General features: G+C 37.7%; 2 protein-coding genes and 1 pseudogene across 8 annotated transcripts; all 3 read left to right on the forward strand.

Annotated features, from left to right (window-relative positions):
- The first annotated feature begins 212 nt into the window (after positions 1–212).
- LOC149823131 (LIMR family protein At5g01460-like) lies at positions 213–37702 on the forward strand. The gene is made up of 14 exons (XM_090018665.1): positions 213–854; positions 1004–1089; positions 8852–8976; positions 9144–9254; positions 10807–10905; positions 10997–11119; positions 19723–19785; positions 19870–19934; positions 34765–34874; positions 34981–35095; positions 35170–35235; positions 36837–36947; positions 37063–37129; positions 37212–37702. Exons 1-14 carry the CDS (start codon positions 505–507, stop codon positions 37257–37259), a joined length of 1539 nt encoding a protein of 512 aa, XP_089874791.1. The 5' UTR covers positions 213–504; the 3' UTR covers positions 37260–37702.
- A 20980-nt stretch (positions 37703–58682) lies between these two features.
- On the forward strand, positions 58683–116196 carry LOC149823132 (uncharacterized). 7 transcript variants are annotated; one of them, XM_090018667.1, is made up of 17 exons: positions 58683–58838; positions 58955–58978; positions 64708–64974; positions 72659–72856; positions 73027–74242; positions 74423–75290; positions 77412–77910; positions 82946–83097; positions 83172–86687; positions 86850–87059; positions 98442–98645; positions 98729–98932; positions 102125–102283; positions 108037–108390; positions 114451–114880; positions 115777–115864; positions 115937–116196. In XM_090018667.1, the coding sequence occupies exons 4-17, from the start codon at positions 72688–72690 to the stop codon at positions 116145–116147; spliced, it is 8280 nt and encodes a 2759-aa protein (XP_089874793.1). In that variant the 5' UTR covers positions 58683–58838; positions 58955–58978; positions 64708–64974; positions 72659–72687; the 3' UTR covers positions 116148–116196. The 7 variants fall into 7 exon arrangements, with proteins under 7 accessions (XP_089874793.1, XP_089874792.1, XP_089874797.1 ...); XM_090018666.1 differs by having other exon boundaries at positions 58683–58978; XM_090018671.1 differs by having other exon boundaries at positions 58683–58978; positions 98442–98633.
- LOC149823133 (U4 spliceosomal RNA) lies at positions 76713–76834 on the forward strand (annotated as a pseudogene).
- Positions 116197–123150: the final 6954 nt, after the last annotated feature.

Consider the following 123150-nt stretch of genomic DNA (forward strand, 5'->3'; position numbering starts at 1 on the left):
CTTTCCGACGAGGTTCAGTCGTTTAGTTTGCAAAATGCGTGCAAAAAAGACGAAAAGAACAGCCTGTTTTGATGGAAGCAATGAAGAAGAGGACAGAAGGCAATGCCATTTTCTCAAAAGCTATTCAGGGTCATACTCTGTCAACTCGAGTTGGATATTGATTAGGTAGACTTTAAAATTTATAATTAAAATAATTAGATAGAGAAAAACGAGGGCGAAATAATTAAGCATCAAAAATAGGGAGAAAGAGAGAGACGACCGAGTACCCCGTTGCCCATCATCATCTCTGGACTCTTGTGTTGTCAATCGATCCTCCGTTCCTTCCTAGGCCGGGACGGACGACGATGATTTCTCGTTGTGGTCATCCTCCTGGTCATTGAATTGAAACCCTACGCCCCGCCTGCTCCCGGCTCCGTCTAATCCCTAGATCTGTTCGATCGGATCCCTCCTTTTTCTCCGTTGGACGAAGGGTGGAGCAGGAGCAGGTGGGGGGCTTGGTTAGGGATGGGGGATTTCAACCTCATACTTGTTGTGATTGCGGTGGTTGTGTGCGTCCTCGTCTTCCTCTTCAACGTGTATCTCCTCGTCTCCTTCCAACACCCCGACGATGTCAACCAGGCCTACTTCCCCAAGATCGTGGTGGTCTTTGGGCTCACGATCGCCGGCATCTCCATCCTCATGCTCCCCGCCGATGTCGCCAACCGCCAAGCTTGTCGCCACGCCATCTATAACGGCGCCTGCAATCTCACCCTCCCCATGAGAGATCTGTGGCTCGCCGTCTACATCATCGATGCCGTCCTCGTCTTCTTCGTCATCCCCTTCGCCATGTTCTATTACGAAGGGGACCAGGACAAGTATGTTCACGAATCGGAGGATCCCATGCGTTCCCTTCCGTTCCTTTCTTCCTCTCCTCAGACGCTCATCATTTCTGCCGATCATTCTTTATTTTATTTTACCTTCATCTTTCATTGGCTGATTGATGCGCTGGTTTCTTGTTTCATAGGAGCGTCGGGAAGAGGATCGTAAGCGCGTTGATGTGGGTCGTGGCTACTGCTATTGTCTGTGGTCTTGTCCTTGGCATTCTTTATGGTCAGTATTCTCCATCCTTTTTATTCCAAATGCATGGCCTTGCGTGTATATGTGCTTGTTTTCTTCCCTAACCCCCTTTTTAGAAAAAAAAAAGTTCTGCGCCCCCTGCAATTTCAGTTTGTAAATCAGGGACCGAATCCGGCAAACCTGCATGCACATTCCGTGTTTCCCTTTCTTCTTCATGTATATTCTTTCCCTCTGTATATGTTTGTTATATTTTATACACATTTTTTGGTCTTCTAAGCACATTGCTAAGATGCATTTGGTGCATAAATAATGCATTTTGGCCGTTACACATGTTGCATCGCTAGAGATCTAGTTCGCTTTGAGTGGATTAAGACTTAGGACATTGCAGAATTTCGTAAGAAATGTGAATGTAGAGATAGGCTGCAATTCCTAGTGGAAAAGCAGGGTTCATGAAGGACGGAAAACTAGACAGACATCAGATATGTAATAGTCTCATGGCCACCATAAAGAGCGCTGGATTAGCTATTGAATTGGCACAGAAGGTAGAGGTGTGGTGTTGATTCTAGTGGATGGAATGTGCGGAGAGGTGGTTGACTGGTAGTTGGGATCTCTGCGTGAAGGAAATCCATTTTTTATACGAAGGCAGGTGCATACGTTTATATAAGTTATGGACGTGAATTAAGTTATATTCTTGATTTCTTTTCATGCGAAACCAATTTCTCCCCACTTGAACTACCGTCACAACTGCATGATTTTCTTCTATTGGTTCACCAGAAGGAAAATTGAACGCTTTTGTTGTTTAATGTGATAATAATATAGTTTTCCTAAATTTTGTTATTCCCAATTTTATCGACTGCTCCTTTATCACCTAATAGTATTGCTATCGCATGATGATGTTTTTCTTAGTTGGAAATGAAACTGATCTTATCATTTTGATGATGATTGTGCAAATCCCCTCTCTCATAAACTTCCATGAAGGTAAGCTAAATTTGTTTCTAATATTGTTCACTTTAGAAAGGATTGTGAAGATTGTTAATGATGTGATTATGTGCACTAGCATTAGAATTCACTGTCAATAGTCATAAGATGGTTAATGATCCGTGGTTGGCATGATTGGTTAAATATACTTATGGCTTAAAAGTTGTTGCCTGAGTGATGGTCTGCCGGCTGTGACTATGCCTGTGCTTTTGGGATACTTGGAAGTTGTTCCTGCATCACTGGGGTCTTTATATTATCTCCGTAGCAGTACTTTCAGCAAAGGGGTAAGTTTGGGTTAAAAGTTATCTGCGATTTTAGTTGATTTTTGCTTGCTTATTATTTATTCTGAAAGATATAGAATGATCAGTATCAGAGTCTGTCCTGGTGGGTGGCTTGTCCAACCGAGAAGAAGACCCTCCTTGAGGAATCAGTGTGGTTGAATATGTCAAACTTCTCCATATCAGCTGGTGGACTTGGGCAGGACCTATGTGGTGGGACTGTGTCATGGTGACTTTTTGGTGATTGTGCCAGGTTTATCTGACTAAAACTAGCTTAGGCAGGTCTAAATTTCAGCTGTGTGTGTGCTAACTAAACCTAGGATAACTGGTGTTCACATTTTGTTTGAGTTGGTTCTGATTTCGAATATGTTTAAGCCAGATCCAAGTTCAACTTGCAATTGAGCTTGCTCACCCTGCTCAATAAGCTTCTTGAATCTGCTTGGATGGAATGAAGACCAGTTTCTATGACACAATTGGATTATGTTGGGTAAAATCCAACTATTGGTTACATCGTTGCAAATTTTTTGCGAGGTTGATAGTATCCTGTAAGGAAGGCCAGAAAAGTGAAGTGATTCTCCTTGAGGAACTGCAGGGAGAAACTTACAAAAATGCCATACACCCTGCTAGCCTACTAGGGTTGGAACCTTCTCCTTCGGCCTGCGCTGCTGCTTCATCAGAAATTTGTTGGAAAGTGTTTGTGACATTTTGTAGGTTAGAGTCTTCCAGTAGTTCAAGGGAAAACTATCTATACATTTCTATATAAGTAACTTTGTGCACCACAATTTTGTATATTTGTTTGTTTTCTTTCTCCCTTGCTTGCAATTTGTTTTTCTGCGCTTTGGCCACAAGAAGCTGCAGGGAGTGGTCATGAGCTTAGTTTAATGGTAAATAGTTAAAGGACCTGCATCTTCATAACATCTGATGAGTTATAGTTACTGTTTGGTCTGGCGAACAGAAGGCCATCCAATTGCGAACTGCACTAAAATAATTTTTTTCTCAACCTTTAATGAATTGTCAGAACATAATCCTGCAGTGGTGGAGAAGGCCAGAATGCAAAGCATGGTGTTAAGAACAATTTCAAGGGTTAGGATTGTTGTCTTGCATCCATGGGAAATTTTGACCTGTGAAGGGAAGAGGTGTGGAACACTTTTCTAAGCATGCAAATTAATCAAAATTGAACATTTTTTCAAGGGAAAATGATTTTCTTGCTTAGAGACTGAAAAGGTATTCCTTATATATATGGGAAAATATTTGCTACTAATGAAGGTAAGGAACTAATGAGCTAGAAATCATATGAGCAAGTTATATCAACTCAATCAAACCACATAGATGTGTTTAGCATGGATTGTTTGCTAATGATCAAGCCTTGGATCTTGCATTTCTGATGTAAAAACATGATCTTTTGAGTTATGAAATTTTGGCACATTTGTGGGCCATTGATTTTTGAACCCCTTTAAAAACCTAATTATGTGTCATAATCACATGATTCAAAACAAGTTTCCTACCAAACAAACCATGTTGGTCACATCTGTAAGTTTTGATCTAGAAAAAAAAGAATTTTTTTGAATAAAAGAGTAATTTCTACTCATTAGTTCCTTACCTTCATTAGTAGCCAATATTTCTCATATCTCTCTCTCTCTCTCTATATATATATATATATTGATGGGTGAGCCCGATCCAAATCCAAAGGTCCACGTTATGCAAACAGGTCCAAGCCAAGCTGATCTGGATCCGGTACCCGAGCTCCATTTGATGCAAGCCACCTCAGCCACATGGGACCCATGCCAAGGAGATTCTACATCAGCCATGAGTCACCTCAGCCAACAGTCACATCAATCATGTGGGTCCCTTCATTTAATGAATGCAAGTGGGCCCACCTTGGGCGTCCCCTTTAGAAGCCTCCATGGAAGATGTGTGGGACCCACCCAGTTGGTGCCACCCAAGGGCCATCCAGCTCCCTCATGGAAGTCGTATAGACCCTTGGACTCCCTCCTTAATGAGCCTTGGAAGCCCAAGTGGCTCTTGTGAGTTGGACCCTCATAAGTGACCTGGGGAGGTATTACCTAAATAAGGAATTAGGTTTTACCTAAGTAGGTGTTATTGTTTAATTGTGTTTGGATATTTGCAAAGCTTTTATGAGAGCTCCCTTGGCCTATAAAACGGGCTCATTTTGGTTGTTGCAGATATGAAAATTGGAATTAGACCTTTCTCTAAAAAAATGTCTCACTCTCTTCTCTCTTCTCTCCTCTCCTCTCTCTAGTTAACGTTCCCCTCCCTCTTGTGGACGTCTCTCTCTCTCTTTTTCTTATCCTTGTGAGTCCCTGCTCTCTGACTCATTCACCCTTCTCTAAGGGCTCTTTTCTTTGTCAGCATGAAATGTTTCAGACCTTACTTGGGTCTGGAATTGCCTAAGTACTAAGTAGAACCACTTCTACTTGGTGTTCGTGTGGACTGCATCAACAATGTGGAGGACTCGACCCAACCTAGTCTTGTACGAAGAACCTTGGCCAACCCCGGATGTACTAAACCTTTTCCCAACCTTAAGACACTCCCCCTAAAACATGTAAGTCATTGAAACCCTTTCCCTAAGCCTTAACCTCTCCTAAATCCAAATATGTCCAGAATATGTTTGCTGACAAAGATGAATTTTTGTCACATTTGCAGAAGTTGCCTAGCCCAAACTGTTAATCTCTATATCAGGCCCTTCAAAAATCAGGATTTTATTATATCTCTGTACGAAGATATTGATTTTACAATTCGGGTCTGTTTTACCCAAACCCAGTCCAGGCTTCATAAAATTCAATCCTGACCTGTAACTTCGTTCATTTCTTAAGATGTCTAGAATCATCCCCTAATTTTTGGGAATTTTCTGTCACACCATTTGGGCGTACCAGATTTTTTATCAAAACCTATCAAAACAAGCATACCCTATTACTCGAATTGACCTTTTTGACTTGACCTTGAACCTAACCTAGCCTACCTAAACTCATAAACCTAACCCAAGCTCACTGGAACACATCGTATATATTTATGGAGAGAGAAGGTGGTAGGACACATCTGTACCATCGGATTTAAGGAAAACATGGAAAAAACCCTTCAAACGCCCAATTAGTTGGGGTTAGCTAGAAAAGTTGTTAATAAACCACCTCCTTATATATATATATGTCATAGGGATTCGGCTAACCAGGTGTCGCACCCGCGTCGACGCGACGCGGGTGCGCGTGAGGGTGCGGCACCTGGTACGGTCAATCCGATATGTAAAAAAAAAAAGAAAACCCCATCGAGGGAGGCTCACCTGAAGAAGAAGAAGACAATGAGGAAAGAGAGAGGCGAGAGGGAGCTCACCTGAAAGGCTGAAAGGGGACCAGAGGTCACATCGCTGGCACAGGAAGGACCGGCGTCGGGTGGCCGGAAATCCAAGGTTCGCCAGACGTGGGGCTCGTCGGCGTCAGGTGGCCGGAAAACGAACGGGAGAGAGGGAGCCTGCGGCGGGGGGAGAAGGCGAGCGAGGAGAGAGAGTGAGTAGTGTGGGGAGGGTTTCTCGAATAGAAACCCTACCTTGCGTGCTTATTTAAAGCACGCAGTGTATGTTTTATCGGATTTGGATCCGGGTCGGATCTGAATCCGACCCGGGTCCATTTTTTGCGGCACCCCGCACCCATGTTTTTTTAAAGTGTCGCATCCCTGCACCTGCACCCGCACCCATGTGACATAGTATATATATATATATAGAGAGAGAGAGAGTATGCTGGTTTTGTATCATGATACCACATAAGGTGGTAAACACTCTTGTTTGTATGGATCTAGCCACAAAATGATATATATATATATATATATATATATATATATATATATATATATATATATATATATATATATATATATATATATATATAGTGGTTCTGTACCATGATACCATACAATGGTACACACTCTGGTTTGCATAGATGTAGCCACCAAATGGTAAAGCTAACCGTACAAATGTGTTTAGCATGGTTTATTTACTATGTTAGAAGGTTTTGTCATCTCTAACTAATATATCATAAGATCCAATTTTTGAGTAGGTGAAAATCAACAACTCACAATTCATGTAAATAAGAGTGGTCTAAAAATGGTATAAAACCAAGGTTGCCAGACTAGAAAGCGGAAGCAGAAAACGATATGTGAAGCGAAAGCGAGAAGAGAGGCATTTTAAAATTTACAGGAAGTGATAAGCGATATCATTTTGAAAGTGAAACATGAATAAAAAAAGAAGAAATATGGGAACTTAATAGGAATCGAACAAGAAACAAAAAAACTAAAATAAAAATGACTTATATTTCATGATTTTTTAGTGTAAGAACTAAATTTTTATTAAAAACTAACAATGATGGTTACCAATTTAAAGAAAGCATATAAGAAGTGAGTGAAAGCATGAGAGGAAGCACATAAAAATCATGAAAAGAAATGTGAGAAAAGCATGGATGATGCATGTGAGAAGCATAAGAGAAGCGTGGGAGAATCGAGATTCCCATAAGGTTTCGGAAGCGAGGAGTATCCGAAGCGAGTTTCTGTGAAGCGTGCTTCCCACCTACCTAAGAAGCTTCCGGTAACTGTATAAAACATCATATTTCAGTCAACTTTAACACGATAATAGTAAATAGAACATGTTAAACATGATCCAAAAGGTTAGGTTTTGCATTTGGAGTTTAGATATATGTTAATCAAGTGTCTACCACCATAAGTTATGGTGGTACGGTACCATCATAGAAGCACCATATATATATATATATATATATATATATATATATATATATATATATATATATGAGAGAGAGAGAGAGAGAGAGAATATGGTGCTTTTGTGCCATGATACCACATACACATGCTATTGTTTGTATGGATCTAGCCACCAAATGTTACATCTAAACATACAGTGCAGATGTGTTTAGTATAGTTTATTTACTATGTAAGGAGGTTTTGTCATGTCCAATATACCACAAGATTTGATTTACGAGGCGGTAAAAAATCAAAGACTCACAATTGACGAAGATAAAGGTGGTTTAAAAATTGTATAAAACACCATGAAAGATTCAACTTTGACACATGAAAATAGTAAATAGAACATACTAAACATGAACCAAAAGTTAGTTTTTTGTTTTTGGAGATTACATGAAAATCAAGGGTGTACCATAAGTTATGGTCTGCCACATGGATACTCCAATTTTACTCCGTGTATCCATGTGACAGGTTATGTTGGTTCAGTACCACACACACACACACACACACACACACACACACACACACATATATATATATATATGATAGTTTTAAAACCCAGTGGCTCGTGACTCACCAGGTCAACTCGGTGACTCGGCTGAGTCATGGTGACTTTATATTTTCCATAAAATATTTATTTAATATGTTTGTATATATTGTATTTCTAATTGTTACATAAAAGTATATATGTTACACTATTAATATATGCGAATATATCATTTTATATATAATATACATAATATGCATACATATTACATAATATGCATACATATTATATATATACATAGTCACCTATATCATTAAAGATAATTTCTCAGTGAGAGTTTTTCTCGGAGATATTTTCAAAGTCATTTTTCTCGGGAAAATATAGGAAGCTATGGATAATAAAAAATAAGAATAATAGTTTTTATAGTATTTTTCTTTCAAAAATATAAAGAAACAATTATAAATGGTTTTGAAATATAAAAGAAACAAAAAAAATACTTGAAATATATAAAAAAGGACATTTTTTTGAAATCTCGGGAAAATCAAGAGAAAGTAATTTCACAATATTTTAGGTTCTGGTGCTATTTTGAGAATCTCGGGAAAATATCGACTGACCTTGAAATATTGATAATATTGTGATATTTTCAAAATATCGGCGATATCGGTAACTATGCATATATATAAAAAATACATCATATGTGTATGACTCGGCTGAGTCATTTTGTGACTCGGCCGAGTTTTGTTAAGTTCCAGGTCATTCAATAATTTGACCCAGTAGCCTAGTCACCAAGTTAACTCGGCGAGTTTTTAAACACTATAAATGCGTGTGTGTGTCGATTAACTATACATATTTTAAGTAGTTCTATTTTTAATTATTTACTGTTGATTAAGATGGTCACCTAAGTCATCTACATGCTACTTCAATATTTCAACTTATCTGTTAGATATTGCCTCTAATAAGTTGTCTTCGATAGCCGTTTCAGGGAGATCCTGTATGGGGGCCTACTCTTGGTAATTCCCTTTATTCCTGATGTGATTAGTCCTCAAAATGTAAATGTCAGTGGCAGTGGTGGTAGAAAATAAAGGTTTTTATAATATTTGCTATTTTATGACACAAGATTTATGCTTTCATATTTTTATCAAGGCATTTGAAATTCATTTGGTTAAAACTGTACCAAGTTGCAGTTCTATTCACATAATTGTTCTGTGCTTCCAAGTCTTCTATGTAACTTGATTGCTGGTTCTTGTAAGCTCTCTCACCTTGTATTCTGATTGCCTATGTTTTATGATTTCAGGACTTATTGGCAAGGTTGACTTCTCTGTGAGGCATCTGTCTTCAAGCACAATCTCGTTTCCCACGAGTTGGACTGATTTTACTAAATCTCAACCATGCATTGGCACATCAACTAACGTCCACCAGGTTCTTGATTTTCTATACTATGCAGTTATGATAATTGATGGTTATTCAAAAAATCATTGACATTGCATCTCTAATTGAGATCAACTAGTGATCAGATTCTGAGGTTGTTTTCTCCAGAAAGCATACTTTTAAGACCTCCTTCTGTTGGTTATCCTTTTATTTTCCAGTGTGCTGCCTATTCTGCAAGTCCTTCCTCAGAAACAACTTGGACAATGCGCACTACGTTCCCAGAATATGTTGTGGCTCTTGCAACCATCATTGGATCAGTTCTCTTCTCTGTATGTTCCTGTCTGCCTTGAATTATCCATTTGAGCTTGCTAGTATTTAGAGTAATGATTGTGATTGGGATATCCTATATCACGTGGATATGACTGTAAATATAGGGTTATGGCCATTGTTATGATGGTTCCCAACAGAAGAGGATATGGAGTCGGAACCAAAACAGAGCATTCGCGTGACATAGGAGAGCTATTAATGGTTTCAAATGTTCCTGAAATAGTTGTTATCAGGAAGTGCCATGACTATGTCACATGGATATGGCTGTAAATATAGGGGTTATGGCCATTGTTATGAAGTTTCCCAACAGAAAAGGATATGGAGTCGGAGCCAAAACAGAGCATCCGCGTGACATATGAGAGCTATTGATAGTTTCATTTTGATTGTGAAATGTTCCTGAAATAGTTGTTATCAGGAAGTGTCATGACTTATTTTTTAATTTATTTTTAACTGAATTCTATCTGATCATATGGGAGATTTGGTTTTTAAAAGTTTGTTCCTGTTGATGGATGAAACATCTGTGCTAAGTTGAAACACTTAAAAAAGTTTATTGTGACTATGTATGGTCCTTCAGAAGACTAATCTTTGTAATTTAATTATGAGCCAAACTTGTGATCTACATGTAGCATCTTTTCTCTGCTCTTTTTATGTACATAGTTGAAGTGGGGCTCTCATACATTTTAAGCTTCTATCTTCTAAATTCTTAATGTTGTGGATATCCAGGTAAGGAATTGACAAATTTTGTCACTGTTTCTGTAACACAGTGATATGGCATTTTGCCAGCTTGTCCAAGCAACCCAATAAGGTTTGGTACACTGTACAAACTATAAATCCAAGCGGCGTTTTTAAAATTAATGGAAGAAAACACAGAAAGTTCGAGAAAAGTGCCTGTGCATCTTTTTGTTTTGCATCCAGTGGCTTGTGTTAAAGATGCATGTGGAGGTCAAAGAAATTGTTGCCTGTAGGTAACTATGCTTGGTGCATAGATGTTGATGATATCAGTGTATAGTTTAAATTATTGTAATTCTTTTATAGTGTGTTATGCGTAGGAACTGAAAATGTACATTAAGCATTTATATTTTATGATGCAGATAGTAATTGTCCTTAGGTGATTTCTATTTCTTGATCTTTCACCTCGTATTCTCTTTCATTGGTTTTTTTTGGTATGCTAGCTCTCTGGAAGTTAGCTGGCCAGAGTCGCTAGCATCTGGTTGAAAGAAGGATAAAAGGAAATATTAATGTGCTATATTTATTAAGAGATATGGATGACTTAGTTTTCTGATGTGCCTAAGCAAGTTGGTGAAGTAACGTGTATTTTGTCTTTCCTTATTGAGTGTTTGGAGATGATGGATGGTTAATGTTATTTAGGGATGTTATACTTTTTATTATTTTTGCACGAATTTGCTTTCTCTGTCTTTGTTTCGGAATTTCATATTTGTAGTTCCTATTTCAAGCGAGCAATGTTTTAATTTCTGGTTGCATGATTTGGTTCTAGTTCCTTGTTATTGTAGATATATTGCTTTCTTACAACTGCTGTCATATGTTCTCTTTTAGATATTTGGAGGTGTTGGGATTGCTTGTTTGCCCTTGGGTCTCATATTTTCCTTTATTCGACGTCCGAAAGCTGTCATCACTCGCTCACAATATATCAAGGTGCTTTGATGGTTGAGAATAGTTTTATTCTGGAATCTTTGTTTTAAATACATACTCCATTACAAGTTCAATTATGTGGTCCCTTATGTAGGAGGCAACAGAAATAGGGAAAAAAGCAAGGGAGTTGAAAAAAGCAGCAGATGCACTTCATCAGGAAGAAAGAAGTGGTTCCAAGGGAAGGAAATGGCGGAAAAATGTGAAGACAGTTGAAAAGGTGCTCTCAATTGGAAACATTTCATTTCACAAAATGGAAATAGAATCTTCCCATTTAAAGTCGATATTTTTTTTGCACCATCTTACTACATGATGTTTTCAATAGCTTGCTTATGTTGATAATAGTAGAATCCTCTGTACTTTGTTGATGTATAATGTGGTTCTGTCTTATTTTTAAATGTTTATGTGTATTCCTGCTAGTTTATATTGGTGTGGTGCATACTATGTTTCCTTCCATTTTTTACTGTTTGATTTAATTTCACATCAGGGATTTTATAATTTCTAAAAGTTGTAGAAAATGAAACTGGAGTGGCAAGGAGCCATCTTAAAGAAGGAAAAGTAGAGTGACAAGGAGCCATCTTAAAGAAGGAAAAAGTGCATTGAGGAATTATACTTTGCAGTACATTTGATTGTCCAACTATGGGCATTTGGTTTGGCCCACCTAAGATCCATGGTTCGTGCAAAAGTGGATGAGCCCCAGGTTTGAGATTGTTATTTGGCCGCCAAGTCCATTGCCCCCAATTCTGACTTCAAATCCAGACTTGAGGTCTTTGGGTTTAATATTTTAATCTCTGCCTAAGTGCGATGACTCCCCTATTGGGTATGCCTCATTGTGTTCAGTGCAGACATGTGTGTGTATTTGGGTGGTTCTGTGCAAGTGTTTGCATGTGTTGAAAGCCCCAAGGCTTGCCTCATCTAGATGCATAGGTGTTTCAATGAGTTTAAACCAGAATGAAACCTTGGCAGCCAAAATCTTTTTCCTTTATGTTCGTTTTGCATTTTGTTAATTCAGTTACCTCTACATCAAATCATAACTCATAAGGCATTATCCTTTAGGATTGAGATTTTGCAGCCCCAAGTAAATGAAGCTTGTGCATTTGTGGGATAAAAACTTCCAACCATTTGACATTAAGCCTGTAAAGAGGAAATCCTCAAAACTTGTTCAATTTACTTGAATTCATCATGATTAGTTAGTTATTATTTCATTTGATTACCTCTAGCCCTCTGTTTGGAGCTCATCGTCTTATGTGTAAGCAATAATACAATACAACTGTATTTCTTGTATTGATGTTTGTTTGCTTGATTACGTTATAGTTCAAAATTTCCTTTTTGTCATTCTTATTGTTGGTTGTCTTTTGTTTATATATATATATATATATATTTGTTCCTATTGAAGGCACATAATTATATGGAACTATTGAGCTGGAAATCATGGGTTCAAGCTTTACCTACTCAATCTGACCACATAGATCTGTTCAGGATGGTTTGTTTGCTAAGGATCAAACCTTGGATCATGTTATTTCGATCTAAAAACGATTTTTTGAGTCATGAAATTTTAGTGCATTGTGGACCGTTAATTTTTGAAGCCCTTCAAAAATATGCTTATGTGTCAATCATATGATTCAAAGCTCATTTCCCACTAAACAAAACTTGTAGATCACATCCATATGATTTAATCTACAAAAAAAATCTAAAATCTATGATTTTCAGCTCAATAGTTCCATATAATTCTGTGCCTTTAATAGCACCAAATATTAACCCATATATATATATATATATATATATATATATATATATATATATATGAACCACCACAACTTAAGGTGGTACCACTGGTTTACATAGATCTAATCACCAAAATCCAAAACTAAACTTTGGATCGTGTAGCATGATCTATTTACTATTTTCATGTGTTAAACTTGACTCCAATATGATGTTTTGGGAATTTTGTAACCATTCTCATGAATCTTGAGCAGTTGATTTTTTACTAGCTTGAAAATTCAAACTTATGATATTTGGAAGATGATTAAACTTGCTAACATGATAAGTAACATGCTAAACATATATGTCATATATGTCATATATGTTTAGACTTTAGATCCAATATTTGGTGGTTAGACCCACACAAACAAAAGTGTTAAAATACATTGTTTATATGTACATGTATGTATATATATACCTGATATACGTATATTTATACATATACATATATCAAGGGTATTTTGGTCTTTTTATGTATTGTAATATATACAGTCCAATAGGGACTGTACAGTCTTTTTTGTTTTTTTATTTTTCTATTTATTTTAGTATGTAAATCAGTGTTGATTGATTGGACTGCTCCCAATGGTCATAATTCTGACTGTGACTGCCTCCCTTTTCTCCTTTTCGAACTACATGTATTGCTCTATAAGTAGAGCCTCTTGTAAATGTAGAGATATTCTTTTCTAAGCATATTTGTTGAGAATACAAAGATCATTATTTTTACATTGTGTTCTATTGAAGTTTGTGGTTTAGATATCTCTTTTATGAGATTGTAATCAGTCCTTTAGAGACCATATTGTATTTGTGCACGTGTATAGCCATTTGTTGGCATATTGTGATTGTGCCTATGTCACATGGGTGTGGGTGCGACATGGGTGCAACGCAATTTCAAAAAATTCGGACACGGGGACTCTGCTATATATATATTAAAAAATATATATTTTAAATATATATAATTATGTATATAACAATAAATTAACACATAAAGATTGTAAATTTTAAAACAAAAATAAAAAAGTAATTCTTAACAACACAAACTTACCAAAATATAACACATAAGGAAGCTTGTGAGTGTGATAAACAACAAAACTTATCATAAATTTGCCTCATGGTCTGAATTAGAGGGAAACATGATCGAGGTAGTCCATGTTGAGAGTATGCAAATTATGTTCTCTCTCCAAGTCAAAATCTTCTTGATTTACATCTTAATTCTTAGATGGTCCACAACTGCATCAAAAAATGACTATATTAGTATCTAACTTCAAACTTTGAATACAAATATTTAAATATGAACTTTGAATACAAAGAAAAAAAGTACCTATACTCTTCTTTGGTGCATCGAGAAATTAATTGTAGATTAGAGTGAACATAAACCAAATCCTATGCTCTTTTACTAGTGAGTTTGTTTCTTTTAATGTTGTGAATTTGAGCATATGTACTCCAATTTCTTTCACAACAAGATGATGTAGCAGGTTGGGATAACAACTTTATTGCAAGACGTTGCAGATTTGGTGTCTCTGATCCATATGCTGCCCACCAATTAAGTGGATCTTCCTCGTCTCTTGCCACGAGTGTTGCTAAAGAATCAAATCTCCCAGTAAAAAACTTGTCAAACGCACTATTTACAACCTTAAACATGTGAGCAGTGTTGTGAAAAGCGTTGAGGCGTAGCGAGGCGCTCCACCAAAATTTGAGGCGTAAGCCTCGAGGCGTAAAGCGTAAGCCTCAAAAAAAAAATTTTGAACTTAAAAAAGACTAAAAAATATCTAAAATTATGAATAAAAAAAATTTAAATGTGTTGGGATCCAGTAATAGATCCAAAATTGTGAAACATCATAACAAGGACTTGGATCCTGTCAATGAACCCTATCCGGGTTTATATGAATATATATAGCCAGATCTCTTAAGATACCCGAACCGCTCAAAAAACCTTTAATGTCATAAAACCATATCCATTTGATAGATCCAATCTCTAAAACAGGTTGGATCCAAGCTAGGTCCATATTGATAAGAACTATGGGTCTAGAATTGGATATGGACTCATTGTCAAGACATGCAAAGACCTAACTGTAAATGATATATATATATATATATATAGTGTAGGTGTGGTTTTGGATTTGGATACAAATCCAAATCCAAATCCAAATCCAAATCCAAATCCATTTTAAAAATCTATCTCTACGTTATATTGCATTGGATTGAGATTGGATTGGATCCAATTCCAATTCAATGCAATTGTGTTGTATTTAGAATTTGGCTGGGTCCGTTTGGACCCAAACCCAAAGCTATTCAATGTGAGACTCATTTTTGGCTGGGTCCGTTGTATTTAGAATTTGGCTGGATCTTGGATCCAACATGACCAATCCAATCTGAAATAACAACACAATTGCATTAACTGATTGAGTTGGGTCCAAATGGGCCCAACCCAATCCAACCTCATTAACCGATTTCCCCTCTCTTAAGATGGTTTGGATCAAGGTTCGACCCACTTAAATTCAACCCAGATCCAAACACTTTAACCGACCCTCTTAAAACAAATGGGCCCAACCCAATCCTCTCTCTCGTTCACTCCTCTCTATGTTTACTCCCACGCTCCCTCTCTTTGCTCTGCCTACTCCACTACCACCACCAAGAAAGTCGTCGCCGCCGCCCACTGCGCAGGTGAGTGCCCTCCTCCCCTTTTTCTTCTTCTTCTTCTACTTTTCTTTTTTTTGCCGCTGGCAACAACTGCAGCAACCCTATTGCTGCTGCCACAAGCCAGGCGGAAGGGATTGGCTAAATGCCCCCTTGTTGGGTGAGCTTACGCAGACTGTTTGCCTCACAGAGAAACGAGCAGAGAATGAGGGCCCTCGATATATTAACCTTAATTTTCAGTCAAATGGGTCCTTTGACCCCCATTTGACCAAAAATTTGAGGCGTCTACGCCTCACTTTGAGGCGCGCCTCGCCCTGAGGCGTACGCCTTAGGGTATTTACGCTTTTATGCTGCGCCTTAAGGCACAAAGGCCCTCGCCTTGAGGCGAGGCGCGCTTTTTGCGCCTTGAGGCGCGTTTTTAATAACACTGCATGTGAGGATCATTAAAAAGTCTTCCCAAACATATCCATTTTTTGTGCATAGTATTTTGGATTGAGAGAGTGTGCCATGCAATGCAATGCAATGCAATGCAAAGGTGTATTGCTTTTATCCCATATTCTCACTAAAACTGAATGTACATGATTGTAAAATTCTGAATCAAGTGTAATATCTTTCTTCTCATGTTTAAAAATGATACTTTGAACTTTTTCAATCATATTGTCCCACATTTCATAAATTCTATGAAGCATGGGTACATCTCTGTCAACATCTTTCAACATTTCTCAAATATGCTATGTAAATTCAACAAAATATGTAATTTTATCCTACAAAAAATCATTACCGATGCATTTTTTGATAGCTTGAGCGTTGATATCATCTTCGGTACGATAAAAATCCCAATCTTGATTAGCCACCATCATCATCAATGCATTCTTGAGTTGCTTAATTCTTTTCATCATAACAATGAGAGAAACAAAACGAGTTTCAGCAACTTTCAGTAACTTGAGATCAGAATGCCTATTAAATATAGAAAGGGCATGATGATGGTTTACAACAAAATTTCTAATATTTCGAACATCATGCTCTATTTCCTCAATCCATAAACATATTTCACTTGCATGTGCATCATCTTTTGATGAATTGCATATACTCTTAAGTGCCAAATTTAAACTGTGTGTTGCACAAGGAGTCCAAAAAATATGTGAATATGTATCTTCACTTGCCAAATTCACTGCAAACTGGAGCATTGTCAGTAATGATTTGCACCACACTTTCTTCACCCACTTATTTTATCACTTCGACAAATAATCTCTTTAAATATTCAATATCTTTATACTCTCCGGATACGTCAACAGTCTTCAAAAAGATTAGCCCATTAAGTGAGTAAGCAATGAAGTTTATCAGTGGTCGCTTTTGTATATCAGTCCATCCATCAAAAACAATAGACACTCCATGTCGTTTTCATGCAAATTTTTTGGTCTCTAACAAGTCTTTAATTCTATTTTTTTCCTTTGCAAGAATGAATGTTCTTAGTTTTTTTTAACTAGGAGGCACATAACCACTCAAATACAATTAGCCAAAGATGTAATAATATCTTTCCAGTATAGACTTCTAGCTACATTAAAAGGAATTGAGCTTGAGTAAAAGAATCGACCAATCTTTTTATCAATTTCTGCTTTTGCCATGTTTTTGAATGACACTTGTATTGTTTTATGGCTTTCCATCTTTCTTTTCTTCAAAAGCTCTTCTTGTACATCACTAGCAATAGGAAAAGACAGATTAATCGAATCGCTTCTCATCTCTGCAATTTTCTTCTTTTCAGCTTTCTCGTTCTTTTTTTAATTGCTTTAACAAGTCTTTGTCAACCTTAGAACATGCCCTAATTCCTTGACCACGAATATGCAAAAGATGTGCTTTCACACGCGTATAAGAATCCGTGAAAACAATCTTTACATAAATTACAATGAAACTGCACATTCCCACCACCACCACCACTAGCTTTTATTCCTTTTGTCACAAGCCTCCAAAGTGGTTGAGAAACTTCTAATTCAGGGTTAGAACTTGAACCAAATGTATTGACACTACCTCTAGAACTCGCCATTATATCTGAAAAGTGAAAACTGAAAAGAAATTAAGTAAATAAAATAAAGTTAATAAATACTTTAAAATAATAGTAATAGGAGCTCCAGGTTCGTTCCCTCTATGCAAACCAGACCCTCCTCTGTGAGGGGATGATGCAGAGAGGGGGTTCGTTCCCTCTCTGCAAACCAAGTTTGAGACAAGGGGCCGACCCCCTGTCTGACGCAAAAAGGAGGGGCAGGGTAAGCCCCTACCGAATCTTATCAGTGGCAGGGGCTTCGCCCTTGCCAAAAAGCCAAAGGCAGCAGGGGCAATGCCCCTGCCTGGCGAAGAAGACGGGAAGGCAAGGGGCGAAGGCCCTTGCTGTAAAAGTAGAGGCAGCAAGGGCTTCGCCCCTTCCTGTCCTACAAAAAGGAGGGTCGGCAGGCCTTGCTTGCCGGCAGTGAAGGAGAGGACGATGAGGGAAGGAGTGGGGGAAGGAGGGGGCTCGACTGACAGGCCGAGCCTAGCCTTGCCCGCTGGACAGAAGGGAAACGAGGAGGGGTCGAGTCCCTCCTCTGTGAATCGGAGGCATAGGGAGCAGCCAAGCCCCTCTTCTGCGAGCATAGGGTGCAGGGAGGGGGGGGGGCTGCTGGAAAATAAGAATGAGGCAGGGGCGGAGGGTGCCATACTTTATTTTCTGGTAGGAGCTTTGTCCCCTGCCGGAAAAAAATGAGGCAGGGGTAAGAAGGAGTGGGGGAAGGAAGGGGCTCGGCTGACAGGTCGAGCCTAGCCTTGCCAGCAGGACAAAAGGGAAACGAGGAGGGGCCGAGCCCCTCTTCTGCGAGCAGAGGTTGCAGGGAAGGGGGGGGGGGCTGCCGGAAAATAAGAACAAGGCAAGGGCGGAGCACCCTGCCTCGTTCTTTTTTTTTTCGGCAGGGGCTCCGCCACCTGCCAGAAAATAAGGAGGAAGGGGGAGCCCCCTGCCGGACGAAGAGGAGAGAGTGGAAATGAGGGGCATACCTGTTGACGGAGGAAAGGGGAAGACAGTGGTTGGCGTCGCTTGAGGCTACCGTCGCTGGAGTTTGGATCATCGGCGTGAGTGTAAGAGAAAGTTGCAGGGGCTGGGGGGCAAAATCGACTGGGTAAGCCCCTCCCCCTGTCGTAAACCCCTTTTAGGGTTCGGCCCGACGATGCAGATGAAGTTTGGATCTGGACCCGACCTAGATCCAAAATGTATTTCAAAACGGACATTTTTGGACTCGGTCAACATTGATCGAGTCCAAAACAAGGACGGACTCGGCCTCGGTGCGTTGACCGAGTCCGGCCCTTGTCCGAAGCCGCACTCATGTTGGGGCGTGTCGACGCAGGTGCGTCACCTCCCTAGCCGAGTCCGTGTGACTTAGGATTGTGCACATCTTGATTCATTTCAAAAAGTTTGTACCATTGTATGATATCATGGTCCATAACCACAATAGGTTTTATCAATATATATTTGCTAAAATGTTTGTATGTAAAATCTAGTTGAGAAATCATGGTTTCCAGTGTTTTTTTTTTACTCAATCTAACACTGTATATATGTTGAACATGACTGAGGTGTTAGGAGTTGACCCTTGGATTGTGTTTTCAAGGAAAAAAAACACGATCCAATCAGTTGAGAAATTTGAATGTTTTTTTTATTTATATTTACACAGAGAAACCACCCAGGATCAAAGACCTAGCCGCACTGGCTTTGCCTGCCGTACTTACGGTCGCTGTCCTGGCAGCGTAAAACTCCATGGGCTTTACCCCTTGCACCCAGGGAGTCACCATGCTTCAAAAATTTGAATTCTTTTACAGCCATTATTTTTTAATCACCAGAAAAACTTCTCTCACAACCGAATCCAGCCACCCAAGCGCTGATATCTACTAAACAAACCATGTAGATCACATTTGCATTTATCAAATAGGTTGTACAACTACAAAATACATATTTAATGTGTGTGTGTGAGAGAGAGAGAGATCATAACAAATCTCCTCTTGTTAAATTATGTCCTAATTTTTTTTTTTGGTATTGTCCCTTGCATCTGATAGAAGAATGTGTAATCAAAAGATTTTTAATTGTTTTATCTGTAGTCTTATTTGGAATTTGTTGTCTTGAAATTTGCTTGTTCTGATTAGCTCCCCCAAGCCCCTACTTTTTTGACACTGCTGTGTACTTTTAAGGGTTTTGTCTGCCTTGTTTTTTCCAGGGAGAATCAAAATGAAAGGCATCTTGTGCTTGCATATTACAGAATTTACCTGTTATGCAGTTCTATTTTTGTCTGAAAGGGATCTTGCATGGGATTCAAATACATAGACTTGCACCTTCATGAGTTGTGCATTTCACCAAAGGATTGTTTTCGGGTTATATCGGAAAACACCAGTGACAAGCTTTGCTTGATCGTGCAGGAGTTACTACTTCTAGAAGAGGATATGAAGGCACTGGAGGAGATGTACCCTCAAGGAGAAAAAGTGATTATCATTTGATTCCTGGTAACTACAAGTTTTGTGCTCATTTGTACCAATGGTCCTGCTTATTTTCTCCATTTTCTGCAGGCAGAGACTAATTGGGCACTGACTGTTATTGGCTACTTAGCAAAACTTGTTCTGGGCATCATTGGGTGAGTGTTGGTGGAGAGTACCATAATTGTTGATGCAAATGTGGATTTTATAAAAAATGTATTAATATCACTTTATTTGAGTAAAGAATTTTTTGAGAAATTTGTATACTTGGTTCTTTTTGTACACATGCATGGGCACGAGCATGCACATATGCATGTGTGCACAGACACATGCACTGATAGTTATAACTTGTGAAGGCACATTCTCTGAATTATCTTGTTGGATTTGTAATGAAACCAAAAATAATACAAAGCTTGCCTCTAAGGGCTACAAGAATGCACAAACACAAAGAGACCACTTGCATGGGTCAAATACAATCTCTCAAAAGAGATATACAGGCACAATCAAAAGGGTCACTTATTGACCTAATACACTCTCACAATGGAGAAACCACACATAAACACTTTTAGAGAGCAACAACAACAAACAACAACAACAACTACGCCTTCATCCCAAAACAATTGGGGTCAGCGACTTTTAGAGAGCAACAATATAAAAAATATAAGATTGTATAAATCATAAAATGCTTAGGAAAGCATTAACAAACATTGGGAAGAACCCTCTTTAAATAGGCAAACGGCGACCACAAGGGCTAGTCCAACTAGTCATTGGACTAGCCCCAATGGCTAGAAATATAGCCGTTGGGGCTACTCCAATGACTAGTTAAGCTATCCCTAATGGCTCCAAATACAAAAATTATAAAACCAAAAAACTAAAAACAAAATTACAATACAGCCCCTACTAGGCTGACCCTATTACAAAAGTGAAATGACTGAAATACCCCTATGGGTATTGCAATTAATATATATATATATATATATATATATATATATATATATATATATATATATATATATATATATATATGTGTGTGTGTGTGTGTGTGTGTGTGTGTGTGTGTGTTAACACTCCCCCTCAAATTTATGGTGTAAAAACTGAAAGTTTGTCAAGGAGAGTGAAACCGAGGTGACTGAAGTGCTTTGGTAAAAAAGTCAGCTAATTGATATTCTGAGGTGACGTAGGGTAAGGTGATAGTTTTAAAAAATTATTCATGTACATAGTGACAATCCATTTCAATATATTTAGTCCTTTCATGAAATGTATGGTTGCCAGCTATGTATATGACACTCTTATTGTCACGACATAATATGAAAGGTGTTTGCAAATTAACCCTCATATCTTTAAGTAGTCTACATAGCCAAACAACCTCTGATGTTGTAGTAGCTATCGCACAATACTCAATTTCATTAGATCAAGGTTTTAAAACCCGTGACTCGGAACTCTACTCGTTCTTTATTGACTCGTGACTTGGCGGGTCAACTCGGTGACTCGGACCGGGTTTTGTTAACTTTTGATTTTAAAAGAAAAACAATATATAATTTGTCTCAAACCATGTTTTTCAGTAAACATATAGTCTAAAGAGTTGACAATAAAAAATTGCAAGTTCAGAGTAGAAAAAGTACAAACTTCTTCATAACAAGGTCACATGGAAAGATAAAGTTACATGAAGAAACTTCTTCATAACAAGCATGTCTTTGGTATTCAATGAAGGCCCCATGTAACTGAGTCTAGAAACATACTTAAACTCAAGTTTCTAAATAGAATGGTTTAGGAATTTCAGCTAAATTCTCCAGAAGACACCCTAGCTTTTGTTAGCTTTCCTTTCTAGTGATCTCACCTCATTGAGAACAGCAACACATCATCTTGCATAAAAATTCAGATTGCATTAGTTGCAACAAGGTAAAGCAACAATAAGAGAATGAATCACAAGAAGAAATTTCAATTATGACCAAGGGAAATGTTGTCACATGGATACATGTACATGCATACTGTACAAGATCAGCACAACTGGTATGATATGGGTGTTTCTGTCAAAAAATAAGGATGACAGGGTACAGATTGTTACGCACAAGTATGATACAGACTTTGTACAAAAATGTATTTTTATATACAATGAAGGATATGATATGTGTTCATAAAACAACACTCAAAGGCACCCAACACCAGAACATGAAGTACAAGCACCGATACGTGTATGCTTCACTTTTTTGTTAGATCTTTGAATCATTTTTTTTGCCAATATGTTTAATCAACGCATAAAGATTGATAGATTATTGTATCTTTGAACTGGTTTGTCTTGTAATTTATTATTTATTATTTATTATTAAACTGTTATTTTGAAATACCCAAAAAATCAAATTTCAAATATCCCAAAACTCGGCCGAGTCAGACCGAGTCAAGGCCGAGTCAAGTTTACCTTGCTGGGTTGACTCGCTGGAGGGTCGAGCTGAGCCGATTCAACCGAGTCACCGAGTTGACTCGGCGAGTTTTAAAACCATGCATTAGATGATAATGATACCTTTCTATTACTTCTTTCACTTCTAGGACACCAAAGAATCACCTAAAAATACACAAAAGGCAGTAATTGAGCATCTATCATTTGAATTTCTTCCTCAATGCGAGTCAGAATAAGCAATTAACTCAAGAGAGGAAGAAGAAAACAATAAAAGACCCCTAGAAGTAGAATTTTGTAAATATCTAACAATTGTCATTACAACATTCATGTGAACTGTGGTAGGAGAATGTTGAAATTGGCTCATAGTATGAATTGCATAAGCAACATCAGGTCGGGTAGTAGTTAGGTAAGTCAATGCGCCAATCATTTGGCAATGCAGAGTAGGATATTCCTGAGGTGATCCATCGTCTTTTTTTCATTTTGGCGTTGATAACTTCTTGAGTATCTATCCTCTTTTCGTCGATGATCCCGGACCTGTCCATAGTATCATTAACAAACTTAGTTTGAGCTAATAAATATCCTCATGGTGAATAAGCAACCTCGATCCCTAGAAAAATATAAGAAAACCAAGGTTAGTCATTTCAAAATATTTTTTAATAATAACTTTAATACTATTAACTCCATGTTTATCTTCACCTTTGATGATCATATCATCAACATAAAGAAGCAAAATGACACGCCCTGCATATGATTTCTTAACAAACATAGCAGTGTCAGGGTTTAAATCTAAGTGTAAGCATAACCAGACCTTAGGTGCATCCATATAAGGCTTTTTTCAAATGAAGAACCTTTCTAGGAAGAATTTCATATCTAGGATGTGAATCCATATAAACTTCTTCCTTTAACTCCCCATTTATGAAGGTGTTTTTCACATCCATGTTGTATATGGCCCAACCCTTGACAACAGCTACAACAATGAGTCCTAACAAAGGTCATCCTAGCTGTGAGTTTAAAGGTCTTATCATAGTCTATGTCATATTCATGAGAATAACCTTTTGCTACTAATCTAGCCTTGTATCTCTCTAAAGCCTCATCACTTTTTGGTTTTTACCTTGTAGACCCACCTACATGCTATGGTTTTCTTTCTTTTGGGTAAATCTCTTATCTCCCAAGTTATTGTTTTTTCATGGCTCCTATCCATTCAGGGTATTTTTTTGCTTGGTTGTAGGTAGCTGCTTCAAAATGGGACATGTTTTTTGCTAAACATGCTCTATATTGGGGAGAAAAAGATGCATATGAAACAAATCTATAAGGAGGCCTAAAAGCTTTATTGTCTTTCTAAGGTAGAATAGTTTTCTAAGGCACTATGTTGGCTGTCATTACTACGTCTACCATATTGAATTATCATGGGCTCAATGTGATCAAGATTTACACTATCCTGGATATTGAGATGCGATTCTTCATGATTAACATCATCAATTAAGCAATCATCATTGCTCTTAGGTAATAACTCAAGCAAGAAAGAATATTCATTACTTTTATTAGGCACACTTTGATAAAAATACTTTCCTTTTCTAAGAAATAGACATTTCTAGAAATATAAAGTTTGTCTTTTTCTATATCATAACACCTAAAGCCTTTTTGGGTTTCTTCATACCCGAAAAATGCACAAAGTATGGATTTTGGAGAAAGTTTGTAAAGTTTGTTGGTAAGAACAAAGCATTTACATCCAAAAGGCCTTAATCTAAGATAGTTGGGGGCTGATTTTAAAAAGTTTTTCGTAGGGAGAAATGTTTTGGAGTTTGGTGGAAGGAAGTCTATTGATAAGATATATAGAAGTTAAGGAAGCTTCAGCCCAAAACTCTTTTGGAACATGTTTTGAAATTAGAAGTGTTCTAGTAGTCTCAATTATGTGCATATGTTTCCTTTCGGCCAAACCATTTTATTGTTGTGTAAAAGCACAAGATCTTTGATGGAAATTTTCATTTGATTCAAGACAATTTTTGAAAATATTTGACATAAAATTTCACCTTGAATCGGAGTGGAAGATAGGGATGTCATTTTTAAATTGATTTTTGACATGGCTATGGAAGTTTTTGAAAATTTCAAAACTTCATATTTGTGCAAACTAAATCCAAGTAGATCTAGAGTAATCATCAACAAATATCACATAGTAAACGTAACTACCTTTTGAAGGTATAAGAGCAAGACTTCGAGTGCACTAATTCAAATGCTTTAGAAGAAAAGGTCCTATTAGGAAAAAGCACTTTCATTTTGCTAAGAATGCAATCAGTACAATGAAATTCTTTATTACAAAATTTTTCAAATGTGGTGCCTTTGATGTGGTAGGATGACTTGGCTTTTGATGCCACAATTTTTTTTTCATATTTCGTACATTATAACAAAAAGTTTCTTTTGGAAGAACAAGTTGATCCATGTTAGAAATTTCATTTTCTATGTCCTTTCCCAATCCGCTTATAGATCCTGCCATAGTTGGCAAACTTGTGACTCAGAGTCGGATCGCCCAACCCTTGACTCGCGAGTCAGTGGGTCGACTCGATGACTCGGATGAGTTAGGAATATACATTTTCTAGCGTTAAGATATGAAAAAAATCAAAATTCATATTGTATAATCACTAAATCTAGCACATGACATGAATGACTAAGCTATATAAGTATTCAATTATACATAATTGTTAATATTTATGATTTAAAAACATATAATTCTTTATAATAAGTATTCTTTTATGGGAATTATGCATTAAAATCATAAAATGCATGAAGAAAACATTGGTTTAGTCCTTAATCATGACCCAGTTGGGGTTCGATCTGGGTCGGCTCGGGCGTTTCCCGAGTCGAGTTACTGGGTTTGCCAATTATGGATCCTGCACCCAACATTGGTTTGATGAGAAGGAGACACATCCATGATCAACAATTTGAAAAACTAAAAGAACAAATTTAAATGGTTCAATTCTAATTTTTGGAATGAAAATTTTTGAAAGATTTTTAAAATTTTCAACACTTTTTATATTAAGAGAGGACCCATCGATGGTAAAAACATGAGTTTTTGTTGAATTAGTGCAACAAACTGAGAGAACATATTCATTTGGGGTCATATGAAAGGATGTTCCAGAATCCAAAAGCCAAGAAACCTTACTAGTAGGGACCGCAACTCTCGAAAAAGAGAAAACGGAGGTTTTGAAGAGTGGTTGTAGGGCCTCCATGAGTTGGGATAAGGTCATGGTTCCAATGGATTTGGAGTCTCAATCAGTTTCATTCTTGTCATCTTGCGAAGTTCCCATTGATGCCACCTTCTTGTCCTCTTCTTTAGAACATGGGACAATAGGTCTTAATATGCCTCAATTCTCCACAATTGTGACATATGATCTTTTTGTTGTCATCATTACGAGATTTCTCGTAGTAAGGCTTGGAAAAGTGTTGGTTTGTATACATTGGTGTTGACACCCATACCAACACATTATCCTTAGTTTCTTTGGAGTTGGACATGAATATCAACCTTGTCTCCTCCATACACACCTTGGCCAATATTTCATGCAAGGGAAGAGATTTTTCCCTATGAATAATATTAACCCAAACTTTTTCAAATTTGGGTCTAAGCCCTCTCATAAAATGGAATAGTTGCTCCTTAAGTATTTGCTTCATTCTTTGAAGAGCATCAGTTGAGATTTCCCATATTGGCTAAAACTTAGCCATTTGGTCCCAAAGCCTCTTAAGGGCACTATAATATTCTCTAACTGTCTTGTCATTTTTCTTACAATTATGGATCTGGTCCCTTAGATCCTATTTGTGAGCAACATCTTTTTGGATATAAGTTTGTTTAACAAACTCCCAAGCTTCGTCCGCCCTCTCAAATTCAAGAATATTGGAGCATGGTTCCTCATGCATACTTTCCATAAAAAGGGAAAGAACCTTGGCATGTCCCACTTCCCATTCTTTATAGGCTTTTTTGTATTCAATCAAGAAGAAACTCCTTTGAGAGTTTCTTCTTTAGATTGCTCATCTTCTTCTATAGTTGTTTTTGTGAGAATTGGTTGAGGCCCAAGGGAAAAACCATCAACTTGCCACAAGTCTCAACTAGTCATTGGACTAGCCCCAACAGCTAGAAATATAGCCGGCTGGCCCAATGACTAGTTGGGCTATCCCTAATGGCTCCAAATACAAAAATTATAAAAACAAAAAATCAAAAAAACTAAAAACAAAATTACAATACAGCCCCTACTCGGCCGACCCTATTACAAGATTGAAATGATTAAAATACCCCCGATGGGTATTTCAATTAACATACAGAAAAAATATATAGATATCTATATGTTAACAGGATTGTGGATAAAAAACATGCACATAGACGCACATGCATAAACTAATAGTTGTGGCTTGTCAAAGCTAAGTCTTCATTCTATGGATTGTGTTGCTGCACCATGGTCTAACCTTTGAGATGTTCCTTTTCATGTAAGTGGTAATCAAAGTGGTATTTTGTGTATTTTCTATAATATAAAAGAGAATTAATATGAAAGGGATTGAAAAAGTAATGCAGGATAAGAGATGGCTCCAAGACACATCATTAACTCAAAGCTGCTACCATGGATTGCTCACTGCTGCACGATGGCTAAGGCTAAATGAACCAATTAAAGTATGGTATTAATTAGGTCATATGATCAATGTCATTGCATGAAAGAAAGTGAATGGGTTAGTTTTAAGCCTTCACCCCCTCCAAGTGCCTAAGCTTTCCTTTCAAGCCGGTATACAATTAAGTTGCCTTGGCCATCTATTTCCGAAAGTCTTGGCCAATTTTTCCTGTGTTCCTGTATCAACCATGAAGGATTTCTGAAATTGTCTAATTATTTTTCCAGTTGGAAGCATCTTTTGGCTGACAGACCTTAATTATCTTGTCTGGAAGGAAAAACTTGCTTGATGAAATTTGCTGCTGAATCATATGATAGGATGTTGCCCTATGTTCGTATTGGGCAGTGAAATGGACATGAATAATTTCAACTGTTTTTAGAGAGTTATTCGTGTGCATTCCAGTGGTGTTGGTGATAGCAAGGTTGTCTGATACGGCACAATACATATTGTTATTTTTGGGGGTTACAATACGATACACACTCGTATCGTGATACGAGTGTGTTTTGTACCTGTATCAGGTGTATCGTACAATACACCCATGTATCGTGTTGTATCATACAATACACCCCTGTATCGTATTGTATCGTACGATATAGGGCGTATCGTATGATATACCTTCAACGCAATTTAAAAAGGCCAAAAATTAATTTTTTTCATTTTGGGTTTTAAATACCTTTTGAGGGCCAACTTCTCCATTTGTCTAGAGGTTATTAGAAGTGCATTTTCACCGTTTTTTCACCCAAAGAAGTGAGTTAAGATAAAAAAAATGCATTTTCATCATTTTTCCATTCAAGAAAATGGGTTAAGTTAAAAAAAAATTATTATGAGTAAAATTACAAAGCTAAACATATTATGGTAGAAATCAAGTTCCACACTCCAACAAAGATGGCATCAAATGATCCTGCAACAATAGAGCACTCAAGTAAGGAGTGAAAACCGATTGAAAATCGAGTGCAACTATTGTCATAATATATTTTTTATATAGTATGAAAGTATGAGTCTTGTGGCATACGATAGAGTACCTAGGGACGTTCTCTGGTGGACAATGATGAAGAAAGGTGTTTCTCTCAAGTACATTAGTATAATTAAAGATATGTATGAAGGAGTAGTAACCAATGTCCGCACTTGTGGAGGGGTGACAACCAATTTTCCGATAACGGTTGGGTTACATCAAGGATCTGCTTTAAGCCCTTTCCTATTTGCGATAGTGATGGATGAGCTTACGAGATCAATTCAAGAAAATGTACCGTGGTGTATGTTGTTTGCTGATGATATTGTTTTGATTGATGAGTCTAGAGCTGGGGTTAATGCTAAGTTAGAATTATGGAGACAGACATTGGAAGCTAGAGGTTTTAAGTTGAGTAAGAGTAAGACTGAATATATGGAATGTCGGTTTAGTAAGCAACGAAGTAGTGATGGGAGTGTAGTGAAGCTTGGTGAGCAAGATATACCGGTGAATGATTATTTCAAATATTTGGGATCCATCATTCAAAAGTATGGAGAAATTGATGGAGATGTAAATCATAGGATAAAGGTTGGGTGGATGAAATGGAAAAGTGCTACTGGAGTGCTGTGCGATCGTAGAATGCCATTGCGGTTGAAGGGAAAGTTTTATAGGACAACTATTAGACCCGCTTTACTATATGGTACGGAATGTTGGGCTGCCAAGAGACATCATATTCAAAAAATGAGTGTAGCTGAGATGCGGATGCTTAGATGGATGTGTGGAAATACAATAAAAGATAAGATTCGGAACGAAGAGATACGTAAGAAGGTAGGTGTTGCACCCATTGAAAATAAGATGCGAGAGAATCGTTTACGGTGGTTTGGACATATTCGGCGAAGGCCTAATGATGCTCCAGTTAGAAGGTTGGAGAAATGGGAAAATATATTAGTTAAAAGAGGTCGGGGTAGGCCTAGGAAGACTTGGATGGAGATGATAGGAAAGGATATGAATGCTTTGAACCTCACCGAGGACATGGCGTTGGATAGAAATGATTGGAGTAAAAGGATTCATGTGGAAGACCCAAAATGAATTTCTTTTTTGGTTCATATCGCTGACCCCAATTGTTTTGGGATGAAGGCGTAGTTGTTGTTGTTGTTGTTGTTGTATGAAAGTATGAGTCTTGTGGCATGTTCTTAATTGCAAGATATTTAATATTTTGCATTGTTCTTGTGAGATAGTTGATGTTTGATGATGTCTTTGTGAAATTGTCTATGAAGAGACAATACGCATACAAGCATAAATACTTTATAAAAGAAGTGCACGAAGACACTCTCACAACACTTGAACAAAATACGCAAAATGCGTAAAAGTAGCAAACATGTACTAGTGCATGTATTTCATAAAAAGATCAAATGCTTGAGACTCTCAAGCTTAACAATAACAAGGGGGAACACCCCTATTTATACAAGAGCCAAGAGGTGCAAAGGGGGGCTCCCAAAGGAGTCGTTGGGGAGCCCCCAACGACTCTATTGGGGGACCCCCAATGCACCTTTAAAGAAATAAAAAATAAATGAAAAAAATAAAAAAGAAGTACAAAAGAAAATAAAAGGGAAAATTACAACATATTCCAAATGGAATATGCGCAAGATAGGAAATTACAAGAATACCCTTTTTGGGTAAGAAAATAGAATAGGTATATAAATATATATATTTATATATATAGAGATACATATACTTATAATATATTATATGTATAAGTATCTCTATGTATATAAGTATATATATTTATACTTACAACAAGGATTTTTGGAGATACATTTTAACACCCCCCCTCAAACTTACGGTGCGATAACTGCAAGTTTGTCAAGAAGGAAATGAAATCTGGGCGAACATAGAGCTTTTGTGAAGAAGTCTGCAAGTTGATACTCAGACGTCACGTATGGTAGATCAATGACCTTCTTCAAGTATTCTTCTCTGACATAATGGCAGTCGATCTCTATATGCTTTGTTCGCTCGTGAAAGGTGTGATTCTTCGCAATATAAATTGCACTTTTATTGTCACAGCATAGCTTTGTTGGTTCTCTGATAAACACTCTCATATCTTCCAAAAGGCGACGAATCCATACATTTTCCATGGTGGTAGATGTCATGGCTCTATATTCGGCTTCTGTGGATGACAGAGATACCTTCTGTTGCTTTTTACATCGCCATGAGATTAAAGACTCACCTAAGAAAACACAAAAGCCAGTGGTGGAGTGACGGTTACTAGGGTCACCTCCCCAATCTGAGTCAGTATAAGCAAGTAATTTTAATTCAGAAGAAGAAGATAAAAATACTCTCTTATTCATTGTCCCCTTCAAATATCTGATGATGCGAAGGACAACACTCATATGAACGGTTGTAGGAGCGTGCTGAAACTGACTGGCGATGTGTAGAGCATGTGACAAATCGGGTCGAGTAATGCTAAGGTACATTAAAGAACCTACCAACTGCCTGTAAGGAGTAGGATCGGTTAGAGGAACACCGTCATCAATCTTCATTTTTTATCCCACCACTTCAGGAGTTACACATACTTTGTCATCAGAAATTCCTGATCTGTCAATAATCTCACAAGCAAGTTTAGACTGAGATAAAAAATAACCACGTTGCGAATAGGCAACCTTAATTCCAAGAAAATATGTCAGAAAACCCAAGTCTGACATCTCAAATTTTGAAGTCAAGACGGACTTAATACCCTTGACTCCTTGAACATCATCACCTGTAATTAACATGTCATTAACATAGAGTAATAGTATCACAATCTCTGCATTAGATTTTCTAGTAAATAGAGCAGTGTCTGTATAACATGAGGAAAAACCATTTTCCAGCATTACACTGGTAAACCTGTCATACCAGGCTTTGGGGGCCTGTTTCAAACCATAGAGGGCCTTTCGAAGACGAAGAACTTTATCTTTAGGAATCTTCATGTCTGGTGGGGCATTCATGTACACTTCTTCGTTAAGATCACCATTTAAAAAAGCATTTTTCACATCCATTTGAAAAATATTCTAATTTTTAATAGATGCAATAGTAATAAGACATCTAACTATAACCATTTGGGCTACAAGAGCAAAGGTTTCTTCATAATCAATTTCATACTCTTGCCCATACCCTTTTACAACTAAGCGAGCTTTATACCTTTCCAAAGATCCGTCGTTCTTAGTTTTAACCTTAAAAACCCATCGACGACCTATAGTTTTCTTTCCTATGGGTAGAGTTTGGAAATCCCAAGTTTCAGCCTTTTTAAGGGTATTGAGTTCATTTTGCATAGCTTCTTGTCATTCTATACATTTTTTAGCTTCTTCAAAATTCATTGGTTCAAAATAAGAGTGAATGGCACTAAGAAAAGCCCTATATCGGGGTGAGAAAGAATAAAAAAAAATGAAACGAGTTGGAGGTCTCCTATTCCTTTCAGATCTTCAGTGATCAAGAGTAGGAACAAGCTCACTATATTGGTCAATAACACTCCTAAAGGTGTCTTGGTTTCTACAAGAGTAGGTTATTGGATCACTTGAAATTCTATTTTCTTGTTCATTGAGTGAGCTATGTTCACCAATATCACCATCATTTTCCTCATCATGGTTTGATGATACATCATCATCACTAGATATATCATCATTCCTAGACAATAAGTCAAATAGGAAGGAATAATCAAAATTTTCTTGTTGAGAAACATTTTTTTCAAAGCCACTTTCATTTTCTAAAAATGTTACATTTCTAGAGACATACAACTTATCATCTCGAATATCATAACAACGAAACCCTTTTTGAGTTTCAGAATATCCAAGAAAGGCGCAAGGGATAGCCTTGGGAGATAGTTTGTCATTCTTATCCGTAAGTATAAAACACTTAGACCCAAAAACTCGTAACCTATTATAATCAAGTTCAAGCTTATATAATATCTCAAAAGGGGATATTTTTCTTAATATCCTAGATGCTAAGCGATTTATCAGATAAACAGAAGCAAGAGCTGCTTCTGCCCAAAAGTTTTTAGGAATGTTTTGGGAAATAAGAAGGGTCCTAGTGGTCTCAATGATGTGCCTATGTTTTCTTTCGGCCAACTCATTCTGTTGAGGAGTTTTAGGACAAGACCTTTGGTGGACAATTCCATGATCCTCAAGATATTCTTTAAATTGATTGGAGAGATATTCTCCTCCAGAATCTAAATATCTTTATGTTATTGTTGAATTGATTCTTGATCATTGAATGAAAGGTTTTAAAACACGAAAAAACTTCGTGTTTGAACTTAAGAAAATAGATCCACGAATATCTGGAAAAATCATCCACAAAAATGATATAATATGAAAAGCCTCCTTTTGAAGCAACAGGTGCGGGTCCCCAAACATCTTACTGAACAATTTCAAAAGTTTTAGATGAGAACATAGTTATTTGCTCAAAAGGTAAACTTTGCATTTTTCCGAGAATACAATCATTACAAGAAAATGAACTTTTACATGGGTCTTTTGCAAAATGTAAATAAGACAACTTGATGATATTAGGATGACCAAGTCTTTTGTGCTACACATTTATATCTTTGTTTTGGGCAACATTACAAAAAGATTTTGGAACTTGAAGAGATTTCATATAGTATAAGTCTCCTTTTCTAAAGCCTTCCCCAATCAATTTCCCGGACTGGCGATCCTGTATTAAACATTTATCACAAGAGAATTTAATATCGCAACCATGGTCCGAGAGTTGAGAAACAGAGAGAAGGTTTAAGTTTAGTTTAGGTATAAATCTAATTTTTGGAATAAAAAAGTCTTGAGTTTCAAAATTACTTATTCCTTTAATTTCAAGAGAGGTTCCATCCGCAGTGGAAACAAAAGAGGGAAAAACATTTTTTGAGTAATCGGAAAGCGAAAACATGTTTGGGGACATATGAAAAGATGCACCAGAGTCCAAAAGCCAAGAGACTTTACCTGGAAAGGATGAAGTAGACACGGCGGCACCGGAGGTAGCTCCCTTGAGGAGAGGTTGAAGAGCTTCCACTATTTGATTTATAGAGAGTGACCCACTTGATGATGCCTCCTCCTTTTGTGGTACACCGGTGGTAGCCATTGCGAGAAGCTTTTTCCATTTGGGACATATGGGTTTGATATGTCCGGGTTCTTTACAAAAATGACAAATAATTTTGTTATAGTCCCTTTTTCCTCTTTGCCCACCATTTTCACCTTGATTTTGTGGTTTAAAGTGAGGGGGATGATAGGTTTTTACATTGTTCCCGGGTCTTGATACGGCATTGACCTCATTGTTTTCTTCATAATTACAAGGAACCATAAGAACACTTGATCCTTGTTTACATAAACTCATACGAGTCTGCTCACCACTTAATTTGGTAAATACATCTTCAAGAGAGGGATGAGTAAATGAGGATAGAAGAGAAGACCTTATTTGCTCAAATTTGGGCCTTAGCCCATTCAAAAAATTGAAGAACCGATCTTCTTCAAGTTGTTTGTGACGGCGTTCAATTGCCTCTCCACTCCATTTTGGTTCAAGCATGGCAAGCTCATCCCAAATGGAGGAAAGATCGGCAAAATATTCCCTAATAGTCATTTCACCTTGAGTAAGAGAGAGAGTCTTCTTTTGAAGATAATACTTATGAGATAGATCCCTCGATGTATACATTTTCTCAAGATAGTGCCAAGCTTCTGATGCCTTTTTGAACTTAATAATGTTGGCATTAATCTTAGTTTCAACGGATGAAAAGAACCAAGAAAGAATCTTGAAATTCTTCATTTCCCATTCATCGTGCTTCTTAGAATACTCTTCAAGAGCTTTGACCCTTTCTTCTCCTTCAAGAATCTTGATTTCACTTTCGTTTATCACAGTTATTTTGGGTTCTGGTTCCGGAATTGTGCCTTGCACATATCCCCATAGCCCTTCCCTTTTATGTGAGCCTCCATGTTTCCGGCCCAAACATGATAGTTGGACCCATTTAATTTAAAGCCAAGAGTAAAATGAGACTCTTTTTCGCCCATTATGAAGTAAAGAGGAAGAGAGAAAGGGCGTACCAACACAATATTTCAAATTCTAGCTTGCGCAAGATCCTTCTAAAATATTTGAGAAGCAAGATCCACCACTTCAACCTCCAAATATCTGAAAGCACGGTTTTCGAGGCACTCGAAAAGAAAAGAATCCCACGATCCTCTATCACCAACCGAGCTCTGATACCATGTGAAATTATCTATGAAGAGACAATACGCATACAAGCATAAATACTTTATAAAAGAAGTGCACGAAGACACTCTCACAACACTTGAACAAAATACGCAAAATGCGTAAAAGTAGCAAACATGCACTAGTGCATGTATTTCATAAAAAGATCAAATGCTTGAGACTCTCAAGCTTAACAATAACAAGGGAGAACACCCCTATTTATACAAGAGCCAAGAGGTGCAAAGGGGGTGTGACCGTTGGGGCCCCCCAACGACTCTATTGGGGGACCCCCAATGCACCTTTAAAGAAATAAAAAATAAAAAAGAAGTACAAAAGAAAATAAAATGGAAAATTACAACATATTCCAAATGGAATATGCGCAAGATAGGAAATTACAAGAATACCCTTTTTGGGTAAGAAAATAGAATAGGTATATAAATATATATATTTATATATAGAGAGATACATATACTTATAATATATTATATGTATATGTATCTCTATGTATATAAGTATATATATTTATACTTACAAGAAGGATTTTTTGAGATACATTTTAACAGTCTTATGCAACTCATAGAGACATAAATGCTTCATATGTGATTTTATGGTTGTATTTTGTGCAATTCATCTTTATTTGATGTGATATGATTTTTTTAAAATTTTTACTATTTTTTTCTGATTTTTTAAAATTTAACGATACGATACGGTGTTACTATTGGCCCGACCGATACGGTTATTGTCCACTTACAACCTTGGGTTTCATTATATATTGCTGTAACATTGCTTGCATGTATTCTGTTCTCAGGTTGGTTGTTTCAGTGGCATGGATTGTGCATATTGTTATATATTTGTTGATTGACCGTCTACATTCATCATTCCTTAATGAGGTCTTCATCAAACTAGACAATGTTTGGGGTATGCAGAAAATAGCCTTTAATTATTTCTTCTTCTACTTTTGTTTTCTCCTCTTTCGTCTGGGGTGGTTTGGGGATCTGACTTTGAGAATGCTTGTTCAAACCAGGACTTCTTGGAACTACAGCTTTTGCATTCTTCTGCTTCTACCTGCTGGTTGCTGTGATTGCAGGGGCAATGATGCTTGGTTTGAGATTGGTTTTCATCACCATTCATCCCATGAAGTAACGAGGCATCTCTTTAAAATAGGTTTCTATATCTAACAGGGTCCTCTGCTGATGTGTCCTCCATGTTTCAGGTGGGGTGCAACACTAATGAATTCCTTCCTTTTTAACGTGGGACTGATTCTTCTCTGTTCGATCAGGTCTCTCTCTCTCAATGTTTTTCTTTTTGAATTTCAGTTTGTTTGTCTATCAGCATCTATGAAGTGACCAGTTATTGACATGATCTTTTTTTAAGGACAAGAACAGACAAGTCTGTAGGATGACCAACAAAACAAATAATATATCAGTAAATGAAAATACAGATGTCATTGTATTTGTTGCAATTGTTTGGAGTGTACATTTAGAGTGGAAGGATTGTGCATGGGCTTAACCATAGTTGTTGAGGAAGAAGTGGGTGAGAGAAGCAATGCATGAAGCATGAAGCATGAAGCGAGAAACAAATGTCTTAATACATAAAACGTGAAGCATTTAGGAACCATAAGGGGGAACAAGAAAAGATAATGGAAGCGAGTAGGAAGTGCCATAAAAAAAAGTAGGTAAAACGTATTTTCACTTGAATGTATCTGTTAAGCCTTATGAAAAATAGCCAATATGTGTAGATTTTGTAAAAAAACAAAAACAAAAAACAAAGATCTTAAAAAGAATTTACACTTCTTCTAACATGAAAAGTGCATTTTCAATACAAAGGAAATTCAATTACATTTGAAAGCAACCTCATAAAGTTTCAAAGGAGTTAAAAACGGGTTGTGATTTCACACTTCTGAAGCGAGCTTCCAAGATTTTTGGAAGATGCTGATAAGCCATGTGCTTACCGTTAGTCCACATGATATGAGCCTTAGACAAATGGCTCAACTCTTGGGAGAGATGATCATCTTTGTAGAAAGGAGATGTGGTCTGTTTTCAGGCACAACCATTGGGCTGCACTGTAGGCATATCATGTCACTAAAATGGGAAAGACAAAATACCATAACTGCTATTCTACTGCTTCAATGTATATCTTTATTTTTTTAATGGAAAATAAATTTGCTACCATGTATATCTTGAGGAAAGTATGGAAGCTAATATGCATTTACTGGGTGGAGAGTATGCACGATCAGGCTTGAGAAGATTCAGAACACCTGGAAAGAGATGTTTGAGGTTAGATCCGTCAAAGTGGATTGACTTTACACTAGCCCCTTCAGCGTTCAGTGAATGGTTTCCCTGTCAATCTGCCTTTTTCTCTTTGTAATTGAAACAAAAATTGATCCCTGAAACATGAACATCTTTTTCAGCTATTCAAATAAGTGGGTGCAGTAACATTAGTCCATGCCCCTTCGGCCTAAGCACCTGATTCATCTATTAGTTAATTCTTTTAAGAATGTCTTTCACCTCTGGACACTCAGATGGCCATGGTGTTGCAGAGTAGGGCTACTGTTGATAAGAAAACTTCCTATATGGACAGCAAATATGAATTCTAGGGGACTGTCAATGGGAGAGTATCCATTGGACCTGGATTTGTTGGACCTCTCAGGTTGGGTTGTTTGAATCATGGTGATATGCTTAGTGTTTAGGCTTTGGAAATTTAAACTTTGCTGATATCGATGGTTGGAGTTGAACACAACTGGTTAAATATAAGCCACCTGCATAAGTTTGGGGATTTTGTTAATTTTGTTTTCTGCTTCATGAAGAAATAAACATATGCTTTATGTATAATTTGCAACCTTTCTGATCTTATGTTGTATTTATTTTTATCCAATTTCAGTGTTATCCAGTTTTGTGCCACTGCATTCGCTTACTATGCACAAGCAACTGCTGCCCAAGAAATCTTTGGGCATACCTTGGAGTCTCTTCGCGGTATCAAATATCTTTACAGGTTGGCTCTAGCTGGCATTCCCTTTGTAATTATGGCTGCAATCAAGATTTTAAAGGGAAATGTAGCCCAGCTTAAGATTTCATTTTGTCTTCTAATGGATATGATACATTTGCAGGTATAATGTATTCCAAATTGCATTTATCGCGCTAGCTGCTCTGACGTTTGTTTATTATGCAGCATTTGTAAGTGCTTAAACATGGAAATTTCTTTTAGCAGTGATATAGACAGGGTTCAGCATTCTAATGTAGGTTGGGTTATGATCAGGGATGGAGAAAGAGAAAACCCAGTGGTAGGCTACAGCTTTCGTCTTGAATCATGTCTTTGGTGCCGATCTGCATTTATTTCAGCTGGTGTCAATTTTTATGATCAAATCAACGAAGGCAATGCATGAATGTGGAGTTGTGTTGGATGGAGATTTGTGCTGTCTGGTTTTTTGTTGAACGCTAGTGATGGATTATCTTCATGTGATTGAAAATGGTCATGGAGACCAAATTTTCAGACCAAGAAGAATCATCCATTGAAGTTGGTGTTTATGAGCGATCCATGGGATGGATGGATGATCTATGGCATTTGTGGGTGTGTTTTCTTGTGTATTCTTTTATAGTTGGTATAATCCTGTTATGAATTGGAAACAGATCGATATTGATGTATGAATGCGTAAATTCTTTACATTTTTTTTTATGTAACGCTGGTTTTGTTCTGTACTTGTGACATGTAGAATTTGGGTGTATCTAGTCTCATTGATTTGTTTTCCATCCGTTTGTTCAATAGTTACTCTTGAATGCAGCATAGATTTGTATAAAGTTGTTACCACTGATTTGAAGAGTTTGTATTTGCGAAATGCCTGAATCAGGCAATGGATCGTGCTTCAGATGAGATTATATGGTTTCCTATCCGTTCTGATACCACCGAAACACAAAGGGCTGTTTGGACGAGCCATTGACATGCATTTTAGGTTAAACACGAGGAATCTGTCATGTTTTCAACAAAATCTTTCATGATGCATTTTTTTTTTCGTTTGAGACAAAAGAACACGTTCCATTCAACAACCAGCATCGTACAGAGAAAGCAGGAGACAGTCGATGAGGAATCGGCTTGTAGTGAAGCAAAAAGAAGCAATCTGGATAGAAGACTTGAGAATTGATCCTTTCCAAGAGATTTAGTAAATAGATCTGCTATTTGATTTTTAGAACTCACGTGCGGTGGGAAGGATCCCTGATGCAATCTTTTCTTGAATTTGTATGCTTGGAAAATGACAGTATTGTATGGATAATTTGACCTGATTTTTTTTAAAATTTTATAATTTTTGATATTTTCTCAATGTTCAAAATCGCAAATATCCAACATCATTAATACCCTTTTATCCTTTGTAATTGTGAATTTAGTTTTTTTTGCGATAAAATTGTACCAATCGTTGGTTATGTCCAACACTCATTTAAGTTCAGAATCACATTTTTTATGCAAATTTAGACCATGAACTTGCATAAATTTATTTGTGAATTTTTGATAAAAATAAAACCACAAAAATCGCAAATATCCTACTCTTTCGTATATAAGTCAATATTTTGCATAAATATATTTGCAAACATCCTAATTTTTTGTATATACTTTTCGAAATCACATAAATTTATGCGTGAAACACTTACCACTAATTTTGCTTGTTTTACATATATTGCACGCTCTTGCATGAAGTTATTTGTAAATCTCTAGATATAGCAAATATCATACTTAAATATTTATAAAATTATGACAAATATGGGATATTTCTTTTTTTTTTTGCAAATTTCTCGAATCATATATAAACCCGACGTGGTTCCCATCCTGCTTGTTTTTGCATAATCTAGAGCCTTTTTTTGTCTTTTCTTTCCTAACCTCCTTCCCTTCTAACAACTTTTTCCAACTCATTTGCGTATATCATACTTCGCATATACATTCTGAAATCTCATAATATATTTGTGAAAATCCTACTGATCGGACAATTTTGAAAAATTGTTTCTCCATGTATAGATAAGTCAATATGATTAATATCAAACTAAATACAATTGGTTTGCACGAAATTAGATAACTTGAAGTTTAACAATTACAAAGTTACATTCAATACATGGACTTCATTTCAAAGTTTAACTTGATCCATCAAATTATAAATATAAGTTTAGCTTGATCTATTATAAAGGTGCATAATTGTCCACAACTCAACTAGCTTGAGAGACTCTTCTGATACCTCTCTAACTGATGTCTATGCCTTTTCATTGTCTTTCGCACATTTGAAAGCATTTTCCTTCATTACTTGTAGAACTTGATCATACGATTCCTTATATATGTGACATCTTGCTGAAAATGACATTTTATTATCAAACAACTAACTACAATAAACATCTCAAACTAGTGAACAACTAATATAAAAATATATACCTACGTAAAGTTCAATCTTCAGTTTTTGCCAAAGTATTGCATATATTGTATGGCAAATATACCATAATCATACCTGTAAAATGAGAAATTACCAAGTGAAAAATATGCATATGTATAAAATGAGTTAATAAACAAATACAAAGTAATTACTTGATCTCTTGTTGAGGAATACCCTATATCCTCTGCATCGTCCAATCTTTGTAACGGTCGAACCTAAATTGCACTAAAAAAATAAAACTGCAACACATGCACAAAAAATAGATAACATACACAAAAAGTCGAGTATATTATTGAGTAAGTTATGTTATCGTACTGTTTGTTTGAGGTTTTTCTATCTACTAAATATGTGTTCGGCGTAGAATTATATAGCTTGAAATCCTTTTCATTCATGTCTATTTTCCAAAGAACCCAATGCTTGTTGTTCCAGTTGAAAGGAATTAAGAGCTGCAACATAAATCTAATGTAACGTCATTGTGCACATGAAAATTTATTTGTATGTATGCAAAGCTATGTAAAAACATACATTGTCAGCATCAAAAAAATAATACGCCAAGTCGTTGCTCTCTAAGAAGTTGCCCGACCTTTCTACCCTTTAGTTGTGATCATCTGTTATGAACAAACAAGGTTTACCAATTAACTTTTATTAATTGGTAGTAAAACAATATAAACATCATTTTTCGGACTCAAACATAAATACGTGGTAGGGTAAAGGGTCTTCGACAAGTTGTCTCTTTTTTTATTAATAGGTAGCAAAACAATATAAACATCATTTTTCGAACTGACACAGAAATATGTGGTAAGGTAAAGGGTCTTCGACAAGTTGTCTCTTTTCTTGTCCTTATTATGAGCCACTTGGAGTCTTTCTATGAATCTTGCTAGATGCTACATAGTAAATCTAGTGTGGTAACAAAACAAATAAACAAAATTACATGTAAACGTAATAAAAAAAAAACAAATTAAGGTGCAAAACTAAAACTTATGTCACTTGCCAAGAGAGTTTTTTCGCCAAACCCATACTCTTTTGGCTTTGAGGTGTTCTCTTCTATAGTTTTTCTTTTCTCATTAACCTATTATTAACAATAAAATAAATTATATATGATTAATATAAAATATACACACATGATTCAAGATATTTCTTATACCTCATGTATAACCGGTTGTTTCTTGCTCTTCGAAACTCGGAGCCCTTTGAATCCCTTTTTTTTTAAGAACATGTACAACTATACATCTTGAACTACCTAGATATATACATAGAGAAGAAATTAATTAAAAAATAATAGATATACACAAAGAAGCAATTCATTAAACAACACTGAATATACACAAAAAATTAATAATTCATTAAACACTGGATATGCACACAAAGTAGCAATTCATTAAAAAATATTGAATATACACACGAAGAATCAATTCATTAAACAACATTAGATATATGTATATACTACTATTCATGGTACCACATGTTGTGGCCAACCTCACCATATATACTGCACTTGTTTGGCACAACTGTGTGTTTTATTCTCCATCTATTAACCTTAGGTCGCTCTTCTTTGCAAACCACTTTTGATAGATAGACAACTATAAGAGTATTGAAGCAATCTGTGGGACATTATCTATCATCGAGAAGAATGAATATTGATTATATGCAGCTTGATACGATTCAACTTTGAAGAATTTATCACAATAATCATCTGGTAGGTTGCCCTCATAAAAAATGCATGCAATTGCATGTTCGCAAGAAATCCCGCTAACCTGTCACTCTTCACAAGAGAACAAGCTTCTCTGAAGATCAACACTATAATCGTGAGATCAGTTGTGGGCTTTGTACCGTTGTTGGAGGTAATGCACTACTTGCACATGTATTTGTTGTGCATTTTTTTTAGTTCCTTTAGCTTTTCTTTTACCTTTGACACCACAATGTTTGTCATATGTTGCCCCACAATCTTTCTTTTCTCAAACAGTTTCATCAGCATGAGATAAAGCTTTTCAATAATTAAAATTAAGGGTTTGTCATGTATGGCAAGAATCTATGAATTGAAGTTCTTTGTTATATTAGATGTTAAGCAGTCTTGTCTTTTTGCTGAAAAGTATCAGTTAGCACAATATTTTGGATCTACATAAGTGGCAATATAATTATGTGTTTGTGTTTTGTTCCTTAACTTTGTCAAGAAAATAATTGCATTGTTATTTTATGGTTGCTCGAGCTGCACTCTACCAAAGTGCACTGAGTGTTGAAATAAATTTCTTCAAAAAATTCTTTGTTAAATGCTTCATGTAAAATCCAACATGACATATATGCCATGTGTGAAGGACAACATACTTTAAACCTGAATGCTTATTTGAGATAATTGAGAAGTGGGAGCGTTCGAATAAGTTTAACCTGTTGCTTCTGCAGTCTAAGGTGGTTAAGAAAATTCGAAGTGCCATCCTGCAATGCAAGACAGTGAGAGAATTCTTGAGTGTTATTGAAGCATAATTCGTGAGTTCAAATAAGGCCAGAGCCAGTACCCTGATGTTAAAGCTCATATCTATGAAATATACTGGAGGAAGAAACATTAGTCAGCACATTTTAGAAATGAGAAACATAGCGTTTTAGCTGAATGACATGAATCTGATCATTTCTGATTCTTTCCTAGTGCATTTAATTCTAGTGTACTTACCCTTGAAGTATAGAACTTTCAAAAACCCTCAACACGCATAATGATGAATGGACATTCAATGAACTTATGTCCAAGTGTGTTGAAGAAGAAGAGAGATTGAAAGGAGAGAATGTGTAAAGTGCACATATGGGTTCTCATGGACCCAAGATAGGATTGAAGAAGAACGCATTCAAGAGAAATGTTAGGAAGAAGCCAGCAGGGGATAAGACATCCCAAGGCAAGCAATCCGACTATGCTCACATAAAGTGTTTCTTTTGCAAGAAAAAGGGACACAGGAAGACAGATTGCATAAAGTATAAGAAGTGGTTGTAAAATAAAGGTAATTTGTCATTTGTTTCTCATGAATGTAATTTATTACAAATTTTTTAAAATAGTTGGTAGATTAATTTTGGTGCTACTGTTCATATTTTCAACTGTCTATAGTCGTTTCTGAGCAGAAGGGAACCAACAATGCATAAGAAGAGCATCTATTCGACAAACAAGATGTGTTTTCATGTTAAGGGTGTTGGGACCTGTAAAATTACTTTAGATACATGCATAGATTTGGATCTTCATGATGTCTTTTATATTCCATCATATAGTATAAACTTAATTTCAATTTCAAAATTGGATAAATTTGGATATTGTTTTAAGTTTGAAAATTCCAAGTTATTTCTTTAGAGAAATTCTATTGAAATTGGTTCTGCATTAGTTTATGATGTTTTGTATAAATTAAACATGAAGATCCAAACTTAGGAGTCCCTGACTTCTGAATATGCATTGGTTGGGAATAAACATAGCATGATTAATGATAAATCCTACATGCTTTGGCATTGAAGGTTGGGTCATATCTCTGAAAAGAGAATAAAGAGACTTGTAAATGAAGGGATCTTGAAATCTCTAGATTTTACCGACAATGACATGTGTGTTGATTGCATAAAAGCTAAGCATACAAACACATATAAAAAGGGTGTCAAACATAGTAGTAAGATATTGAAGATAGTCCACACAGACATTTGTGGACCATTTACCCCATGTTACACATGCAAAAATTATTTTGTCACCTTTATTGATGATTATTCATGATATATGTATCTCTACTTGATCTTTGAAAAATCTGATGTTTTTCAAATGTTCAAAGAATTTAAGAAAGAAGTAGAGAAACAAATCGATAAAGTTATTAAAATAGTCAGGTCTGATAGAGGTGACGAATATTACGGTAGGTTTACTGAGATGGAGCAAAAAGAAAGACCATTAGTGTGATTTCTCAAAGAAGGCATTGTGCCTCAATATACCATGCCTGGTAGTGCCTATCAGAATGGTGTAACTGAAAGAAGAAATCATACGCTTAAAAAAAATGGTCAGAGTTATGTTGAATTATTCAACACTTCACATTAAGTTGTGGGGTTAAGCCTTAAGGACAGTTGTGCATATTTTAAATAAGGTACCTACGAAATTTGTGCCTAAAACTCCCTATGAGTTGTGAACAGGTAGAAAACCATCTTTGTCTTATATGCACATATGAGAATGTCTTGCAGAGGCTAAGTTGTATAACCCTCATATTAAAGCTTTTGATTCAAGAACGACCAGTGGATATTTTATTGGTTATTCAGAAAGATTAAAAGGATACATGTTTTATTGCCCAACTCACTCGCCATAGATTATTGAAACAGATAAGGCAAAATTCCTTGAAGATGATTCTGTAGGATTAAGTGCACTTCAAAACCTTGATTTTGAGAAAATACATGATCCAGTCTCACCACCTATTAAGGAAAACACCGAGAGATACCATATTGTTATTCCTAATAATGATGTAGTTGATCACCCGGTTGTTGATGCACACATCAAAAGTGAACCTATTATGGACAATGTGGAAGAGCACGAACATGATGATCAGGTTCAATCTTAGCCTGAAGAATGACATGTTTGGAGATCTATAAGAATTAGGAGATCTGTCATATATCATGATTTTGTGGTGTACCTTCAGAAGCCTGATGACTTTATAGATATAGATGATGACTCGTTGACTTTTATGAAAGTTGTGGAAAGCAAACAATCTTCATACTAAATAGAAGTCATGAAAGAATAGTTAAACTTTATGGCTAGGAATAAGTGTGGAATCTTGTCGAGTTACCTAAGAGAGTAAAACTCGTAGAGTGTAAATGGGTTTTTAAGACCAAAAAAGACTCCAAAGGTAACATAGAGAGACATAAGGCAAGATTAGTTGCTAAAGGATTCACCCAGATGAAAGGCATTGACTATAATGAGACATTTTCTCCTGTCTCAACTAAGGAGTCAATGAGGATAATTTTGACCCTCGTAGCTCATTATGACTTAGAGGTACATCGGATGGATATGAAAACAACGTTCCTCAACGGGGATCTGAATAAAGAGGTATACATGGAACAACCTCTTGGTTTCTCTGAAGATGATCGTTTGGTTTGCAAACTTAACAAATCAATATATGGACTTAAACAGGCTCTCGACAGTGGTATATTAAATTTTTTCAAGTCATTGTGACTTTCGAGTTTACAAAAAATATTATGGATCAATGTATATACCTTAAGGAAGATGAGAGTAAGTTCATTATATTGATGTTGTATATGAATGACATTTTTCTTGCAACCAACGATATAAAGTTGCTTTCAGAGACAAAATAATTTCTTGCATCATATTTTGATATGAAAGATATGTGTGAGGCTGCTTATGTACTTGGCATAGAGATCTGTCGAGACAGAGCAAAAGGTTTTCTAGGCCTCTCCCAAAGATCCTACATAAATAAGGTGTTAAAGCGATATGGGATGGAGAATTGTTCTCCTAGCTCAACACCCATATCAAAGGGTGACAAACTGATGCTAAAGGATTGTCCACAGGACGTTATTGACAAAGCACAGATGAGTGCTTATTCATATACATCAGTTGTTGGCAGCTTGCAATACGCGCAGACTTGTTCTCGTCCAAATATCTCTTTCATAGTAGAGGTGCTTGGTAGATTTCAGTCTAACACAAGCATACCCCATTGGAAGGTTGTCAAGAAAGTCTTGTGGTATTTACAAGGGACAAAAGACTATGTGTTGACATATCATAAGGTTAATCATCTCGATGTCATTGGCTACTCAGATGTGGACTTAGGAGGATGCCTTGATAGTAGAAAGTCTACTACTAGGTATGTCTTCTTACTTGTTGGGGGTGCGATTGTTTGGAGGAGTGAGAAGTAGACGATCACTTGTGCTCACACCATGGAAGCAAAATTTATAGCATTGTACGAGACTACCTCGCAGGCCATATGGTTAAAGAACTTCATATCACAGTTAAAGGTGGTTGATTTCATTGAGAAGCCACTGAAGGTCTGCTGTGATAATGAAGTTGTGGTATCTTTTTCGAATAATAATAAAAGTACTACATCATGTAAGCATATAGAATTGAAGTACTTTGTTGTTAAAGAAAAGACAAAGAATCATCTAGTGCATATTCTTAATATTGGTACTAAAGAGATGATTGTCGGTCCTCTTATTAAAGGGTTAGCATCGGGATTATATTCTGAACATGTATTGAGGATGTGCTTGTTAAACTCTTTTTGACATAAGCATATGAATAAAGTGATCACATTCAGTTCATTGATTCTCGTTATGACTTGTTTGTTGTTAATCTCATAAGGATTAGAGATTCAACTAAGGATCTATAGAATAGATTGTAAAGGCCAAACTATTCATCATGTTATTCTCATAAAGTTTTCTGGTTAAAGGTTCATCGTCAAAAAAGTGGGAGAATGTTGGGATAAACCACCATGAGTGGTGGTGGTTACCCACGATGTGGATAGCATCCCACCTGAAGTTGTTCTTTCTGATAAACTTGCACAGAATCAAGGCGAACGGTTACGCAAATTGTTCCCACTCTGTGCCTATAAAAGGGGTATCATGAGCGACCCCCAAATACGATAAAAATACAGAGGAAAAACAGAAAGGGAAAACAGATTGAGAACCTTACCTTTCATCCGATGTTTTTCCATCCGGTGAGAGAACGGTGATCCTTCTCACCGACTGCTTCAATAAGCCTGCGCTCGTGGAGGGTATAAGTCTAGCTGAGGAGTGAAGCCCCTCTGCTCCAGCCACCACCAGCCATCCGGTTCTTTGATGGCCGCCTCAGGTACACCCTCCACACTTCCTCTTGTTTTTTTTATGTGCATGCCCTACATGGGTTGCTTCTCTAAAAATCGGGTGGTTGTCAGCATATTTGCATCATTGACAAGTCCTCATCACTAAAAGAAACTCGGTTGACGAATCCGACTTTGGCCAAGCATCGAAAGATGGACGCTAAACCTTTGGCTACAATGTCAAAAAGTAAAGGTGATAGGAAGCAGATCAGATCATGCTGAACATGAGTGTTTTTGCTCATGCCGACATCATGGCCATTCGATTTGCATTTTAAAAGGCTCAAAAGTCAACAAAACCATGTGGCATTCATCCAAAATGCAAACATACGGCCACGATGTCAGCATGAGCAAAAACACTCATGTTCAACATGACCTGATCTGCTTTCGGCGAAGCAGATTATATGTTCCCCTTCAGATGACAGTCGTTAGCTATATCTCGTGTTCGAGGGTCCCAATGAGCGCCACATATGTAAGCATGTGCAGCTTGTATCCCCATGTTTGTCAGCATCACTTAGCGTTGGAGTCTGATGCAGTTGCAAAGACTTAAGTACCCTTTCTTCCATTGGTGCAAAAAAAAATGACGATTCTAGAAAAGGAGTGGTTGCAAAGACTTAAGTACCCTGAAGATGGTTATTTAAGACCCAATCCCTACACTGCAGGATTATCCGAGAAAGGAATCTCCCTTGGAGAAGGCCATGAACATCAACCCTCTCTCTCTCCCTTCTCTTTCTGCTTTTGCGCACATCCAGCAGACGATCCTACACTGCTCCATCAAGAATTGACTGACCTGTATACTAACTGTAGCATGGTTCAACTTGATGAGTTATGGAGCTTGATTCAGAGTTTTTGCCCTTACAGAAGGGTGGTTCGAGGGCTCCCCTCGGTGTGGGTCCCGCTGGGCCGCCCCTGGTGGGGGGCAGCGCCCCCTGGACCAAATTTTTTTCTTAGGCTTATGTTTGAGACCCAATTTCAGTTGGCGGGGGGTCGTGGGGGGCAGCGCCCCCCGAAAGATTTTTTGGGGGCCTTGTATGAATTCTTTCTTTTATTTCCCTCTTGTAACTGTCAAAAAAGAACAATAAAGTGTTTTGCTTGATCGTGACGCTAATATGTTTCCTTCGGTTGTTAGTTGCTCGAGGTTTTCATAACACCCTTTTTCATGATTTTTCTGTTTTTTTTTTCTCGCTACGCTGTTTTCGTAAATCGCTACTTGATATAGCAGTTTTTTGTTTTTTTCACTACGCGATTTTTGTAAATCGATACTTGATTTAGCGGTTTTTGTTTTTTTTTGCTACACGGTTTTCGTAAATCGCTACTCGATTTAGCAATTTTCATAAATCGCTACTCGATTTAACGATTTGTTATTTATTTCTGCTACGCGATTTTCATAAATCGCTACTTGATATAGCGATTTTCGTAAATCACTACTCGATATAGCGATTTACGAAAATCGCATAGCGATTTGCCATTGATTTGGCGGAGAGGTGGGTCTTGTCGGAGAGCACGGCGTCGGAGGTCGAGATAAGTACCAGAACCCGACGAATGCCCGCCAAGACCTGAGGGTGCGAATGCCCGTGTTGAGCAGCGTCAGGGTAGCCTGGAAGGCATAGCCTTGATTGGAAGTATTGCCGACGTAGGGGTACATGGATTATACTTCAAAAGTCTTTGTTGTAGGTGTATTGGAGGAAGATTTCGTAGTAGGTGTCCCTTGAAGGCGGTGGAGGGGTCGCCGCAGTCGGTTGCTCGCTGGACGAGAGCAGCATTCTGACCACTGCTAGCAGAAAGAGGATGATGATCACCATCGGATCGTTGAATCTTTGCCTCCCTTAATTTCATCTCTAGAGAGAGAGAGGGTTTACAGTGTTTCACGGAGAAGAAAGAAGAAGAAGATGACAATGAAAAGTTCAAACAGAAAAGAAAGAGAGAGAGCTTCAGGTTCGTTTCACTGTTTAGACTTTGAAGAGTCAACATCATCATCGACTTTCTGGATGGAAGACATTTTTGTTCTTTTTTTGAACTGTTTTTTTTTTTTTTTGAATGAAGGATATTTTTGTCATTTTCTTGAATTATCGTTTCATGGCAAAAATAGTAAGAAAGGGTACTTAAGTCTTTGCAACCGCATCAGACTCTGATGTGAAGTGATGCCAACATACACGGGAATACGAGCCCCATGTGCTTACATACGTGGCGCTCATTTGAACCCCCGAACACTAGATGTGGGATTCAGTGCATCATCGGGGGAGAACATACACCACCCTCTCTGCTTCCGGAGTGACAAGGGACACTCCTTGTCTGAGACCACGTTGAGTGTAGAAATAATCTCCACGCGCATTGTTGACTTGCACTACAACTAACGATGTATAGACAAGTTGTTCAATCCAATGCCTAAAACGACACCTTCAACCCATGTGCTGCGTCACATCGAGTAGTAGTTTCAATCGATAGCATCGAAGGCCTTGGAGAAATCCACCTTCCACAAGAAATTAGGGCAGCCAGGAAGCGAGATGTTCTGAAATACCACGTTCGCTATGGCATCCAGTCAGGACCCGATGATTTTAACGAAGAGAGCAACCATATCACAATTTTAATTTCTTCTTTCAAAAAAAGCCTTCTATATTGAAGTAGTTGTAGTGGAGAGTTTGGCAAACATGTTCGGCTGCCAAGGTTCTACCTGTTGAACCAAAACTATAATATAGCAAGGAAAAGAATGATGACATCCCTGATATCACTTTATCGTCACGGTTGAGAGAGCCTTGGATGTATATGAAAGGGATCAAGTTGGACCTCCTCTTGTTACCAGCCATTCAGTGGAAAAATTTTGTATTAGAATTCCCTCGATGGAACCAATTTACCCGTGACCTCTGCATCCATTTCATTTCTTCCTGTAAGCACCACTCCTTTGTATTTGTTGTTAAATCAGGAATACAATCAACCAAAGCCTGGTCAGAATGTTGCATAACAGTTGACGAACTCCTGCTGTAATGTGGATAGTGAGAAGAACTCCATTCTACGAGTTGCAACTTGGAAGCTTTTGTGTGCTTGACTAAGTGGCAAATGTTCATCCTTATAAAAGGCAATTTATGGGAGATTTGATAAGCAGCCCATTGATCATGCACAGGAGTGTACCACCACTCTCTGATTATTGCAAATTCCAAGTTCTCTAAGCTACCACCGCTCGAACCTAAAGAATTTATTTCTGGCAAAGCCACTTCCTCAAGGAACAATGACCGAACCGTTATCTAATATTGTTCTCGGTCAAATGAAACCTAAAATATAATATACACACGAATAAAAATGGACACTAGCCCCTATCCAACCTACGCATGCACATGGATCTCTACTTCTTGGACTGGGAGAATCTCTCACCGCTTAGGGGTAGTTTTGAAAGAGAAGAAATGCCGTAACCAAACTAGTGCAAGACATAGGCATGTTACAATCAGGGTGTTGTGTGTTCTCTCCGGAACATAGATTCGCGTGTTTCGGTGTGTATGGAGGAATATCTTGGGACCCACAATAATTCATATGCCAATGTTGCTCACGATGACTTTATAATAAAATAACATATAAAAAAGGTAGATATGCTTTGGACAAAAATGTCCTTCCGTAAGATAGATATGCATTGGACGAAAATGACCTCTCGCTCCTCGTAAATAGATGTGCACATTCTGCCTTTGTTTTTAGCTTGTGTTACAACACATGGCTGCCTTCTCGTTCCTGCCTTGTGTTAGATAGAAAACTTTCTCGGGTTCATTCCTACCTCATCGAGATAACTATAAATCGAACAATTGGTTCGATCATTAGTGGGTGTCATAGACGTATTTGTCGGTCATCTCTTTTTACAATCATATCTTCTTCTTCGTTTTCGTTAGGTAGTATGGAAAAAAGCAATGACGCACAAACATTCCAACAAGTGCCATTAAAGCATGGTGAGTACCTTTCCATGTCATCATGCCATTGTTGAAGAACGTATGTCGTCGTGAGTGTCATTAAGGCATTGTTTTGTTATCAGGTAGATTTTATCGTTTCGACAGTTGGAAACTTGAAGACATTTGTAAGACGCTGGGACCTGTTGACAAAAATGCTTGGTTACAGATGCAAGCAAGGGCCTCTACCCCATCCAGTATCGTCCATTCACTCAGTATATGCAATGTAACGCAAATTGCGATTGTAGTAACACTTACATCAATTTTTGAAATATTGTTTTGTTTGTTAATATTGATTTGTAATATATTATGTTGAACTGTTGTATGTCAATTTGTAAGATATTATGTATTTTCTAGTGTCGAATTGTGAGATATTGTTTTGTTTGTTAATATTGATTTGTAATATTATGTTGAATTGCCGTATATCGATTTATAACATATTATGTGTTTTCTAGTGACAATTTTTGAGATATTGTTTTGGTTGTTTATATCGATTTATAATATATTATGTTGAATTGCTGTATATTGATCTGTAAGATGTTATGTATTTTCCAGTGTCGATTTTTGAGATATTGTTTTGATTGTTAATATCGATTTGTAATATATTATGTTGAATTATCGTATATCATTTTGTAAAATGTTATGTGTTTTCTAGTGTCGATTTGTGAGATATTGTTTTGTTTGTTAATATCGATTTGTAATATATTATATTGAATTGTCTTATATCGATTTGTAAGATATTATGTATTTTCTAGTATCGATTTATGAGATATTGTTGTGGTTGTTAATCTTGATTTGTAATATATTATGTTGAATTTCTGTATAGTGATTTGTAAGATGTTATGTGTTTTCCAATGTCGATTTGGGAGATATTGTTTTATTTGTTAATATGGATTTGTAATATATTATGTTGAATTGTCGTATATCAATTTGTAAGATATTATGTGTTTTATAGTGTCGATTTGTTAGATATGGTAAACGGTTGCTAATATCGATTTGTAATATATTATGCTGAATTTGTAATATATTATGTTGTTGTTTTGATACTGTGATTCATTCAATCGTTTCTTTGACTTGCTTAACTAATCAGTGGTCGTTGTTATATGCATCTTGAATAAATTGTAGTAAACGTATGCGCTGGCTAACGTAAATTGATATTTTGCTCATGACAGTGTTGAGCATATCAACTAGTTGCAGTGAAGATGATGTGTCTCAATCACTGGAAAGGCATGAAGCAACAAACATCTATACTATCGATGCACTTGAAGAAGTGAATATGTGCACTAATGATGCACATGATAAGAATGGTGCAGGCATTTGATTCACTCCAGACTTGAATATTCTAGCAGGCGAAATGCAATTCGATAATGATAGTTCATCAGACGAAATGCAATTCGATAATGAGGTAGACGATCATGACAGTGCACTTGACAAAGATGTAAGCACCTTAAGTCTACATGATAGTACACTTGACTCTGTTCCCGTAGAGGGAATGCAGTTTCATAATGAGAAAGCTGCATATAAATTTTATAATGATTATGACTTAAAACTTGGCTTCAGTGTTAGAAGGTATTCTTGGGCAAAAAATATACATGGTGTCATGGTGAGAAAGGCATATGTTTGTTCTAAGCAAGGTTGAAAGAAGTCAAGTGGAAATTCAACAAGGAGCAAGTGAGATTCAAGATGTGATTGTCCAGCGAGAATGGTGTTAAGAAAACTTCTGAATGAGAAATGTGTAGTTCATACTTTAATCAATGATCATAACCATGAATTAACCCCTTCATTTATGACTCCTATGTTAAGGTCACATCGTAAAGTAACTAAAGTGCATGCTGCAATTGCTGAAATAGCTGATAGCGCCAGCATTGCACCAAGGAAGACATATAATTTGTGCATGCACATTGATGGTAGTCACGAGAATTTACCATTCACACCTATGGATCTAAAAAACCATTTGAGAAAGAAAATGTCAAACAACATGAAGAATGGAGAAATATGTTCTTTGGTTGATTACCTATAGAAGAATTCAAGCAATGACCCTAGTTTCTTTAGTGCAATGCAACTGGATGAAGATGGGTATGTTGTGAATATGTTTTGGACAGATTCAAAGTCAAGAGTAAATTATACATGTTTCAATGATGTGCTTCTTTTTTATACGACAGTGAAGATTAATACGGAACAGTGGCCATTTGCGCAGTTTGTCGGAGTGAACCATCACTCATAGAGTTGCATATTAGGTGACGCTTTTTTGTATGACCAGACCAAGGAAACCTTTGAGTGATTGTTCAGAGTATTTACACATACAATGAATGGGAAGCACTCTAGAGTTGTACTTACAGATGGTGATCATGCAATTGCAGCTGCAGCGTCTCATATATGGCGGTGATCATGTAATTGTGGCTGCAGTGTCTCATGTATGACCATATGCACATCATTGCCTATGTTTGTGGCATATCTTTCAAAATGTAGCAAAGAACATAGGACACATTTTTAATCAGAAAACAAGGTTTGATAAAATGTTTAGAAAGTATACCAATTTTTAATGAAAAAACATTTTTAAAATGCTTTATTGAAAAAGTCACATCAGTTCGCCAGACACTCATCATTTTGGGCAGACCATTCTTGGCCACTGTCAATACTTGTATTAATTATGGTACTGGGGCGATGGATGTCTCATTTGACAACAAGAAAATACAATTAAACATCTTTGATGCTGCCACGAGACCGGCGAGAAATGATGAATGTTTCCATGTGGGTGACACTAATCGTCAATGAGAGCAATTCAATCCACAACATTTAAAATTTTTTATAGATGACTTTTTGGCTTATGGCTCATTATCTGAGAATTTTCCCCATAAGTTTCAAAAAGATCTTCAAAAATGTGTGGAGACTAATCACATTCATTACTGACAAAAGTGCCATTCCATAAACCAACAGAGTATAGTTTTAGGATACATAGTGGACAGGGCAAAGGATGAAACTATATATCTCAAATATCCTAATTAAGCATAACCTTGAGTCCATTGATCTCATGGACGAGGAAAGATAAATAGAGATCCGTTTGGCTAAAGACGTAAAACTTAGCGCTGCATGAGAGGCAACTCATGACAGATAGGATGATTTTTCTGATTTTGCTTTGTTTTAGATAGAATCAGAATAGAGTCATGCATATATTATGATTTGATGTGTTTCAATGTGTATGAGTTTTTTTTTGTAGAATACAAGACATTGAGGAGCCCTACATATGCATGGTAGTGCAGAATGAGTCATCTTATCAAGCAAGCTCCAACATAAATATCAGGTCGTATCTTTCTTTTTCCTCTTTCGTGTTGTTCTTTGTGTGCACTCATGCATTCATATAGTTTCATTTAAGCATAGGGGAGTGTCACTCAGGACAGTGACATTCAAGCATGGGGGAAAGGTATGATGCATACCTCAAAAAAAAATTGTCCATGTATTAGTTTTATTAAAACTAATAAAATTAGGCATTTTGAAGCAATTTTTAACAATATATGACTATTTTTTCTTGTTTTTGGCATTTTGAGATGATTTTTAAGCCCCATGTAAATTTTTTTTCTGAAATGGATTTAGACGAATAGGTTATTTATGTAATTTTTGAAGAAAATACTTGTTTATAATTGTTAGATTCTACTTTGATTTATAAAGATGAAAATGCACTGTTTTTTTTTAAATGAGCAGTGTTAGCAAGTAAAGAAATAAAGAGCACGCAAGTAGTATTTTGATGTTTTTAGTTGTTTCGTTCTTAATAGTTGGGCTAAGACACAAGTTAAAGTGCTTGCACTCATATGAATAAGATCCTTAGTAGCTGGGTTCAGATGCGAGTTGAAATGTCTGTGTTCGCGCGAATAAGGCATCTAAGACTATCAAAACTCTTTGTCTAACTGACACATGGGTCATTTTGGATTCGAGCAATTAAGTTTGAGGGGTGTTCTACACCTGGTGACCTAAAGCCATCTGGCTTGGGAGCCACCAGCTCAAAGCTCGTTACATGAATCCATTAGAAAGCTCGATCAGTGGAGATATTGCACATGATAGAGAGAAAAACTATAAGTAGCTATAAAAATCTAGAGTGTAGTGACTCGAGTGATTAAGTTTGAGGAGCACTCTGTATTTAGTGCCCTAAGGTCGTCTGGTCTGGGAGTCACTGGCTCAAAGCTCGTTACATAGGTCACAAAATCCAAAAATTGACACAATGCTCAGGAAAAAAGAATAAAAATATAATAAGAGCTTAAAGAAAAAGAAAAACATTGCTTTGAATTTTTTTGCAAAACTGTGCAAAACATTCGTGTAATGATAGTAGATGGTGACATGAGTGGGCAAGTTTCTCTAAGAATAAAGCATAGATAATGGTGAATTCTAAATATATATATATATATATATATATATATATATAATTTCTACTATGGAGGTGTTGCTGATTCAAAAAATGAAAAAGAATATGATTTCATGAAATATATTTGTTGAAAATAGCTTTAATTGCCTAATATTTTTAAAAATTGTATAAGTACGCATGACAAAGATGTTTGCGGGTATCATCACTGAAAACCCTCACGAGATCGCACTCGTCCACTAGGGTAACCTAGGGGTTTAAACGGCTTGTAGCATACGTTAAATGCAACCATGATTTCTATGAAAGTGAGTTAGATATTATACATTAGTTTTGTATTATTGTTTTTGTTTTTCATATAGGTTTTTCTTTCTCTTAGTTTTGGAATAACGTTTTCTCGAGGACTGGCAAACAATAAGCACAAGAGAATTTGATAATGCATGAAAATGCATTTATGTATCTTTTATTGTTTTGATACCCATATTTATGATGTTTCGAATGTCATGATGCCATGGTTCAAACTTCGTCCAATTTGGAGTTAAAACGATAAAGTTATAGTCATTTTATGGTTTTGAAGCAAATTTCAAGTACAACTGGTTCTATATCCAATTCAAATAACGTCTAATGGATCTTGGATCTGATCCACACGTGATTTGTAGTCCAATTAACCCAAATCTATAGTGGTTAATTAAGAAAATTTTGAAAACATCCTTTCTACTTGGCGCCACCTCATTTTTGTAATTTGGGCTAAATGTAGGTAGTCTTTTGAAGTAGTTTTTAATTTGAGAATAGTTTTATAATTTTTATTCTAACCTAAAAACCTAATATAAAAAGTAGCCATAGAGGGGCATGAAACTAGTTTGGCCTTCTCTACAACACACACCCCTCTCCTTTTTCCCCTCTTCCCATCTCACGTGAATCCCCTCCTCTCTCTTCTTCTTCTATCAGCGACTTCTTCTTCTTATTTATTCTTTTCCCTTTCTTTCTTCTTCTTCTTCTTCTTTTTCTTTTCTATTTTTTCTTTTCTTTTTTTGCAGGTTTAACGTGAGAGCAACTCTGAGAGGCTGCTGCACACTCCATCAGGCCAAGCTCACTCTCTCCTCAATCTAGTCTGTTGGGAGATGTTGGATTGGTTGTTCGTGTTGTATGGCTTGCTTGTTTGTGTTTGTGCAAATGGTTGTCGTGGGCTAGAAGGTTGGTGTTGAGGTGGACGCACCCAAATTTTGACACCTACATGCAACGATCGTGGTTCACGAGCAGAGGCATTTTCTTTTTCTTTTTATTTTAGTTAAAGTAGAGCTTTAGGTCACATTTAATTGAGTTGTATTAATTTCCCTTTTGCTCGACATTTTGTAATAGGGTTTACATGCTTATTTATTGCACTTTAAAATTTTTTATTTTTAAGGCATTAAAAGTGTGCTTCTGATTGGAATACTTAGATTTCGTCTCGTTCCGTGAGTTCGACCCGGATCTCACACTTAATGTGAACCGGTTTTTATTATTTGGTGTTCGGTTTACACAAACGTTTTTATTGAAAATATCTTTTTAAAAATATATTTTATAAAACTTACACCAAAGTGTATTGAACCTAGTCTTCATCAGAGACATGTTAATTAACTGTGCACACAAAATTTGTAAAGAACTTGACATAATTCAAATATTCCAACAAACTTTTCCTCTTTTTTCACAATCTAAAGGTCATGCTTTAACTAAAGAATACAAATACTTGAGTGAGACACATAAGATTGTTCTAACGCAATACATGATTCCCCGACATATGAGACACATATAATATATGTAATTGTGGTCTTTATCTAACTCAACACAAGTTGGTGGGACCATTTCCATAAAACAAATTCTGGAGTTGGTTTTAATAGCTCACTTTCTTTGATATATGAACTTATTGTAGGGAAGGATTCATCCACATATTTGATGTGGTCCTGACTATGTGCTTGCATTCCTACCCATGTTTACCATCCATTTGATATTGAAGAATGTGGGCCACCTACGACACTGTAGCCTTAGGCGACTCCACATCCATTTGGTTGATTTAGGGGTCGAATAACCCATTATGCCATCAAACGCATGTGATGATTCCCCATGGTGTGCATAGTTTGCTGCAGATCAGAGTGCATTGCAGGCAGGGCTTGTGCCATCACTTGAAATTGTACATCTCGAGATATCTCTCATGAATTGTGCAGCATGGCTTCACACGAGTCAAGTTACGCACAGTAGAAGTGCGTAGGTGCAGAGATACACAACTTGGAAGTTGGGATAGTCTCATGTGCACAAGCGTAGTTGTGCATAGGAACCATCCCTTGGCACGTAAGTCTCTATTTTGGCCTATCTTTAGAGGACCACATCTCACTTGTCCTGAAGAGCTTCTCTACGTTCTTTGGTGCATTGTAAAGCATATTCTGAGAAACATCTACTGAGCAATTTACACACATGAATTGTTTGTATTTCTTGAGTTATGCCTCAATGAATTAAACATTATATATTTAGTTATAGGCTAGCCGAAACCACTTGTTTAGCCTTGTATTGTTTGTGTTTGTGTCCCAGGTCTATATTGTATCCCTAGACCTTCTTCCAATTGTTTTATGAGCATGAATTAGTCCAACTCATAAAGTGGGAGGTCTACGAAAGGTTGGCTGAGACAATATAGACCTTGGGCAACTCGCGATCTGAAATGGGTGTTTCAAATGGGTCAAATCAAATGGAATCTCACCTTGGGCTTGATAGTCCTTTCTGCATGAGCTTTAGTTGGTTGGCTGAGACAATAGATTTAGACCTAGACTAGACTTAGGTTGGCTCAGTTGGGATAGACTTGCGTGGGCATAGTCTCGGTGTTGGGTTCTAAGAAGCTAGGTTGGACATTACGTGCAACAGAGTTTGGATACTTGGGTATTAAATGGCTAGAATAAAGGGGATGACCTCTATTTATAGTTTTTGTTGCAGGTTTGAAGGTCTCTTTCTGATTGGTGGTTGCTATTAAGTTGAATCCTATTTCTTAGAATTACCTAGTTTAGGAGTCAAGCAACATGAAACTCACTAAGTTCAATGAATCTAAGGTGAAAGTAATCTCTAAGAGATTAGGAAGGCTTATCTCTAAGAAAATAGGGTAAGGTTTTAGGTGGCTCCTAGGGTTTTCTAAGAAGATAAGAATCTAGGAGCGTAGATGAGGCTTCTAGAAGTTTTTTAGGATCTGTATATAAGAATTTCATACCTCCATATTCGGATTGTATTTCAAATCCATTATAATAAGCTAACTTGTTTTGATCGTAACCTTCAATTCATATGTCAGATCAAGGCACAATTTGGTACGTTGAAAAGATAATACAATATGCTTTAATTTTTCTTTTAAATAAAATCAAAATTCTATAGTTTTGTGATTAAAAATGCAGTCACTAGGGAGGGTTGCCACCTGGATGGAAGAAAACCTTAAAAGATGCATGGATGATTAGATTTTGGCTAATATTTGATCTAAAAAGGATAAGTTTAATGTAAAATATGACATTTTTTCCTATTTTTGTATTTTTTGGATAATAGATTTTTTTGAGGTTCATTCTTAGATTCTCAGTGTAGGATGCCATTCTCATGCATTTTTTGAGAAGATCGGTCTTTATTTCATCGAAACTCGATGAGATGAGTTTTGTTCCATATTCCTTAAATGCCCCCCAGGATCCTCTTGTATTGTCAGAGTTGAAGCGAGTATGGAGCGAGCCCAACAAGTTTCATGGGCATTGTGGGCATTTCAGGGTTGTTTTAAGGCATTTTGGTCATTAAGATCAATTTTGTCTAATCCTGAGTTGACCCAATGGGGTCAACTATGAGAAGGCCATTTACGACCATTTTCGATTGGTCAAATGGCATATGTTATCATTTTTCACACATGAAAAAGGTTAAAAATGGGTTCAGGGTACTCATTCATAATTTTTTTGGCATGCAAGAGCAGTTTGGTTCTTGCAGTGTATGGGCTGCCGCCCACACCAACCAACCCCAACAGGGTTGACCCTGCCAGGGTCAGTTAAGCTCAGCCATGTGGCAAACCTATGTGGGAGTTGGTTCCAACTAGGTTTGAACCCAGTTAACCAACTAAGTGGGCCAACTAGAGTCTTACGCCCCTGTTTGGATTTAATTGGATCCTATTTGGACCTCGATCAGAGCAGGGTAGGGTGGGACAAAACCCGGTACCCACCCCTCCCTCTCACGACCTTCACCCTCAGTCCATTTTTCAGCCCTAACTCTCCCTCCTCTCTCATGTCCAAACCCTCTCTCTCACGCCCCTTCTTCTTTCGTCCACCGACCCCATTTCCAACGACCACAAGTGGTGCGCCACCCTCTTCTTCCTCTCTTTCTTGTTGCTGTCGTAGAGGAGACGCCCTTGTTCATTGGGGATTTGAGGGAGGACCGACCAAGGTAGGCCAACCCTACCCCTCTACCTTCTTCTCCTTCCTATTTCTTATTCTTCCTTGTTTGTTTTAGTTTTTTTTCTCTTATTTTGTTGTTCTCCCTTGTGTTTGGGCGTCCTCAAGGAGGAGGACGAGCTGGAGCAAAAGGTGAGGATCTCAATCCTTAAGGCTGCATTTTAGATGAAAAAAAAAGTGAGACCCTCCCATTTCATTTTTTTTTATGATTTCATTCTGGATATAGGAAAAAAAAAGCGAAGGGGAAAATTAGATATATATTGGTTGCCCTGGGTGAATTGAAATTTTGTTTTTCTGTTAATATATATGCTCATGCATTTGATTTTGGTATGCATAAAAATATGATAAAAATCTGATTTTTATTTCTGAAGCCATGCCTTATGCTATTCTGTTGTTGAGTAAAGTTCTGATATAATGTTGTCCTAGTTGTTTTGAAAAAAAGGGGAAGAAGGCCCTGCGATATCCCTGTTTTAATATTGGATGCATGAACAAACTTAGATACTCTATCTTAGCAAGTTTATATGTGTATCTGAATCATATTAAATATTTTAACATGCTGAAAATAAAAACTAGAAAGAAATTTAGAAAAGAAAAAAATCATTCAAAAGAATCCATAGAGGCCTACCATTTTTCCTGTTTTGAGATTAGATGTATGTATAGAATGGTGTATTTTGAATTAACATGTTTAATTTATCATTTGAATCATTTTAACTGTAGTTGCATGTTGGAAATGAAATCTGGACAGAATTTAGAAAAAATATATATATTATAATTTTTATTTAAAAGTGTTTGTAGTGACCTGTGATTTCCTGTTTTGGAAATTTTCCTCCTTGAGGCTTGTGGTTTCTGATTTGGTGATTTATAGATGTTCTTTAAACAAAAAAAATGTGATTCATATGCACTTTTTTGAAATGAAAATTTCTTATTTTTCTTCTATTTAAAAAAAATAGGGAATGTCTGTTTCATAAATTGTTGTTCAATATTTCTAGAAAGTCGGTGCTTGTAAAATTCATTTAAAAAAATTCTTTTGGGTCAGACGACCCGAACCGGGTACATGCCCCCCCCCCCTCTCTCTCTCTCGGAGATCTCTCACTCCACCGCCTCTTCTCTCTCCCCAACCTTGACACCCCCTCTCTCTCGATCTTGTTTTCCGACGAGCTCGTCTGGCAACCCCCCTCTCCTCCTGTGCTCTCTCCCCTCGCTCGACCCTCTCGCTTGTCTGCCGACGTTGATGACCTCCAGGTACTGTAAGACCCACAATTTTTCAGAAAATATCTGAATAAATTCATGAGGCATTTACCGGTAAAAATAACATTTTTTCTCAGAATGCGAAACGAATCAATTCCTGCGAGCCAGTTATACTTAGGATATTCGTCGAATCGCGAATATATGCTCAAACACTCTGGAAGCCATAACTTCCTATCTGAACAAAATCAAAGGATTCTTGCGAGCCAACTTTCTTAGTTGCATCAATACGAAGATAATGACCTACTCAGAATTTTTCGGAAAAAAATCGTCGAAAACCCGAAATTTTTGCGGGACCCACAGAAATGTTGGTGGGATCCACAGAAATATTTCTCAGAAAATATTCTAGAATATTCCAGAGCCTTCCAGGACCTTCCAGCTCCTTCCAGCACCTTCCATGAAGGGAATTTCTGAAAAGCCAAGGGGTAAAGAGGTAAAAGTGAAATTTGGGGCCCAAGTTTCACTTCTTATAAATAGAGGAGCCCCCCTCTCTCTAAAAATCGCCAACCCCTCTCTCTCTCCTCCTTTTCCCAAACCTACCCTACCTAGCCTAGCCCACCTGAGCCCACCTGACCTGGTCTGAGCCTGCCTTACTTAGCCTGAGCCCACTTGACCTGGTCTGAGCCTGCCTGACTTAGCCTGAGCCCACTTGACCTGGTCTGAGCCTGCCTGACTTAGCCTGAGCCTGCCTGATCTGGTCTTATCATGCCTGACCTGGTCCTAACCCACCTGACCTAGGTCTGAACCTACTTGACCTAAGTCCAAACCCAGTTGACTTGACTTGAACCTGGTTTGGTTAAAAGTCAAAGTCCAAGTCCTTTTTCGTCCGAAGTTCGTAGTTGATCCTTTTTCGAAGTCGAGCCTCGTTCGAAGCGTTTGAAGCAATCAGAGCCATTTCTTCCACGATTTGAAGTAAGTTCGCTTCATTAAACCATCTCTCTCAAGTATTTGATTGTTTGTATATAGCATATACTTTCTGAAGTAGTATCTTGCTTTAGTTCTTGGTTGAGCCCTCTAGGACACTTCGGTGTTCACGCGCTCGTCTCGTAACTATTGTCAGATATATATGTTCGAATGCGCAGTATATGCGTTCTTCAAAAATAGTATCTCGCCCTAGTTCTTGGTTGATCCCTCTAGGACACTTCGGTGTTCACTCGCTTGCCTCGTAACTATCGTTGGATACAGATCTAGGTGTATATCTGCTGATTCTGCCGACGCGTCTTATATCGCACAGGCTATGTAATTTACCTTTGCCGTCGCGTCGTATGATGCCAAGGCTCCCTGCTTTCTGTACTTCCGATTACTGCACTTCCGATTATGCATTTACTTATGCCGTCGCGTCGAACGATACCAAGGCTCCTGTTTTGTTATATATGTAGAATATTTCGTTCAGTTACACGCCCTGAACAATAGTATATGCATTTTCTTTACGCCGCCGCTGTATAAAGCACAAGCTTCTGCTTATACTACATATATGGCGCGTAAATGAGCGTTCAAATGGAGATCAAACTCCAAATCGCCAATGCGATTCCCTTACCGCTCCTCGTTCAAAATTCTGCTTGACAAATGAAGCCCCTATTGGAAAGGCTTCGGTTTTTGACAAAATGCTCTTTACGTAAAGACTAAGTCAATTACGTATGGCCTGGCTATGGCCCAGGGTTCCTGCAACCTTGATGGATGCAAAGTACGCACAACGGTGCACATCCATTTCCCCGAATTAAGCGTGGCGATTTCCTACCAAAGAGAGGAGATGCCGCTGAGATGGATAAAAGAAACGCACGCTTTCTCCGTAAAAGAGAGGAAGTGCTGCAGAAATTTCTGAAGAAGCTAAGAATAGCTCAGAAAGAACGTAGCAGGATACTCTGACATATAGCAGAGTGCTACTCAGTTTATGGTTTGCCTTCTACAACGTAGAAGGGTTCGTCGCACCACTGCCGATAGAGCAGAGGAGGTGCTGACGAAATGGTTGGCAGAAGAGCTGCCAGAACCAGTTGAACGACATAATGATGTCTGTTGATGGAATGATGCCAGATCGGTTCGTATCCTTGTGCCTACGAGGGCACCTTGTTCGTAAGAGCCGCTGAGCCGGAGTAGAGGTTGCGCCTTGACTAGGTTTGGACTCGTTGCGTAGAAATACGCCGAGTAGCCGATCTATTTAGATCGAGTCATATGCATGCTCATTGAGAACGGTTACGCAACCAGACTCGTAAGGGCTGATGAGCCAGAGTGTGTTGTTTCCACCCAAAAGAGGTGTGATGTTCGTGGTGGCTAAAGTGCCAAGAGCGGTGTTCTGCATGCATATGAATAAGACTTAAGGTCACACATACCCCGCGGTTGAAAATCGTGTTAGAGGTACCCCCTCAGTAATGACTGTGTTGGGGCGGACTGAATGAGGTCGGGTACATACTCTCGTAGTGCTAAAGCACGGGCTGTCTGAATGACATGCTTATATCTGTCCAAGTAATTGTAAGACTGACAGACCCCTTCAGGAATTATGCTCACTGTGGAATGACAGTGATGGTACAGCCTTGAGTGACACGTATTTTACTTTGGACCTGATAGAGTCCACGATGGCCTCAGTCACTCATGGGTTTTGGGGTCGTGGTTATCCTTAAGATCTAAGGATTGAACCCAACTACTGCAAGTAGAGGATGCATCTAAATATGGGCCTAATAGGGTTCTCCCAGTTGAAACACACTGCCCTACTATGGATAGGGTCAACAGGCCTCTGGGTATCTAAAATACATAGAATAATCAACCCCCAGAACGTCGTGTTGATGCCCGGACAATGCTTCGCCCGCGTACCAAGGGTGAAAGAGGTTAAATATCGAAACAATGCATTAACTTAGGTTCAGCGATGCTTGAATGTATGCGTGGATGACCGTTGTTGAGTTAGTCCTGCATAACCTTTGTGAAGGTGTCATGTTCGGTATACTACTGGACCGACTGGGCAAAGACCCATGTTGTATCCGCACGACTAAGCGAAGTTCGAGGAGCTGTCCTTAGATGCGTGGGATACAGATGTGCCAAGTATGAAGACTTGAGCTAAACATAACTTTGAGATCCGGAAGAGGTCAAGGCTAAGTCGTGAAGACTTGAGCGAATGTTCAACTCATAGCCCTGAGGAGGCTCTTGCGATATACGCTAAGTCTTGGAGGCTTGAGTGTCGCTATTACGAACTGCGACCCTGAGTGGTCATTATATGTACTTGAGTTGAATGGATGCATGATTGCATGCTTACCAGACTATCAGTGGTTCTGACCCCGTTTAATGGGGATTTTAGGTGTTGTACCTGCGTTGCGATATGCGGAGCAAGGCGGTATCGAGTTTTAGGGTTTCTCTAGACAGAGTTGTACTGCTTCCTTTTATTGAACCTACACTGCTTTTTCTAAGCAGTAGTGTTGTAATAAACATGTGTTTTCGATAAAATGGAACACTTTGGTGGTCAATGAGTTGCTTGGCCACATACCTGCAACGTGCTCGGAGTTTTCTAAAACTGACGACTCATTATCGTCTGATTCTGCTGCTAAAAGCTTTTCTAAATTTCGCTGCAAAGAAAAAAAAAAGAAATTCATGAAAATTTTAACTTAGCTTTGTTTTGAAAATCCGGGGCGTTACAGGTACGCCCCCAACCCCCTTCTTCTGTCTTCTTCTTATGTCCTCTTCTTCCTATCTCTTCTCTATATACAAGGAAGGGGCAGAGCCCCTCCGTGTTTTCCCCATTTCATAGGGGAGGGCTCAACCCTCCTTGCATTTGTTGTACGCAGGGGAGGGCTCGATCCTCTCTGCCCTCGTTATCCGTAGGGGAGGCCTCAACCCTCCCTGCCTTCTCTATACACATGGAAGGGGCCGAGCTCCTCCATGTTTTCCCCATTTCGTAGGGGAGGGCGGGCTCGACCCTCCCTGTCTTTGTTGTACGCAGGGGAAGGCTTGACCCTCCTTGCCCTCGTTATCCGTAGGGAGGGCTCGACCCTTCGTGCCTTCTCTATAAACAGGGAAGGGACTGAGCCCCTCCCTGTTTTTCCTATTTTGCAGGGGAGGGCTCGGCCCTCTATACCTTTGTTGTACGCAGGGGAGGGGACAAGCCCTCCCTGTTGATGAGGCATGAAATGCGCATCAATTATAGGATAAAAACCCATACATAGATGCATTTGAGTATTAAAGAACTACAATTCGAATTTCAATCGAATGAGTTCGGATTTTGAGGCCAATTGGATCAAAATCCGATCCAAATAGCCATTTTGGGTCTTGGATCAATGCATAAACACCAAAATTCAACCCATATATGATCCAAACCCAATTCGGAAAATATTTGCAAAGAGCCCCCTTCAAAAAGGTGCCTAGCTAAAATTATGTTTTTAATCTTCTTTTTGGAATTTTGAAAATATGGTTTTGAATATATAAGTTGGCACAAAACCCTAGGCAATCATTTTTGCCTTGGGATTTGTGCCCAGCTGAAGCTCCTCAGCCTCCCTCTTCATGCCATCTTCCTCCTCCATTTCCAAGCCTTTCATCTCCACCAATTTTTTCTTCTCCATGGCCTCTTTCTCCTTCACTTCACTTTCTTCCTCTTCATTGTGCTTAACCTTTAATGTGTTTGTGCTGTGTTGTTGCAGGATTTGTAGACCAAGGGAGGCGCCATTTCCAATTGGTGTTTCATCTACACCACTAGGAACAGCCGACTCTTCTCTTTCGACCCTCTTTTCCACCGAGTGCGACTCGGTTCTCCACTCCACCACTCGGCACCTTCTTGGATGCAGCTCTTGTAGCAACCCACCACCATGTTGACGTGAAGCACAACCACCACAACGAGCTTAGCAGCGTAGTTCCATGGCTTAAATCGCTCCCCACTACCCCTCCATTCGTCAGACGGTCCATTTGAGGTACGTTCTTTCTTTCCCTCTCTTCTAGTTAAAACCTATATTGTAATCGTTTTTGTTTCTTTGTAGATTCATGATTTTCTTTAAGTCTAGAGTGTTAAAAATGCTTAGACCAACATGTTTTGGTTCAGTTTTAGCGGATGATAATGTTTAGTTTGGGTAGTTAATGTTCTTAATATATTTTCTTTTTCGTGTAACCCTCATGACATGAATCGGCTAGTTGCACTCTAGCCAATTTTGGTGTCTTGCAAAAGGGGGTAAAGATTGTTAGCTTTTCGTAGTTTTATCAATTTTCTTCACATGTGCGGTTAGTGTCATATAGCTTTTAGCATTAGTTAGTAATTAGTTTGATAATGCTTTCTATGCCCTTGCATTTTCTTGTTTAGCCCTATCAACAAGAATTAGCTAGTTGCATTCTAGCCAATTTTGTTGTCTTTCAAAGAAGGGTATAATCTGTTTGTTGTTCGTAGTATTAACCTCTTGAATCCATGTTTAGTTAGTATAAATTATGATGTTTGGTTTAGTCGAATTTAGTTTAGCATTTGCAATGCATTTGTTAGTATAGATCCACCCTTATGTCAAAACCGGCTAGATCCACTCTAGTCGATTTTTGACCTCGTTTCAAGAAGGGTACAAATTACTTCATAATTTTAGCATTTTAGCCACATAATTAGTTAAGTTACAGGGTGTGTGCATTGCGGTTAGCGTAAGTAGATTTTTAGCATAAAGAGTCGCTATTTTTTACTCTTTGCAAAATGATTTTTATGACAGGTCTGTCACAAAATTTTGGCTGAACTTGTTTTGCTCATATCTGGAGCATCCGAAGTGATTTTTACATTCCGTAAAATCGGGCGAATTCTCTGACGTGTCAGGAATCCAACGCCATGAAAATCACTCCATTCGGACTCCGTTTGAGCCCTCAGCTGTTTTGTTTTTGGCAGTCTATCAGGAATTACATGTGAATGTTTGCACAAGGGTAAAATAGTCAATTCCTTTTATAGTTAGGTGTTGTGATTTTCTGTAATTTTAGCAGCATATTAGTGTAGTTACAGTAGTTGTTTGACGTAGTTTAATGTAGTTTGTTAGTGTAATTAGATATCACTTTGTGTGCATTTTATTCTAAGTATTCTTCGTTTAGCGTAATAGTTAGTTTTTAAGCATTAGTGTAACTTTACTTTTCGCATTTATTATTCTATTGCGTTGTGTTTTGTGTTTTGTGTTTTGTAGGTTGTACGAAGCCGAAGGTTGCCTCACAATCCAGGGCTTGAGTTAATTAGCAGTTTTACTTTTGTACTTGTTCAATTTGGCTTGATTGTATAAATTCTTGCAATTGAGCAAGTTTAGACATTGTTAATATTAATGAATTGAAATTTTGGTAGTAATCAGAATATTTCACGTTCCCTTTGGATCGATCCGTACTCGCCACAAAAGTGGAAAGTCGGTTTTATTATTTAGTTGTCGATTTTCTAAAAACATTTTATTGAAAATTACGTGTTAAAAATACCGATTACAAAAGAGCAACCACCTGTTTCCCCTGTACGCAAGGGAGGGCTCAGCCCTCCCTGCTGCCTCGTCTCGTTTTATCCGGCAGGTTGGCAGGGGCTTACTCCTGTCGCCTGGCTTTTTATCAGCAAGTAGGGGCAAGCCATTGCCCCCACTTGTTTTCTCAGGTTACGGTGGAGGGGGCTCAGCCCCCTCCCCATTTCGCTTTTCTGCAGGGAAAGGGGTTGAGCCCTCTCTCCGTCTCCCTGCCTCCTTTTTTATGTAAAGGGAGGGGTTGAGCCCCTCCCTACTCTTGTTTGGGCCTGGGGCCGGGTTCGGCTCATCAGTCGAGCCCACCCTTCACCTTTGGCCGCTGCAGGCAGGGCTGTACACAGTTTGACTGTCGAGCCCACCCTTCACCTTTGGCCGCTGCAGGCAGGGCTGTACACAGTTTGACAGTCGAGCCCACCTGCCTCTCTTGTTTAACCTTTTGAGCTTGTTATACATATTCATGCTTTGCTATTTCGCAGCTTGCATGGTGGATCTTGCTCATGCAACGCGGCCTGAGCCCTTTGTTACTTACACACGAAGCCACGTGTAACCCCGAGACTCCCTAAGGTAGGGGAAAGTTGCACAATGGACTTTGGAAGAACTGAATTAAGTTAAAACACTAAAAATGAAAATTAAACAATTAAATATATATATTTATAATAGTATGCTTTTAAACTCAAGGACACAGTTTTGCGATCCTTGTCCTCATTACTTTCTGTCATTTACTTTTGCCCCCGCTTTCTAGTCTTCAGATTGATTTTCTTTATGTATTTATTTAGCTTGATATGCGGTTTCGTGTATCAAGCATCACTTTCTGTCATTTACTTTTACCGCCGCGCTTTAGTGCACAAGTTGATTTCTTTTACGCATTTATTTTGCTTGATACACGGTTTCATGTATCAAGCATCACTTTTTGTCATTTACTTTTATCGTCGCGCTTTAGTGCACATGTTTTTTTTTTATGCATTTATTTGGCTTGATACACGGTTTCGTGTATCAAGCATCATTTTCTGTCATTTACTTTTGCCATCGCGCTTTAGTGCACATGCTGATTTCCTTTACACATTTATTTAGTTTGATACGCGGTTTCATGTATCAAACACCACTTTCTGTCATTTACTTTTGCCATCGCGCTTTAGTGCCAGGTTGATTTTTTTTATACATTTATTTGGCTTGATACACGATTTCGCGTATCAAGCATCACTTTCTGTCATTTACTCTTGCCGCCGCGCTTTAGTGCATATGCTATTTGCTTTTCTATATTTACCTGCTTACACATTTGTTTAACCAAAGCACATTTTCGTACTTTGAAGATTGCTGGCACCTTGCTGTCACACTGCCTTGTGCACGAGCTCGCATTTCCATGCTAACTTACGTATGCGTAAGTTAAAGATTAAAGTGAAATATGTTTCGCTTATTTTGTTTTAAAATGACACAAGCGACACTTGTGTATTCCAGTTTAAAAAAGGGATTCCTAAAAGCGAATCCGTTTTGCCAAATGCGTAGCCATGATGAGTTGGATTTTAAAAATCTTTGCCGTTGCGAGTTTGCAATCCAGTCTCTCGAATCGACGTATTTAGGAGAGATGTTTTTACTACCTTTGTTTGCGTATCTAACATTACTTGGATAACCCCCGGTTCATTGATATGAACATGTGTTTGTGTGAGATTCTTTTGAGAAACTCATGCCCTATTTATCGAACTAGTATCGAGCTATGCGCTGCATACATATACTATGATAAATGGACAAGAGATCAATGACAATCTCATAGCGTGCAAATAGCACAAGTGTTGTACATCGGTTTCGAAAGATAAAACTTGTTAAAGGAGTTTCTGCATTACATTCTTTGTGTTGGGGTTTCCTTTTTGTGAAACTTATACCCCTTTCGTTGTAGCGTACTCGTAGACATGCAAGGCATGCCAGTACCACGATGATTGGATGAAATGGTCATGTCTCGCCTTCACCGACAAGACGCTTGAGTTGGGTCTAACAGACCAGAGCATCCAGAATGAGTTTTCAGTTAAATAAAACCTGAAGTGCTCATTCAATCTCTTGTTTCCTATCTAGAGAGAGGATAAGACGGTACAAAAACTCTGATAGACTAAAATTCTTCATATTTCAACCTATTGTTTCACTCTTGTTGTTTTTATACTCTGATTTGGAACACAATTAAAACTATTCATATTTCAGTCTTATATTATGCATGGTTTGAAATGTGTATATCCCGTACATCTTTATTTGATTTTTATCTCGAGTGTAACCTTGCTCAAAGTCTTAACCATTTTTTAAAATCGTTTATACATTGTAAGATTTGATTTAGTAATACTTATCAAAAAAAAATTTGTGTCTCGAAATTTCAATATTGGGAAAATAATTCAGGTTAAATTTTTTAGGGTATTCATTAATGAATAAGCAATAGATTTTTTTTATTAATAAGTGTTGAAAAAATCTCCGTATAAGCCAGGAAAAATTTATGAATAAGTAGGATAAACTTTTTACAATAAATTATCAAGTGATTTTTTTTATGAATAAATAGGTTTGTTTTTAATGAATAAGCATGAGAAAGTGTTTTGATGAATAAGTAGGTAGAAAATTTTATTGATGTATAAGTGGGGTAAAACTTTCTTTGTTGAATTTTTAAACTATATATTTTTATGAATAACAACACTTTTTTTATAAATAATTTAAAGGAATTTTTTTGTGAATGAATAAGTAGGGGTAAATTTTGTTTATGAATAAGTATGAGTCCGCATTTTGATGACACCAAAACTGAGTTACAAACCTAGGGATTAGGTTAAAGTTTGCGTTTGAGGGTGAAAGGTTTTGAACATGTTTGGATGACACTCAAACCCAAGTTTCACTAAACCAAGTTTTTAGGACAAACTTGTGTGAAACCTGGTTTAGAAATAAGGATATAAGCTGGTCGGATCTTGGCATTACCCGGTTCGACTTAATCAGGTATGATTGAATTGGGTTCGGAGTTTGATGGGATTAGATAAAACTAAATTCCGATCTACTAATTTAAAACCCAATACGTTTTAGATGGATTCGAGTTTGGGTTTGAATGCAAAACACTATACTTAACCCGAATCGAACCCGACTAATCAGATTCGAATTCGGTTTGGTTTCGGGTTACATCCGACCCATTGACATCCCTAGAATCATTGTGACAAATATCGCGAGAAATATACAATTCTCACGAACAAATCACGATATATTCAATAAAAGATTAAAACGGTGTTTTTTCCTCTAGATTTTGTATTTATCGCAAAATTAATTTTTTTGACAAAATACCACGTTATTTTTGCGAGAAATAGAAAATCTCACGAAAATAACATAATACCCTTTGTTTTGTTTTGTTTTTTCACCCAACGAAAAAAAAAGACGCCCCGAACCCCAAACCTCCCACCTCCTGATAGCCGATCACTTTAAGGAAAGTGATTTGGCATCCTCACCGTTCCCAAATTGCATAAAGACCGTGGGGTCTTCGTGTGATGACGCAATGGACGGTGAAGATGTCACGGTTCACCTGATCTGCTCTCCCACCTCCCCCGTCGCCCTTTGCCTCTTTCTCATTTCCTCTGCCTCTCTCGAACCCTAGCACGCACCATTCAGAGGTTTTGGCGGTGGAGAGGCATCGGCAGTGGACCAGCGGCCGGTCAATCGGTGTCTGAGGCATCGGCAACAGTCCGGTGAGTCCAAATCTGCTTTCTCTCTCTCTCTCTCTCTGTGGGTGGCAGTGGAGGTTTTGGTGGTGGGCTGGAGGCCTGGAGCAAGGAGTGGAGTTGGAGGTTGGAGCTGCCAGTGGTGGATATCTGGGCCATGGAGGAGGATTTTTTTTTTGAGGTCTGGGTGGTGGGACAGAGGTTGGTGGTGGGTTTGGTGCAGGAGCAAGTGTTGGAGTTGGAATTGGTGGAGGTAGCGGAGGTGGGTTTGACGGTGGAGGTGGACTTGGGTAAAAAAGAACGACACTCTGACCGCTCTTTTAGATGGCCAAAACATCGTGATATTGTCAATTATAATGAAAATATCATGATTTTTTAAATTTAATCTGCTGTTTCTCTAAAAAATCTGTTGCTTCGTATTTTTATTTTTTATAAATTTTTTAACTTCTGCATATTTTAGTTCCTAACTTTAATTCATTAGATTTTTACTGATTCTCTTTTATCAAAATGTCGAAAATGAATGCCTATTGAAAAAAATTGTCAAAAATGAAAAATGTAATTTCTCGTGAGAATTTAGCTGCCACTGTTTCCCCATTTTAGACGTATCACTTTGCATATGTATAAATAAACTCACTTAGTAGATTTTATTTATTTTTGCATGTAAATTTTAATTGTATAATTAGTTTCTTTTATTTGTTTTCTATTTTTTTTGAGAAATTATTTTATTATTTTATATTTTTCTGAGAATTTACCGATATAAACTCGATAAAAAATTGAAAATCTCACTAGAAATTCATGGTCGAGAAATTGCCATTTTAAACTTTTGTCACTATGCCCAGAATTGGGAAGAATCAGGTTAGGGTAGTTTTTCACGACCCTGGCCTCCCAACGCTCACCACTAAACCCTAACCCCTCCTCCGTCTCTGCACTCGCCCCTCGCCTATTTCTCGGCCGGCATCCATCGTCGTCGTCGTGGTCATCGTTGGTACCGCCCTTTCTCTCTCTCTTGCTCCAGGCCAGGAAAGAGCCTCAGGATTGCCCTTTTTCGACCAGCTACTTTGGCCGGAGAAGGGCCTCCGGCTGACCCTTCTTTTGTCGCCGTTCCTCTCTCTCTATGCTTCAGGAAGGAAAAGGGACTCAGGATAGCCCTTCTCCCGCCGGCTAGTCTGGCTGGAGAAGGACCTTGTGCTTCCCCTTCTTTGGCTGCCTTCTGCTCACTCTCTCTCTTCAGGCCCGAGAAGGGCTATGAATGGAGAAGCGTTTTTTATGGGGATTGGTGTGTTTGCCGAGTTGTTGGATTATCAGCATGGTTTTTGCGGGATGCCCATATTTATGTGTTTGGGGACCAATTAGATTGGCTTTAGTTGTGGAAGGAACAATTGGGTTCATGATTTTGTGGGTAGCTTTGGTTGCCAATGCGTGTTAGTGTGTTTTGCTAAATATTGCTGAATATTATTTGTTCTGGGTTTTGTCTTTGTGTTTTTCATTTGTGTTTTTTCTATCTTTTCTATCAGTTTTTTGCGTGTTCTCTCTGTGTTTATTTTTGTTGTCTCCATGTTTGTTTATTTTTGTTGTCTCCATGTTTAGTAAGTATTATCTCTATGGATGTTTTGCATTGTAGGGTTATTTATTCTCTGTATTTCTTTCTGATTTTTTTATTAATTCTGGCATTTGAAAAAGGTTTTGTACTTTATAAAACATGCAGCTTCTCTCATCAAGATCCAACTAGTTTTTACCAGAAATTTCTAGAGCTTGTAGCAATAATCATGTTATGGAAAAACGAGAAAAAGAAAGAGAATCGTAATCCTCACTGCCCAAGCATAAGCCATATGTAGGGATGGCAGTGGACCGGGGCGGGTGCAGGGGCGGGAGACAAGGTCTCCACCCCCGCCCCGTCTCAAAATCTGAACCTCCATCCCCGCACGGGTATAAATTTTAACCTCCATCCCCGTTTCATGTCCTCCATCCCTGGTCCAAATAGGGGCGAGTCGGGGCAGGGCCCCGTTTCCCCTCGGTCTATTGTCATCCCTTAGAAGGATTGGGGACGGGACGGGGCGGGGTGGGGGAAAGCGTAAGTCCATCCCCGCCTCCATCCTCACATGGGGACCTTCATCCCCGCCTCCATCCCCGTTCCATGCCCTTCATCTCCGATCCAAACGGGGCGAGGCGGGGTGGGGCCCCGTTTTCCCCCGGTCCACTGCCATCCCTAGCCATATGCTAATGGCCATGATGAACTTGAACCAATCTATTAAGTTTACGAACATAGTTCAGAACCTACTTACATATGCAGCCAAATTAAAGCAACCCATTATGGAAAATAAGATTTTGGTCAGAATGTTAGGGCTTTTTATCAGTTATTATAAATGCATAATTTATGAAGCTGGTAGGATTAAAGTTTTTTGATTTGTTTTTTAATGTCGTGAATTAGTATAATTTATTATTAATTATTTTATTTTAGCTTTTTTACTTTGCATTTGTGCCCACCCTAGGTTAGAATCCTGGCTCAACACACCTCTTCATGTCACTTTCCAATGCCGTTTCCTGTCAAAATCCAAGCACCTGGCCTGGGAACACCGCAACCTTCGAACTCGCTGTCATGGAGGAGGAGGTAGCTGTTGACGAAGATGACATGATAATCCAGACGGACGAAGGAAATTGGAACCCCTGCTTTGAAGATAACCAGAAAGGTACACTTATTGGAAAAATCCTTCGTGTATATAGTTCTTTTAAAAGCTTACCATTCTTCTTGATGAAAAAAGAAAAATCCTTTGCTCTTTTCTAGCGACACTTGCGGAATGAACGTTTGTCTTTAGCTTCTCTTTTAAAGGCAATAAAGTTGACTCTTTTTTTTATTTAGATATAGATGATAACGGAGATGATGGCGAGGTTAAACCCTCTGATTATCTTTCCACGACAATTCATGAGGATAAATTGAAGAAAGTTCTAAGGAATTTGTGTTTGGCTGAGCCAAAGATTGTTGTGGATGCTTCAAAGGAGTTTATTGGACTACTTCACGGTGCATCCGGTGGGGAAATTCTTTGCCATTATGTTCAGGCATCGCCCCTGTGTATAGAACTTTGGGAGGCTTGGAAATTGCAAAGAGACAAACCAGGCCTGGCACGTGTTTGGTTGCTAATCGCCACAATTTTGGAACATCCTGGAGGTAAACAAGTATTCACCGAGTCTCCGGATTTGAGAGGGAGGAACAATGTGATTGATCCTGCCTCAAAATCGAGGCATTCTGTAAGTAAGAGGCTCGACAGATTTGCTCGTGGGATTGTGGATGATAAGTTGGAGGATGTCTATGCGGCACTTAACAGCAAGGAGACAGGTCGACAGAATGCTGCTTTGTTGCTCATGGCTGCTGTTGTTAGGCGAGGCACAGGTTTAACTTATGAAGTTGTTAGGAGATTTGACTTCTCGACTAAGGCATTTGTCAATCTTGCAGACACTAAACTGAGGAAGTTGGGGTCCAAAACCAGGAAAGAGGAAAAGAAATCAAAACCATCTAGTAGACCGGCATTTATTGAGTTTGCAATGTCCTTTCTACAAGCCAGTAATCCGAGGGTGTTGAGATGGGTTCTTCAGAAGAAGGAAATCTATGCTGGGGTGCTGCATGGTCTCAGCAGGGATGATGAAAAAACAATTATATTTGTTCTTTATACCCTGCAGAATAAGGTTCTTTCTACACATTCATTGGTCCCGCCGAGCCTTCAAAGTGTTCTCTTTGGTGATGCTACTCTTGAACAGTTAAGTGATATTTCAGGAAAGCCAGATGCTGGGGATGCTGCAGAGGTTGCACACAGGACGCTCATGATGGTTTGCACTGATCCTTCTCATGGATTAATGCCAGACTTCTCTGAGACTTTAAGCAAGCAGGCACACTCAGCTGGTAAAAATTCATTGAAGGGTAATCCAGGGCGTCTACTTAGGTTGATGCTAAGGTTAAGGGCGACCGAGGTTGGGTATCATAAGGACCTGCTGTTAGCTATAGTGAACGGAAGACCATCCTTGGCTTCATCATACATGGATTCTTTTCCATATAATCTTGAGCCACGTGCATCTCTTCTTTGGTTTGTTTTATATCTTCTTGTGTTTCTTCCTCTTTTTTACCTCTGCTGGTGCCCATGCTTTGGTATTTTTACATATTACACAAATAGGCTCTATGCTTCATGGCTTGCTTTTTTATCACCTTGTGTGAATGTAACTTGTCATTTTGTTCCTGACATGTCTGCCTCATAAAACATTTGCAGGTTTTCGGCTGTATCTCTTGCTTCTGATTTGGTTTCTGCTGTGAAACTGCATACCGTATTCTCTTTGTCTGCCTCACTACGGGTTGAACCACCTAACATGGATAGTTCTGAAATGCAAACTGTATTGAAGTGCATTATTCCTTCGTCATTCACTCGCCTAGTTATCAACAGAGGTTTACTTCATTCCAACATCTTGGTGAGACATGGTTCATTAAGAATTCTCCTTGAGGCACTAGCGTCAATCAGTGGCATAATCGGTGCTATAAATATCATGATTGACAACTTGACTGACATGCAACATGTGGCTAGCCAACACAAAAATAGTGAAGCTTTTGAAAAAATAATTGGCTTTCCAGGTGCTGATGCCTTAGCGAACATCAATCAATGTTTTTCTACATCATCATTTACTAACACAAATGATGTTTTGCTGCTGCAAAAATGGTTGTATCTTAAGCAAGGTTTCCAGGATGAATTTCGAGTCATGCTACCTGACCTTCAAGTAATTTTGAAGTTACTCTCTTCACTGAACTTTGTCCAATCAGACAAAAGTAAAATATTGAAAAGAAAAAAAACAATTAGTTCTTCAATTGAAAGTAAAGATGGTGCCAAGAAGTTCAAGTCTAACTCCACCAATGAGGATATCAACATCTTTATTAATGGGGTAGATGGCGAAGTCAGGATGCCCCAGTCGGGGGATTGTGGGACAGCTGATGATGCATTTGTCAAAGAAGAGTTGGATGAAGTGCAAAATGCAGCTCTGATTGCAAGGATATGGGGTCTTCAGGATTTATCCTTGCTTGGTGATGAACCATGGAAAGTTGAAGCGTACTTTCACTCTAAGCTGCTTGATGCAATAACTCTTTATATGGTAAGGTCTTGCACTCAATCTATTAAATTGTTTCCCTGAACTGCTGCACACCCTTTGAATTGGTGGAACTAAAGTTGGGGGCAATGTGATTTCAAGTTGGCACTATTTAATGTGTTGGTATCCTTATGCTGTTTGAATTATCTTTCCTGGATAGATTTCTGATTGTAAATGCTAATTGGGTTAACATTTGAATGTAAAAGTATAAAATCAGATGTGATATTTTAACTGATCTGATCTAGAAAACCATGCTTAGTCCAACTAAATGGTTAGGTCACCCAGATATTAGGTCCACATATTATCATTCACTGCTCTTGTAAGCCAGATCCAATTAGCCGCTTACCTTAATATGTCATGCTTTTATGTGCAATGAGTTTCGTTGCTAACCATATTTGAATCCAGATGCAGGTACCTGAAAGTGAAACCAAATCTACACACACACACACACTTGTGTATGTATTTATGTTTCTGCATATGCGTTTGTGTTGTAATTGTGTATATGTATGACACAACTAGTGAGGTAAAACCTATGTCACAGGGATTCGGCGAACCAAGTGCCACACCCACGTCGACGCGGTGCGACACCCTGTGTGGGTGTGTCTTGGGATTTTTTTATCAGAGCAGGGAATCGGAAGAGAGATAGACATCAAAGCCGCTATCGGCGTCATCTTTGCCGCCTCTGGTAGGTCGAAGGCGGTCAAACCCCTCGACCACAACTACCGAAAACCCAAGACAGTGCCCGACAAACCCCCTGCACCAGACCACAGAAGGATCAATGGTAGATTTTAAAAAAAAATAGAGGGGGTAAGGGTCAGACCGTCAGAGGATAAAGGAAAAAATAGAGGGTTTTAGTCATCTTTTGCGCACCTCACACTAGCAGGAATCTGATCGGTGGTGGTTGGGCTGGATCGAGAGGAGAGAGGACGCCATTGGCGGTGGGTGGCGCTGCTCGGTGGTGGTAGAGGACATCATCGGCGGTGGGTGGTGCTGCTCGGTGGCGGAAACCCTGAGGTTTAGGGTTTCAGTAAAGAGAAGGAAGAAGGGTTGTGACCCTTCTTTCGTTTTCTTAAAACAAGTTTTTTTAATATTTTTTTAAGTTGCTTTTTTCTATTAGAGTCCATTGTATTATCAAATATTACTTTTAGGACCCTATGTTATTTGTTCTTTTGAGTTTTGGTTTCTAAAATTTCATAAAAAACTGTTGTACTTTTATAAAATTACATAAAGGTGGTTATACTTTCTGTTTAACTCAAAAAATTGTAAAAACAGGTTTTTGTGTTTTTATTTTATTAGTGTTATTGTTGTTAAATGTTGAAACTTACAAATTATATATATATATTATGTATATATATTTAATTTTTTATATTTTTGCCTTCCCGCACCCCCCGCACCCAAGTTTTTTTAAAGTGCCGCACCCGCACCCGCACCCATGTGACTTAGGGTAAAACTGAAGCGGGTCCATTGCTGGTTGAAAACTATTTCCAAACACCCCACCTAGCCCTGGGTCAGGTCCAGGCCTTGGAGAATTTTTGGAAGTTGTTTTACATATGTATGTGAATATAAACTGTACTAAAGATAAAACCCCTAAACCCTAAAAGAAATAAAAAAAATCAACTATCATGTGAATGCAGTGAAAGAAAAGTTCTGCATTTGCTTGAGATATACATTCCTTAGTTTATGTCACAACTTTTCTTCTGCCCATAGATTATAGGTGAAGTGTTTCAACTATGTTTTATACATGGTTTACTGAAAAATGAAATGATGACTAGGACTTGACATGTGGTCTTAGATGCATCATTTCTTCAATTGATAGTTACACAGTTTCTTTCAACTCTCTCTCCCTCTCTGTTTGTTAATTGAAATTAACTTTTATGCCTTCTCTAATAAGAATGCCACTGCTAACTTTACATGGGATTCTTTGATCCTATCATACGTTCTTTTTTTTTTTTTTGAAAAAAGAAAAAGAATCTGGGATTTAAACTGAAAATTTTGTTATCCATTGTACATTAATGAATTATATTTATATCCAAGCCCATTGTCTTCAGAATATTTTCTATCTATTACAATATGGACTTGATCTCTTGCTGAATGAAGGTACTTTTGATTTTTGTTTCATGGTTGCAGAGAACAATCCCTGAGTCATTGATTGGGGGATCATATGATTTCTTTAAGATTCTTCCTAGCGATCTGATGCTGTTGAACACCTGTCAGGTGCAGTCCCTTTTGTCTTTGTTATTAGAATACATCAAGCAATGCCCTGGAAACAGGACTTCAACCAAAGTTCACGAGTTAATATATAAACATTTACAACCGTTGATTAAGTTGATGCTGTATTCACCAATCAAATGCATTAGAAAACAAGCTTGTGTGCTGGCTCGGGAAGCAATGTTGAGCACTGGTGCCTTTGATGGAAATATGTCAGAAATTGAGGTGTGGTTCATGTCTCTTCCTGGTTATGACAGAGCTAGAGGTTCTGCAAGCAGCTCTCTATCTGAAGGTTTTGTAAATATGACTGCAATTGTGGTGCCCTTTTTCTGTGATGCAGTTTCCACTGTTGGAAACAACTTACACAAGTACCTTAATCAGTTGCGTGATACTCTTTGCAGCTTCAATTGTTCTGAAGGTATTTTTGGGTGTGCTATGAAATTTAAGCTTGTTACTTTGACTCTATCTGGATTGAATTATTCTTGTTTTGGATAAATTGTAACCTCTGCTCTCAAATGTTGAACAACAATACTTTTTCCTTGTTCTTTTGTAGATCTCTTTGTAAAATGGATCAATTGCAAACTTGATTGAGTTATTATTACTTTGCAGATCTCTTTGTAAATCTAAAAGACTGCATTTTTCTTCATATTCGTCTTTCATGTCACTTATGACGTGCTAATGTCCCTGATGGTCAACTCTTCGTGTTGCACTTGTTTTTCTAATTTAAACAGTGTTGAAATATATTTTCTGCTTTTTATTTTCTAAGATTGTGATGGGACCGAATACATTGAATTCTGTGTTGAACAAATCCTTGACTGAATATTCTTTACTGATAATTTGGTTTCCAATCTCTTCATCAATCTGTAAATCTGGTCCTTTTATTTTCGTTGCCGTTTATCTAGTTTACAGGATTGAGATGCTTTAAACAGGAAAACTCAGATTTGTTTGCCATATTGCTGGCAAAATTATGAGGTCTGCCTGCAAACTTTGAGAATGAATAGAAGGGAATCATAACATGGTTGGGCAGTACATCATTTTATCTTTATAATGTACTGGGTTCAGTAATTTATTGAAATACCCTTATATGATAACATGATTAAAGGATATCATAACTATTTAATAATGACAGTAACTTCTGTGCAAATTTACATTTCTAGGTTATTAGAAGAAAAAAAATAGGAATAAGAAGAAGAGGGTTACACAAGGTAAGAAAAAAGAGGTTGATCTTTCATTCAGTTAACTCAAAAAAAATATATATTACATGTGAATGGGTAGGGTATTATTCCGTGGACAGAATTACTCTTGATAAAAGAAAAACAATGACAAGAGGGCTCCTTGGTTAATTGACCCCACACCGTGGGTGTATGTACTCTTCAATACTTTCCCTCAAGTTGGGGAGAATAAGTCTGTCATCCTCATCTTGCATGTAATTTCTCTGAGCCTTGATATTTCCATGGCTTTCGTGGGTATATCGATGAGTTGAAGATGAGTTGAGGCATGGATGATTTGAAATAGTCTGTCTTCTATGTCACATAGGTGCGGGTGCAGATTCGGGTGCGGTGATGCAACACTTTAAAAAAACTTGGGTGCGGGGGTGTGGGGAGGGTATATATATATATACTTTAACAATTTTAACTTTTAAGTTAGCATTACTAATGAAATAAAAATAATTATCATATCATAAAACACTTATCATATCATCGATTCATCATGCATAAATTCATACAATAAATCAAATTAACTATGAAGTACGAGTCAAGTCAAGCAGAAAAGAAGCAAATTATGCTAACAAAAGAAGCAAACAATGCATAATTGCATACAAAAGTATATCATACACAATGTATATGATGATGAGGTAATGATTTAATAATTTTCTCTTCTTCATCAATTTCATCATAAGGAAGAGCAGGCTCAGTTAAGTTCATGTTTACGGTGTTGAAAAATTGCCCCCCCCCTCCAAGTCACACTCATCTGGGTTTACATCCCAAAATTTGGATTTGGTTCTACTGGCAAAATTTAGAATAGAATTATAGAACCCAACAAACTTGGATTCGGTTCTGCTGAACCCACACTGTGTTCAGGTTCTACCTAACCCAAGCTCTGACTGGGTTAGGTTCTGCTGAACTCAAGTCCGGGTTCAGGTTCCAGGTCTGGGTTCAGGTTCTGTTGAACCCAGGCTTGGGTTCAGCAAATTCAAACCTAGCAAGCCTCGGTCGGTTCTTCTGAACCCAACATGCCTGGGTTCAGTTCTGCTGAACCCATATCTGGGTTTAGCAAAGCTGAATCCAGCAACTCTGAGTTCAGCAGAGCCGAACCCAACAACCTGGAGTTTTGATTCTGCCGAACCCAAAAACCCAACCTAGCAAGCTTGGGTTCAGCAGAGCCGAACTCAGGCTTGGGTTTAGATTCTGCTTAACCCAACAGAACCGAACCCAACCTTGGGTTCGGCCCTTGCGACAATGAGGGGAGGAGGAGAATGAAGAAGAAGAAGAAGAGAGAGGATGAGAAGGAAGTGAGGAGGAGGCAGTGGAGGTTGGAAGAGAAGAAAAAGAAGGGAGAAGGAAGAAGAAAGAGAGGAGGAGGCGGAAGAGGAGAAAGAAGAAGAGAGGAGGAGAGAAGCTTACCGGTGTCGCTGCAGTCGGAAAAGGAGGAGACCAGTGTCATCGCCGCTGCTATAGGAAGAAGAGGAGGAGACTGATGTTGCCACCGCTGCCGTAGGAAGAGGAGGAGGAGGAGTGGGGTCAAGTGTTCTTGGTGCTTGACTACCATATTGTATTGATTAGTTGTAGCTTTGTTGCTGAATTAGTTTGGTTATCTTCTTTGTGCCATTTGGTTAAGATTGTGGTGTATTAAATTGGGCTTATGCTGGTTCTTGATTGATGCTAGTTCTTGCTATGCAACTATCATAGTGTGCTGTCAACTGCAGTTCTGATGCTGAACTGATTTGGGGTACTTATATTGGGTCACCTTGGTGTGATTGTGGTGGATTTAATGTTAGTTGATATTAGTTCTTGCATAGTCTTCATCATCGACTTCGCTTTGTTTATATTTCGTGAAGCATCCTCCCTAGCATCTATTATTTTGCTGTATGCATTTGATTTAACATATTTTGGTGCTTGTGTAGCTGCATTGGTGTGTCTTGTGCAAGCTGTTAAATATTGTAGTTGGGGTTGTGCGAATATGGAGAAAGGAGAATTCATTCAGCTTGTCCAGGTGAAGCTTGATGGGACAAACTATGCATATTTATCCAATTTTATGACTGTCGTGATTGTTAGCAAGGGGCTTGGTGGCTATTTAGATGAGTCTATAGGAAGAACAAAAGCTATAAATGCCAATTATGATAAGTTGAAGGAGTGCAGTGGACAATAAACAATGCAAAGGGTGAAGGCTTGGATCTTGAGGCTTGTGGAACAAATAATAATGGTGAATCTCTAAAGTTTTAATAGGCTAAGGAAGCTTAGAGGTATCTCAAGCAAGTGTATAAGCAAGAAAACTAGGCAAAGTAATATAAACTCATGCAGGAATTGAAGGCAATGAGGCAAGGGATTAAATCTGTCCATCATGAATTTTATTCCGAGATGCAATAAATATGGGATGCCCTTGCACTCATGAAAGGTCACAAGAAGTGTGAAAAATGTAGCAAATTTGACAAGTGCAATGACTGTAAAGTCTGCATTGGATATATTTGAGCAGTCTAGAGACAAACCGGTTGATTTAGTTCCTTATGGTACTACGCCTTGAGTTTAATCGGTTGGGCAGTGTCATGGTTCACAAGATCTTTTTGCCTTCTGCTACTTAGGCACTAACTAAGCTCATCATTGAGGAGGCCAAGATGAGGTCTCTTAGAGATTATCTGTTTGAGGATTTTGTTATGGCCATTCCTAGGCAGCCAAGTGGTAGAGTAAGTGTCCGAGTGGAGGTTGTAAAGCATCCTGCAATTTCATCGAGAATCAGGGAACTCTCGGTTTATGCACAAAAGTGACTTGAGTTCAGTTTAGTGCCACTACTGCAAAGGATATGACCATATGAAGAGTACTTGGCCCAGTTTTGAAGAAAAGGAAGGGTGGAGCCTTTGCAACACCTTCTAGTGAAGAGGACATTAAGCCTTAGGATGGCAACTTAATAGCAACATTGGTGTACAATCAAGAAGGGAGAGATTTTAGTAAAAAGGGAGTTAGTGGGATGAATTTTTGAATAAAGAAGGGAGGTGTAGGTAAAAAGTTAATAAAGGGGGGGGGGGGTGTCCGAAAATTTAAAAAATAATAAAGAAGGGGTGGGGGTGGAGGGTTTACGGTAGAAAGGAGTCTCCCACTGCCTCTCTCTCTCTCTCTCTCGGGCAGATTCAAAGAAGAAGAAGAGGAAGAGGAGGAGGAGGAGGAGGAGGTTGAAGAAGAACCCCGGTATGTTCTCTCTCTCTCTCTCTCTCGTTTCCCCAAACCCCTCGTTACGCTCGTCTCTCTCTCTCTCGTTTTCCCCTTCCCCAATCCCTCTGGGTCCCTGGAGAGAGAGAGAGAGAGAGAGAGAGAGAGAGAGAGAGAGAGAGAGAGAGAGAGAGAGAGAGAGAGAGAGAGAGTTTCAGGAGGGGAGATTTTGCTTTTTTTTTTCTTTTCTGAGGTTCGGGTCTGCATTAGACCCAAACAGGCACAGTGCGGCGTACATGCACTGTGCCTGGTACCAGTACCCGAGTCGACGCGTGTCGACACGGGTACAACAGCCGATCTGCTGTGTCGCGGTGTCATAGGCCTGGATATCAACCTTCCTCTGATATCATTCAGAACGACAGAACAAAGGAGAGAGGAGTTGCAGCACACCTTGAAGACAAAATCACTCTACGTCAATGACTAAAGGGCTGACCCTTAATACTGTATGACATGAAAAACCTTTCTAGGTCTAATACAAAATTACAACACTTCTGTAAGACTAACCTTTTCTCGATAAGGCTAAAGGTGGCATCACCTATTAACTAAATATTATAGTATTGCCACCAAATTGTGTAGCCTCTTCTAGACTATATGTTACAAAATATGCCATTATCCTATCACATCTATGTGACATGCATTATATCTGTATGCAGCTGGCTTCATTAGTGGGATACTGAAAACAGTATAGAGAAGATTGAAGAATGGTCTGAATTGCTTTATTGCAAGTTCTACTCTAGGTGTTTTATGTACATGCCTGTTTTGTTCCATTCATGATTGCTAACCTAATTATTGAATGCATGTATATAAAGGAGACACTTAGAAGTGTAATCAGAACTCTCATGAGCTTATTTCTGAATGATTGTACTTTCCTTCATATTGCTGATTTTTTTACTTTCTACTTTTGACCTCTCACAGTTTTTACATATTTTACTGTACCTATTTTCTTTGTTATCATTATTATGAAATTCTCTTCTTTATAGCTGCAAAAACACTAGTTTAAAAGCTATTTTGGTGGTTGTACTTGCCCTACAGATACTTCTCCTGATTTTGGTCCACTTGTCATCTGTATACTACAGAAGTGCATGCGAGTACTTGAATCAGATTCCAAAACCTTCAAGCTTACTGAGCTATGCATGATTTCAATGTATGTGGGGAACTCATTAAAATTCTTGCTACAGATTCAGGTATCTTTTTCCTCTGCAATCCTTAGTTGATTTTTTTTAACACAAATTGATGTATCCTTTTTATCTCATTTTAGGTAGATTCAGAATTATTATCTTCTGTCATCATTTCCACTTTAAGTGCAAAATTCAAGGGTCATCCTGGCATCAACATTGACTCTTATGAGTCACTTTGCGAGTGGAGGCCTTTGAAGAACCTTCTCTCTTTTGCAAAGAGCATGAAGCACCAAGAAGCCTGTGATCTGAAGTCCTTCGCCCCAAAGCTCATAAATGGATATGGTGGGTCCCTCTCAAAAGCAGTTTGTGAAGCATTGGAAATGGCAAGAGAATGTCATGAAGGGGGTTCGGTGAAGATTGCTGCAGCTTTATGTTCCTCTTTAGTTTGTGCTAGACCAGAAGATTTAGTGGATAATTTTCCTTTTCTCATTGTTATCTTTCAAAGGTTTTTTAGAGATGGATTTCAACTTTTGTTGTCTATGTTTTCCATTGAACATGATCTTCTGGCCCAAGTTTCTAAGATGTGTCCAGATATTTTTTCTTCCAGTCTGAAAATGATTGCGCCAATGTCCAATGATGATGGCAGAAAAGATAATGAAGTTTTGCTATGTACTACCTTGATGAGTACCTCTGACGATAATGTATTGATTTCTGGCATTTCCGATGAATCAGCTGCTTTTGCATTCAGTTTGTTTTTGCAACATGTGCCTTTGTATATGTTATTACCTGCAATTATACGCTTTGGTGACTCAAGCCTGCTGGGCCATGCTGAAATTCTAGATCTGCTCAAGGCCAAGCTGTCAACGGCTTCAAGTGATAATGCTGTTGTGTTGCTGAGGTTCATTCTGTTCTGGCTCCATCAGATGGAGTCATGTTATAGGGCTTCACCATCTAGTTATTTGGAGAAACAGATTAGTTTATGTTTTCTTCTCATTGAACGTGTGCTTATTCATACACTAGCATCAACCTTGGGTTCTGATGCCTCTCAATCTGGGCAAGAGACCGACAGTGTGTTGTTTATTGAAGAAGTTGTGAATATTATTTTTCATCATCCTGCAGTAACAGTGTTCCTTTTGCATCCAACATGCACCAATAAGGATAAAAAAGAAAGCTTAGGAAACAGTTTCAAAGACTTGCTATTTACATCTGTGCAGTATGTTAGTCCAGTGGATCAATGTGTATCGTGCCTTTTGAGAAATATTGCTGATTACTTATCAACACAAAATGAAAGTTCTGCACACAGTGTGCATGATGCACACAGACCGGTTAAAAAGGCCTGCAGGAACCTACTTGAACGCCTACTTTCAGTCTTTATGGAAGAGTTTGAGTGGTGCATACTTTCAAACCGGAACCAGATTCCGTGCTTTCCTAGTTGGCATATTATATCTATTTCAATGCAATATATATCACCTTTTGTTTTGCTGGAACTTGTTGATTGGCTTTTCTGCAAAATGGAACAGCATGGGATGGATATATTGAAAGGTTTAAGTTTTTCTCCCATCTCTGTTGGAATTTATATTGCCGAAGCAGCTTTTAATATGCTACCATGTCATCTGGTCTATGGAAGCAAAAAGAAACATGCCTGCAATTTGTTTTTGGAAATTTCAGAGAAAAGTTTAGATCTTAGCCTTCTTGAAAAAGTTTATTCTATGGTTCTTGACTTCTTCATGAACCACCAATTGGAGAATGCTGATTTATGTTTATTGAATGCTGTTACTGCTGCACATATCATCAATAGAACAACTCAACCTCTAGTTACTCACCTCCCATTAAGAATTACAATGTTAAGGATGATTGTTGACAGTCCTGTGGAAGTGGTTGTGCACTGCATCCGCAAGACAAGCAAGGTCAAATCAAAACTGTTGCTGCTAATCACGGAGATGAGTCCTGTGCATTTAGAATTTTTTGGGAAGATATTCTTATCAATGCTAAACAAAGGCGATTCTGAGGTGGACACTCCGAATCTTGTTAGCACAGAGCAGATAAAGGAGATAAAGGAAGAGTACTCTGGTTTGGCTACTGAGAAGTATATTTTGCTCTTGCCTGTTGCACATATGTATTTCTTCTCAAACTCATCAAATTTGAGCAAGGAGCATTGTGAAAGCATTCCTAAGTTTTATTCAGAAGTTCTTCTGGATGTTTTTTCAAATTGGGAGAACTTTGTCAGCAGTAGCATATTCATAGTAAACCCTAACGAGATTTTATCCACATCTACCAATGAACTTCTTCACTTTTTCACCTACAGCATACTTGGAAAAGCTAGTCATATGTTGCAGTACTACATTAATGGGAGCTTGGAGAGTAGGAAACAGAGAAATACATTATTCAATTCAGTCTTTGAAAGTCTAGCTGTACATGATGAACTACTAATATGTGATGTTAATGAGAATTTCTTTTGTTCATACGAACACTTGCTCAATCTTGTGAACAGGGTTGTTGCAAAATTATCCTTGCTAAGGACACTGTTGTGTCCACAGAACCATCCAGTCCATTTTCCATTACTTGAAGCAGATGAAGGCTATAGTAAAATGCTTTCTGGAAGGAAGATTGGTGGAGAAGCAAAACTAAAACCAAAAGCATATTTTATGCTTATGAATTGCCTAGTTGGTACGCTTGACAAAGTTATGCAAAGCTATCCTTTGTCATTAGTTACTTCTAAATCATCGAATGGTGATGACTGTTTTCTACTTGCAAGGTTTCTGGAGGTTACCATTTTGAGAAATCTAGTTGAATTGTCTGCAGAGCTGGCAAGTGATCCAGTCCCAGAGAAATATCTATCATTTCTGGAACCTTTTACCCGATCTTGTCTACTCCACAGGTTTGAAGATCCTGCTACTTTAAAGGCCCTGCGCACTGTTCTTCTTTTGTTTTCAACATGCAATTTCAACTTCAGTGGTATTCTTAAGCATTTACTTGCACATTCACTATTCGTTCCGACAATTTTGTGGTGTGAGATGAATAATGATGCATCCTTTCGTCATCCTCATGGTGGTCTATCGCTGCGCCCAGCAACCAGCATCCTGCAGCTTTTACTATTTCCTGAGCCCAAAGAGAGTGATGCTCATGAAGAAAAGGATATTAAAGCACATACGCTGGAGATTGGTCCTGATATGTACCAAAGAAAATTGGAAGTGCTTAGATTATTGAGAGTCTTGGTTCTACTCAAAGCTCAAAATACATTTGTTAGTGCCTCTGAAGAAGTCAGCTTTAACTCCAGAGACTTGCTATCTCTACTTTTATCAGGTTATGGTGCAACTATGAATGAAATTGATTTGGAAGTATGTCATCTTATGCATGAAATTGAATTCATGGAAGGCTCAGATTGTAGTTATATTGCTGAAATGGATTATCTATGGGGAAGTTCTGCATCAAAAATAAGAACAGAGCAGACTCTTGATGAGTTGCTGTCCTTGGATAGAGTAGGTGATTGTGAAGTGGATGAAGAATACTGCAGGAGGAGTTTCAAGGAAAACCTTGTGGTTAACTCTAGAGTCTCTTTAATGACTGTATTGAACTTTCCTTACAATAGAATTGCATGGACTCAACCAACTTCTCTGAAGAAACTCCTCCATGATAGCATCACGGATATGTCGTTGGTATGTTTCAGTATCAAACCCTTTAGTTTCTTTTAATTTGGATTTTTTCTTGTTGAAACATTTCAGTACTTGAGTCACAAAAGAAACTGGCTTTTCTTTTTTTGCATTTATACTTTCTTGTTGTAGTTCTAATGGGATATCTTGATGCAATTGACATTGTAGACATCATGTGGGGAAAGAAGAATAATTTCATATGACCCAGATTTCATCTTGCGGTTCTCAATTCATGGACTGTCAAGGGGCTTCTTTGAGCCCATTGAATTTGCAGGACTTGGTCTGCTTGCAATTGCATTTGTTAGCATAGCTTCTCCTGACGAGGGGATCCGGAAATTGGGTTACAATGCTATTGGAAAGTTCAAGAAATCTCTGGAGGTTGGATATCTCGCATTTCTGATGTTTCTGTGCATATCAGTTATTTAGATTTTTAAACAGTTACTTGTTTTATTATTTTTTCATTCTCCTTTGATTTAGTTGTGATAAATGTGTTTGTCTTTCTTTATCATCAGGGAAATAAAGAAAAACTAGCTCTACTATTTCATCTACTTGCTCTCCTTTTTTCGTGAAAGTAGGGTATTGTAGTACATTCTTTAATAGTTTGCTGTTTCTTTTTCTTTGTCCCAAATCCCAACAGACTGAACTGTGGTGCATGCATTGAGTTCTGAGGATTGGTTTAAGGTGTCCTACCTATTTCTTCAACGAGTGAATCAATCTATTATTACAGCTTTTTTGTATGTATTTGTGAATATAACTTTGCTAGATGAAAGTGAAAACTGACATTATATAGCCGGGAAGAATTTCTGATGCAGAAATATTGCATAATTTTGGAATAAATTTCAATAAGAGAATGAAGCAAAGAAGATCCGATACTTGGGGCCAAGTACTTTCTTAAGTGCTCAGCCCACACAAATTTAATGAAATCCAAATGCACAAGGTGGATGCAACAATAGGCTATAAAGATAGGATAAACAGACGAAAATTTCCCCTGAGGGTCATGACAAATTACAAAAGTATATATATATATATATATACACACACACACATTTTAGCACCCTCCCTCAAACTTATGGTGAAATCACTGAAATAAGGAGAAAAATGAATTGAGGTGCAGGATGAGCTTTGGTGAAAAAATCTGCAAGTTGGTAATCTGATGTGACATACGGCAAGTCAATAGTTCCTTTGAGATACTCATAACATACATAATGGTAATCCATCTCAATGTGCTTTGTTCTTTCATAGAAGGTGCGTTTGCTTGCAATGTAAATTGCACTTTTGTTGTTACAACACATCTTCGAAGATTTGGAGATGGAAACTTCCATGTCCTGGAGAAGAGACCTTAGCCATACAAGCTCCATTGTTGTCGTACTCATCACTCGATATTCTCCCTCAGCAAGACCTTTTGTTGTTTCTTGCACCTCAAAGAAATTAAGGAATCCCATAAGAAAACACAAAAAGCAGAAGTTGATATTTAGGCCCTTTTTCTTTCGAGAAATTTCCCATCAACTGCATTAGATATACTTGAGAGCTGGCCCTGATGATTCTGAATGCATGTTTAGGTTCCACCTCTTTAATTTTTTTTATCAGGAGTCACCCAAATCTCCACTTGCGTCCCATTTCCTCTGAACTTCATACTCATTGCCGAAAATGCTAGGACACGTGCCCTATCTATTTCAGCCATTTTTTATTTTTTTATCACGAGTTGCCCAAATCTTCATTTGCGTCCGATATCCTCTGAACTTCATACTCATTGCTGAAAATCAAAGGACCACATGCCCTATAGATTTCAGCCATTACACAACCTCTGCTTCCTTCATCGACAGTGCATTTAATTCATCTGGAAAACGTTGTCCTTGGACTTAAATCTCCATTTTAGTGCACTTTCCATTGTTGCACAGTCTTCTACCATCTCTGACTACTACCTTGAACTAAGGTTGCTTAGACCATTCACACTCAAGCTTATAATGAAATTATGGGTCCACACAGTTCTCCCTTGTATCTTCCTTATCATCCTCATAGCTTGAGGTAATGACACACCTGCCATTGCATGATAACATAGAGGGCATGATTGATCACCTCCTCTGGTTCCTCCTGATTAGATTCTGGCTCATCCTCTTCCTCCTCAACAATAAACATTTGTATTGCTTTACAATGATGGCATGAGTGCCACTTGTCATTGCAATGATAGCATATTCTTGTGATCTCCCATTTTTTCAGGGGTAATTTTCCTCACTGTAACATCAGTAGAGGTTTTCAAACCACTAGATTTTTTCAATTTTTGTTCTGGGTTTCCAGGGCCCTGAAGATCGTGATTTGAAATGGGTGCTCTTGGCTCTTTGCTTTCCCAACTTAGACACATTGGATATCACCCCCCTTGAACCACGATGAGCTTGGCATTCCTTCTCCGCCACCTGAGCAAGCTCAAAACATTATAAGAGGCTTGCTAGTTGTGCAGCTTGAACCTCGATCATCAATTCCTCTTTTAACCCTCGATGATGGCTCCCATTAGGGCCTCCTGAAACCAGCCTCGTACCCTACGTCACATGGACTCTTCTAACAGGGCACCACACCCGCGTCGCACCCGCACCCAAGCGGGTGCGACACTTGGACACAACTTCCTTTGTGTTAGGCGAAGTCAACCACACTGATGTTCATTTCTATCCAAAAGTAGATTCAGTTAACCCTAATCAAGTTCATTTTATCTATATTATATATATAAATACATAAATGCACACAAATACACGTAGTGTTAACTTAAAACTGTTAAAAATTATATATATCCTCCCCGCACCCCTGCACCCAAGTTTTTTTAAAGTGCCGCATCCGCACCCACACCCACACCTATGCGTCTGTGTGCTCCGGACTGTATATTAGTGTGTTAGTGCCTGTGTGCACTAATCAAAGTGAACGCGGCGGTAGCTGGTCCCAGGCAGGGCATAACACATGTTCTTCTTCCCATCAAATTTGATGAGAGAGGAGAAGAAAGTAAAACAAGATTGTTGAAGAAGTTTGATGTTACTCTCCCCGAAGCAATAAACCAACAAACCAATACTCTACCAATCCCACAAATCTCCTCTTCAAGCTCTTGCCCAAGAGCACCAAAGGCTCTGATATCATGTAATGAAACAAATAGTGCACAAATACAATGTCACAACACTTACAAGAACAATAACTACTAATGACCCAAATACAAAGAGCCACTAAGGGCTAATCACACAAACTCTCAAAAGAGAGCACGAACATAAAAATTAATAAGAATTTTATTGAACAATGCTTGGCAACAAGCATGCATAATACAAGAGAGTAGGCACTCCCATGCATAAAGGGGCTGGCCCCAACGTCTGGCTCTTCTGAGACTGAGAATGAAGTCCTAAGCATCAGTGTCCTCTCCCTTTAATCTCCTTCTTCTAGTTCCAAAATGACTCTGATACCATATGGAAACTTTCTGAGAGCACCAAGAGAATAAGAATGTGAGACAATAAGAGAGAAAAACTCTAGAAAAACTTCATTAACCAAGAATGGAAAAAGGTTACACTTTTATGGGGGTTACACAAGAAAACAAAAACTGTTGGCTCTCTAACTGACAGCTAAAATACACAAATGCCCTCATAACACATAAGAGAGGGTAGCACACTTCTAAAGATACATATGGTACATCTCCATATTATGAAATCTACACTATTCAACAGCTAATAGAACTGAGTATGCAAGCTCTCCCGAGTAAAACTCTATGAGGCCCAAGTCCCATACTTAGCTCCAAGCTTTTTCATGGTTAATTTCCTTGGAAAGAGTCCTGACCAAGTTGGCCTTAGGAGGAAAGATTTTCATGGACTAGGTAGTGTTAAAATATTATGTCTCTTTTAACTGTAAACTGAAATACCCATTAGTGGTATTTCAGTCCTTTTACTCAATAGCTGTCAGCCACCCTAATGGGCTAACATTTTTACTTTTTCTTTTTTTATTTACTTTTGCCTTTTACACCTTTTTCTTTTTACACTTTTTTTCTTTTTGACTGTTGTGAAAGGGACAGCTCCATATAGCTGTTGGAGTTGCCCCAACAGTCACAAATGTGACCGTTGGGTGCAGCTCCAACCAGAGTTACCGGAAGCGCCTAGCTAAAAGGGGAAGCGTGCTTCCCCGAAGCGCGCTTCGGAAGCGCGGAACGTCGCGCTTCCGAAGCGTGGGGGGAAGCGTCCCCCTTTTTTGGGAAGCGCGTCCCCCTTTTTTGGGAAGCGCGCTTCCCTTTAATGGGGGACGCGTTTCCCTTTAATGGGGGATGCACTTCCCTTTAATGGGAAGCGCGCTTCCCCCTCGCTTCCCCTGTTTTTTTCAATTTTTTTGTATTTTTTATTTTTTATTTTTATTTTTTTCGCTTCCCCCTCGCTTCCGAGACGCTTCCTATGTCGCTTCCGAGACGCTTCCTAGGTCGCTTCCGAGACACTTCCCGAATCGCTCCTAAGTGGTCCCCCGCTTCCCCGCTTCCTAAAATTTTGAAAGTGCCTCGCTTCCCGCTCCCGCTTCCCGTATCGCTTCCCGCTCCCGCTTCCTCAACTGGCAACCATGGCTCCAACAGTCGTATTGAGCTGCACCCTGTGGTTTCTTTTTGCATTATAAATAGGCCTTAGTGGCCCTTGTAAACTCATCCTTTTTTGTGAGTGCATATGCAATAACAATGCTTTTGTAAAGCCCCTCTTGGGAACTTATGAATTGAAGTTCATTTTGTTTCATGCTTTTGTGCATGTGTATCCGTGCCTTTGTGCACTTGTGAGTGTTCTCCTTTGTGCCTTTGTGCACTCTTTGTATTTCTTGTATTGTGGTGTTACACACAATCTCTTTTTGTAGAGATTTTCACATGGTATCAGAGCAAGGTTGTTTGGAGAAAGAAATTGGTGTGATTCTTCTCAATATCAAGTGCCTTGAAAAACGTGCCTTCAACTTTTTGGTGATTGGAGTGGAGACTCTTCTTCATTCAATATTTTAGAAGATTACTACAAGAAGAAAGATTTAAAATCTTATTGTGGCACGTATTCTTTTCTTTCTTCTTTCCTCTCTAATGGGTGAGAAATACTCCCATTTTTCTCTTGGTTTCAAGCTAAATGGCTCAAATTATCACGTGTGGGTCGGAAATATGAAAGCTCACATCAAAGGGAAAGGGCTTTGGGGTTACATTCAAGGCTCGATTCCGGAACCAGAGCCTAAAATTACTTTGGTTAAAGAAGCGGAAATCAAAATCCTTGAGGGAGATGAAAGAACTAATGCTCTTGAGGAATATAGTAGGAAACATGAGGAATGAGAAATGAAGAATTTCAAGATCTTGTCTTGGATTTTCTCTTCCGTTGAGACAAGGATTAATGCCAACATTATAAAGTTTAAAAAGGCTTCTCAAGCGTGGGAGTATCTTGAGAAGATGTATACTTTTAGGGACTTGTCCCATAAGTATTATCTTCAAAAGAGAGCGTTAACTCTTGTTCAAGGTGATATGTCTATAAGAGAGTATTTTGCGGAACTCTCTTCAATTTGGGATGAGCTTGCCATGCTTGAACCCAAGTGGAGTGGAGAAGCTATAGAGCTTCGTCATAAGCAATTAGAAGAAGACCGATTCTTCAATTTTTTGAATGGGCTAAGGCCCGAGTTTGAGCAAATAAGATCTTCTCTTCTATCCTCTTTTACCTCTCCCTCTCTTGAAGATGTCTTAACTAAATTAAGTGGAGAGGAAACCGTATGGGCATTAGCAAGCAAAATCCTAGTGTGCTTGCAATGTCCACAAATCAAGAAGAATGTGATGATGTTAATGCCGTTTCTAGACCCGGTAACAATTTAAGAACATATAGACCTCCTCATTTTAAGAATCAAAATCAAGGTAAGCAAGGAGGAAGAAGAGATTATAGCAAAATCTCGTGTCACTTTTGCAAAGAACCGGATCATATCAAACCGGTTTGCCCAAAATGGAAGAAACTTCTAGCATTGGCAACTACATCTCAACCATCCAAAGAGGAATCTTCAAAAGAAGCTCTATCTCTCAATCAAATTGTGGAGGCTCTTCAACCTCTTCTAAATGGAGCTATTTCCGGTGCCGCCGTATCCACCTCTTCTCCTCCAGGTAAAACTTCTTGGCTCTTAGATTCGGGTGCATCCTTTCATATGACCCCAAACATTTCATCTCTTTCCGAGTATTCTAAAAATGTGTCACCTTCTTTTGTTTCGACCGTGGATGGTACTTCTCTCGAAATTAAAGGAATTGAAAATTTTAAAACCCAAAACTTCTTTATTCCAAAAATTAGACTTATACCAAAATTAAATTTAAACTTGCTTTCCGTTTCTCAACTCACGGACCTTGGGTGTAACATTCAATTCTCATCTAATAAATGTTTAATACAGGATCACCGGTCCGGGAGATTGATTGGGGAAGGCTCTAGGAAAGGAGACTTGTACTATTTGGATTTTCTTCAAATTCCTAAAAACACCTTTTGTAATGTGGCCCAACATAAAGACATAAATGTTTGGCACAAGAGACTTGGTCATCCCAACATTACCAAGTTATCCTATCTACATTTTGTTAAAGATCTTTGTAAAAATACTTTCTCTTGTAATGATTGTATTCTTGGAAAAATGAGAAGTATACCTTTTGAACCAAGAACTATGTTTAGTACTAAACCTTTTGAAATTATTCACTCAGATGTTTGGGGACCGGCACCTGTCATATCCAAAGGTGGCTTTGCTTACTATGTGATTTTTGTGGATGATTTTTCACGATATTGTTGGATATATTTTCTCAAACATAAGCATGAAGTTTTTTCATGTTTTAAAACATATCATATGATGATAAAAAATCAATTTAATAGTAATTTAAAGATATTTAGGACCGATTCCGGAGGTGAATATCTCTCTAATGAGTTTAAGAAATATCTTGAGGATTGTGGCATTGTCCATCAAAGATCGTGTCCTAAGACCCCACAACAAAATGGTTTGGCCGAAAGAAAGCATAGGCATATCATTGAAACCACTAGAACCCTTCTCATTTCCCAAAATATTCCTAAATTTTTTTTGGCCGAAGCGGCTCTTGCTTTCGTCTATCTTATCAACCGACTTCCATCCAAAAATTTAGATAAAATTTCTCCCTTTGAGATTCTATATGAAAAAGAACCCGATTATAATAGGTTGGGAGTTTTTGGTTGTAAGTGCTTTGTTCTTACCGATAAAAATGATAAACTCTCACCAAAAGCCATTCCTTGTGCTTGTCTTGGCTATTCGGAAACTCAAAAAGGATTTCGATGTTATGACTCTAAGAATGATAAATTATATGTTTCAAGGAATGTAACTTTTTTGGAAAATGATAGTGGTTTTGAAAAAAATGAATCTTATTTAAAAAATGCCGATTACTCCTTTCTTTTTGACCTTTTATCTAAGGATGATGATATCTCTAGTGATGATGAATCAACATATAATAGTGAAAATGAAATGGTTGTGATCAACAATAACTCTAACCCTTCTACCCCTTAAGAAGAAAATGTATCTAGAGAACCCATCACTTATTCTCATAGTGATAGAAGCACCTTTAGGAGTGCTAATGAACTATATAGTGAACCTAGTGAGACTATTTCCACTCATGATTCTCATCCTAGGAGAACTGAAAGAACTAGAAGGACTCCCTCTAGATTCGTATCTTTTAATTCTTTCTCTCCTAAATATCGAGCTTGTTTGAGTGCCATTCACTCTTATTTTGAACCCAAATTTTTTGGAGAAGCCAAACAATGTACTGAATAGAGAGAAGCCATGGAGAGTGAACTCGAAGCTCTTAAGAAAGCTAACACTTGGGAATTTCAATCTCTTCCCAATGGCAAGAAAACTATAGGATGTCGATGGGTGTTCAAGGTCAAGACTAAGAGTGATGGTTCTCTTGAAAGGTATAAGGCTCGTCTTGTAGCTAAAGGGTACAGTCAAGAATATGAGATTGACTATGAAGAGACATTTGCTTCAGTAGTTCGTATGGTTACTGTTAGATGTCTTATCACCATTGCTTAAATTCGAAAATGGAATATTTACCAAATGGATGTCAAAAATGCCTTTTTAAATGGAGATCTTAATGAAGAAGTTTACATGGATGCTCCACCTGGTATGAAAATCCCTAAAAATAAAGTTCTCCGTCTTCGTAAAGTTCTTTATGGACTGAAACAAGCACTCAAGGCTTGACACGATAGGTTTAACAATGTAATGATTGAAAATGGTTTCACTTCATGCTATACTGACACTGCATTGTTTGTTAAGAAATCTGATGCAGGGATTGTTATATTATTGTTATATGTTGATGATATGTTAATAACATGTGATGATATCAAAGGAATCAAGAGCATTAAATCTATTTTGACTTCAAGATTTGAAATGTCAGATTTAGGATTTTTGACATATTTTTTGGGAATTGAGGTTGCCTATTCTCAGAGGCTATTTTTTGTCTCAAACTAAACTTGCTCGTGAGATTCTTGATAGATCAGGAATCACAGATGACAAGGTCTGCGAAACTTCTGAAATAGTAGGTTCAAAGATGAAGATTGATGATGAGATTCTCCTAAAAGATCTCACACCTTACCGGCAACTGGTTGGATCCCTAACGTATCTCAGCATTACCAGGCCTGATATTTCTCATGCAGTACATGTTGCTAGTGAATTTCAACATGCACCTACTACAGTCCATATGAGCGCCATCCTTCGCATCATCAGATACATAAAGGATACAGTAAACAAGGGAGTATTTCTATCTTCTACGTCTGAATTAAGTTTAATTGCTTATACTGACTCTGATTGGGGAGGTGACACAAATAACCGTCACTCCACCACTGGTTTCTGTATTTTTTTAGGTGAATCATTAATCTCTTCGAGATGCAAGAAGCAACAAAACGTATCGCTTTCATCCACCGAAGCTGAGTATAGAGCCATGACATCTACTACCATGAAGATTGTTTGGATTCGCAACTTGTTGGAAGATATGAATATTCAAGTTCAAGGGCCCACAAAATTATGTTGTGATAATAAAAGTGCAATCTATATTGCCAAAAATCACACATTTCATGAGTGCACGAAGCATATCGAGATGGACTGCCACTATGTTCGTGAAGAATATTTAAAAAAAAACCATTGACCTTCCTTTTGTTACATCAGAATATCAACTGGCAGACTTTTTCACCAAGGTGCTGTGTTCTCCAAGATTTAACTTCCTTCTTGGCAAACTTTCGGTCGTGACACCCTAAGTTTGAGGCGGAGTGTTAAAATATTATGTCTCTTTTAACTGTAAACTGAAATACCCATCAGGGGTATTTCAGTCCTTTTACTCAATAGGTGTCAGCCACCCTAATGGGCTAACATTTTTACTTTTTCTTTTTTTATTAACTTTTGCCTTTTACACCTTTTTCTTTTTACACTTTTTTTCTTTTTGACTATTGTGAAAGGGACAACTCCATATAGCTGTTGGAGCTGCCCCAACAGTCACAAATGTGACCGTTGGGTGCCGCTCCAACAGTCATATTGAGCTGCACCTTGTGGCTTCTTTTTGCATTATAAATAGGCCTTAGTGGCCCTTGTGAACTCATCCTTTTTTTTGTGAGTGCATATGCAATAACAATGCTTTTGTAAAGCCCCTCTTGGGAACTTATGAATTGAAGTTCATTTTGTTTCATGCTTTTGTGCATGTGTATGTGCGCCTTTGTGCACTTGTGAGTGTTCTCCTTTGTGCCTTTGTGCACTCTTTGTATTTCTTGTATTGTGGTGTTTACACACAATCTCTTTTTGTAGAGATTTTCACAGGTAGGTGTGCTATGTGCATGGAAAATGGAAGAATCAGTCATATCCCTTTCATGGTATTCTTTTTTGTTCTTTCTTCCTGACCATTAGAGGTTTGCCTTGGCTAGTTTTCAATTTAACATTGATGGGGCCTCTCTTATTAGAGATCTTTTTCTGAGTTATTCGTGACCGTAGTGGATGTTATGACACAAAAAGCTGCAACTGGGACTTGGTGTTGGACGTTTCAGTTGCTTGCAGCACATGACCTTCTATTTATACTTTGCAAGGGGTATCATGAGGAAAATAAATTTAGCAAAAAGCATTTCAGCTTGCTCGAGCACACAACCTAGTTGAGGCACCAAAGGAGAGAACGAGAGGCTTAGTCAGTGGCATTTCAACCCACCTAAGGTGAAGAAGATGAAAAGATGAATAAATGTCTTGCCACAAGGGGAGAGAGAGAGAGAGAGAGAGAGAGAGAGAGAGAGAGAGAGAGAGAGAGAGAGAGAGTCTCCACATTGCATTAAAATAATTCAAGCACACAGAATAAAATGTAAGTCCCTTTTATAGGCCTATTCCTACTCATAGTTAGCCATGGGCTAGATAAGGGTGCACAACTTCCCAAAGGCCATTTCGGCTCCGAGATGCATTGATAACCCATGCATGCTGCTATCCTCCTTATGGCCTTGCCGAACTAGGATACAAATCCTTTGGGATTTCATGGTGCAGGGTGTCACATGCGTTGGCCCATGGGCTGCACAGAATCACTGTTAACAAGATTTGATCCAATGCAATCACAAAGTGGATCCCCTTATGCTCCATACCTTTTCCAGTTTGAATGCAATTACTAGACCCATTATTTACAAAAGAGTCCAATGACCCATTATTACAAAAAATCCACAAGATTCAACCCAGTAAACTTGGCTAGCCAAACCTAGCCATACTCTGGTTGTGTGCTAACAGTGGACAATTTGCAAAGGAATTGCCACACGTTCAGGGATACTATTGTCTGCCAGAATGAAATGGGCAGGTGAAGACCTACTCTGGTTGAGACCGATCGGGAATCCTCCTTATGTAATTCACAGGCTATTTTGGGTTCATAACACATTAACCCTTTTTATTGGACATATTGTATGTGTTATTTGCTTATCTACTAATATTTTCCTTAAAAAAATGTGCTTAATTCCACATTGATTGATGTTGATATATTTTTAATGTTCAAATGTCTTTTAATACAAAAATAGAATGAGCATGTTCATTGTTTGTTGATCGGAATATAATTTGTGAATGCTGATGAAAGATATTATTTGGCATCCACAAGAACTAGGCTACAAAATTTAAACTTTTTTTAATGATACTAAGTTTGCCCTTTTGTGTAAGCTATTAATCTGTTGTCAATTTGTGCATTAACATGCACATAGACAAATTCACAAGAGAAAAAGGACACTTTGACCTGATGCCATGCAGATGGGAGAAATCCTGATGAGCTGTGCACATAAGAGCTTGTGCAATAGCAGAGGAGGATAGAGCTGTCGTGCATTGTTGCCCAGGATTGTTGTGCCTGGGGATTTCTTGTGATAGATTTTCTTGTCCAAAAAAGATGTTTATAGCATCCATATTCCAGTTTTTAAGCAGGCATGTGTGGCTGCAGATCTATGATATTTTTGCAATACCTCTTTGATAGTTCCTTGTTTGGTATGATTATTGCATTTCCAAATTATTTTTTGAAGGTAGCATATGAAGTAGTTTTACTTTTGTTTCAATACCTGCAACAACCTGATCAAGTGCGCCTTTATGAGAAAGAGAATGAGTTAGAGGCTGGCCATGGTTGTATTTTTGCAGAGCCATATGTTGTATAATCTGTGCTTACCTAATTCTCCCTCTAGTGAAAGGAAAATTCTAATATGTTGCTGATTCATCTAAGGGGTCTTGTATTCACTAAGTACTTGGGATTTTCAGCTCTAGCCAATTCTAATATTAGTAAATCTTCAGGGTAGGCAAATTGGTAAAGTTGGGTTACGGCTTCGTCTGCTTCTGGCTTATTTGCAAAATGGGATAGCAGAGCCCTGGCAGAAAATTCCTTCTGTGATTGCAGTTTTTGCTGCAGAAGCTTCTTTAGTTTTGATAGATCCTATGCAAATTCATTATCTCACTATTAATCAATTGTTGACACGCTTCCCCAAGGTGAATCTAGAGGTAACCACTATGTAATGTTTATTTGATATGCAAATCTTTTTCTTCTAATTTGTTTGCTAAATTCTCCTCATTTTGGTTTCTAGTCTGTTCCATTATTCCATACATTGCTTGGGAGTGGCACCGTTCATTTCCAAAATGATCGAGATTGGATTCTTCGCTTATCCTATGTGGGTCTCAATTTGGTGGATGATGCTTTGATTTTTAAAAGGAACTTTCTTCTTGAGCTTTTGCTTGGCTTTCATGCTTCTGCTTTAGCAAACTATGAGTCAAGAATGTTGGTACTTCAGGTAATCTTCATATTCTATAGAATTATCTTTGTTTTCTACTTACACATTTGATATTGTTCATTGCATCATATAATATTGTTGGCCATGTTTATTTTTACTGGATAAATGTTTTTTAAATCTTCTTTTGACAATCTTGACTCTAAGACCCATGCTTGGAAGGAATTGTCTCTGCTTGTGGGTGCTTGTGCATGCACGTGCATGCCCAATTCTTCTCTTGTTGCTCTTTTGATATACTTCCTGGTTCAATTTGACTGTTCTTCCTTTGCTGATTGCATATTCATGGAACAGATGCTCATCCAAGGGGACTAGATCTCAGAAGTCAACAAAAGTGAAGATCCTTGGACCTATGGGGAGGAAGAAGCCTGGGATCCTTAGTTGTCAAAGGTGCTGCCTAGGCGACCTAGGCGCAGCCCCCACTGCCAGGGTGACCAGGTTTGGGCGGTGGGGCCCTATTTTACCGCCTAGGCGTCGCCTAGGGTGGGACCGCCTATGCTTTTTTTAGAGCCTAGGCTTTCTTTTTTTGAAGAAGAAGACATCATTTGTTTTCTTTTTCGAGGAGGAGAAGAAAATGGAGACATGTTATTTGTCTATTGCTTGTATTATGTCTATTGTTGAGAAGCTATGTCACAGGGATTCGGCTAGCAGGGTGCCGCACCCGCGTCGATGCGACTCGACGCAGGTTCGGGTGCGGCACCGGGTGCGGTCAACCCGATCCTGAGTGCGTTGACCGCACCCAGGGTCATTTCGGTTCATTTTTTGGATTTAAAAAAAAAATTGCCCTATGAAATGGGCTGCGGAATTTAAAAAAAAAATCTGCTGACAGCTGCTTGATGTTGCTCTTGTTTTATAAAGGGGCACTTGTGTCCACAACATCTCACGAGTTTTGTTGGCATCCCAGATTCCCATGTTATTCCTGCCTCCAAACAATTAATTCGCAGCGTTGGAAAACACACTGTTAACTTGGAAATGATGATCCATCTTCCTCAAAAATTAAACCCAAAATTCAAGAGCCTTTTGAAGTCTTTATCCTTCAAGGCTTCAACGATCCAGATCCTTCTTCGTCAAGAATTTTCTCTCTCCATAATAAATGATAATGATGGTGGTAGCCTTGGTGGCTATTAGTATTCACTTTTCTCCTGATGAGACGTCGTAGCCTTGTGTAGAGCTCTCTTTTCCACGTCAAATCCAATAAATTTCTTTTAGCTGTCATCTGTGTGCAACTTTATATAAAATGAAATTTGAAGAACCCTAGGCAGTGGCGTGGCAGTGGAGTCGTAGGCCTCGTAAAGACTCTCTCCAACAAACCACATCAAACCTTTGCTAATATTTTTTTTCGTGAAGACCAGGGAATTTCAGACATGATTGAATCATGACAGTTAGCAGAACGCAGCAGGCTGGGTCGATAACTAGACCCTGACCCGCGCCGGGGGAACCTACGATATATATATATATATATTTATATATATATATATATATATATATATATATATATATATATATATATATATATATATATATATTTTACATTTTTGCCCCTGCCGCACCCCCGCAACCAGGTCTTTTGGAAGTGCCGAATCCCCGCACCCGCGCCCGCACCCACACCCGCACCCGCGCCCATGTGACATAGTTGAGAAGAAGAAGACATATTATTTGTCTATTGCTTGTATTCTGTCTATTGTTGAGAAGAAGACATTATTTGTCTATTGCTTGTATTATGTCTATTATTGTTGTTAATTTTTTGTATACATGATTTTATTTTTTGTGTATTGTTCATTCACATTATTAGTTATTAGTTGTATGGTTTGTTTATTCAATTGTTAATTTATTCTTAATTTGTTTGGTTGCTTTATAATATTCAATGACATATTATTTGTCTATTGCTTATTGTTGATTGATTTTATGTTGTATACATGTTTCTTATTATGTTTTTTTTTAATTTTTTTTATTTGGGGTACCGCCTAGGCCCCGCCTAGCGCCTATGACAACTAAGCTGTGATCTCATTGATTCATTTGGGGGGTGGGGGGGGGGGGACCTGGAAAAGGCCTAAAGACAAAGACATCCAATATGTCACAATTGGGTCCAAAGAAGAGGAAACTAGGAATCCTAGTCCAAAAGCCACCTTATTTGTGAAGACATGAAAAGTTAGATACAAGTAATGAGGCTCATAATGTTGGATGTCCAACAGAAGAGTGTTGATACCAATTCACAGTTGTGAATCTTCAACAGAAAGAACAAATGTAGAGTTTGGAACATCATTCATGACCTAAAGAATCAACAAGCTTATAATAAACAAGAAGGAAAATAGGTCTATGTGCTAGAAGATTTTGTCTTAGACGAAAATAATGTATGGCGAATAATGTTCCAAGAAAGTTCTTTATGTTTAATAGGTCAGGAGATTCACGGAATTATTTCACCATGTTCATAAAGGATTGCCATGACTACCAGCGAAATGATTGGGTCTTAGGTGGTTCTTCAGACCCTTAGAAGGGGATGTTCTGTCTTGAACCTGCAAAAAAGTAAAAACTTGCACGTGTGATTCCTTAGCTTATGTAATGTTGCATATAAATATGTGACAGAACCTAAAGATGGGTATTAGATGTGAGATCATCCTTTCATAATTGCATTAATTTACTACTCTCAGGATAGAAATTTTGTTAGATATGTATAATGTCTTAAACAATTATATATAACATCTTATTTTTTGTTAATGATTATATGGAAATGTGTAGCCAAATTTTATTGTAAGGAATATGAAGGAGACCCTCTCTCTTTTTATTCATTTTAGTTCTTTGACAAGTGTATGAAGCCAATAGCTTATGTAGGTTTTGGAGCATCCTCTTTGTCCAAGTAGTTAATACGTATAAGAGTTTGGATACTTTTGTATCTTCGTCTTTTGGACATTTCAGTATACTTGTAAAATCTAAGCGATTTTATATCAGTGTTCAACTTTTGAAGTTATGAAAATACCTTTAGTGGTGCCAACAAATAAAAGTGCTCCATGATGATGTTTTGAAAATTGTTGGGTAAAAAAACTTGGTGATCTTATTAACATCCCCTAACGGTCAATGGACCTTTATGACACCATGACTACATGGCGAAATTCTAGGGCTACTCAGCATATGCTTGATGCTTGACAATAAATTTTGGCTTAGCTGCAGGTGTTGATCCCTTTTTCTTTTCCTAAATTGTAGATAGTGAAGAAAGCTGTTAAGTTGCCGCTTTTGGTTAGACACTTGGTCAGTCATTGCGGGTTAATTTCATGGCTTTCATCATGGTTTGCATCCTGTACTGCGAAGTTGTATGGAGAGCGAAGTGGACTTGTTTACTCGGAGTTGGAGACTATTTTTGAGGTAATCACCACAAGACTCATGTTCCATCATCAATTCCTTATTATTATTAGGTTGGTTTGTGAAAGCTAAGTGTAAAATGGAAGATCGACCTTGATAAGTCTTGGAACATTGTGATTCAAGGTTGAATCACACTTCCTCTTTCTTCCTCTCCCTTCTCAACCCAAAAGCTCACCAGCCTGATAAGCAGTGTTATGGCTGTGTCCTTGAAGCATGCAATTCACGTAATGCATCTAATGAATTATAGGGTTCATCCCTAATTACATAAGCAGCATAATTCATATAAATGGATTGCCTTGCAGTGCTTTATGTACTCTCTTTGGCCATGTTTATTGGAAGCCCTCTTGATTTTTACTGGATTTGCACCACGTTATGATCAATATAAGACCATCCATGGTTCACACCAATCAAATTGCTTCTGTTTGATATTCCAATCAAATTACATAACCAGCATTAATGAACATGTTTTCTTTCTCATCCCCCCTATCCACTTTATTCTTGACTTGACAAATCCGTGCATAACTACACCTTGTGAGAGAGTGCCAAGGGTTCATAATTTCATGGGATGTCCTTGCATTAGTTTTGTTGCCTTTATAAAATCATTTAATTTATTAGTTTTCCCTCTGTATGTATCTCTTAATCCAATTTAGAGTTATATATATATATATATATATATATATATATATATATATATATATATATATATATATATATATATAAAGAGAGAGAGAGTATCGTCAGACCATAATTTGGTCTGACAATATCTGACACCCGTGAACCACGCATCAGTTTTTTTAAACGCTAAAAAGCATTTTAGCGGCGGTCCAGGAGCGCCGCTAAAGCCCTATAACACGTAAAAAAAAACACTGTGCACATGCCCCCGATATTGTCAGACCAAATTATGGTCTGACGATATATATATATATATATATATATATATATATATATATATATATATATATATATATATATATATATATATATATATAGATAGATAGAGAGAGAGAGAGAGAGAGAGAGAGAGAGAGAGAGTAGGGGGTATCTCAAGGTTTTTCCTTTCATGTTTTTTTCTCAAATCTGACTGTACAACATTGTGACAAATATCATTGATATTTTCAAAATATTGTGAAAATATGTGATATAATTGCTCACTGTTTTAAACTGCAAAATAGTTCAATATTTTCAAAATACCGTGATATTTTCTTTGCAAAAATTCCCTTGGACTCAATTATAGTCTGTTTACACCCTTTACAAGAAAAATGGCATAAGTACCCTTAATAATCCAAAAGAAGACTATATCATCCACTAACATGAGTGTCATTTTCTAAAATTTCTATTTTGCTGCATATCTTTTAAATTTTAATTTATTTATTTTTAAGCCATATTTTCTGGGAAAATGCGAGATAAACAAAAAAATTCAAAATCTCACGAGAAAAATCTAGACAACAAATTGTTTTTTTTTTAACTTTTGTCACTATGCAATATAGATGTGTTCTATATGCTTGATTTTATAGGATGGACTCTTAGATTGTCAGATTCCAACATGTGGGTAGGTTTTTATAAGGTTTCAAAATCGATGGTCTACAACTTTCATAAATATTCAAGCAGAAAAATTTACATTTTTCATCGAAAAAGGATGATCCAATTGTCCTTTTCTAGCATATCTACCATGCTGAATGGATCTGCGGGGTCAGATTTGCGATCAACACCCGATAACCCCCGTTCGTGCGTGGTAGGGTGTAGCTGCCTACTCCGGTCCATGCCTACAACCGTCGTATGGGATCTTTGGAGAGAGTTTTTCATATGTTTCTCAAATCTAACCAGAAGATGTGTACTACACGTTTGATTTTGTAGGAGTTGACTCTCAGATCATTCGATTCGGACATGTGGGTAGCTTTTTTAAGGTTTGAAAATCAAGTCTAAAAATATTCAAGGCTTAAAAATCATGTTTTCTATTGAAAAAACATGATCCAAGTGTCGTTTCTAGCAAACCGATCATGTCGAATACATCTGCAAGGTCATATTTGAAAAAAAAACAGCTGAAAAGTCCCCGTTTGCTCACCATAGGCACCTAACTTATGTAGACGCCTACTTCTAACTCTATACAAACACACACACAAACATAGTACTCTATTTTATATTTATCCTCTAATTCAAATTATTCAAATGCTTTTTTTAATTACTTAAAACTGCAAAAGGAAGATAAGTGATGGAGATATAAATTTTAAGTACCCCTATATCCCAAGGCTGCATTGGTCTTTTTCTAGGAGTTGTATTCCCTATAATTGGAATCATGATTCTCCTTGTCCAAGATGTGTCATTCCTGAAAATGCGACTCACAATTGTTAATAACAGGAAATTCAACCCAGTAATTTAACACAGGAAGATGGTTGCTTCATGCTTCCTGGAAATCATACTTCCCATGGTGTATCAGCAGATTCAACATTTTTCCTAAAAGTGGAGCATACTTTAGCTTTCGGCAACTGATCCATGTGCTGTGTAACAATGCCTAGCCTACACTTCCATGATTAACTGATATAAGTGCATTAATTTGATGAACCTCCAGATTACATCATTGTGCATCAGTATTCCAAATTTCATGAATTTTGAACAAATTTATATTTCACTCAATGAGATCTTTAGGGCCTGAACTAAAGAAAAGAACTTATCTTGGATTTGGACACAATCTAATACTATGTAACATGGGTACTTCTAGATGGTTGTCGTTGATGGTACTGGTATCATACTTTATTGGGTATGGTCAGACCAGTTTTGGATATGAGCTGATCCATTAACTGGTTTGATCGATTCATTTTAGAGAGAGAGAGAGTAGGTCGTAGCTGCCTACCGAGATTTGAAGGTTTTTTCCATTTTCCCTTAAATCTGACCATACAAATGTGTTCGACGTGCTTGATTTTATAAGAATTGACTCTTGTGTCATCTGATTCTGACTTGCAGGTAGGTTTCTATAAGGTTTAGAAATCAATGGTCTAAGATTTTCATAAATATTCAAGGCTTAAAATCATATTTCTTACCCAAAAAATTATCTATGTTGTTTCCTATCCAAAGGGGCATTAAGCTTGAGATATTTATCTAAAAAGGTATTGATGACTGACTTGGACACCAACAGGCTAGCACCGGTTTCCTGGATATTGATTTATCAATTAGAACATAAATATGTACATATATAGGGAAACTGGAATATGATTACCAACCAAATATGTTTGCTGGTATGAATCAAGATTTTCATAGGTTTTTTTGCAAATCTAACCCTGCAAATGCATTCGACATGGTCCATTTGCTAGGAATCGACTGTTGGATCATCGTAATCCGATCAGGAAATGCGATTTTTTATGCTTGGATATTTATGAAAATTCTAAGTCATTGATTTTCAACCTTTAGACGATCCTTCTTATACATCATAATTGGATGATCCAAGAGTTTGTTTCTATAAAACCAAATGTCCAGATCAAGGTTGTAAGTCTCATATCGTAACTTGTATCAATTGGGCCCAAAATAAGATACGTATTGTATTATCTCATAAAAAATTATAAATTTCACTAAAAAAATTCTTTAAAAAATCTAAAAAAAAAAAAAAAAAATCATATAACACAAGAATACAATTTATTTATATAATAAGATTAACTAAATATAGATATGTTCTTAAACATTAAATAACCACGCATTTGGTTGTGCAGCCACGCATATAATCATCATAAATACAATAAGTTACGACAAAATAATGCTACATTCAAAAGCCAAAAAGTTTTCATAACTCATTGCAAAAGTTAAAGTTACATTTTTTAGTTATAGAATGCCATGTTAAGGGGAGAGACAAACAAGCTAGAGTTCAGTAACATATAATAAAAGTCATCTTCACCTTATATGTTATTGATACTTGTGCCTTATATGTCATCATAATTGGATGATCTAAGAATTGATTCCCACTCAGAAAAACATGTAGACCACATCTGTAAAGTTAGTTTCATGTTGTCATTACCAAATGTTATCATCATGTATGCTAAATGGGGTTTTCGGCTTTTCTGATGTTTTTTTCATGGTTCTGACCCCATAAATGTGTTGGGCATGGTCAATTTACTAGGAATTCACACCTGGATTATGTGTTTTCAATGAAAAAATGATATTTGGAGCTTCAAAAAATTTGGACCGTTGATTTTTCAAACCTTATAAAAACCCACCCATGTGTGGGAATCAAACGCCTCAAGAGCTGATCCCTATAAAATAAAATACACAGATCACATCTATACGGTCAGAATTTAAAAATAAGACAAAAAAGCCCGAAAACCCCATTTAGCATGCCCATACATGTGCTTAGTGTGACATACACCTGACACAGTTTGAACTCTTCCCAGTGTGAGCCATTCCATGGGCAGTCATGAGATGTCAGGGTGGAATCCATATGTTTTTCTTAAGTTGCTCAATGCTTCTATTTGGAGTGTTGTTCTGCACTGCATAAATACCATTGCTTTTTTCACCTGTTTATCTTCAATGGTGGCACACATTTTATTTGTTGCCAAGTGGTATTTGTGTTGTTATCAAGTGACAAAGATGATCTGCTTCATTGTTAATGTGAAGAAGTTTGAAATTTTTTTTATAGCCTAAGGTATTTTTGCAAATCCCGCTTTAAGTGAAGCATTGTGCTAAGTTCAAGTTTTAAGTGGTACCTTCGAATATTTTCTTGGCAGATGTGGATGAGAAACAACTTGATCATGAAACACAACTTTTTCATGTGATTGGTCTCATCATCATCATCATCAAGACTTATATTGGATTAGCTCTGAGAGCTGATTTCGCTGTTTCTTAGAACCATAAATGGAACAACACTATAAAATGTTAACAAGCAGCCACCCTGTGGAAGGAGCAACATGTAGGTCAAATTGCTTATCTTATCCTGAAACTAAGATGATTAATAGCGCTGACATAACAAGAAAAAAGAAGGTAGTCTCATAAGAATAATAATGTAATACCTGCAAACCTTGAGAATGAGGGACTCCAGAAGCTGCTAGAAGGGCTACATATTACACCTGCAAACCTTGAGAATGAGGGACTCCAGAAGCTGCTAGAAGGGCTACATATTGGGCTTCCAGTCCTTAGGGGGACTCACAAATTTAGGAGCCTAATCAGTTTATTTTGAGCAGAAGGTAAAACTACTTGTTTTATTAAAATGAGTGAGAATGTTATATTTTACTCATTATGTCTCATAGTAGATACAGGCCTTCCTTTATCTATGCACTTTCCAACAATTTTACGATCCTCCAACTTTTTTAATCTCTCTCATGTTGAGATTTGACTCCTGTGAGTGATCAATTTATTTGTTGCACAAATGGGAGGTTGGAGTTGTTGATGCGCAGCCAGATTTTGTTGTTATTTGTTATTATGCCCATAATGGGAATAGCCTTTGGCAGGGTTCATCCCTATACTCTTTGTTTGACATTGTAGATGTGCAGCTATATTGCATTCAATGTTAAAGCGACTTGTTTTCATCATATGCCTCAATCCACAGTTCAGTCCATGAGATGTACAATTGGATCAATTCATTTGGTTATCAATTAGAATGACTAGTTTTTTGTTTTATTATATTCAATATTCTGGTCATTTGTTCATCACTTTTTCACAATAGGAATTGCATTGCGTATTTGCTCATGTTCTTTTTAATTAATCTCATCCATTTCTTTAAGCAATGGATGATAAAAAATCATCCCTTTCTTATAACATGCAATTTGGCTTTGATTTAGGTCCTAATTGAGGTTCTTTCCTTTAGAAGAATAACCCTGTGGCTGCAAAAGATTGCGCTTGAGCAGCTGTCAGAACTTTCGTCACAAATACATTCTCTTTTTCTGCATGGGTTGGAGTCACTGAGGGGACATGTTCGATTTGTAAATTTCTCTTTACAGACTTTGTTGTTAACTATAAGAATTTCTACGAAGAGAAAGATATATAAACCACATTTCAGCTTATCATTTGAAGGCCTATATCATATGCACCTAGCTGTGGAAGATGTCTTTCGTACCAGGAAGAATAGGGGCACTGCTGAACTTGGACTGAAGTGCATACTTATGCACCCACCACCAGAAGCAATATCTAGCAAGGTCTCTCTCTCTCTCTCTCTCTCTCTCTCTCTCTGTGTGTGTGTGTGTGTGTGTGTGTGTGTGTGTGTGTGTGTGTGAAATCCTCAAATCTCTGAAATAACAAATGACAACAAATTGTGTTGTAGTGGTGCCTTAATGCCTGACTTGTATTGGTGCTATTACTGATCCTACACGCTTCACAATTCAAATTTTCTAACCAACACATTATCCTTATTTTGATATTTGCTGTTAGTATATAAAAATGATGCTGGGAAAGAGAACCAAGGAATACTTTTGAAAACAAAATGGGAAACCAGATTTTTTTAGGCTCGTGAAATGGGAAACGTGTATATATATAGAAGCAAAAATATAAATATAGTAATATGTATGAAAATATTATAAATTTTCATAAACTTTACCTGTTTACCAGCATCATGATTACTAGTATGACATAATAAACCAATTTCTTCCATAAATAACTATTCACATGAGTTGTTTATACTTCAAGTAAATGTTATCAGGACTTTTAATAAAAAAAACAAATATAATATTCGAAGCATGTAGATGCAACATACAACTTTAGAGGCTTAGATAGGATCGATTCAAGAAATTTCAAAAACAGTCTAATTACGTTAAATTATTGTATTTCCACCTAGCACATTACATCCTTCTTAACATTATAAAATGTAAAAAAAAAAATATTTATACAAAACCAAATAAATAAATATATAAAAACATGCATCAACTTTTTTCTCAAATAAAGAAAATGTTTTTCCCATGTAATATAAATAGATTTTGATGTGATGGAAAATGGATTTCTCACTAGATGGGAAACACATTTCTATGCATTTCTACAAGTTTCAGAAATGTTGAATTTATAGTTTTGGAATCACTTTCCAAGGAAATGTGTTGCCACATGCAAGTAGAGTTTTCAGTAACCCTGATATACAGGCATGTTTTCAAGTGATATCAATGGGTGATGAAACTAGGGCCTTGCTCATGTTTATGAAAACACATTCAGTTCTACTGACTGTAATAATGTACTATTCTTCCCGTCTTCCTCACTATTAGAGCTGAGTGCCTATTGTGACTCGGACTTGAGAAGCCCTCTTAGAGACATGAGCGCTACTATTGGCTTTTGTGTTTATCTTAGGGCCTTGCTAATTTCTTAGAAGAGTAACATGTAAAAGAGTCATTTTCTCTGCTACTAAAGCAAAATACAGGGCCATAGCACAATGCAATATAGAGATTATTTGGTTTCACTGGCTTCTTGAAGATATGAGATTAAAGATTGATGATAGTAGTGTTGTTAACATCGTGTCTCAAGGTGCAAAAAGTGCGCCTCGCCACAAGGCCATGTTCAGAGTTTTTTGGAAGTGATAAAATTTCTTCCTCTCCCGGCGCGCTGTCTTGTCGTCTCTCTCCCCCCTTCTCCTTTTCTTCATTTCTCCTCTTTCCCTCTACCTGACAACCAACCACTCTGAATGCTGGTTTGACACTGGGCCTTTGGCCTTGAGGCGCACATAAAAAGCACAAACCGTATAAGGCATACACCTCATTTTGTTTGGGTGAAATGGGGTCAAAGCCCCTATTTGACCAAAAAAAAAAGGGAGGCCCGACTGATTAGGGTCTCCCCCCTCTCATCTCTCGCCCTCTCTCTCGTCTCTCGCCCTCCCTCTCTCTGCCGAAGGGAGTTGGAAAAATAAGGTCTCTCTCTCTCTCTTTGTTTCTCCCTCTCTCGTTGGCTCCCTCTCTCTCTATGTCTCTCCCTCTCTCGCTACACACACACGCAACACAAACACATGCTCTGTCCTTGTTAATCGATCAACTTTATTATTGTTCATCGAGTAGAAAATTAAGCGTCAATTATTGTTCATCAGTTTAGACGATTCCATTAAGCGTCAATTTTGGAAAGATTTAGACGGAGTAGTACAAGGGATATCTCATGGTGAAAAGATTTTCATCGGCGGAGACCTTAATGGGCATGTAGGCATTAGTAGAGATGGATTTGAGAGTATCCATGGAGGCTATGGTGTAGGAGAAAGAAACGAAAGTGGAGAAAGGATTTTAGATTTTGGTTTGTCCTATGATTTGATCTTAGCCAACACATGGTTTAGGAAGAGGGAGTCTCACCTAGTAACATTTAAAATTGGGGTTAATAAGAGTTAGATAGATTTTTTCCTACTTAGAAAGAGAGATAGGGGTTGTTGCATCGATTGTAAGGTTATACCGGGAGAAAGTGTAGCTACACAGCATAGAGTCTTAATTTTAGATCTTAAAATTAGAAAATGTCACAAAAGGGATAGACATAGTATAAATCCTAGAATTAAGTGGTGGGCACTGAAAGGAGCTAAACAAAGAATGTTTGTAGAACATGTAGCTAAGGAAGCTAATTGGTGTCTCAAGGAGGATGCAGAATCAATGTGGAATAAGATAGCGGGTTGTATGCGAAAGGTGGCGAATGAGGTTTTGGGTGAGTCTAAAGGCGGTGCACCGCCAGGTAAGGATACATCGTGGTGGAACGAGGATGTCAAATTTGCTATTAAGGTTAAAAGAGAGTGTTATAGAAATCTAAGTAAGAGTCTTGATAATGAGAATTTGGAGAAGTATATGATAGCAAAGAAGGAAGCTAAAAAAGTAGTTCAGAACGCGAGGGATAAGGTATATAAGGAGGTTTATGACAAGTTGGATACCAAAGAGGGTGAGAATGATATTTATAAGCTTGCAAAGATGAAAGATATGAAATCGAGGGATCTGGGTATGGTTAGATGTATCAAAGATGAAACACAAAGGGTTTTAGTCAAAGATGAGGAGATTAAGGAGAGATGAAAAGATTATTTTGATAAACTATTTAATGGAAGGCATGCCTAGGATCTTGGAGACTTCTTCATTCCTTTTCATGAGATGGTATACCTATCGAGGCTTGGAAATGCTTGGAGGAGAAAGGTTTAGTATGGTTGGCAAATCTTTTAACAAGATTTGACAGACAAATAAGATGCCTAATGAGTGAAGGAAGAGTACTTTGGTGTCTTTCTATAAGAATAAGGGTGATATACAAGATTGCACAAACTATCATGGTATAAAACTCATGAGTCATACTATGAAACTTTGGGAGAGGGTGATTGAGTATAGGTTGAGGAAGGTTGCCATGATATCGGAGAATCAATTTGGTTTTATGCCTGGAAGATCAACTATGGAAGCTATACATCTTCTTAGACAACTTATTGAGAGATATAGAGAGGGGAACAAAGATTTGCATATGGTTTTTATTGATCTGGAGAAGGCATACGATAGAGTACCTTGGGATGTTCTCTAGTGGACAATGATGAAGAAAGGTATCTCTCTCAAGTACATTAGTATAATTAAAAATATGTACGAAGGAGTAGTAATCAATGTCCGCACTTGTGGAGGGGTGACAAACAATTTTCTTATAACGGTTGAGTTACATCAAGGATCTGCATTAAGCCCTTTCCTTTTTGCTATAGTGATAGATAAACTTACGAGATCAATTCAAGAAAATGTGTCGTGGTGTATGTTGTTTGCTGATGATATTGTTTTGATTGATGAGTCTAGAGCTGGGGTTAATGCTAAATTAGAATCATGAAGACAAACATTGGAAGCAAAAGGTTTTACGTTGAGTAAGAGTAAGACAGAATATATGGAATGTCGGTTTAGTAAGCAACGAAGTAGTGATGAGAGTGTAGTGAAGCTTGGTGAGCAACAAATAGTGGTGGATGACTGTTTCAAATATTTGGGATCTATCATTCAAAAGAATGGAGAAATTGATGGAGATGTAAATCATAGGATTAAGGTTGGGTGGATGAAATGGAAAAGTGCAACTGGAGTGTTGTGCGATCGTATAATGTCATTGCGGTTGAAGGAGAAGTTTTATAGGACGACAATTAGACCCGCTTTACTATATGGTACGAAATGTTGGGCTGCCAAGAGACATCATTTTCAAAAAATGAGTGTAACTGAGATGCGTATGCTTCGATGGATGTGTGGAAATACACTAAAAGATAAGATTCGGAACGAGGAAATACGTAAGAAGGTAGACGTTTCATCCATTGAAAATAAGATGAGGGAGAATCGTTTACGATGGTTTGGGCATATTCGGCGAAGGCCTAATGATGCTCCTGTTAGAAGGATGGAGAAATGGGAAAATCTATTAGCTAAAAGAGGTCGGGGTAGGCCTAAGAAGACTTGGATTGAGATGATAAGAAAGGATATGAATGCTTTGAACCTCACCGACATGACATTGGATAGAAATGATTGGAGGAGAAGGATTCATGTGGAGGACCCAAATTGATTTTCTTTTTGGTTCATATCGCCGACCCCAATTGTTTGGGATGAAGGCGTTGTTGTTGTTGTTGGTTAGTAGAAAATTAACACTATTTTGATAGCTAGCCTTTCTAAAAATTAACATTGTTTTGAAAATTAACATTGCTTTGTCCCTATGGACTTTTTTTTTCACTCAAGGGATGAACAATGTAACCAGCTAACCTTTCTAAAAATTATATTGATGCAGTAATTTTGATGTTCAAATCATTGTCATGCTGTTCATATCGGTTGCATTTCAAGTTTGCTTTGTTCTATATGTTTTCTTGTGGAAGTTGCTTAAATGTTTCCATTTCATCTCTTCAAGTAACAATCTCAACTCAAATTCATTTGATATGCATCTGGATAGATATCAGATACTCTTTAATAAAATCTGAGATGGCCTACTTTTCATTTAATGTTTTCTTGTGGCCTACTTTTTATTTCTTAGATACTTACATAGATCAGTATACACATTAATGTTACTTTTATATGTTATTCTCATTTGTCGGTATTTATTTGAGATTTTCTATTTCTTATTGGTTGTTGCTTCATCAATAAAGCATTTTATTTATTTATTTATATTTTTAGATACTTTTTAAAAGTTTTAAAAAAAATTGAGGCTTACGCCTCACTTCAGTTTTTGGTGGAGCACTACGCTAAGCCTCAACGCTTTTCACAACATTGGATAAGATCATAAGAGTGTTTCACTTCATTGTGACAGTCAAAGTGGTACACATATTATTAAATATCCAGAATTTGTGTGTGCACCAAACACATTGAGATAGATTATCACTTCAAAAGATAAGCATATTTGAATGAAATCATTTTCTTGATTTATATTGTTTCAGCATAACAAACTGCAGATGTCTTTACAAAAAGTTTGTCTACTTGAGAGGATGTCATTTACCTAATCTCAGGCTTGAGGGGTAGTGTAAAAGGAAATGCATTGTACAATAATTTCTGTAATATGTAAATAGTTAGGGTCATTGCTGTAATTATCTGTTCCTTTTTGTAGGATAGTGATGTCTTGTGTCTGTCCTTCCTTTATCTATAATTAGCTGCTAGGGCATTCTAGTCACAGATTTTATTCTTTAGGGGGATCGACCCTAATAAAGATGTAAATAACCCTAATGCTGATTCGAGGTGTATCTTTTTGTGCCCTCATTGTATGTTCTCATTCTCATTAGTGGAATACGTAGTTGTAAAATAGACATATATTAAGCACATTATGGTCATTCTCCAGAACCCTAATGTAATAGTTACATAAAAGTAATAGTGTTAAAGTGTTGCATCATCTTTGTTAGCCGTGGGTTAGGCTACTGCTGCCATTAAATGCCTTTTCATATTTTTCTCCTACAAGTGTGATTCAAGGTATTGAAGGTTGCCATCATATATTGCTACTTTGATTAAAAGTTTGGATATTGTTGCAGTTTTTGGTTTTTTCTCTTATTGTCTTCTAGTAATTTGGAGATGGAGTTATCCCATTCCAACATATGATTTTATTCCTTATCATGTGATTTCTCATCATGAAAGGCTTTGCGTTCTGGCTGAGTCATCAAATTTTGTGGCACAATTCTGGTCAATGCTGACTTACTGAACATGGAAAATGTAATTTCGCTGTGGATAGTAACAAATTATTTATTTTGCAGCCCTTCAAAAAAATTTAGCTACTCTGTTCCTTTCATTGCTGGGTGTTCTATCTATATAGTGTTTATGTTGATTGCCTTTTCAAACCTTATGCTAAATTTGTTGCTTGGCCAGGACAAACCTAAGATGCTGAAGCTTGTTTTGTGGTGTATATCTACCTCATTGCACTTGCAATTGCAGTCTAAAAACGCAAATGGGCTAAAAAATTCTGCTTTCATTTGCCATGAGGATCATCAAAATGAAGATGATATGATAGAGAAGCTTCTGCGGTGGATGACAGCCTTGGTCATTCGTGGAGAGATCTTGAGCAGATCTATCTCTATGTATGAGATGGGAAGGTTAAATATTAAAACTCTGCAATCCTTACTGGCACATCTGATGGAAAGAACAAATTTGAACTTGGTGGCCGAAAGAGACTTTGACATTCTACTAGCTGTGATGATTTTGTACCTCCAGCAACTTCGAGGAATGCAATGCAGTGGGCTTCCCTCAGTGGTTTCTGCAATTTGCTTCCTTATTCTACTTGATTCCACTAATTCAAAAGGTAAGAATGCTTCTGATACCACTGCGGTGGTTACCCATGTGGTCAGCGGGGTCCTGTGTCAAGTGGAAGACCCAGGATCAAATCCCACTGGCACATGGGGGCTGCCGTTGCTTTAACATGGTTGGGGCACGTAAGGCTGGGTGGTTGTATCCTCAACCCAGAGTTACCTCACAGGGAAGTGGGCCCAATAAGTGACCTGGTTCTCAGTGAGGGTTCCTTTGTCATAAAAAAAATGTTTGCTTCTGCTGGTAGTGGCAGCATGGTATCTATTTCTCAAGAAAAGGTTTTATCGACCATGTTTTTGTTTTCTTCGTGTTCCTTTGCTGTGGTTTCTTTCTTATGTGGAATGAGTAAACTTCAGGGACAAGACAGAGGCAGATGCACTGTTTCTGTCATGAAATCATTTATTCACCCTGGTTATTTTGAAGATTTCATTTTTGAGATGAAACCAAATCAAGTTCTCAAGGAAGGATTACTCAAATATGGGTGCTTACTATCATGAATTCCTTGACAAGATCACCACCGAGGTGGTGTCCCATGTGGTAAGTGGGGTCTTGTGTCAAGCTGAAGGCCCAGGATCGAATCCCTCTGCCACATGGGGCGGCTATTCTTCTGGTAGGGGTCCGCCTAACCCCTTAAAAAAAAAATCCTTGGCAAAGATTAGTTTATGTAATTGAGATGTGCAATGCTGCTAATGCTGATTAAATTGCCCCACAAATTTGTTTTGATATTTATGGCTTCTCTCCAAACTTGGCTACTTTTCATTGTAATTTTTTTTCGGTGCTGGAACCACAATTGGCTTAGTTCTGAAATACTATGATTTTCTGTTTCATGTACCCAGTTTTGCAGCATTCTGAAACTACAGTTTTCTAATTAATTTCCTTTCATTGTTTTAGTCACCAGAAATGATAAGTTGTGCAATCTGATGTCAGCATTGTCCTCAAAGATACGGTGCCCCATGGAGGCGAATCCTACATGGAGATGGTAACTATTCTTTGTTTCTTGTCCTTCATTCTAATTGTTCCAATTAAGAAGCTCATGAATGTGTACTTGCAGGTCATATCATCAGCCATGGAGGGACCTTTCAGCTGATCCAACTAAAGAGCGAGAGTTGGTTGAAAACCAGGCTTGTCAATCTCTTCTTATTGTTTTCTCAAATATTTTGTGTGGAAAAGTGTTAGGCTTTCCGGTTTTATTGGCTGAGCTTGCTGGTAAATGTGGACTTCCCAATTCAGACTTCAATGATATTCTACAGAATGTAGCATAGACATTAAGCTTTATTGCGATGATCATGTAAAATATGCTTCGTTGAGTTGATGAAGGAAGGGGCTTTTGAGCGTTCAAGCAGTCGAAATTATTTCTGGTCTCTAATCCGTCAGGCTTAAGAACAAACACTGCGATGTGTGCCCCTGCCAAAGTCGAGACATCATGTTCTAATACGTTATTCAAAAAGTATAATGCGTAGGCGGCTGTTATGTCTACTTGTACCTCTTCCTAGTCCAGTAACATTCGCGATTACAAACTGGGTCCTGCCATAGCCAAAATATTCCTTTGGATCATTACACGTTGACCAGTAAAGAACCTCAAAGTGTAACTTCTCAGTATTATTCTTCCAGTTTTGCAAAATGTCAACTCAACCCGATTCTCTGAATCTGATTAGTTCATTAGCCACATTTGGTTCCGATTAATGATTGGATATTGGGTTTTATCTTATCTGAATCTTGAATACGAACCGGTCCGAGTTCATTAGGTCAGACTGGGTAATGCCTATGATTCTGACCCATTTACATTTATAGTGCATATTGTGAAAGGCGAACTCCAATTTTACAGATGGCAGCCAAATGTTGTCATGACTTGCTTATCTCGACCGGCTATATGTCAAAAGTTAGCGGTACGAGCTTGTTGGTGGATTATACACATCACATTTTTGATATTCATGCATGGTACACCCGAAAATGCAGGTAAAAAAGTTGGGAGGATCAGGTTCTATTACATTGCACATTTTTATGTGCTGCTGCACCTCACCACCCTACATCTTTTCCATGCATCCTGTCATGTGTGGAACCCAACAGCATATGGTGGGTGTTTAAGTATAGCGGCACATGTGAAATGTGCAATGTGATTTCACCTGATCTTTTTTGGTTTTTTACCGCCCCGTCAAGTTCCCCTATATTGTTCATTGTCTCCTAAGACGCTGCATGTTGTATCGTTATAATATAACATTCTTGATCTATAACTCTAAGAAATTCTCTCGTAATTTTTTGGTTCAGAGAGATTCCTCTGAACTTGTTAGCATTTTCAGTAAAAACACTGGTGACCACATACGTGCGTGTGTGGGTGTCTGTGCTTGTGTGTATAGATCAAGGAATTAACGTGATGATTTGCTGACTTGATCATAGACCAAGGAATTGACGTGTTGGGCCTGCAATTTTTATCTTAAATTTTGTTGGGCCAACTTATGCCAATATGTGTCATGTTGATGCAGAAACAACATTATGTCATCCGCATCTGTTGCTTCACTAGTTACTCACTTTGTACTGGGCTTGGCATTTGTGAGTTTTAAACACCATCTATAGAACTAGGAAACTTTCCTGGCTCTTGGCACAACCAACTGTACTTGCCAAGAGCAATGAGCGCATAAGCCAGTTGAACGTTTACTTAAGGCCTTGGTCCTGCATTTCAGTTAGGCGAGAGCCTATAGGGCGACATATGGCTATATTTAGCCATTTCTCTTGAGCTTCAAATGTTTGAACCTTTATGATATAATCAGCTTCCATGTTCTTGGAAGCTCTTACAACTTGCATTCTCGATAAGTGACACAGGCTAATTTTAATAACTATGAAATATCATTAAAGTTTCTTATAGGTTATTAAATCAAGCTCTGATAATTATATAAAACATAGTAACATATAAATTTTATGGAATTCAAATACTATAAGAAATATTATCAATCAAGTACGACATATTCACATGTGATTTTAATTAAGTATAGAATTTTATTATTTTATTTTATGAGAAACATTCACATCTCTTTTTTATTTTTATTTATTTAAAATAATTGTAGTAATGAGAGAAGCTATACACTTTTGGCATGTCAATTTAAATATGCAAATGAAATCTTTATGACAAAAAACAATCAATTAAAATATCTAAGTTTATTTAGATAGTTCAAATTTCAAATATTATATACTTATAATTAAAAAAATATATAATTATAATCAACAATCATAAATATGAGTTTAGTTACAATCAGAATGAGATCAAGCTTATTTAAATAAGCAACCGAATATGTCAAAACAACAACCTTTTGATTGTCATGAAATTGTGAACATAAAAAGCGGATAAATTTGTTTTGTCTTAAAAAAATAGAAATTAGATAATTGAATAAGTTTTTCAAGGCATCAAAAATCACTTTCTGGTATACGGTTGTAAAGTTAAGGCTTCTGCAAGCTAACTATGTCAAGTGTTATCCAATTTTAGGTATGATCTGACCTATATATATATATATATATATATATATATATATATATATATATATATATATATGATCCAAGCACGAATTTGAATAAATAATATGTATAAATTAATAATAACATTAAGAAAAAAAAAGAAAAAATATACATTTCATCGACCAAAGTTTTCAAATCCATATTTGTTAGAAAAGAAAAAAAAATAAGATACAAGGCTAGATCAACTTACTTTAATTTGAACCACTATAAAAAAGAAAATCAGGCTCATGCTTTTGTTTCTACCCTAGGTTTACGAGCACACTGAATGTGGCAGACCTGAACTTGCCTTTTGGCTACATGGCACAAAGCGACTTAGAAGGATTTCTCTGTTGCTCCTCTTTAAGATGATACCCTATATTTATAGAGTATGGGGTCTCCAGTCACCTATTAAGAAAAAGAGTCACAGTTGATACCAAACCTCCAACCACACTTTCTTAATTGACAAGGTCAACTCTCATTAGATACTATTTTTAATTAAAAAAAGACTCTTAAAGTTATAAAGATTTTAGAGATACCAAATTCAAAGTTAACAAACACAATAATTACAAACATGTTAAAAAACAAGATTTACAAAAAACTAGTTTGGCAAATCACAACTTTGACTCAATATATTTATTTTTACTAGTATACTATCTGGGACCACATTTAATGATGTACTAGAGGTACGCTAGTTACCATTTTGAGCATTAAAAAAGTTTTGCTCACCCAGTACATAGACATATGTTACCAATATAAGACACATTGATTGTCTAAAAGCAAAGTTCACGTAGTCAATTTTATTCATAAAGCTACTAACGAGTGTGATCATTAACCATTGCCTATCAGTAAGGCTACCTACCCCTACACATATCAAATTGCCTAACTGATAAAAAGGCAATATTGGGTCTACTGAAGGCATGTATGCCACATGTTTCATGGTCTCTGTTATGTTGATTTTCTCATACTAGCACCATGAGTAGGTCTATCTCTTGAATGCCTCATCTTCAAGCAGAAAAATAATAAGATACATTGCATCACTCCAACTCACTCGGACTTATACTCCTAACCCAATTTGTAAGACATCAAAGACAATGTATCCAAAGTTTTGAGGTTGAGGTTTTTTCATGTATTCAAATTGACACAACCTATAAAAGTTTTTAGATGATCTCATCCTGTAACCAAAACAGGTAAAAGCAATATAAGATCTTGCATAAGTCACAGTTGTATGCAATACTAAAACAATAATTCCTAAACATAATCATGATCATATAATTTGAATATCCAAGGATTTCATCAAAAGTTATGCAAGGCCATATAAAATATCCTATAGTAACTACAATATAAATTAGATGGCCAAAGCTGTCACCACTCATCTCACCTAAAAAAAAGAATATTGGCGAAGGAAAAAAACATCGCCAATACTCATCAATGAGTTTTTTTTTTGAAAAGACGTGCTTTATCTTCCAAAAAATGAAAAAAAACCCTTCAGCCTCTATGAACTGGATGCAAAATTTATGATAAAATATACCTGCACTCAAGAAAACAATTATGAACTCAATATCAGGAGACACAAAGATTTTAACCAAAGAATTCGAAGCCCTCTGGCACACGTCATCATTGCTCAAATTAGTGTATAGACAGATACATACATGAAGCCCAAGCCAGACGAGGCAATCATACATTCATCAGAACTGAGGGCTTCTTTGTCCTTTAGAAAACCCTGCATTCACAAATTAAGTCGAGAAATTACCATTGGTAGTTCTGCCTATATGCAAACGAGACTTTATGGTCCTTTGTTGGCCATTCTTAATTAGGTCAAAATCCTATCATCTCCTTGGCTCAGCATGATACCATCATCGCTATTATCTCTTGTTGATGAGCAAAGGCGTGACATTGTACACTAAAAAGGTACAACATCAAATAAAGAAAAACAAGCAATACTAAGCATTCAAAGAAAATGCCAACTTCGCAGGACAAGAGAATTGGTCCAGTCAGGAATACTAGTGCAGTAGGCAGGGGCGTAGCTAGGATTCATGCGGGGGGGGGGGGGGGGGGGGGGGGGCAAACAGGGGTGTAGAAAAAAAAAGTTGTGTGATAGTGGGGGGTTCGGGGGCAGCGCCCCCCAAATTTTTTTTTTTGAGATAAAATAAAAAATGGCTACAATTATTAATAAAAAAACTATTTCATATGGACAAATCAAACTATTTGCTGCAGTCAGGGCTGGGCTAAAAAATGGATAAAAATCTATTTCATATGGAATCAGGGCTGGGCTAGGACTGGGCTTTTTTTAAAAAAAAATTAACTGTTTCGGGAGGCAGGACTGGGCTACCCTCTAGCTACGCCTCTGGCAGTAGGGCTGACCCACACGACGAGAACTATTCCATGGGAGCATAGGCGGAGCTGGGGGGCGGGGGGGCACAGGACTGGGCTGTAGCCCAGTCCTGCCTCCCCCGGCCCAGTTAAAAAAAAAAATTTAAAAGCCCAGTCCTAGCCCAGCCCTGATTCCATATGAAATAGATTTTTATCCATTTTTGTAGCCCAGCCCTGACTGCAGCAAATAGTTTGATTTCGGGGGGCGCTGCCCGGGAATCCCAGACTATCACACCAACCCCCCCCCCCCTGAATCCTAGCTACGCCCCTGCATGGGAGCATAACTAATGCACAAGAAGAAAACGGATGAGTGGGTCAGTGAAGAAAAAAGCAAATAGAACCACATGTTGATTTATATATGTCATCTTTGCATCCTTTCAAGATGATTCCATAATGACCCGAATGTGGTTTTTTAGGAAAAATTTGACAGAGAGAGAGAGAGAGAGAGAGAGAGAGAGAGAGAGAGAGAGGTTTTACCTTCTCCTCCTCAAGCACTCTTTGAGATGAGTCGTCCAAGAATAAAAGGGATAGAAGCGTGGGATTTGTTTTTAGAAGTCATAAAGGAGGGAAGAGGAAAGGACGGAAGTTTTGAAAACTAGGGAGGGCTTCACCCATTGTAAATATTGGTATAGTGACTTGCAGACTCTAATCTTTTCAGCTTGCACTTCATGCTCTTGAAGCATGTGTAAATTCTTTTTTTTATAGACTTGAGTGAAACTTACTATGTAAGTTTAGCATCCCATTAAGGAAGTGACTTCATCATGGTGCTTCTTTTGCTAAGAAGCTAGCTACCATTTAGCCATATAACCACCGCCGCTGCTCCTGCAGTAAACTTTTATGGGAACTTGTTGCAACATATATTAGTGATAAGTAGTTTAAATACTTGCATTGCGTAAAACATTCCGTGCACAAGTATGGTAAAAGTTCTTTTATATATCTTTTTCTTACCTAACTTATATACTGCAAGTCAGTTAAAATGGGTGTTTTTACCCCCAACTTGCATAGGTCGTGCTAGTGGGGTGGATATCTAAAACTTTCTTGATGCAAGTCATGGTTAAAAGAGAGGTTTTTACTTTTTTACCACAACTTGTAGTATTATGCAAGTTTTTTTGAATTTATAACCCGAAGAAACCGCACCCGGCACGAAGACATGATCGGGCTGGATCAGCCTGCCATACCTATGGCCGTCATGTCGGTAGCGTAAAACTCCGAGGCTAGGATCCCTGCCCCCGGGGCTTATGCTAGGTGTTGACTTGCAAAGAGGGGCGACACCCATGAGAATCGAACCTTGACTACCCGTCTAGTAGCCAAGATCCCACTCCACTATGCCAAACCCCATTGGGGCTAGTATTAAGCAAGTTGAAAATGAATTTTGGAATTGCACTATGCAAGTAAGTAAAAAACTCATTCTTACTACAATTTCACATAAAGTGGAAGTTTAAAAAATGGTTATACCTAAGTAAAAAAGGAGTAAATTCCTTATTTTACCTTGCACTTGTATAAGTATTTTATATCCTTCTATATTTTCATCATTTGTACTCACAAGTTTATGCAAGTAAATATTAGCTAAATTAGATTTATTTAAATGAATTATTTATGTTTTTTGTGTGTACCATACAAGATGTTGGGAGACTATCATTGAAAGATAAACCCCCAAATGCAAGTCATATGTTTTGATTTTCCCAGAATAGGGTGCATATATATTTCTATACATGTCAATTTTGTTGAGCATGAAAGTAAGGGGGGTCTACTCCCCCAGCACGACTTAATCAAGAACACGGATCCTATCATTTGAAATAGGATGGGTTCCATCATACATTCAATCCTAGCCATCCAGCAGAACCATGTAGCCGTTGATTTGATGGCTAGAATTGAATGTATGATGGAAGCCATCCTATTTAAAATGACGGGATCCGTGTTCCTTAATCGAGCAGAGATTTAATTGACCTAGGCATGGTATTCTTTCTGGGTCTAACTCAAGTTTGGTCAAGTTTGCAATGTGAAATATTGCTTAATTACGTTCCCATGGCAAAATCTTGGTTTGCCCGTATTTAGAGGTTTGATCACCTGAAGACAGAGCCAACCATCTAACAATTGCCCTATACTTTTCTTGGAAAAAGGCAGCTATTGTTATTGTCCATACCATATGGAACTATAAAAGCAAATGAACTCGACAGAGTGCGCTAGCTTACTCTCAGAGTTAACTCTTTGCTGAACATGCCTGGAATCAATTGGAAAAAAGGTATCTTATTTGAGTTCAGCAATTATTTTTCTTCAGAATATAGTTTCCTTATGCGCCAATCTTGTGCAGCAACTCAATCATGCAACTTTTTTTTTTTATGAAAGCTAGAAAATCTATTTTCTAAGAAATACAGAAAATAGATTGCATGACTGATAAGAGCCAGCCCCCAT

The sequence above is a fragment of the Nuphar pumila genome, chromosome 10, assembly GCF_984573655.1.
Source record: "Nuphar pumila chromosome 10, dmNupPumi1.hap1.1, whole genome shotgun sequence".
In the NCBI taxonomy this organism is placed as follows: domain Eukaryota; kingdom Viridiplantae; phylum Streptophyta; class Magnoliopsida; order Nymphaeales; family Nymphaeaceae; genus Nuphar; species Nuphar pumila.

What these genes read in the sequence shown, in the direction of transcription:
- LOC149823131 (XM_090018665.1), top strand. Translation starts at nt 505, where the DNA reads ATGGGGGATTTCAACCTCATACTTGTTGTGATTGCGGTGGTTGTGTGC. An exon ending in ATTCTTCTCTGTTCGATCAG is followed by an intron (nt 35,236 to 36,836) that starts GTCTCTCTCTCT and finishes ATCCAATTTCAG; the next exon opens with TGTTATCCAGTTTTGTGCCA. An exon ending in TTGTTTATTATGCAGCATTT is followed by an intron (nt 37,130 to 37,211) that starts GTAAGTGCTTAA and finishes GGTTATGATCAG; the next exon opens with GGATGGAGAAAGAGAAAACC.
- LOC149823132 (XM_090018666.1), top strand. Translation starts at nt 72,688, where the DNA reads ATGTCACTTTCCAATGCCGTTTCCTGTCAAAATCCAAGCACCTGGCCT. An exon ending in AGTTCAAGAAATCTCTGGAG is followed by an intron (nt 87,060 to 98,441) that starts GTTGGATATCTC and finishes GTAAATCTTCAG; the next exon opens with GGTAGGCAAATTGGTAAAGT. An exon ending in AGTTGGAGACTATTTTTGAG is followed by an intron (nt 102,284 to 108,036) that starts GTAATCACCACA and finishes GCTTTGATTTAG; the next exon opens with GTCCTAATTGAGGTTCTTTC.